This window comes from Bos indicus x Bos taurus, chromosome 16 (assembly GCF_003369695.1).
Source record: "Bos indicus x Bos taurus breed Angus x Brahman F1 hybrid chromosome 16, Bos_hybrid_MaternalHap_v2.0, whole genome shotgun sequence".
Classification (NCBI taxonomy): Eukaryota; Metazoa; Chordata; class Mammalia; order Artiodactyla; family Bovidae; genus Bos; species Bos indicus x Bos taurus.
The window spans coordinates 30,033,314-30,156,574 of record NC_040091.1 but is presented as its reverse complement, the minus strand read 5'-3'; the positions used below and the strand labels follow the sequence as shown (position 1 = coordinate 30,156,574).

General features: G+C 37.9%; 2 protein-coding genes across 4 annotated transcripts; one reads left to right on the top strand and one right to left on the bottom strand.

Annotated features, from left to right (window-relative positions):
- Positions 1 to 2,881: 2,881 nt before the first annotated feature.
- Positions 2,882 to 21,262, bottom strand: TFB2M (transcription factor B2, mitochondrial). The gene is made up of 8 exons (XM_027564667.1): positions 20,793 to 21,262; positions 19,887 to 19,975; positions 13,041 to 13,194; positions 12,558 to 12,706; positions 10,438 to 10,527; positions 7,873 to 7,935; positions 5,082 to 5,233; positions 2,882 to 3,607 (listed from the first exon to the last, which is right to left on the bottom strand). The coding sequence occupies exons 1-8, from the start codon at positions 21,100 to 21,102 to the stop codon at positions 3,430 to 3,432; spliced, it is 1,185 nt and encodes a 394-aa protein (XP_027420468.1). The 5' UTR covers positions 21,103 to 21,262; the 3' UTR covers positions 2,882 to 3,429.
- A 35-nt stretch (positions 21,263 to 21,297) lies between these two features.
- Positions 21,298 to 120,391, top strand: CNST (consortin, connexin sorting protein). Of its 3 annotated transcripts, none has more exons than XM_027564665.1 (12): positions 21,543 to 21,628; positions 41,300 to 41,480; positions 53,053 to 53,481; positions 79,166 to 79,371; positions 88,000 to 88,030; positions 90,089 to 90,175; positions 90,605 to 90,719; positions 92,909 to 92,930; positions 93,108 to 93,204; positions 102,100 to 102,986; positions 115,268 to 115,403; positions 117,030 to 120,391. In XM_027564665.1, the coding sequence occupies exons 3-12, from the start codon at positions 53,103 to 53,105 to the stop codon at positions 117,233 to 117,235; spliced, it is 2,166 nt and encodes a 721-aa protein (XP_027420466.1). In that variant the 5' UTR covers positions 21,543 to 21,628; positions 41,300 to 41,480; positions 53,053 to 53,102; the 3' UTR covers positions 117,236 to 120,391. The 3 variants fall into 3 exon arrangements, with proteins under 3 accessions (XP_027420465.1, XP_027420466.1, XP_027420467.1); XM_027564666.1 differs by having other exon boundaries at positions 21,544 to 21,628; positions 41,335 to 41,480; XM_027564664.1 differs by lacking the exon at positions 41,300 to 41,480 and having other exon boundaries at positions 21,298 to 21,628.
- The last annotated feature ends 2,870 nt before the right edge of the window (positions 120,392 to 123,261 follow it).

Genomic DNA, 123,261 nt, shown 5'->3' with positions numbered 1-123,261 from the left:
TTCAGAAAACTCAGCAGTGGCCAAAGGGCTAGAAAATTCCAACCCCAAAGAAGGGTAATGCCAAAGAATGTTCTAACTACCATACAATTGTGCTCATTTCACATGCTAGCAGGTAATGCTCAAATCCATTCAAGCTAGCCTTCAGCAGTGTGTGAACCAAGGACTTCCAGAGGTACAAGCTGGATTTAGAAAAGGCAGAGGAATCAGACATCAAATTGCCAACATTTACTGGATCATAGAAAAAGCAAGGGAGTTCCAGAAAAATATCTACTTCTGCTTCATTGACTACACCAAAGCCTTTGACTGTGTGGATCACAACGAACTGTGGACAATTCTGAAAGAAATGGGAATATCAGACCACCTTATCTGCCTCCTAAGAAACCTGTATGCAGGTCAAGAAGCAACAGTTAGAACTGGATATGGAACAATGAACCAGTTCAAATTGGGAAAGGAATACATCAAGGCTGTATATTGTCACACTGTTTAACTTCTATACAGAGGGCATGGGTGTGTGCCAAGTCGCTTCAGTCATGTCTGACTTTTTTGACTCTATGGACTGTAGCCTGCCAAGCTCATCTGTCCATGGGATTCTCCAGGCAAGAAAACTGGAGTGGGTTGCCATGCCCTCCTCGGTTCTTCCAGACCCAAGGACTGAACTTGTCTCCTGAAACTCCTGCACTGCAGGCAGATTCTTTATTGCTGAGCCACCTGGAAAGCCCTATATGCAGATTATGTCATGGACTGGAGGAATCACAAGCTGGAATTAAGATTGCCAAGAGAAATATCAACAACTTCAGATATTCAGACACCACCCTTACGGCAGAAAGCAAAGAGGAACTAAAGAGCCTCTTGATGAGAGTGAAAGAGGAGACTGAAAAAGTTGGGTCAAAACTCAACATTCAAAAAACTAAGATCATGGCATCCAGTCCCATCAATTCATAGCAAATAAATGGGGAAACAATAGAAAGAGTAACAGATTTTATCTTCTTGGGGGGGGGGGGTGACTGCAGCCATGGAATTAAAAGACACTTGTTTCTTAGAAGGAAAGTTATGACAAAGCTAGACAGCATTTTAAAAAGCAGAGACATCACTTTGCCAACAATGACCCTATAGTCAAAGCTATGGTTTTTCCAGTAGTCACGTATGGATGTGAGAATTGGACCATAAAAAAGGCTGAGCACCGAATAACTGATGCTTTCGAATTGTGGTGCTGGAGAAGACTCTTGAGAGTCCCTTGGACTGCAAGATCAAACCAGTCAATCCTAAAGGAAACCAACCCTGAATATTCACTGAAATGACTGATGCTGAAGTTCCAATACTTTGGCCACCTAATGTGAAGAGGTGACCCATTGGGAAATATCCTGATGCTGGGAAAGACTGAAGGCAAAAGAAGAGGGCAGCAGAGGACAAGATGGTTAGATAGCATCACTGACTCAATGAATATAGTTTGAGCAAACTCCAGGAGACAGTGAAGGACAGGAAAGCCTGGTGTGTTGCAGCTCACGAGGTCACAAATAGTCAAACACGACTTAGCAACTGAACAACCTATTTAAATGTCTCATGTTAAAAAAAATCAACCAAGAACTACAGGGACCCATCCTACACCTCGACTTCTTTTTCTGCCCCTATACAGCCAAGTTTACAACAAAGCACACACTCCCACCATCAGGGTTGTGGCTCCACCACTTATTTGAAACTGGCCTAACTGATAATTACATTGCTTGTAAATTTTTAGTTAACTGACCTCTCCAGAGGCTTTGGTTACTATTGACTCCCCTGTGTTTTTACTGTGCAACAAGGCTAACTTTAATTCAAAATTCTTGGGGCACCTGTTACCATGAGCAACTATCCCCACATATTAAGCTTCATTAATTACTTTTTTAGTGAATACATAATTATTAATTTCTTTTCTTAAACTCTGTATTATATCAACATTTACCACTACCACTCCTGCTGCTGCTAAGTCACTTCAGTCATGTCTGACTCTGTGACTCCATGGATTGTAGCCTGCCAGGCGCCTCTGTCCAGAGGATTCTCCAGGCAAGAATACTGAAGTGGGTTCCACGCCCTTCTCCAGGCATGTTCCCAACCCAGGGCCTGAACCCGCATCTCTTACACCTCCTGCATTGGCAGGCAGTTCTTTACCACTCCTGCCACCTGGGAAGCCCCAGCACTCCTGATAATAACCCTGATAAACGCCACTATTACTCATTAGGAAACCAAGGCCTTAGAAGAATCTAAGGTGAAACAAATGTTTTAAAAAGATTAATATAGCAGTAATAAACAAGATGTAATGAAAATGAGAGAGAAGTAGGTAAGTTTCAGGAGAAATTTAGACTTAAGGCATAGGACTGAGAAGGAAGACTGAAAGACATTATGAAGATCAGACAGATTATGTAATAGCAGGATAGGAATTACAAGAGAAAAAAGGACTCAGAGTTTCCAGCTGGACTGAAATGTAAACCAAGGACAATAGCAGGAAAGTCAGGAAGAAATGGTTTTGCTAAATATTATTACTAATGTGCCTTACAGTGAGTTACTAATAATATGTCTTAGGTATTATGAAGTATTATATATAACACCAAAGAAATCTAACAGAGGAGATTAGATATGCCTCAGGTGAAATCTAGAAGCTTCTTCAAAGAGCTAAGAAAACAGATATTTTTAATTCCATTTCAGTTCAGTTCAGTCGCTCAGTCGTGTCTGACTCTTTGTAAAAGTCTTAACTTCAGATGTTCTTGACGGAACAAAAATGCATGAAACTTCTGAATAACAGACTGATTAACTCACTGAAGTACACTGACTACACAAGACAGAATTTAAAGTGAAGAAGTCAGGGTCAGTTTTATGTTTGAACAGATAGAAACAAAAAGTCACAAAATCCTATTACTTAAAATATTTTTATTTCTAAAAAAGTTTAAACCATATTAAAATTTAAATAACTGTACAGTACTTGATAATACATTTCAATAAACTGAAAAGTAAAACAAACCTATTAAATCAGTTTACTTTCCACATTTCTGTACTCTTCTGCTCCCCCAGGAGGATATAAAAATCGACAGCGAAAATGGAAAATTTAAATACAGCGTACGATATAAGGCCAAAAGAATTTCTAAAACTAAATTTCACCTAGTAATACCCTATAACTACCAGTGTGCTTACAACAGACAGGAATTTAAAACAAAACAAATCCAATTTGATTAAATCCTCAATTAACAGACGTTTTCATTTCATTCGAATAAAATAGCAACCACTGTTTTATCCAATACACCATTATCAGTCCAGAAGAAATGATCTGCCTAGTTGTGCAAAACAAGAACAGTTATCTTCTGAAAGGATGTGAGCTTTTCAAACTCAGTTCTTTTTCATCTGTGTCATAATTTCCAAAATAGTAGACAGCTCCAGTTAATGTCTTAGCAGTCCACTTCACTATGAGAGTGCATCCTCCATGAATTCATCATATAGCCACTTACAGGTATCATCTTTTGAACATTCTATGGTTTCAAAAAGGCGCAGAAAGTCTTTAGGGTACATATCTACTACTCTTACATCCTTTTTTTTTTTAATTTGCTTCAATATATGCACTGCATCAATTGGACTCAATGACCTGCAAAATAAACACAAAGTAAATCTGCTTAAATATCTTTCATAACAAAACTGGCAGTGAATGCTGATAGAGGTGGTTTCTAACCCCAATTTTAAACATCTAACAATATATGTAAATTAATCTTATTCAATTTAAGAGCCTGCATATCATAAATAGCTTTAACTATGTCTATATTCCTAAAGTTTCATGGCTTGCTGCAATGAAAAGAGCAGATTTAGGCTTTAACATGTTCTAATTGATTCTTAAGCAAAACACTAGTTTAACATTTGTCCTTCAAAAAAATTATTCTGCCCACCTGCTTCATCTTTTAACTCTCTTTGCAAAAAAATTAACTCCATTTACGTTTAGGTAGAAGTTCAGTAAGTATTCAAACAGCAGAAACTACTGTCTGTTTTCAAAGAGGAAATAATTTTTCACATTTTTGTTTAACTATTACTGTGAATAAATTAGAAGCAGATAATAAACTTATAATTTATAATTACATAAATTATAAATAAATACTGCTGCTACTGCTGCTAAGTCGTTTCAGTCATGTCCGACTCTGTGCGACCCCAAAGACAGCAGCCCACTAGGCTCCTCTGTCCCTGGGATTCTCCAGGCAAGAACACTGGAGTGGGTTGCCATTTCCTTCTCCAATGCATGAAAGTGAAAAGTGAAAGTGAAGTCGCTCAGTCGTGTCTGACCCTTAGTGACCCCATGGACTGCAGCCTACCAGGCTCCTCCATCCATGGGATTTTCCAAGCAAGAGTACTGGAGTGGGGTGCCATTGCCTTCTCCAATAAATAAATAAGCACTGCCTTATTCTGTATTGGTCTAGTGAGAAACCACCAGTGAGCCTCTGACAATAACAAGTAAACAACTGTAGTAAAATGTTTTGGAGGAAAATATTCCAATACTTTTCTGACTGTGAATGGAATCCTGGTGACGGGTATAAAAATCCTTGCAGTTCATAGCGTCTCAAAAGCTTTAGGTAGAAATACAGGGTATGACCCACAGTAGGAGGACCTGGGTGGTATAATGATTTGTGCCTACTTTGGTTAGGAAACAGAACCACCGAGGACAGGCAATGACCAGATGCAGACGGTGGGTATGCCACCACTAATGCCAGTGGCCAAGGAGCCAGGTCTTCATGTAGATTAATCTCGACAAAGATAAAACAAATTTTAGGCATCCCTAGTTGTTTTTTCAAAGAAGGGGGAAAAAATTAAGCTCAGGAGAGCTTAATTGGAAAATTAAGAAAATTAACTGGAAAATTAATTTCCTTAACTGGAAAATTGTGTGGAAAATATATTTTCCTCAAAATATGTACCAGCAAAAAGGAAGTATTTTGAAGCAATATTAATAGATGAGTGAAAACATGGTCCCTCACTGTTAACGAAGCCATAAAAGATATAAAAACAAAACTCTTAACATGAAAGCACAATTCTCACATTAAGTTGCTACTTTTGTATTTGCTTGTATAATTCTTACTTACGGTAAATGGTCTATTAGCTTGGCATTGCGTTTCATAAAACATTGTCTTAACATGTGAAAAAATACATCATAGTTAAAAGGTGTTAAGGTTCCTGTAAATAAATTTCTATGAGGAGTCAACTGAACAAAACACAGGTTTTGTTCTAATGATTCCTGCAGAGAAAGGAAAATAAAATGTATTAGTCATAAAATATTGCCCGTGAAAGACACTGTTCACTGATGCATTCAATTTACCTTTTGGAAGACAGAATCATCATAGACCCTGAGTGTCTCTAGAGCTTCTTTTTGGATGTGCCAATAAAGCAAGGCCCCAGTTGCTCTTAACCTGGGCTATTCTCCTGGGGGATGAGATAATGCCCCTCTACGGGACAAAATGTTTGCTATAAAAGGGATGGACACCCCCAGCTCTGTGTTCCTCAGCTGCAAGGCAAACCCACTGCACGCACACCACTCAACCAAGCAATTCACATTTTTCCAAGGGACACAGGGCTATGTGTCTCTGGCCAGCACTACGAAAGAGTGACAGCTTATTAACTTGTAAGCAGGGCAAAATGAAATCCTAAATGTGACACTTATATATACTGAGTCTCTTCTGTATTTGAGGCATAACAGCAAACACTAAACATAAAAAAATTATTGCCTTATAATTTTTATTTGCATTTTAAAAAATATAGGGTTAGCAAGCATGGCCTGCCTGTTTTTGTATACTACGGAACTACAAATGGTTTTTACATACATAAAGGACTCTTAGAAAACAAACAATACCAACAAATCCACAGAGGACATATGATAGACTGTATGTGGCCTGCAATCATAAAACATGTACTCTCTTTTACACAAAAGGTTTGCAACCTGCTCTAGTATATAGTGTTATACAGATTAAAATAAAAACTGTACATGACTTGATGTAACGTTAAGCTGTTTCTCCCCCCTAAAATTAATTCCTCAGAGCACAGGGAGCCTTATGCTTGAGTTCTTAGGAAATCTCACATATTAGCTAGTAATCTCTTATTTAGGCTGCCCAGGTGGCTCAGTGGTAAAGAATCCACCTGTCAAGCAGGAGACATGGGTTTGATCCCTTGGTCTGGAAAATCGCCCAGAGAAGGAAATGGCAACCCACTCCAGTATTCTTGCCTGGGAAATCCCATGGACAGAGGAGCCTGGCAGGCCACAGTCCATGGAGTCGCGAAAGAGTAAGATATGACTCAGCTACTATACAACAATCCCTTTCTTTATTAAAAAAAAATGTATATATACACATATGTAAACAAAAATACTATTTGTGGAAGGCAAGATGGCCAAAAAAGAAAATCTCAATCAGCTTTGGTTTCTGCTTTTGAATTCTTGAGGCTGAAGAATAAAAAAGCAAGGCAGTAAAATTTTTAAATATTTAGCAATTATTAACTAGGGAGGGGAATAACGTTACAATTGCAAGCATTGTTACCAAGTTTTTTGAAAGTGACTTTAAAAAGCACCTTGTAGATAGATCTGGAGTTACAGATTTTGGTTCATTTGATAAATAAGGAAGAAAAAATAACCTCCCCAATGTCAACGAATGGCTATTTGTATTTAATAGCTTAAGAAAAAATTTCCAGGAACAACACAAAAACATGGCTTCAAAAAAGTGGAAACCTCAAACCATGTGGATAATGAAGATCATGCACTTTAGAAAATCTGTTAAATATCTAAAAGTGCTTCTTAACAATTATGAACACACCAACATCAAAGACACATGTGAAATACCTGAATAAAAATTTCTCATGAAATGTAACATTTGGTTATTTCATCTTCATCTCTAAAAGTTTGAACAATTATGTTAGCCAAAACAACATTGTACCTTTTGACACTGTCAACGAGCCAATGAGAAAGTGCATTAAATGCAGGGCGTTACTCGTTTTCAGGCCATATGGATAAACACTTAGCGGTGCCAAGCCAAAATGCACCCTGTTTTGTGAGGCTCCATAAATTATGTTCACAGACAGGGGAACACCACTAAAACTACAACGATCGCTGCTTACTCTGAAGTCATGATTATTTAAAAATGGAACATTTTCCTGTTTTCCTTTAGTGGCAAGAGTGAGAAAAAAACAAAGTAGGAAGCGATTGGGAACGTCATACTGAGCTAATACACTGAGATTAGGGCATCGTTAGCATTTAATCCCAAAGTGGAACTTCTGAATTGAGTCCAAAAATTATTATAAGTAGCTCTATATAATCTAAATGGAGGATCACTTTATAACATCATCACTTTGGCACCTTATAAAGGGAAAAAAAATCTTGTTTTTAGTTTATCAAATTAGATGACTATTAAAATAACCGTATTTTCCAAATTTGAGATGTATCTTCATTTCAAAAATTAAAAAGAGAAGACAGAATCTGGGTTTAAGCCTATTATTATGCTGGCAAATAAAAGCGTCTGTCTACAATGCAGGAGACCAGGGTTCGATCCCTGGGTCGGGAAGATCTCCTGGAGAAGGAAATGGCACCCCACTCCAGTATTCTTGCCTGGAAAATCCCATGGACGGAGGAGCCTGGCGGGCTACAAGTCCAAGGGGTTGCAAAGAGTCAGACTCGACTGAGCGACTTCACTTTCACTATACAAATAGCTGAAAAATACAACTCTTTACCAAAATAATTTGAATATTTATTAAAAGCAATAAGATATATTTTTTAAAGTTCTAGATATTCTAAAATTTAAAATTTCAGTAAATACAGAATACCAGGTAATGCAAAAGAAAACAAAGTATGTTACATTCAGAGGAAGAAAGGAAAAGGTATTCATTCATTCTTACCCTATGCCTTTGCTTTTCCAGCTCTCCCTTTATAGCATACGTGTCAAATAATGAGGAAGGCTCCTTGAGGGAAGATAAATTAAAAAAACACATTTCTTTCATTTCTTTTTGGACAAAGTGCCATACATCATTACCGCCTTAAAAAATGTCTTGCCTATACAGCAGAATAAATTAAAGCCAAGTCTAACTGAATTTAAGAAAAATATGCGACAGTTAAATCATACACATTTTTCTTCTCTTTTTTTTAGATAAAAGGAGGGTCAAAGGTCTATCCCAATACTGGTAACTCTATTACTTGCTTAGATAAACACGGCTGCCCTTAATATAATTATGTAAATACATTCTTAAGTTAGCAAGCATTTCTCTATTATAGGCACAATCAGTTTAGGGGCTAATAGATCAATACTGAGGATGTTTCTGTTCTACTTTAGTGGAAAAGTCACTGATATGAATATGCTGGGACATGTAAGGAGACAAACTATGTCAATTTTTAAAAGAATCATTACTTCTTTGTATCTAACTTTGGTATAAACAATTTTGTATGTGAAGCAATTTTAAAAGATGACCCAACTGAGAAATTGTGTGTGTTTGTGTGTGTGTGTGTGTATGTGTGTGTGTATATACACATATACACACAAGAATTTATTTAATATGTGTACATACATTAAACACATATTTGGCTTCCCTGGTGGCTCAGATGGTAGAGAATCAGCCTGCAATGCAGGAGACCTGAGTTCAATCCCTGGGTCAGGAAAACCCCCTGGAGAAGGAAATGGCAACCCACTTCAGCATTCTTGCCTGGAGAATTCTATGGACAGAGGAGCCTGATGGGCTTCATGGGGTTGCAAAGAGCTGGACACAACTGAGCAATTTTCACTTTCATATACACACATTTAATTCCAAAAGAACAGCATTTGACACAGAGTTAAAAGACTAAGACATAATATTGGGTGTAAGGTTTGAAAGTCTACTGTCAAAAATGATAATTTATTACTAATTGCAGCTGCTGCTGACATAGAATGAAAAATGCAATTGTTGCCCATCAGTTCCCAGCAGTTTCATGAATGTTACCGAGAGGAGGAAGGCAGAGCAATAGCAGTAGCAGCAGGCAGTGCACAGCACACTCCCACACCTGGTCTATCTACAGTAGTTTAGGGCTCTGCAGTGGGCACAGAGGAGACCTCATTTCTATTTACCAAACTCACAGGAGAGGAAAACCTACAAGACCTTGAGAACTGGGTTTAACAACGGACCCTCTGGTAGGAGACACATTAATATAATGGAAAACTGTTTAAAATGCTGGGTCTGGAATAACTTGTCCTTTCTGGAGGTTAATAAATGGCAAAAGTCAATATAGGGCTTTTGAAAATAAATACTGCAAAAAACAATAAAACTATCCTGAAAGCTGAAGTCCTCTGAGGGCCTCTTTGAAGCAACTAAACAAAAGTCAGGAGGAGAGAACAGCTGAGATGAAAAGCCAACAGAATGAGAAGAGATCAGTGGGGTTAAGAGAGGATTCTAGGGAAACCAAGAACTATAGCACCAAGACTGGTATGGGCAGAAAGCAGGGTCAGTGCCATGAAGGTCAAAGGCGAAAAAGATTTCTGGGAATACAGAAAAGGGATGAGAGCACAGTAGAAATAAGACAAGGTACAGAGTGATCCAAGCTAAGAACCTGGGATGCGTTGGAGGGAAAAACCAGAATTGGAACAAAAGCTAAAATCAAATGAGATCACATTCTAACGACCAAGCTCGTATTGAAGATCTTAAGGTGTTTCTGGACAGAAGCAATGAAGAGACTCCATGGAGAAACACTGTACGCGACTTTAAAATTAAACAAATATATCTTTGGAAGAACAAGGGTTCGTAGAACATTCACAGACATATCCCTAACAATAACTTGATGGATAATCTACCACAATAAAAAACAGAATGGGCAAACTATGCTATGAAAGAAATGGTATGTATCACTTTTTTCTTATACTTTAGGCCTCTATTAAAAATGCCAGACACACACATACACACGAAAGGGTAGCCACAAGTCATATGTAGCTCCTGAACACGTAAAGTGCGTCCAGTCTGAATTGGTTTTAAGTGTAAAATATACACTGGATTTTTACTACGCAAAGAAGAATGTAAATTATACAATAACCTTTTTTCACTTTTTATAACGTTACTGTTTAAAAATGTAAAATTACACATGTGGCTTGTATTATGTTTCTATTAGATAGCTCTGATCTTGCCTAAGGAAATAAACTAAAAAGGAGAATGCTCTATAATGAGATATTAAATAGCCATTAAAAACAAGAAAAATGTTTAGATAGAAGGGAAAAAAATTTTGTAATTGACTACTAGCTATCAAATTTTAAAAAAAGGTAAACTCTCCACTGTAAAAGAATAAACACTTTTACAATGAAATACGTATTTGTGACACAAAACATCGCCACAGTGCTCTATTATCTTAAATACTTGGGAAAAAAGAAATTTAATTTTTCTTCATTTACAGAAAGGCAGCCTCTTTGAAAAACAATGAACCTCTTTGTTGAAATTTAGGATTTTACTCACCGTACACAGGACCTTGATCCCACAAGCTGTTTGACCGAGCACACTTAATGACTGATACAAGGCTGGAGTTTGGGGATTTGCCGTTAGTTTCTAGTAAAAGGAAAATACACCAAAATCAACTGTCAGATCTTAATAGCATCTAGAAACGGTAATAATATCTTAATAGCGTCTAGAAATGAAAGAAAATGAGAATTAAATGCAAAATCTTAACCATTTCAAGTAAAAGTCTCCTTAAACTTTCATACTGAAATATATCATCGTGTACATTTAACATGTGAGCCTGATGGGCTACATATAGACTGAATGTAGTCCACCATGCTCCACTGTGCATGGAATTACCCTGGTATGAACACTGGAGTGGGCTGACATTTCCTACTCCAGGGGATGTTCCTGACCCAGGGATTGAATTCGCGTCTCCTGTGGCTCTTGCATTGGCAGGTGGATTCTTTACCACTGAGCCATCTGGGAAGTTCTTCTCTTTCCAGGGACAGCCACCATTTACTTACTATTTGGATCTGGGTGAGCAAATCATCTTTTCATCTCTGGACCCTGGTCCCCCACAACCCCCATCCCAATCTGTAGCTCTTAAACAAATAAGCATTTCCAGTTATCTTGGATTAAAACATGAATAACATGAAGCATTCTGAGCAGCAAAGAAACATAACTTTCAAGGACTTTAGGAGGCCCTCAGCTTTCAGAGAATAAAAAGTCTACAACTATATGTTCACTACAGCATCATTCGCAACAGCCAAGAAAGAAATATAATCTAAGTGCCCACTGATAGTTCAATGGGTAAAGAAGACGGATAAAGATGGATATGTTCTTTAAAAATACGTGTGTGTATATATATATATATAGACACATATATATACATTACACAGACACACAAAATATAACTCAGCACTAAAAAAGAATGATCTCTTGCCATTTTTGACAACAAAGGATGGATCTACAGAGTATTAAGCTATATCAAATAAGTCAGACAGAGAAAGACAAATACTGTATAATTTTATTCATATGTGAAATCTAAAAAACAAATAACAAACATAAAACAGAAACAGAATTACAGATAGAACAGACGGTTGCCAGAGGTGAGGGGGTGTGGGAATAAATGAAATAGGAAAAAGAAATTAGCAGGCACATGCTCTCAGTTACAAAATAAATTTATCAGAGGGATGAAAGGTACAGCCTGGGAAATATAGTCAATGATACTGCATCTCTGTGTGATGACAGATGCTAACTAGACTTACCACGGTGATCATTTTCTAATACATAGACATTTTAAATCACCATGTTATATATATCAGGAACTAACGTAGTGTTTAGATCAATTATACTTCAAGAAACAAATTCATACATCCCAAGAGTTCTCTTCACAAGGAAAAGTATTTTTTTTTTAATTTCTATCTGTATGAGATGATGCTTAGAAGACTTATGACAATCACTTCATTATGTATATAAGTCAAAACATTACACTATATACCTTAAACTTACACAGTGCTACATGTCACTTATATCCATTGATAAAAATGGATAAACGAAAGATGGTGGGGTGGTGTAAATATACAACAGAGTTATTATTCAGCCTTAACAAGGAATGACATTCTGACATGTGCTACAATTTGGATGAACCCTAAAAAGACAGAACAGTAAGTGAAATAAGCCAGACACAAAGTGGAATACTGTACGATTCCATTTACATGAGGAACACAGACTAGTCAAATTCATAGAGGCAGAAAATACAGTTACTAGGGGTCCAGGAGATGGGGGAAGGGGAATTAGCTGCTTAGTGGGTGCACAGCTTTAGAATGGAATGATGAAGAAGCTCTGTGAAGAGACAGATGCTGGTAAGAGCTGTGCCACAAGGTGAGTGCACTCACTGCAGTGCAACTGTACACTTCAAAATAGCTACAATGGCGAACTTTAGTTACGTATGTTTTATCACACAAAAACCTTTTAAAAATAAAACCTAAGGAGCGCTCTACAGAAATTTAAAAATAACCTCGGTACTCTTAAATGTCATGAGCCCAAATTAAAATCACGCAGATTAAGACTAATCTGATAAAAATCACAGTACTCTTTCAAAACAAAAACCTAATCAGGTACTTGTAACAACCTACCCGGCATTCCTTTTCAGAAATAAACAAATTTAGTTCTGCTCGTCCATATTTATAAACAGAAGAACAGGAATACAGGTCATGTAAAATTTTCCAAAGTGTGTTTCTCTCAGTTTTAGCTGGTAAGATCCCAACTACTTTTAAAGGGAAACCTGTTAAGGATACAAGCAAAAGTATTTAAATAAATTCTTAACATTTTTTTCCTATGAGTATACTTTACTGAGTCAAGTTAGGTTAACAAACTATATTGTTTTAAAGTTACTTCAATGAAAACTAAGCCTTAGCATCATTCCATGATCTAGAACTTAGCCCCTACAAAATTGCTCTGATTGAATCTAGGTGACGGAAAAGCCATAATCAATTTAAGAGCAACTGCCCATAAACTATACTATGTAAATATTTACACAAATCTTAACAAACCTGGTATACTGCTAAAGAAAAACTGACAAACTCTAAGCTACTTCTCTACTGAAAGACAAAAATCACCTTTTTTCCAAGGATGTGCTTTCACTCCCAAATACTGAAAAAGCATATCTGAAGTCATAACGGGAGGGGTCACCATGCCATGATTTCTAGGGTCCAGTTTAAAGAAGTCACAATAGATCACTTCTAGTCTTCCATTCACACTGTTTCCTAAGGACTAGAGAGAGAAAGAGAGAACTTGTTTAGAAATTTTAGTGTTTAAAAATGGGAAGATGTTTTATAACAGAAAATAACAATAAAAATATTAAAGGGAAAGACAGATAGATCCAAGAGAATATTTCTAGACAGATTCAAGAGAGTATTCCATTTTTTCCCAGAACAGTTTAGTAAGTCCTTTACCAAACAAACATGGCCCATTCTGTAGGTCACTCTCTAGCTTCTTCTTAATTTTTCCTTTACTTTTCCTAAAGTCAGAGCCAGCAACAGAAGGAAAGCTCCTTGCCTGCTAGAAGACAAAAAATATACCTCAATCTTTTTACTGCCCATACGTTTTTCACCTGGCAGTGCTTGAGAACTTACTAGTGAGAGGAAGTATTAGCTACTGACTCTACAAACTTAATTCGAAGTTACTAAAAATCAAACAGAAGAAAGCAACATTTTGATGTGCACACTGAGGTTCTCATGCACAAAAAATTCTACAGGTATTTACAAGGTTTCAGTGAATCTTCAATTTAAAGTTATGAGTTAAAAGAAAAAACTAAGCTTTCTTAACTGTTTGAATTCAACCTATAAATATGACTCTATTTCTAAATTTAGCATTTAATGATTACTTTCAAGAGGACCCTTAAAAAAAACTAGTGATAGAAAAAGGCACAGAGCTGGGAGTGGAAACAATACATTTTGGTCATGATAATTTTGAGACACCTATAACGTGACTTAAGTGGAGATGCAGGTAGGAAGTTGTAGACCTGGATACTGAAGTACAGGTTGAAGACATAAATGAACTAAGACACAGTTTACCACAAAAGCCTTAGGAAGTGTGCCTTTGGAAGCATAACTATAAACAAACCAAGTGGAGGTGATGGAATTTCAGCTGAGTTATTTCAAATCCTACAAGATGATGCTGTTAAAAGTGCTGCACTCAATATGCCAGCAAATTTGGAAAACTCAGCAGTGGCCACAGGACTGGAAAAGGTCAGTTTTCATTCCAATCCCAAAGAAGGGCAACACCAAAGAATGTTCAAACTACCGCACAACTGCACTCATCTCACATTCCAGCAAGGTAATGCTCAAAATCCTTCAATCGAGGCTTCAACAGTACGTGAACTGAATTTCCAGACGTTCAAGTTGGATTTAGAAAAGACAGAGGAACCAGAGATCAAATTGCCAGGATTCACTGAATCATAGAAAAAGCAAGGATATTCCAGAAAAACATCTACTCTGCTTCACTGACTACACTAAACCCTTTTGACTGTGTGGATCACAACAAAATGTGGAAAATTCTTAAAGAGATGGGACTACCAGACCACCTGGCCTGCCTCTTGAGAAATCTGTATGCAGGTCAGGAAGCAACAATTAGAAGCGGACATGGAACAACAGACTGTTTCCAAATTGGGAAAGGAGTACTTTAAGGCTGTATATTGTCACCCTGCTTATTTAACTTCAATGCAGAGTGTATCATGCAAAACACTGGTATGGATGAAGTGCAAGCTGGAATCAAGACTGCTGGGAGAAATATTAATAACCTCAGATATGCAGATGACACCACCCTTATGGCAGATAGTAAAGAGGAACTGAAGAGCCTCTTGATGAAAGTGAGAGAGCAGAGTGCATCCAGTCCCATCACTTCATGGCAAAGAGATGGGGAAACAATGGAAACAGTGGCAGACTTTATTTTCTTGGGCTCCAAAATCACCGTGGACTATGATTGCATCCATAAAAATAAAAGACAACTGCTCCTTGGAAGAAAAGCTATGACCAACCCAGATAACATATTAAAAAGCAGAGACATCACTTTGCTGACAAAATCTGTCTAGTTAAAGCTATCGTTTTTGCTGTAGTCATATATGGATACGAGAATTGGCCCGTAAAGAAGGCTGAGCACCGAAGAATAGATGCTTTCGAATTGTGGTACTGAAGAAGACTCTTGAGTCCCCTGGACAGCAAGGAGATCAAACCAGTCAATCCTAAACAAAATCAACCCTGAATATTCACTGGAAGGACTGATGTTGAAGCTGAAGCTGCAATACTTTGGCCACCTGTTGTGAAGAGCTGACTCAGTGGAAAAGACCCTGATGCTGGGAAAGACTGAGGGCAAGAGGAGAAGGGGGAGACAAGAGGATGAGATGGTTGGATGACATCACTGACTCAATGGAAAACAGTTTGATCAAACTCTGGGAGATAGTGAAGGACAGAGGAGCCTGGTGTGCTGCAGTCCAGGGGTCGCCAAGAGTGGACACACCTGAGCGACTGAATAACCACCACAAAAGATGATGTCTCTTCTACTGAATACACATAGCTATTTCTTCAACAATAGTCTTCACAATTCAAATGAGATATAACTCCATCTATTTAAATAAAAACAAAATTAAAGAGTAGTTGATTTACACAAGTTGTGATGATTTATCATTATAGAACACAATTTACAACATGTGTATCTCTAGCACATCCAAAGAGGAAAACAAATTGTTCCTGTTTGAAACACTATTAATGTGGAATCTGAGAATTTTATCAGGGGAGTGGACTAGGGGAGAGAAGGATTTTAAATTTAGGTAAACATGCTGAGTCAAGCATTAACCTTGAAAATCCTTTTAGTTTTTAGTACAACTGAGAGCCTTTAGGTGGCTAGAAGCACTGCTTGCTAAGAGCACCACTTAAGGCTCTGATTTAGGGTTGCAAAGGTTCTATTTAATTACTTCTCTTTTATTCTGGCACATACATATGAATTCACTCGAAACTTTGAATGGCTCTTCACTTTCAGTTCAGTTCAATTCAGTCACTCAGTCGTGTCCAACTCTTTGCGACCCCATGGACTGCAGCACACCAGGCCTCCCTGTCCATCAACAGAGCATCTTTTAATTTCTTGGCTGCAGTCATCATCTGCAGTGATTTTGGAGCTCAAAAAGATAGTCTGTCACTGTTTTCCCATCTATTTGCCATGAAATGATGGGACCAGATGTAATGATCTTAGTTTTCTGAATGTTAAGTTTTAAGCCAACTTTTTCACTCTCCTTTTTCACTTTCATCAAGGGACTCTTTAATTCTTCACTTTCTGCCATAAGGGTGGTGTCATCTGCATATCTGAGGTTACTGATATTTCTCCCGGCAAACTTAACTTCAGCTTGTGCTTCTTCCAGCCCAATGTTTCTCATGATGGACACTGCCTAGAAGTTAAATAAGCAGAGTGACAATATACAGCCTTGATGTACTTCATTCCCAATTTGGAACCAGTCTGTTGTCCCATGTCCAGTTCTAACTGTTGCTTCCTGACCTGCATACAGATTTCCCAAGAGGCAGGTCAGGTGATCTGGAATTCCCATCTCTTTAAGAATTTTCCACAATTTGTTGTGATCCACACAGTCAAAGGCTTTTCTTAGTCAATAAAGCAGCAATAGATGTTTTTCTGGAACCCTCTTGCTTTTTTGATGATCCAACGGATGCCGGCAATTTGAACTCTGGTTTCTCTGCCTTTTCTAAATCCAGCTTGAACATCTGGAATTTCATGATTCACATACTGTTGAAGGCTGGCTTGGAGATTTTGAGCACTGTTCAGTTCAGTTCAGTCGCTGAGTCGTGTCCGACTCTTTGCGACCCCATGAATCGCAGCATGCCAGGCCTCCCTGTCCATCACCAACTCCCGGAGTTCACCCAGACTCACGTCCATCGAGTCAGTGATGCCATGCAGCCATCTCATCCTCTGTCGTCCCCTTCTCCTCCTGCCCCCAATCCCTCCCAGCATCAGAGTCTTTTCCAATGAGTCAACTCTTCACATAAGGTGGCCAAAGTTTGAGCACTACTTTACTATCATGTGCTGCTGCTGCTGCTAAGTCGCTTCAGTCGTGTCTGACTCTGTGCAACCCCAGAGACAGCAGCCCATCAGACTCCCCCGTCCCTGGGATTCTCCAGGCAAGAACACTGGAGTGGGTTGCCATTTCCTCCTCTAATGCATGAAAGTGAAAACTCAAAGTGAAGTCGCTCAGTCGTGTCTGACTCCTAGCGACCCCATGGACTGCAGCCTACCAGGCTCCTCCGTCCATGGGATTTTCCAGGCAAGAGTACTGGAGTGGGGTGCCATTGAGATGAGTGCAATTGTTGCAGTAGTTTGAGCATTCTTTCACATTGCCTTTGGGATTGGAATGAAAACTGACCTTTTCCAGTCCTGTGGCCACTGCTGTTTGTTTTCCAAATTTGCTGGCATATTGAGTGAAACACTTTCACAGCATCATCTTTCAGGATTTGAAATAGCTCAACTGGAATTCCATCACCTCCACTAGTTTTGTTCGTAGTGATGCTTCCTAAGGCCCACTTGACTTTGCATTCTAGGATGTCTGGCTCTAGGTGAGTGATCACACCAATGTGGTTATCTGGGTCATGAAGATCTTTTTTGTAGTTCTGTGTACTCTTGCCACCTCTTCTTAATATCCTCTGCTTCTGTTAGGTCCATACCATTTCTGTCCTGTATTGTGACCATCTTTGCATGAAATGTTCCCTTGGTATCTCGAATTTTCTTGAAAAGATCTCTAGTCTTTCCCATTCTATTGTTTTCCTCTATTTCTTTGCACTGATCATTTAGGAAGGCTTTCTTCTCTCTCCTTGCTATTCTTTGGGAACTCTGCATTCAAATGGGTATAACTTTCCTTTTCTCCTTTGCCTTCACTTCTCTTCTTTTCTCAGCTATTTGTAAGGCCTCCTGAGACCACCATTTTGCCTTTTTACATTTCTTTTTCTTGGAGATAGTCTTGATCACTGCCTCCTGTACAATGTCACGAACCTCCATCCATAGTTCTTCAGGCACTCTATCAGATCTAATCCCTTGAATCTATTTGTCACTTCCGCTGCATAGTCGTAAGTGATCTGATTTAGGTCATATCTGAATGGTCTAGTGATTTTCCCTACTTTCTTCAATTAAGTCTGAATTTGGCAATAAGGAGTTCATGATCTGAGCCATAGTCAACTCCTGGTCTTGTTTTTGCTGACTGTATAGAGTTTTCCCATTTTTGGCTGCACTTTATAATGAGTTAAAGGCTGGGCTCAAGCTATTGCTAAGGGGAAGAGGGAATGGAGACTTAAGACATTTCAATTTTGCACTTCTATTTACAGTTTCAGAAATATTTTCAAGGGTAGTCTTACATTCTCTCAAGAAATACTGTGTGTGAGGAATTCTCCAGACCCTATTTATCCTTTTTTCATTGATTCAATTGTTTTGAGACTGTTACTTTGACCTTATAGAAAACCATTGTGTTACAGGATAACAAACTGTAAACAGGACATGTTAATGCCATCTGTAGTTCAGTTCACTTCAGTGATTCAAATGGGTACATCTTTCCTTTTCTCCTTTGCCTTTAGCTTCTCTTCTTTTCTCAGCTATTTGAAAGGCCTCCTCAGATAGCCATTTTGCCTTTCTTTTTCTTGGGGATGGTCTTGATCATTGCCTCCTATACAATGTCATGCCTCCGTTCATAGTTCTTCAGGTACTCTGTCTATCAGATCTAATCCCTTGAATCTGTCACTTCCACTGTATAATCATAAGGGATTTGATTTAGTTCATACCTGCATGGTCTAGTGATTTCACCTACTTTCTTCAATTTAAGTTTGAATATTGCAATAAGGAATTGATGATCTGAGCCACAGTCAGCTCCCGGTCTTATTCTTGCTGACTGTATAGAGCTTCTCCATCTTTGGCTGAAAAGAATATAATTAATCTGATTTTAGCATTGACCATCTGGTAATGTCCATGTGTAGAGATTTGTCTTGTGTTGTTGGAAGAGGGTGCTTACTATGACCAGTGCATTCTCTTGGAAAAACTCTGAACATGTAGAGTAATCTTCAAAAGTAGGCACCCTTCTAAATACCAAAATAAAAGCTATCTTGTTTTTAATTTCCAGGTTGAAATTACAGATGGCTTTGTTTACTTAATCACATTCAAGATCTTGAATCTCTGAACAATTTTGTGTGTCCTTTTTCTCGTCATGTTTTTGGACTTTCAGCAGATTAAACATCAATTACATAACATGATTATAATCTTGGTTTTTTTCAGTTGTAGAAAAACAACCATCTAATGTGTTGTATGGTTTTATTTTCCTGAATTGAACCAAATGATTTATAAAAGAAGGAAAGAAAGGAAAGAAAAAAAGAAAAAGAGGCTGGCAATGAGGCCAGGAATTTCCACTTTACTGTTTACTGAACTTGTCAGCCATACATGAAGCTGAATTCACTAAAAAATCCATTTGGATAATACCTTTACTCCACGGAGTTTTATAAGAATACATCAAACTTCTCCAGCCTCTGAGTCCTTAAGTCCTGAAGTCCAGGGTTAGCATAGTCCCATTAACCTAATACTAGCAACTAGATTCTAAGCTCCCTTCCAAGCCCCTTCTAAGAAAGAAGAGGCACAGGATAGTCCACTAGTGATGAGGAAACAAGCCTAGAGACACCAGTTATACATTTTGTTCAAAGTCACCCACATGTAGCAGAGCTAGAATTAGGAAAAAAAAGTTTGAATCCTATCTTTCAGTCATTCAGCAATCATTGATACTTACTCTGTTCTATCCATTGAGAGTAAGGAGATATTCATGGCATAGCCTGTAAGAGTGATTCTTTAAAAATAATCTGTGTGCTTAATTTTACTTCCCTAAAACACTGGAATGTAGCTGACTGAACAATAAATTATTTTTAAAAACAAAAATATACCTTCAATTCTGGAATAAAATTTTTGTCACTTTCAAGGGCAATCACTCTGGCACCACTTTCAAGCAATGCTCGGGTGAGTACTCCAGGACCTAGCACATTAAAAGAACGAAAAGTTTATTTGCAAAAGAAACACCATAATCTTTTTCAATATCAAAGAAATTAGATGTTTTACCTGTATGATCTAATTTTAATTCTCACAACATCCCCAACGTAGATATTACACTCCTTATTTACATATAAAGAAATCGGGGATTAGACAGTCACTTTACTTCAACATCAAAACCGGTACGTGGTGCTGCATGGCTCTGAAAGCATTTCGTCAAAGAGTGAAAAACCTGCGCTCTTAATTACAATGTTCCACTACCTCTCAAGAAAAAAAACAAACAAAAAAGCTTGCCTCTAGCTTACCAGTTACTATTGGCTATCCGGATATTTTAATAGCAAAGGTACTGCGAAACCTAAACAGAACTTGAGAAAGAACTGGCAACCCACTCCAGTATTCTTGCCGGGAAAATCCATGGATGGAGGAGCCTGGTGGGCTACAGTCCATGGGGTCGCAAAGAGTCGGACACGACTGAGCAACTTCACTCCACTTCACTTCAAACAGAACTTGACTGCTCGTGATAGGAAATGGTGCTTTAAAAAAAATTATTCTTCAGTAAGTCTATAAATCTTGTGTTCCCAGCATCCTGCTACGGTCTATGGAAAATGCACTAAAGAGATGAAAAGTTCTTTGGGGAAGATAGTGAAATCTAAGAGCACGTTTTATCAAAACATTTTGTAAAGTGCAAATTGATACAGAAATATGGGAAGTCAGGATTAACACAGACCATAAAGTTCCTTAAACGAAGGGGTCATGTTTCTGACAGTACGCAGACGTGAAAATGCAGTCCGCGAGGGACTCACCTGGATTGCACTCCAGGATTAGCTGGCCAGCTTTTCGTTTTCCCCGCAGCACGCGCACCACGGTCTCAGCCACTCTCGGACTGGTTACGTACCGCTTGGTCTCGGAACGGGACTTGTACAGGCGCGAGGACAATTTCCCAAATTCCACATCGGGCTTCAGTTGCGTATGAAAGTCATACAAGCCACGACAGTTCTCTGCCGGGACGTCCTTCCACCTCGCCACTCCGGAATTCAAAACGCAAAATCGCGCAGCGCGGGTAAACGCTGAAAGCGTCAGCCGAGAGGGAATTCCCGCCCCCGGGACCCACATTCTCACCCTCTAAGGCCTGTCCCAGGGTCACCCAGGATCGTTACATTGTCGACGAACTCCATACAAGGCACACCCCACGTGCCACTTAGCCCTACTCCAGGACTAGGCCGGCGGAAGTAAACACTCCACCCTGTGCCTGCGAATGACCTCTCCGTCTTGCCTTTGCCGTCACTTCCGATTCCGTGCCGGCGCAGACGCCGGAGGACTGCGAGTGGACGGCCGGGGAGAGAGAAGGCCCGTCTAGGCGGTGTCTGAACTGGGACTCTATGGTCGTCTGCCCTCTGTGCCTCCTCTCTAGCCGTCCGCGCTCTATGCTCCGCGGTCCCTGGCCGCCGGCCGCCCTCCCGCCTGCCGGGAGGGGTGAGCACAAGGAGGCGGGGCGGGAAGGCGAGAGGTGTCTCCTCCACCCGACCGGCGGGAGACCTGAGCAACCTCTGTGACAGCTCGTCGGCCGCCATGTCAGCGAGCGGGGCTGGAAACAGATTCGGCGCCCGGCGGTAGCCCTCCTTGCGTCTCCTGTTCCTAGGTAAGGAGAGGAAGAGCGAGATGCAGGAGACCGGCCGGCTGGCGGCCGAGGGGAAAGCCATTGGGACCCCCCCCTCGTTCCTTCCCCGGCGCTGTCCTCCTCTGGCATCGCCGCCTCTGCCCTCCGGGCGCGGTGGAGCCCCGTTCCCTCACCTCCGCCCCTTCTCCGCTCCCCTGTTTTCCTCTTTTTCTCTCGCCGCCGTGGCCTCTCCCTGCGCCGCGCGCCCATTTCTCCCTCCCTAGGGCACTCGCGCCAGAGGTCCTCCGTCGCCCGGCTGCCCGCGGAGCCTGCGGCTTCCTCTGCGCTTCTGTTCCTTTTCATTCTGTTGCCCACAGTCTCCACCTCTGCGGGTGATTTGTATTTTCCTTCATACCTGTTCCCCCCCTCGCCTCACCACTTAGGCTGTCAAGAAGCTCCTAGTGCCTCCCATTCCTCCCTCCGGGCCAATATATACCTTTGTTTTATTTTTATTTGCGTGTTGTTAAAGGTGTAAAGTTAAGACTTAAAGAAGAAAAATGTAAAAGCTTAGCATTTCTTCCTAGGCTTGGAAACATAAAGGTCTTAGAATGCTTATGTTGTTGCTTTTGTAAACTTAGTCCAACACATCTTACTGTGGAATGCAATTTAAAAGAGAGATTCCAAAGACTCTAAAAATAGGATGCCCTAATGGAAAATTTGGCAGTCTTTTTAACCTCTTAGGCAGTGTTAGAAGCCTCAGTTCTTTGAGAGTGATTTCAGTGTTTAAGGATTATACTCAAGAGCTTTACCAGCATCACTCTTTGTACCAAGGCAGGAAGCTGCAGGCATTCAACTTCCTATTTTAAAATATGCACCATCCTTTCTGCATACTTTACTGGCCGCGTAATTGATCTTGGCATTTTAAATGCACAAGGAAAAGGTTTCTAAGGAATGTATCACTTAGCAAATAGAAGTCTGAGGGTTTACTCAGCTGGTAAATATCAAATGGAGAAGGAATTGGTGGCCAACTGTGATCTTTTCCAATTATAAATTTGTTAGGACAGCATAGAAAGTATCTTCTCAACTGTTGTGGAGCCCAGGGGACCCTTTGGTCTTAATTTTTGAAAATTCTTTTTAAAATGGGATTTTGCCATTGACAGTTCTCCAGAAGTTATTATTCTTGCACCCTCTGAATACCTGAGTGAACACCAGACCTGCCCCCCATCCTTTTACTCAGCTGTCCCCTCTCTCCTTATAAAAATATTTTTGTAGATTCAGAAATATGCAAGCTCTGGAGGTCTAAATATTGTTAAAATCAAAGCAGAAAGATGTGTTACAGTAAAAGAAGAAATAGTTCACTTAGAGAACTATGTGGTTCAATTTCTCACTTTTAAAATATACTTTTAAAAATTGTGGTAAAAATACTTTTCTTAAAATTTGGTTTCTTCATAATATTCAGCCCTGGAGAAAATGATGTCACTTTTAATTTTGCTTTTGAGTGGTGTTATTCTCTTCTGATTTTGGAGAAGAGAATTAGGTTATGATAAGTATCTCCCCTTTTATAGTGTTAATAGTGGTTTGTTTGAGGTTGTAGATGCTTAAACAACACAAGAGACAGAATATTACATATTTTATTTTTCTGAGGTCCCAGTTGCTAGAAATGAAAGAAATGTCCATTTTACTTTAAAGATGAACCTTATAATCAGCATTTATACCTACTTTATTAGAAAAACCTTGGTTGTTTATTCCCCATCTTATTTTCTTAAGAAGTATAGTTTTTGCATCTGGTACTATTTTTGCCTTTTTGAAAATATCTCTTTGGTGTCAGTCAAAGTGATTCCACTATTTTAAAGTTTTTTCTATTGTTACCTCAATTTAACTGATAAAGAAGCCAAAATACTTCTTTTCTTTTGACTTTTATGTTACTGTTGTGATTGGGAAATGCCAGGTGGTAAAAGTTTGTTGTCAGAATTAAGGCTGTGGATCTACAGTAGTACTGTCCACTAGAAATACAAGGCATTAGTACACGAGCAATTTAAAGGTTTTTAGTCACATTACCAAAAAAATAGGTAGGGTTAATTTCAACATGTTTTACTTAATCCTATATATATCATTTCAACAAGTGATCTGTTTTAAAAGGTAACAGTGAGATATTTTACATTCTTTCATACTGAGTCTGTGAAATTTCGTGTGTATTTTACATTTATGCTACATTTGAATTCTGATGCTACTGGTCTTAGCTTGTGGCTAAGACGTTCCTTATTGGCTAGCATGTTACCTATAAGATTTCTGTGTGATTCTTAAGATGTTTTCTTATCCTAAGAGTCTGGGGTAAATTCTGTGAGGCAAATTTAAAAATCCTTTTCCTGAAGTGCTACGATGTTCAAACTGAGATGATTCTAAGCAGGATGAAAGCCCTGGAGGGTCTCTTCCTCTTAGTGTTGACTGTGTTAATACTGAGGAGGATAAACAGGTTGCCCTGTGCTTGTTTAGTGAGGGTCATAAGATGTATAGAGTGCTCAGTCATTTCCTGGGGTGTCATTGTTGCAGTTATTTACATCTGCATGTCAACAGTGTGTCAAGGAACTGTATGAGTCTTTGTCTACTAAGTCTGTTGGCATTAAGTAGGGAGAACCTGAAGACATACAAGAAGTTTGAACTTTATGGTGAACAGGTAGAATTATCTGCTTTTGGAGACATGTTCTGAAGCAGTTTCAGGTATGGCTGAGTTTTTGTGTATGTGCTTCTCTATATGATGGTGTTATCAAAGGAAAGATAAAACCTTTTTAGCAAAAATTAGGAAGGAAGAGGGTATGTTTTTTGACTCCCAAACACTGGGAGTAGCAGCAAAACACAAATGTATATGGTGGTTTGGGTAAGCTATAAAAGAAATATGGCAGTTTTTAGAGAAAGCTCCTGACATATTGACTAGGAATGTGTTTTAACTTGTTTTTGCAACAGAGGTGGTGATTTACATGGAACGCCTCTTGTTCAGAGCTGTTAGGACTGAAAGATAGCCCTGTTGGAAGGGTAACTGCAGCTCACAGACTTCTGTGGGTTACTATGATCCTTCATTGTTCTTATCCTGATGTCTGTATTCTGTTAAACTTACCTAAATACTATTTTAGCCGAATGGTTTTACATTTACACTTAATGTCAAAATGTTCTTGAAGGATTAATTATATTCATTGTAATTTAATGTGAGAAACTTGCCTCCTCCACAACTTTTATGGTACCTGATCAGTAAACAAATTCCTTGTGTAAAATCTAGTCAGTATAGACCTAGCACAGTGTTGGCAGTGTGTGCAGTATTAAAGGATCAGGGACAGATTTGGGCAAGGGATAGTTACTGGTTCGGAGAAGGCAATGGCACCCCACTCCAGTACTCTTGCCTGGAAAATCCCATGGGCGGAGGAGCCTGGTGGGCTGCAGTCCATGGGGTCACTAAGAGTCGGACACGACTGAGTGACTTCGATTTCACTTTTCACTTTCATGCACTGGAGAAGGAAATGGCAACCCACTCCAGTACTCTTGCCTGGAGAATCCCAGGGACGGGGGAGCCTGGTGGGCTGCCGTCTATGGGATCGCACAGAGTCGGACACGACTGAAGGGACTTAGCAGCAGCAGTTACTGGTTGTTGCTTGTTTCATGAGAGGTGCATGCATGTTATGTAGGAAAATGTAGGATTTCATTTGTTTTTAAATATAGGTGGCTATCCGTTGCTACCATTTTAGTTGGATAAGAGGAAATACACTGTTTTGTTCCTACAAATTAGCCTTAGCTAATTTTCTTTAGTCAATTAAGGATGAATAATTGATAGTCTGGCAATTTGCTTTTTTTTTTTTCAGTTTTATTTTTGGCTGTGCTGGGTCTTCGTTGCTGCATGGGCTTTTCTCTAGACGCAGCAGGCTGGAGCTACTCTCTAGTTGTGGTGCATGGGCTTCGTTGCCCCATGGCATGTGATATCTTCCTGGATCAGGGACTGAACCTGTATCCCCTGCATTGGCAGGCAGATTCTTAACCACTGGACCACCAGCAGAGTCCTGAAAGTTTTTTAAAAAGCTCAATTTAAGTGGCCTCTACGAGGATTATATTTTTATTGAGAAGTTCTACATTCAATAATCTATGTCTCAGTACTCTTATGAGTGTGTTCTTTTGTTTAGGGCCTTGAAGATTCTTGTGAATATAGGCTTCTCTTTATTTATGGATCATTCCTTTGGGGGGAAATTATATTTCCTTTTAACCAAGGGATACTTTTTAAAAATGCATTTGAAATAACTTTTGGAATATTCTTTAATAAAAAGTAAAAAAAAAATCATATCTGAACAATCTTTAAAAAAAGCAATACATCATTAAAAAGTTCTGAATCTTATAATAGCTTGAGATTTCTTAAATTGTTTTGGTCACAGTTTTCAGATTCTGCTCTTTACCATATTTGGAGATGGAAACTTTTTGCCTTTATATGACCTCCTCCCTGCCATCTCTTAGGGCCTCCCCCCAGACCCCCACCCCGTTCATCATCATTAGCCACGTGGAGAGGAAAGGTAGTGTGTGTGTGTCAAAATACAGTTCAAGATTATTTTTCCCTTTGACTGTAGGACAAATTTTTTTTAAATGACAGATTTAGTTATTTTTATTAACATCGGAGCATTTGATATTTTAATTAACTGTACATAAGAGATTTTAAGGGTTTCCCTGGTACCTCAGATGGTAAAGAGTTTCCCTGCAGTGCAATCCCTGGGTTGGAAGATCCCCTGGAGAAGGAAATGGCAACCCACTCTAGTATTCTTGCCTGGAAATTCCCAAGAAGAGAGGAGGTTAGCAGTCTATAGTCGATGGAGTCGGGAAGAGTCGGACAGGACTGGGCAACTTCACAAGAGATTTTAGGAATTAACAGTATCTTGTGATTCAGTTCAGTCGCTCAATCGTGTCTGACTCTTTGTGACCCCATGGACTGCAGCACGCTAGGCTTCCCTGTCCATCCCCAACTCCCGGAGCTTGCTCAAACTCATGTCCATTGAGTCGATAGTGCCATCCAACCATCTAATCCTCTGTCATCCCCTTCTCCAGCCCTCCATCTTTCCCAGCATCGGGGTCTTTTCCAAGGAATCTGTTCTTTGCATCAGGTGGCCAAAGTATTGGAGTTTCAGCTTTGCATCAGTCCTTCCAGTGAATATTCAAGACTGATTGCCTTTGGGATGGACTGGTCTGATCTCCTAGCAGTCCAAGGGACTCTCAAGAGTCTTCTCCAACACATAGTTCAAAAGCATCAATTCTTTGGCACTCAGCATTTTTTTATAGTCCAACTCTCACATCCATCCATGACTATTGGAAAAACCATAGCTTTGACTAGATGGACCTTTGTTGGCAAAGTAATGTCTCTGCTTTTGAATATGCTATCTAGGTTGGTCATAACTTTTCTTCCAAGGAGCAAGCATCTTTTAATTTCATGGCTGCAGTCACCATCTGCAGTGATTTGGGAGCCCAAAAAGATAGAGTCTGTCACTGTTTTCCCATCTATTTGCCATGAAGTGATGGGACCAGATGCCATGATCTTAGTTTTCTGAATGTTGGAGCCTCATCAAGAGGCTCTTTAGTTCTTTGCTTTCTGCCATAAGGGTGTGTCATCTGCAAATCTGAGATTGATATCTCTCCTGGCAACTTTGATTCCAGCTTGTGCTTCATCCAGCCCAGCATTTTGCATGATGTACTCTGTGTATAAGTTAAATAATCAGAGTGACAATATACAGCCTTGACATACTCCTTTCCAGATTTGGAACCAGTCTGTTGTTCCATGTCCAGTTCTAACTGTTGCTTCTTGACCTGCATACAGATTTCTCAGGAGGCAGGTAAGGTGGTCTGGTATTCCCATTTCTTGAAGAATTTCCAGTTTGTTATGATCCACACAGTCAAAGGCTTTGGCGTAGTCAGTAAAGCAGAAGTAGTTATTTTTCTGGAACTCTCTTGCTTTTTTGTAATTGCCGTAGCTATTAAATCCTCTTATAAGAATACTGATTTTTTTAGAAAACTACTACCTGAATAAATAATTAAATTTTTTCCTATGTTTGCTACATCTTGAAAACCCAGTGAAATAGATGGCTATGGTTTTGTAATTTGAATGAAGGCAAACAACCATTTTGAAGAGCCTTTTATGTTATAGATTTTTAGGTAAATAGTTTCCTTAAAAGATGTGAACTTTATAATAACATAAAGAATGCTGTTGTTCCTGGATACTGGAGAGCATACCACTTGTATTTTTAATTTATGCATGCATTGTTTTTCTTGTTCACTGTTTCTCTCTTCTGCAGATATTAACACTGTACAGATAAATCTTAAAAGTAATTATTAAATGAACTGAAACATCTTCCTTTAAGATTTTTCAGCAAGGATTTATTTTTGTGAATTTGCATTTTATTTATTGAATCCTCATGGAGTTTTTTTTTTCCCTCTTATGAAGCACCGAAGATTAGATTTTTGTTTTTTCCACTGTGGGGATGAAAAGGTTTTCTTAAGTCAGGTCTCAGAAGGATTCATAGCAAGTAACAGACTTGATTTCCTCCCTCATGTTCAACCCAAATTAAAAGAGGGATGGAATTTTGTAGAAACTATGCTGATTAGAAAATTGCAAAGTTTAGTTTCCTGAGGAAAAGACTTTGTATCCATTTGTGACTTCTTAATCCAAAATCAGTCATTAAGCTTTATTTTCTTCAACAGTTTACAAAGTAATCACTAGGTTCCTTTTGCTTCAATAGTTAAAAAAAAATTGTTCTGGAGTTCTTTGTTATTCCAATTAGAGTTTATACCTATAGCATTGCATCAGCACTGTAAAGAGCCAAAATGAGAAGCAATGTCGTGTGACTTCTTTGATCATATAATTAAATGTTTTGTAAGATGAAATGGTTTGTCTTATTAGTCTTACAGTTGAATCCTAGTTTAAAATTGACCTAATAGGTCTTATGTCAACCAAAGTTCATATTTTTGCTAGCCAGATAAAGATCTATTTCAAATTAACCTAAAGTAAACTATTTAATTCAGGAGATAATTTTTTATTATATCAGGTACCCTCTTGGTTAATTATAATTTTGTGGATTTTGATGCCTACAGCCTTTTTGTCCTCTTTCAGCTGTTTACCTGGGGAAAACCTAGGGATTCCCTAGTAAATCATGACAGGTCTTTGATGCTTGAGAGTATGGCTTACCTTCCCTGACAGCCTCCAAGAGTAAATGTGTGTGTGCAGAAACTTATGAGCAAAAATTCTGCTTCAGAAACACTTACCTACAGTGATGAAACAGATATTCTAAGACTGTCTTAAAATGACAGTTTCCATGTACTTGTATAAAACTTTGCATAAAACTGTATATTTTGCTGGAGAGTTTTCATTTTGTTCCAGTGCTTCGGAGTATGTAAAAAAATGTCCAGAATAATATCTCCTCTAGTTTATTCTGCCTAGCTTCACCTTTTGGTTTTCTCCTATTCTGTCTTCCATGTAAAGTTCAAAAGTCAGAATAGGTCATGGTTTAGTATAACGTTGGCGGTGGGGGTGGGGGTGGGGGGGTGGTAGGAGTACAACAAATTTTACTCCTTTCTTTTTTCCTCTCTTTCTTCTCTATTACAGAAGTAGTTGTGCTCCATAGAGGGGAAGGGGGAAGGAAGCTAAATTTTAATTTAAGGAAAACATGGCTTTTCAAAAAATTAGTGTTTTTTCCTGTAATGAAAGTTGAACAGAAGCTTTAATTTAGCAGTCAGAATCCATTGACCTCTCTTGTCCTACCTTTGATGTCTGGTGGACTTGCCAGGAAGAAACTTTGGGTACAAGTGTTAGCAATACTGCTTGGGAAACGAGTTCTTGGGGCAAGGAATAGTGAGTGACTTTATTCAGAAAGCCAACAGACTGAGAAGGTGATGAACTAGTTTCCCAAAGAACCATTCCTCCAGTTAGAGGTCAGGCTTCTTTTTACCGAAAGGAGTGTGCCTGTGGTTGGTCTCTGGGAACTTTTCAGTATGGAAATCCTTTGTTCTTGCAGCTTTCCAGGTAGCCAGTCACAGTGTTCCTATAAACCTCCAGCCAGACAGATGTTATTTTTTATCCCTATGTGAATAGGAAAGTGTTTTTACCTTTAGAGATCAGAGTCTTGAGATTAGGCTATCCTGTATGTTTTAGGCTATTGGCAACATTGTAAACTTCTGGCAAAAACAATAGAATACAAAAAGTTAAAGAAGAAGAAATAGATCCAATAGGATGTCAGATTTGTTCTTCTCTATTACACAGGGAAACTTTGCACTAATATGAGACAGTGCTAGAAATATATACACATATATATTGTATTTATTATATATATAATTTATTTGGCTGTGCCATGCAGCTTGTGGGATCTTAGTTCCCCAATCAAGGATTGAACCTGGGCCCTCAGTAGTTAAACCACTCAGGCCTAACTAACTGGTGGACTGCCAAGGAATTCCTGCTAGCATAAATATAATAGTGTCTCTTTTGTCATATGTGTTCCTTTAGGGAATATTCTCCACTGAAATAAAATACCTTGGGGAAAAATCATATTCTATCAGCAGTCTTTCAAAGCATTGCAAGTTATCTTCCTCTGAGACAGGTTTTTTCTGTACTGGTTTTTTTTTATTCGTTTCTAAGAATTTCTTACCTAGAATAAGCTGCCTTACTCTGGAATTTTTTTTTTCCCCAAACCTCCATCAAAATATTTCTCTTGAATGGCTGACAGTGAGAAGGCATATTCACTTTTGCACCTATCTCCGTTCTTGCCTTCCTAGTAACTTTTGGTACGCTGGAGATATAAATTAGCATGTCACCGTTGTGTCACATCACGGTAAGAATTAATATCATTAATGTTTATTTAGATATTTTATTATAGGAGAGGAAAACAGTATCTACCTATTTGACATGGATAAAATACAATCTCTGAAAACAGTCAGAGTTTTTTAACCTTGGGTCCAAGAACAGGCTTCAAGGGGTCTGTGAGCTACCTGAAATAACTCTCAAAACTTAGTGGTAGTATATGTGCATTTTTTTTTTATGTGTATTTTTCTGAGGAGACATTTTTTGTCAGATTCTTCAAAGGGTCCATGACCCAGAATAGGATAAGACTCACAGAATTAATTTGAGCTTGGTTATAAATTGCTAATCCTTATAAGCAGCTATAGTTTTATAAACATTCCTATATATATGCTTTATTTTTTTGGTAATATTTTATTTATGACAAAAATAATTTAATAAATTATTTTATAAGAAAAGGCACAGTGATTCATTTTTAAGAAACAAATCTTCCTCAAATATCTTACCTTTTATTTTGAATGCCTTTACACAGTTCTGTCGTTACTTTGTTTGTTTTTAAAATTTGTTTACCACCTGTGCATTTTACAGAAAGATGATTAATTCTTAGTGGTTGAATTTTTCCTGGCAGTTCAAAGAGTTGTTCATAAACTCAGAATCAGGATAAAGGAAAGCTGCATTTTATGAGGCTCCCCTACCCAGTGAGAGGAATGCATTCACAGATAGGTTGATTATATACGCATGCTCCTGAGGAAGTAGAAAAAAGTAAGAAACTGGGTACAAGTAGAAAGATTACCCTTGAACAGCAGATAGAAACATTGTACTACTGAGATAAGAAGGGGAAATAACTGATTACCAACTGACATCTGGTAACTTCTGTTTACCTGTGGCCCAGTTGAGACTGCTGAGCTAGGAATAGGAAGAGGACTGGAGGCCAGTGGTGAAGGTTAGTGTCGCTCTGGGAATGTGGTTCTGGGACTAATTGGGGAAGAATGTCAGGCCAGCATTGAGGCTGCACCTGATGTTGGAAGGATACTGCTTTTATAGTTTCCAATCTGCATAGTTATGATTTTCTTTAGCGCCTGGGTATAAGAGCAGAGAAGGTGGTCAGGTTGATCAGGCCTGGGGTTTATAGGGTCAGTGCAGTAGATGCATAAGATAACAAAGGAAGTAGCTAGAGATGATACATGAATTCAGTGCTTGAAAAGAAAGAATGCCAGGAGTCTGACTAATGTTTAAAAAAAAAAAGAAAGAAAATGCAGGAGTCTGGAGTTTTCACTTTGTTTTTTAATAATTTAATTTTGTTCTTTTTTTTCTTTTCGTTTTGTCCATGATGCATTACTTGTGGGATCTCAGTTCCCCAAGTAGGGACTGAACCCAGGCCTTGGCAGTGAAAGCCTAGAATCCTAATCACTTGGCCACAAAGGAACTCCTGAGTCTGGAGTTCTTGATATGGTTGAACTGGGTAATGGTAGTGAGGTAATGACAGTAAAGATTGAAGTTAGAAAGAATAGGAATTTAGAACCAGACAATGGGATATTGGTAGTTGGAGATAGGCAGACTCACCTGAGATGAATACAGTGTTTTGATATGCAGTAAAATCTAAGACTAGGGTGACAGTTGCTAAATTGACCAGACAATAATGTCGTTATAGATTTTTGAGACACAAAGATACATGCATTCCATAAATCTGTTAAGTCACTGTTTTTCCTATGTAGAACACAAAGATAGTGTATTCTTTTTTAAAATTTTATTAGTATTTTTAAATTAATTTTTATTGGAGTATCATTGCTTTTCAAACGTAGTGTTTTCTGAACAGTAATCTGCCTCTGGCTTATGAGAGAAAACCTTAATTAAAAGTAAACATATCAGCCTAAACTCATTTTGAAATTTCATAACTTCTGAAATGATAAAATTAATAAATTTTTACCTTTTGTTCAAAAGGGGACTAGAGAGTAAACTGGAGAGCTCCTAGCTTAGGTTTATAATTTTAAAATACTGTTAAAATGGTTTTGTTCTTTATTCTAGTTGAATTGATAGGTTGATTTTAATCTGATATCCATTTGAACCTGCACATTAAAATGTCCATATATGCTGTGGTGAATAGTTTTGAAATATGGTAGCTCATCAATGACCTTGAACCTAGCATTAGTTCCTATTAGTTCATTGGCTAATGTTTGAGCTCATAGGTCCCAGGTGTTCTTGGAAGGACTGATGTTGAAGCTGAAACTCCAATACTTTGGCCACCTGATGCGAAGAGCTGACTCATTAGAAAAGACCCTGATGCTGGGAAAGATGGAGGGCAGGAGGAGAAGGGGACGACAGAGGATGAGATGGTTGGATGGCATCACCGACTCAATGGACATGGGTTTGGGTAAACTCTGGGAGTTGGTGATGGACAGGGAGGCCTGGCGACCTGCTGTTATGGGGTCGCAAAGAGTGGGACACGACTGAGCAAATGAACTGAACTGAGCCCATAGGTGATCAGAATTATACTAAGTACTGTGTGAAATGCAATAAAAATGAGCCCTTTCACCAAAACGTTTGATGAAAAATACAAATCTCAAATATATACAGGTAATTTTTTAAGAAAAGGAAGGAAATTTACATGAAAACCTTTTTTGGTTTTGTCTAACTTATAGTTAATTTACTAAGTATTTTGTAGAATTTATTTCTTCATTTTTCCAGAATTTGAAATGCAACCTTTTTGACCTAGGGTTTGGTAAACATAATAGGGAAGAGTTATGTAACAGTTTAGATGAATTCATTTCTAAGATCTGTAGTGTTCCGTCCGCCATAGAGGTTTCTACTTTGTGCCCTTGAGAACTGGCCTTGTAGCAACTCCTGTTTCTGTAGGTTATTGGCAAATATACCCAGTGATTATTTGCTGCTCTAAAATAGGGTCTTAAAGCAATGAGAGTCCTTTGAGATAGTGGATAAAAGCAGTTTCCAAAAGAAAAAAAAAACACATTTATTACATGATATAATGCATTTTAAAGTGACTGTCTTTCTCAATGTTAAGTACACAGAGCACTTAATAAATTGGCTGTTTTTAATTTGCTAAACTTTGTGATAACCTTGTATTTATTTGGATTATTTGTAAAGAGGTGAACAGTATTAATATATGGATTCACTGTGTAGCATTCTTAGGAGTTATTAAAAAATGTTGTGTCTTTGATTCAGTGCTTTAACGTTTTTCTTGAATAGAAAAAATATTGTGTGTTAGAAATACAGAAAGTAACACAGAAAACAAATACAGCAAAATACAGAAAAGTATAAAAAAAAAATTGTACTCCCATCAGCCAACAGCAAGAACTGTGAACATTTCTATATATGTACTTTCAGTGTCCCTGGAGTGTGTGTAGGCATAATTGAAATCATATTTATGATTTTAAGTTACATTTATTATAGATTCACAATGTGCACATTTTGTGGTGTTGTAACATCTAAGGTATAAGCTAATTTATTTAATCATTCCCCTGAAAGTGAAAGTCGTTCAGTCGTGTCTGACTCTTTGTGACTTACAGTCTATGGAATTCTTTAGGCCATAATACTGGAGTGGGTAGCCTTTCCATTCTCCAGGGGATCTTCCCAACCCAGGAATCAAACCCAGGTCTCCCACATTGCAGTTAGATTCTTTACCAGCTGAGCCACAAGGGAAGCCCAAGAATACTGGGGTGGGTAGCCTATACCTTCTCCAGAGGATCTTCCCGACCCAGGAATCAAACCTGGGTCTCCTGCATTGCAGGTGGATTCTTTGCCAACTGAGCTATCAGGAACATGTTATGAAATTGTTTTCTGATAAATTGTACCAGTTTATATTTGAACTGAACAGCATGTGACGATGCCTATATTTCAGTAGAAAATTGTTGTTGTTTATTCACTAATCATGTCTGACTCTTCTGCAACCCCATGGACTGTAGCCGTCCAGGAGCCTCAGGCTCTCAGAGAAGCCTGGCAGGCTACAGTCCCTGGGGTTTCAAACGTGTCAGACCTGACTTCGCAACTAAACAACAACAACAGAGGGCAGTGTGAGTTGAAAAGGCAACTTCAGTAGGCCTCCAGCTACTTCTTAGACTTTTCCCATCCACCCAACCTATCACACTCATTTTTCTCTAACAACTCCTAGTCTTTGTACTGTAGTGCCTGTCCTGTCTCGCCTCTCTTTATTGTCCATCTGTCTAATTTTTCCTTCTTAATCTTTGTTTCAATCTTTTCTCCTCTGTCTTTTCCTGTATGGGAGGCCTACCCAGCCAGAACAACAGAGCAGAGCAGTCTATTTTCTGCTGGCAGGGTCACTCAAGAGAGAAAGGTGGCTGAGACAGTTAAGCTTAGGTATTACCAAATTTACCAAACTGATAAATCAGTTTACCTCCCCAGAGATGAATCCAAAGGAAGACATCAGGGGTGAGGGAAGTTTCTTCATAACTCTCAGTATTTATAGTAACCTTGCCACATTCTTAGTGATTAAAAAACATATATTAGCATATGTTCAATGCCTTAAAAAATTTTTTTTCTGAGAACATGAATAATACAACTTACAGCTCAGTAAATAATAACACACTTAAAAATTGGGTAGAGGATGTGAATAGACATTTCTCCAAAGACACAAATGACCAATAAATACATGGAAAGATGCTCAACATCATTAGCCGTCAGGGAAATGCAAACCAAAACTATGTATACTACTTCATATCTGTAGATAAAGAAATTGTAGCCTTGTATGTTGCTGGTAAGAGTGTAAAATGGTACGCCCTCTGTGGAAAAAATAGGATGCCTTCTCAGTAACTTAAACATCAAATTAGCATATGACTCATAATTCCATTCCTAGGTACACATTGAAAAGAACTGAAAACAGATGTTAAAAAACAACCCGAAAGCTTATATAGGAATGTTTGTAGCAACATTATCCATAATAGCCAGATAGTAGACACAACCCAAATATCCATCAACTGATGAATAGATAAAGTGGTAAACCAATATAATGGAATGTTATTTGGCAATAAAAGAAATGCAGTATTGATAATATGCTACAACATGGATATGCCTTGAAAATATTATGCTAAGTGAAAGATGATAGTTATGAAAACCACATATTATATGACTCTCTTGATATGAAATATTCAGAATGGATTGATCATAGAGAAAGAAAGTAGACCAGTGGTTGCCTAGAGCTGGCTGGGTGAGCTGAGAGAATGGGAAGTGACTACTAATGGGTACGTGGGTATTGGGGAGCAAGGAGGTTCTTTTTGGAATGATGAAAGTGTTCCAAAATTTATTGTGACATATGTGCACAACTTTGTGACTATACTGAAAACGGTTGACTTACACATTTTAAATGTGTAAATTCTGTGGTATGTGAGTGATATCTCAATAAAGCTATCATTTAAAAGCTCAGTTGGAAAAAAAATGCATGTTTATCATAGAGAATGTATAAAACATAGAGAAGTACAAAAAGAAAAAAACTGTTAGAATTTAAAAATTTTCCTGTTTTCATTTTTATGATAAGATAAAAGCAAATGCTGCTGCTGCTGCTGCTGCTGCTGCTGCTGCTAAGTCGATTCAGTTGTGTCCAACTCTTTGCGACCCCATAGATGGGAGCCCACCGAGCTCCTCTGTCCCTGGGATTCTCCAGGCAAGAATACTGGAGTGGGTTGCCATTTCCTTCTCCCAAAAGAAAATAGCATAAGCTTATTCAAGATCATCATGAACACTGCCATAAAACAACTTTCTGCTATGGGATTTCAGTGCTCAAATTTCTTTTTATAATCACCTGGTAAAATTAATAAGTTACGTCTTTGGAGCAACATTATAGCATGTTGTAAAAACAAAGGTTTCTCAGTAGAGAAAACTGGTGGGAAAGCTGAGTCTTAAGGTGCTCATGGTAAATAGATATGCTGAACTCGAAGGAACCTGTGTTATCACAGTGAATACCAAATTCAGGTTATGAATAAACATTTAATTTTTGCAGAGCAGCATCATACATCATATTAAATTAATGTTAATGTTAATATTATTGGTGTTTTTATTGCTTGTATTAATTTTAAATTTTGTTTTGGTTTAATAATTGTATTGGAGTTATAAACACATAATTCTGTTTTTACATCTTTTAATTTTAAGTAAAAATAATTTGTCAGTTCATAAGGACTATCATAATTATTTCTTTTAATAGCCATTCAAGAGGAATAATGGCATAAATAGTTAGAATTAAAAGGGCCCATGATTTTATTGCTGAAGAAATTAAGGCTCAGAGGGGTTTCTTGTTCAGGCTTTTCAAACAAGTTTAGGGCTTGGTTAGAATTCAGATTTCAGTATTTGTAGCCTAATTTTTTTTCTCATATGCTTTTATCACTTTTTTCTTTTGACTTATTCTCAATTATTATTGCCTTCTCTTGTGATTTCTTTCTTTCATACATGCTTTGTCACCTCAAATAGAACACTTTTGGACACAATTACACCTCAGTTCTTTTTGTCCTATGCTCCTCTTCACCCCGCCCCACCCTGCTCCACCCGCAGTGTACACTGCACTGAGCCTGGTGTTAGATACTTAGTTGGCTCTCGGTAGATGTTAATAAAGGGTTTTAACTTTGCCTTCTGGGAGCCATGGAAACTTGGCCTTCAAAATTCAAGCTTGGGCCAGAGTGCAAACCTTTGGAAGTCTTGTTCTAATATGGAGCAAATAAAATAACACTTTTTCCATAAAATATTGATTTTGGGTTTTGTTTTTTTTCTCTGGTCACACTGAACCAGCCCTCTCAGCAATGAGAGCGAGGAGTCCTAACCAGTGGCCACCAGGGAATTCTCTTAATTCAATTCTTAGCTTTTTAGAAGGTATCCTACCCTCTGTTGTTGATGGATCATTGCAAAGTTGTAGGTTTTTTAAAATATTGCTAAGTTGGACATCTTCCTTTTAGTAACTAAAAGAACATGTACTAAAATGATTCAGGTGCAAATGTTTTTGTGGTTAAAACATCTTCACAATTGGCAATTCTTATGAAATAAAAATGTAAACAGTAATCCTCTGGCACTATTATTATGACTTTGTTGTCCCCCCCTTCCCCCACCCCATAGCCTCTTCCCTCTCCTGCTTTTACCTCCTTATTCTAATTCTCTTTCTAGACCTTCTGACCATTCTTCTGGGTCTGACTTTGAACTAACTTTGGGCCAAGGAAACTCAGTAGTAGTCAGGGTGATATCCTGTAATTCATCCAATATTTTATACCCATCATTCAAATTCTCAAACTATATTGCCACTTTCACTTGGACCTCTGAGATTACTCTATGATATTAGCCTTTTACTTTTAAATTTTCAGGAGATCCCTATTAGTAAAATAATATATTTTCTTAATTTCAGCAAGAGTGGTCATAATTTTTATTGGAACCAGTTTTATTCCATTTATTTCTTAGGTTTCATTTTGTCTTTTAAATGAGCATGGAAATGTCTTTTATGTTTTTCTTTAGTGGAGAAATCCAGTCAAGAATGTGAGAAGATGAAACTTTCAAGTAAAATTGTTGTTGAAAAAAAAGGAAATTCTAGATTAAAATAAATTTGACCTTGGTCTGGTTCCATTTGTCTTATCTCTATATTTGAAAGGAACTTAAAACAATTCTTCTGTATGTTCTTTGAATAGTTAAACCTTATCCTTTAATTTACGTAGCATAAAATGAAGGATTTGTAATTACAGACTCAAAATTTTCTGGATCAGAAAATAGAGTGGGCCCATTTAATTGAATCTTTGCTTTTTGTTCTAATTCATGCTTCTTTTTTTTTTTTCAGATTTGCTGAATTGCCCTTATATTTAATCTTTCAATGACAAAAGTGCTCTTTTAGAGTTTCCCTTCTATTTCTGTTTCCTACCAGATAATATTTGTGGGGTCTTTTTTGTTAAATAAAGTTTAAATATTGAGTGATGTAACCATTTTTTCTAAGTTTATTTCCTTAGGTAAGAGGTAGTAAAAAAGAGATGTTGGTGTTCTAGTTCAATTGAACAATCATTATTTAGCACCTGTTAATGTGCCTTGGGCTTTGCTATGTTAAGTGTTGCAAAAGAAGTAATACATTCTCTTACTTCAGGCACTTGGATTCTACCTTGGGAAATAATATACTTGCATTGGCATAGCTTGTGAAAAAGCCCTAAAGCAATAAGTAAGCAAATTTGAGGCAGCACCCACTAGATGGGGGTCCCCAACCCTATTAGGAATCAGGCCATACAGCAGGAGGTGAGTGGGTGAGTAAAAAGCTTCATCTGTATTTACAGCCACATCCCATCGCCCACGTTACTGTCTGAGCTCCACCTCCTGTAATTAGATTCTCATAGGAATGAGAACCCTACTGTGAATATGCATGTGAGGGATCTAGGTTGTGAACTCCTTATGAGAATCTAATGCCTGATGATCTGAAGTGGAGCTGAGGCAGTGATGCTAGTGCTGGGAAGTGACTGCAGATACAGATTCATTAGCAAAGAGGTTAACGGCAGAGACCATAATAATCAATTGTTTGCAGGCCCATCAAAATTCTGTCAATGAGTTAGTGGCAAGTGACAATTAAGCCACATCTGGTAGCAGGCTCTAAGTCAGAATCCAACGCTTATTTCAGTCCATGTATGGTCCACCCTTTATTTTATATACCACTTCCATCCATTTCTTTTTCCCACACTGCACACATGTCTCACACAGTTTTGGGAAGCCTGCAATATAACCTTCACCAAAATGAGTGAAAAACAAATGTTGCTGGAGAGCTTCTTTGAAAAGGGGGAAAGACCCAATGATGAGACAGCAGAAGACTCTAAGACTGCCAACAAAAAGAAAGCTGCATTTTAAAGAAAATACCAAGAGTCCTACTTAAGTTATGGGTTCATTGCAACAAGTGATTCACATTCTCCAAGCCTGCTTTTTATAATACGTGGCGACTGACTATCAATGAAGTCATGAAACCTTCACAACTGCTTTGCCACATGGAGACGAAGCACCCTGCATTACAGGACAAGCCTTTGGAGATTTTCCAAAGGAAAAAGTGTGAACATGAAGAACAGAAGCAATTATTGAAGGCCACCACTTCATCAAACGTGTCTGCACTAAGAGCATCGTTCTTAGTGGCTAACTGCGTTACTGAAGCCAAGAAACCCTTTCCTGTTGGTGAAGAGTTGATCCTGCTTGCTGCTTAGGACATTTGTCATGAACTTTTAGAAGAAACTGCAGCTCACAAGACGGCACGTGTTCTTCCTTTGGCTGGCACCATAACTAGACAAACTGATGAAATAGCAGAGGATGTTGAGTCATAATTATCAGAGGATTAATGAGTCACTGTGGTACACAATCCAGGTTGACAACAAGGCAACAATGCTTGTTTTTGTGCATATATTTTTCAGGAGGATGTACGTGAGGATATGTTACATAAACCTTTGTTGCCAGCCAACACCACAGCTGCAGAACTATTCAAGTCTTTGAATGATTACATATCAGGAAATTGTTGATACATGGAATTGGTCATTCCATGTCAGTATATACAGACAGAGCTACTGCCATGACTAAAACTTTCTGGTTATACTACTCAGGTAACCAAGAGGTTGCTTCTGAATGTGATCCTATGCACTGTGTCATCCATGCAGAAATGCTGGTTAGCTGAAAAATGTCACCTGAACATAACAACGTTTTGCAGGGTGTGAATAAAATGATTACATTTAAGTACATGCCCTTAATTCACGTCTGTTAGCACAGCTCAGTGAGATGGACACAAGAGCACACACGTCTTCTCTTACACACAAAAGTGAGGTGTCTTTATAAAGGAAGATCACTGGCCAGAGGTTTTGAGTTACAAGAGCTACTCCAGAGATTTCTTTTAGAACAGTCACCACTGGCAGTATATTTCAGTGACACAGAATGGGTGGCAAAACTTGATTACTTGTGTGACATAGTCAGCCTGCTCAAAGAACTCACTCTGTCACTCCAGGGGAGAACGACAGCTGTGTTCAAGTCAGCAGATACAGTGGCTGCATTCAAAGCCAGACTGGAATTATGGGAGCGATGAGTGAACAATTGGAATTTTTGATGTTTTGAACATTTAAAGAGATTTTGAAAGAGACTGAGCCAGGGCCTTCTTTCTCCCAACTGGATGTATTATCACCTGTCTTAGCTTTCAAAAGAGTTTGAGCATTACTCCCCTACCACGAAAGACCCCTGGGCTGGAAAGGAATGGATGCCAGGTGAATCAGTTTTGTCCATTGTAGAAGAGGATCAGCTGCTTGAGATCGCAAATGTGGTGGCCTTAAAAGTAGGTTTAAGTTACCTTCAAATCTTCACATGTTCTAGATCAAAGTCAAGGCAGAATATCCTGAGATTTCCACAAAAGCCCTGAAAAGCCTGCTTATATTTCTACCATCCTGTTTGTGTGAAGCAGAGTTTTCTGCAGGGACAGCAACCAAAACAAAATCACAGAGTAGACTGGACATAAGCAACACAGTTCAGGTGTCACTGTCTCCCATCAGCCCCAGGTGGGACCGTCTAGTTGCAGGAAAACAAGCTCAGGGCTCCCACTGATTCGTATTGTGGTGAGTTGTATGATCATTTCATGATGTATCACAATGTAATAATAGAAATTCAGTGCACAGTAAATGTACTTGATTCATCCTGAAACCAACCCCCTCACCCCCACCCGTAGAAAAATTATCTTCCATGAAACCAGTCCCTGATGCCTAAAAGGCTACACTAGATCTTTTAATAAATACAGTGTTTACTTCGTTTAAAAAAAAAAAAAGGTCTTTGTAAATGTTTTAGCATAGATCCAGTGTAAGCTGTCTCCATCTATGACTGGATTTCTCTAAGGACAAAGAATAAATTTGTATTATATGTATTTTAAGTTATGTTAGAGTTTCTTTTCCTCCTCCTCCTAATTTGTCCCAGCTTTTCCTCTTCAACAGCTTAGCTCAGATTCTACCTTGTGTGTCGTCACCAGAGGCAGCACAGACTCTGGACAGCTGTTTGACCTGATAAGTACTTATCAGTGCTTTGGCTTGCTCACGCATAAAATAGAGGTGCTAATAATAACTACCTAAGAAGATTGTTGTGAAGCTAAATGAATCAGTATATACAGGGCACAGAGTAAGTACCGTATGAATATTTGCTTTTATTCTCACACTCTGTTGTTATGGTTATTCCTCACAATAAGTGTAATCATTTTGTGAAGGCATGTATTTGAACCTAAATACTTTTTGGAATTTTATGTTTTTTTAAATTATGCTTCATAACATCTGTTTTAACATACAAATAGTTCCCACCTCAATTTTTGGAGTCAGTTGATGGGAAGAATTGGGGGCAGGAGGAGAAGGGGACGACAGAGGATGAGATGGTTGGATGGCATCACCGACTTGATGGACATGAGTTTGAGTGAACTCCAGGAGGTGGTGATGGACAGGGAGGCCTGGCATGCTGCAGTTCATGGGGTCGCAAAGAGTCAGACATGACTGAGTGACTGAACTGAACTGATGTTATCAGGAAATGTCCACTTATCATCCTATGAATTTACAGATCCCTGGTTAACTTTTTTCCCCTTGTTTTCTCTTTTTCTGTTAAGTATTTATTCATTATGTCTGACTATGTACGTTATACACCTGTGCTCTCCACTAGCCTATAAGTTCTTCTCAAGGAAGTATTCTGTCTCTATAATGAGGACAAATGTAACAATTATTCATCACAATATCATGCATCTTGCTATCATTAGAATTTCATAATTAGTCCATCAAACATTTTAATGTTGTGATTCAAGTATAAATCATAGCTGGAAGTGCCATCCAACATTATTTCTACTCAGTAGTTTGGATGATATCCTGTAATCTACCCACTGTTTCATACTTGGGCTTCCCTGGTAGCTCAGTTGGTAAAGAATCTGCCTGCAATGTGGGAGACCTGGATTTGATCCCTGGGTTGGGAAGATCCGCTGGAGGAGGGCATGGCAACCCACTCCAGTATTCTTGCCTGGAGAATCCCCATGGACAGAGGAGCCTGGCGGGCTGCAATCCATGGGGTCACAAAGAGTCGCACACAACTGAGCGACTAAGCACATTAAAAATCTGCTAAATACTTACTTGTTCTCAGGATTCCCAATACCAAGCTTACACACTGAAGGAGAATGTTCATTCAACAGACAATTCTTGAGTGGTTTCTTTGCATCTAGCACTAGCCTAGGCACTAGAAAGATGTTTAAAAAGTGGCAGTATATGGTAATTAACAGGGCATATTCCAGATTCACATAGATCTCGGTTCAAATCTCAGTCCTGCTTATTTCTTGCTATATAAACTTTGCGCAAGTTCTCATTTCCCTTTATGTTTCCATGAGAATGAAATGAAAAATAGAAGGATTTCCATGAGAATGAAATAAGGTAAGATACATAAAGTGTTAGTGTAATACCTGGCATTCATTAAATGTTGATAAATAATCACGTATAATCAGCAGCTATTTTAGGACAACAGAAGAGGGACAGTTATCCAGTAGACTTGGGTTTTAACTGCCACACTGGGACAGAAAAGGGGGCCTTAAGTCCAAGCCAAGGAACCTGAACAGGGCATTGGAGCCAAGAGCTGCACATGCAGCCAGGACCCTGAAGACCTCAGTTCTCCAGTGATAGATTTAGGGGAAGGGGGTCTCTGCCTAGTAGCAAAGAGATGAGGAGTTTTTCTTTCTCTCCCTTCATAACTCTGTTGGAAAGTGGCTGCTGCTTTTTGTGTTGGTAATCATGAGTCTATTAACTCTGAAGTTTGAGGTTCATATTAATGCTTTCCTCAGTTAAGAATTAATACAATAATTGGCCTTGACTGGTAATATAACCAGGGATACCAGGCAAAAGCTAAAGCAGTCTGGAAGAGGTGGTCCTTAAATCTGCCTATGCAAGATCCCTACAGAGCAGCTTGTCCAAAATCACAGAATAATTCACCACGATCAAGAGTCGACAGAAACAACAAACAATAGATTCAGGTTCCTAAGAATGAGTAGTTTCTTTATAATTATATACTTAAAATATTTTAATAAAATTAATAAAATGGGATAAAAAGGAAAAAGGTGCTATCAAAAAGTTAAAGATATTTAAGTAGTACTGTATGACTTCTAAAAATAAAAATCACAAAAATAAACTAAGCAACAAATTTTATACAGTTGAAGAAAGCAGTAGTTCACTGGATGATATGTGAAGTTTGATTTGGAATTCAAGCCCCCAATCTCAATACAAAAATATAAAGAGAAATTATAAAAGAGTCAGTGATGTAGGTCATACAGTAAAGAAATCTAATGTACATCAAACAGTAATTTTTTTCTTTTTTTCTTTTTTAATTGAAGGATAATTGCTTTACAAAATTTTGCTTTTGCCAAATCTCAACGTGAGTCAGTCGTAGGTATACATATATCCCCTTCCTCTTGAACCTCCCTCCCATCTCCCTCCCCATCCCACCCCTCTAGGTTGTTGCAAGAGTACCTTCTATGCATAAATAAAATCCATGTTTGTTGTACTCTCTTAGAATCATTACCTTCACATTTTACAATAATCGCGCATTTGTTTTTCTTGATTTTCTTTTTATATTCTTTTAGTTGTGTTATATAGGGCTTCTCTGGTAGCTCAGGTGGTAAAGAATCTGCCTGCAATGCAGGAGACCCCAGTTCAGTTCCTAGCTCAGGAAGATCCGCTGGAGAAGGGATGGGCTACCTACTCCAGTATTCTTGGGTTTCCCTGGTTACTCAGACAGTAGAGCATCCGGCTGCAATGCAAGAGACCAGGGTTCAATCCCTGAGTTGGGAAGATCCCCTGGAGAAGGGAATAGTACCCAACTCCAGTATTCTGGCCTGGAGAATTCCATGGACTGTATAGTCCACGGGGTTGCAAAGAGTCAGACATGATAGAGCCACTTTCACTTTCATTTGGGCTTCCCTGCTAGCTCAGTGGGTGAGAATCCACCTACAATGCAGGAGACCCCAGTTCAATTCCTAGGTCAAGAAGATCTGCTGGAGAAGGGATAGGCTACCCACTCCAGTATTCTTGGGCTTCCCTTGTGGCTCAGCTGGTAAAGAATCTGTTATATAATTTGTTGTGTTTTTATTATTTTTTAATGTATTTTTCAATTGAAGCATAGTTGATTTACAGTGTGTTAATTTTTTCTGTATAGCAGAGTGGCTTAGTTATACACATATATACATTCTTTTTTTGTATTCTTTTCTGCTATGGTTTATCCCAGGATATTAAATATAGTTCCCTGTGCTATACAGTAAGACCTTGTTGTGTATCCATTTTATATGTAATTTTTTGCATCTGTGTCTTTTGCTATATTTTTATCTACCTTCTTAAGACCTGTTTTCTGTGACTTTTCAATTTATTAAGAGTAAATTCCTTATTGTGAGATAGAGCTTTTTATTCTTATTAAGTAAAACATTCTAGCTTACCTTTGTACATATTATCATATAGAAATTATTTAGAAAGGTTACTATGTAGGCATCTTCAGTTCAGTTCAGTCACTCTGCCGTGTCCGACTCTTTCTGACCCCATGGACTGAAGCACGCCAGGCCTCCTGTCCATCACCAGCTCCCGGAGTTTACTCAAACTCATGTCCATTGAATCAGTGATGCCATCCAACCATCTCATCCTCTGTCGTCCCCCTCTCCTGCCTTCAGTCTTGCCCAGCATCAGGGTCTTCTCAGATGAGTCATTTCTTCTCATCAGGTGGCCAAAGTATTGGAGTTACAGCTTCAGCATCAGTCCTTCCAATGAATATTCAGGACTGATTTCCTTTAGGATGGACTGGTGGATCTCCTTGCTGTCCAGGGAACTCTCAAGAGTCTCCTCCAGCACCACAGTTCAAAAGCATCAATTCTTCAACACTCAACTTTATTTATAGTCCAACTCTCACATCCATACATGACTACTGGAAAAACTATAGCTTTGACTAGATGAACCTTTGTTGGCAAAGTAATGTCTCTGCTTTTTAATATGCTGTCTAGGTTGGTCATAACTTTCCTTCCAAGGAGCAAGCATCTTTTAATTTCATAGCTGCAGTTACCATCTGCAATGATTTTGGAGCCCAAAAAAATAAAGTCTGCCACTGTTTCCCCATCTATTTGCCATGAAGTGATGGGACCAGATGCCGTGATCTTAGTTGTCTGAATGTTGAGTTTTAAGCCAGCTTTTTCACTCTCCTCTTTCACTTCATCAAGAGGCTCTTTAGTTCTTCACTTTCTGCCATAAGGGTGGTGTCATCTGCATATCTGAGGTTATTGATATTTCTCCCGGCAATCTTGATTCCAGCTTGTGCTTCATCCAGCCCAGTGTTTCTCATGATGTACTCTGCATATAAGTTAAATACGCAGGGTGACAGTATACAGCCTTGACATACTCCTTTCCCTATGTGGAACCAGGCATCTTACTTATTACAATTACTATTCAACATTTCTTAAGTACCAGGAGTATTTTGAATATGGGAAAGTACCCAAAAAGGGGGACAACATGATCCTGAAAATAGGATATAACCAAGTACTTACAAATTAATTTTAAAAGCTTTTAGTATCTATTTCTTTCACTAGGTATTTACCTTGTTAAATTATAGTAATAATAATGTCTGTACTCAGGAAATGCTAACCGAATAACTAGTATTAGCAAGAATCATGAATGGAGTGGTTCACTGTGAGCCGTGACTTTGGCCATGGTGGCACTGTCAGTGCAGTGTAATGGAGAGCAATGTGGTCTAATAGAAATGAATGTGAGCCGTATATAGAATTCTCTTTTCTAGTAACCACATTAGAAAAGTGTTTGAAAAGATGAGACTAGTTTTTTAAAATTTATTTTTAAAAGGTGAGATTAATTTTAATAGTTTATTTAATTCATTAGATCAAAATGTTATTTTAGCATGTAATAAACATTTAACATTATTAAAGGTCTATTATTTGACATTCTTGCCATTCCCAATAAGTCTTTGAAATATGGTGTTTATTTTACAAGTATAGCACATCTCAATTTGGACACATTTTTTAATTGGCAGTGTTTGATCTATATTTAAATTTCCTAAAATTTAGGTGAAAAAGCAGATTCACATACCCAGTTTACTCCAAACATGCATAATTTTTTCAATAATTGAATCAACAACTTTCAGAATTTAAATTAACTAAAATTAAAGTAAAAATTGAGTCTTAGTCTCACTGTTCATATTTCAAGTACTCAGGAGCCATATGTAGTTAGTGGCTACCATTGGTTAACAGAGATACAGAATATAGCTAACAACTGAAACTGTCAGCTAAAGAACCCTGAATCAAGCATATTATTTTAGCTAAATTTTAATGTGAAGGGAATGATATAAATTAGCAAAAATTATTTTATTGATATTATAGGGATAACATTTTAAGTGAAGCTTATGTCTGAGTTTATGTTATGATGCATATGGTCTGCATCATTTTCAGAAAAGCTGTGGAGATAATTGCAAACTTATCTACTACTCAGTTTGTGGTCTTCGGGTTGAGATTCTGTTATTTCCTAGAAACTGCCTTATTGCTGTGACTGGTGCTCATTAGTGGGGTATGAAATCTGCCTAGTGGACCTTGAGTAGCATTTAAAGAAAATAAGAAATAGTATTGAACAGAATGGAGAATGTATCACAGTGCTTCATATGTGTGTAGTCTAACCTTTGCTTCAGTGTTTTAATTTTTTCGTGTATATTTTGTATGTACATGATCTCAATGAAAAAATGAATTGTTAATTTGGGGCTGCAAAATTTTTGAGAATTGTTTTTCTGGGGCATGCTTTTGATTCCTGATATACTAAATGTTTCCTACAGGTACATATGTCTAAACAAAACATTAATCACAGAAAACTGTAGGTTTAGTCATGAGGTATAAGTAGTATTAGAACACATCAAGTGAGTAAGGTGGCAAAACGTAAAGTGATATGTAGTTACCTTCATAGACCCAACGTAGGCTTGGAGTGAATTTCTTCCTCAATTCTGAGTTATTATGAGTAGGCATATTTGAATTTATGGTTAATAGAATATGTTATTGATTTGGTAATTTGTCTTCTAAATTTTGGTTTGACTATAAGTCATCAAATTTAAACTTGGGGTTGCATCTTAATTTTTAAGAAGAATCTTGGCTTCTTGCAAAGGTAAAAGTGTAGTGTTTAGGCCTCATTTACATGAATTACAGAAAAATGGCACTCAAAATCTTCTTAAAGCATTTTAATAAAAAAAATTGAATAATGTGATATATTTAACCATTCCTATAAATTAATATTTTAATTTTAGTTACACTTGATATTTAGTCTAGCCAGATAATCCATTGCTGCTGCTGCTGCTGCTGCCGCCGCCGCCAAGTCACTTCAGTCATGTCCGACTCTGTGCGACCCCATGGACTGCAGCCTACCAGGCTCCTCCACCCATGGGATTTTCCAAGCAACAGTACTGGAGTGGGGTGCCATTGCCTTCTCCCAGATAATCCATTAAGATGTATCAAAAAATGAAGTCAAATAAATTTAAATGTTTTTAAAGGAAGTCAGGGGCTTCCCTGGTAATTCAGATAGCCAAAAAAAATGAAGTCAAATCATACCTGGGAGTGAGATTGTTGTTTTTTTTTTTGACAAAATGTAGATTTGTTAGTCTATTTATTTAAAGCTGCTTCCTCAGAATTTTTTTTTTCAAGTTTTATGTAAGCCTCATGAATAGATTTCTCAAAATTCTTCAGCGTGGAGTCAACATGTCAAATAACTTTTATGCAGTGTACATATTTGGTATGCTTTTTTGCCACAAGAGGCTGAAAACTTGGGCAGCACTTACTATCATGCTTTAAAAAGGCAAAAACTGGCAAAAATTATGCCCAAGTCAGTGCTATGCAGTCACTGTACTGTGCCACTGTTTCTTTTGTGAGAATTGGTGCAGTTATAGAGACTCTTACATAATAGACATACAATTTAGGTACAACAAATAACTTAGATTGCCATTTCAGCTGTACTTCTAACTTCCAACGTTGTTGTTAGTCGCTAAGTCGTGTCCAACTCTTTAGCGACCCCATGGACTGTAGCCCACCAGTCTCCTTTGTCTATGGGATTTCCCAGGCAAGAATACTGGAGTGGGTTACCATTTTCTTCTCCAGGGCATCTTCCCAGCCTGGGGATTGAACCCGCATCTCCTTCATTGGCAAGCGGTTCTTTACCACTAAACCACTAGGAAAGCCAGTGTAATATTAGGGCATATTTTAAAGTACTGTGTGTTAATTGAGGCTTCTTGCTATGATTTTCTCTTGGCTAAATGCTTTTATATAGTGCAATATAGGTGTACCTGAATATCAACTTTTTGAAATGCTGTCAGTGTAGCACTGAGGGAAAGGGAAGAGGAGAAAGAAGAGACAAAAATAACACTTTAATTTATAACTGTTTCTAAAAGCAGTAGGACTGTACTAATTTGACATCCCATTAAGAATATTATCCTACTGCTTAAAGTGTTCCAAATGAAATTTGTTAGAAATGAAGATAGACACCAAATATTATATAACAGGTTCCTTTACCTCTCAGAATATGGGCAGAGGAGTATATAGGAATACGTGTGCCTTTCTTCTTTTCAGAGGAAAACTGTAGAAAATAAGTCCTGTACTCCTTCATGTATACGTATGTATGTATATACACTGCAGAAAACTGTATTTGGGAGAAACTCTGTGCATGAATGCTGCAGAGGTATACATTATATCTTACAGAATGTAGAAGTCAGGGAAGACAAATGGAGTGACTTCTGCGCCAAGCCACAAAGAATTGGTCAGTGTCTAATAATAATTACAGAACATTCATACTTGAAAGTATTAGTATTAGAAAATAGTTTACAAAGTGGGCTTTTGAGAATTCAACTAATTACATCATCACAAAATAATAGGAGGCAAAATGTCTTTAGGCCCAAAGAAATAAGACATACTTTACTGGTAATAGATATTCAACATAAATAGTATATTAGTATATACATCTTTTTTTTTTTTTTTTTTTAAGTTCTCAGCAGAAGAAGGTGGGCTAGATAAGAAATTGTATATTGTGTGAATCCAGCAGTTCCCAGGGAAAGAGAGAACTTCCAGGAACTTGAGCTTCTTGGTTGTTAGAAGTGTATCCTCTGTTGTAGGGTGAGATTCTTCTCTGAGGTATACCACAGCTGGAGTGAAATATTAACTTGCTTTTGCCCATTGTCCATAGAGCATAATGAACAAGTGCAGCCTCAGGATCACAACCATTCCATGTTCTATTTCTAAACTTATTAGCTGACCTTTGACAAGATTATGAGACTTGGTTTCTTCATTAGTATGAAGTGAAGTTAAGTGAAGTCGCTCAATCGTGTCCGACTCTTTTCGACCCCATGGACTGTAGCCTATCAGGCTCTTCCGTCCATGGGATTTTCCAGGCAAGAGTGCTGGAGTGGATTGCCATTTCCTTCTCCAGGGGATCTTCCCAACCCAGGGGTCGAACCCAGGTCTCCTGCATTGCAGGCAGATGCTTTACCATCTGAGCCACCAGATCAGATCAGATCAGATCAGTTGCTCAGTCGTGTCTGACTCTTTGCGACCCCATGAATCGCAGCACGCCAGGCCTCCCTGTCCATCACCAACTCCCGGAGTTCACTCAGACTCACGTCCATCGAGTCAGTGATGCCATCCATCCTCTGTCATCCCCTTCTCCTCTTGCCCCCAATCACTCCCAGCATCAGAGTCTTTTCCAATAAGTCAACTCTTCACATGAGGTGGCCAAAGTACTGGAGCTTCAGCTTCAGCATCATTCCTTCCAAAGAAATCCCAGGGAAGCCTATAATAGGACTAAAAATTAGCTATGTGCTAGAGAAATTGTGAGAATTGAATAGAGTGTTGGTCTGAACAGTTTAACTGGCACATGATGCTCGATAAAGTTGCAAAATGTGATTTGTAATTTTATACTCAACAAGGAGCCTTAATCACTAATTTCTAGATATCTTTATCATCTGAAATGGTTTATAGAAGAGATAGTTAAAAGTTCCAGGAGCTTGCTGAGATATCCCTATCATAAATTAATACTGCAGCATTCTCAAATGATGCTGCTTAGTGTTAGTCTGTTATTAGGAACCTAATAATTTTCAGGAGGTTTAGAAAAGCACTGTTTCTGAACCTTAAGCCACTCGAATAAACCTGTTACTATGCCCATCTGTGAAATTTTGGGGGCAGTATTTAATGGCTGACTTTCTTGAACATTTACTGTGGGCCAGGTACTCTGCTTACATGCTTTATCTGCCATGTCATCTAAGCCTCACAAATGACTCTTCGAGGTAGGTATTACAGTTCTTCACTTTTACAAAGAGAAAATTAAAGCTTGGAGATGCTAGGTAATTTGCCTAAGGTCACATACACAGTTTGTTAAATGGCAGAGCCAGAAATTGAACCTTGGTCTGCCTGTGTTCTTAGACGTTATTTATGCTGAACTGCATAGGATTCAAATCAGGAAGACCTGGTTTCAGATTCAATTCCACTTATTTCTAGGAATAAATATGATTTTAATCAAGATATTTTTGCCTTTCCGAGCCCCAGAGTCTTCATCTCAAACACAGTATGAATACCTCCATGTAGGCTTGTTTGGAGGATTAGAAATAAGATACATGAAGTGCCTGGCACAGCTTCTAACACATGACAGAGACTCAGCAAGAGGTGACTGGTATTATTTGGGGCTCTCTAGATCGCTTTCTGCCTTCCGCCTTGGCAAGAAATCTCTGTGTCTCTTTCAGATAAAAATAAAACCTTTATGCTTTCAACCGCAGATACATGACAGAAAATAACTTGATTGTTTATACATTAGAAAACAGCTGAGGCTGTTGACAGTTTTAAGAACTGACATTTCTCTTACAGAGCCACATAAATTTTTCACTATTTTTACTTTTATTGTGGTAAAAATATATGACCAAAAATAAGCCATTTTAACCATTTTTGAGTACGCGGTTCAGTGGCACTGTTGTGTAACTGTCACCACTATCTCTTTCCAGATCTTGTCCGTCATTCTAAGCAAAATCTCTGGAACCATTAAGCTGTAACTTCCTCCCTTGCCCTCAGACCCTGTAATCTAGTTTCTATCTCTATGCGTTTGCCTATTACGAGTATTACATATAAGTGAAATCATATAGTATTTATACTTTTGCATCAGGCTTACTATTTTTAAGGTTCATCCATGATGTGGCATGTATCAGAATTTTATTCCTTTTTATGGTTGAATAACATTCTACTGTATAAATACATCGCATTTTGCTTATCTCTTCATCCATCATAGGACACCATATTAGCCACATGCACTTTTAAGCTCTTATTAGAATTTGGATTTTCTCATGATAGAGATCTGAAAATACTTTATTAATCACTTTTCAATTAAAAATTATACTCTAGTTTGAATTCATTTTAGGTCTAAACTAAGTTATTCTTAGTCAAGTTAAATCATTTTACTTTTTATATTATGTATCTGTTAATGAAGAAATATAGTATATATTTTAAGGAAAATGATACCAGCCAGATTTAGATATTTTTTATATTTGGTAAGCAGTACATTTATTCTGAATCAGATAAAATATTCCAGTTGTAAGATAATTGAAAGCATGTGATACAGTCAGTGTAGAGCTCATGTTTTGTTTTATACTTTGTTTTTCTGTTTTTCAAAAAAAATTAAATATGATGTTTATTTACTGTGTATATTTACTGTTTCTAAAGAGCAAATAGCTTTTCTGTTTATTAATTTGAAGAATTTACAAAATTCTTACCACAATGTTTTTCTCAAAATTGCTGAATTATATTTGATTCAAACCCAAAGCAAAACTTGGCAAGCATAAAATACCTAAATCTGGCTGGCATCATTTTTCTTAAAATATGATATACTTTTGGATGAGAAGAAGGGAAAAAAACGTGACTGATACAGGGCTTAAAGTCTGTTTTGTATGTCTTTAAAATGTTACAAGGATTCTTGGGGTAGATTTACATTTTTTCCAAGTCTAAACTAAGTAGCCTAGAGTTAATCATGGTTCTCTCTTTTTTTAAACTGAATAAAAGAAATTTGCTGACAATTCTAAAGAACTTTTCAGCGCTTATTTTTAGAAAGTAAAGTATGTAATGAGAATATATGCTACCTGAATTTTCCCCCATATACTTTTTAAAAATTTTATTTTAAAACTGTTCTTAAATGTTTTCATTTGTAAATATTGCTGCTGCTTGGCCATATAAGGACTTACACAAGGACTTACACTTAACTTTCACTTGTCTCTTAAGTGTGCAGGGATAAGATGAATGATTGGTTTTAGCAGACAACCTTACTTAACCAATAATTTCTTTCATCAAGGAGGTGGTTCCAGCATGTTGCACCATTAGAATATCTTGAGAACTTCAAAAAATACATCAATAGTTAGGCTTAGTCCTCAGAAATTTTGATTTCATAGGTCTACAATAGAAATTTGACAGGCTCCACAGGTAATAAACATGCACCCAGGATTTAGAGCCATTGTATTCAAGCAGGAACCAGGTGAGGTGGGGTAGGGTTGTGAGAAAAGTAGATATAGTAGGAGTGAGCCTTTGTCATTTCTGTCTCTTCCATATTTGCAGTAAAACAGTCCAGGAGAAGAGGAAAATCAAAGATCACTGAAAATCCAGAGTTCAAAAAAATAAACTAGATTTTTCTTTTTGTCATTGTAGACATTGAAGGACTTTAATGAAACTTAAATGGTTCAACAAAAGATGCTCTAATGGATGACAGCGAAACTCCTGCATATAATCTGCAGATAGAACCACAAGATGGATGTCATCCTGGTGACGGCGTGGAAAGTAAAGTAACATGCTTGCCTTCTGCATCAGATGAAAATGAAAATCAGCTTGATGGGGACGGGCTTGAGCTTCTGACCAGCAGTGGCAGTGCGATGGGCAAACCTGAAGTGTTGGAGCAGGACAGTCTGAACAATAATGAAAGCTGCACACCAAGCTGTGAGGTGGCTGCAAGCGAGAACTCGGAAAACATTTCTTGTGAAAGCCCCAAAGACGGGCAGGTCTTCTTGAGAAAGGACCACAAGATACCTGGAAGCAGAAGTCCAAGAAGCAAAAGAGGCACTGTAAAGAAGATACCACAAGGTATTTTATTTTAATTATTATTTTTAACTAAAATAAACAGTCTTCCCATCCCATACTGTGTGTATTGTCCTGCTTCTTGCTTTTCTTCTCTTAATATGTTCCAGAGCTAGTTCTGTGATCGCACGTACAAACCACAGCTGTGTGGTATGCCATGTATGTGACATGTGTCTCTATAGTGTTCATTGTGTGGGTGTACCATGAAGTATTTAACCATTTTTTGGCTATTCCCAGTATTCTATAATAAATGTGTTGAAGGTGGCATTTTTTGTACATGTCTTCTCACTAGATGGTTTTAATGTATGTATGTATATATATATAGCCTTTTACTGTATCTATTAGACCATTTTCTACCAATATCAGCATTAAAAATTTCCTTCCATTGTCACTTTGGCTTTCATTTCTAACCAGTGATTTTATGGGCTAGTCCAGTCTTACATAGCTTTTTTGGATCTTTACATCTCACTCCATTAATGTATATTAATATACATCATATAACAATGTTGAGTAAGACATCTAGCTTTATATTACTTTGGTTACAGAGTATTTTTCATCTGGCATATAATTTAGCAGTTAAAATTTGGAGCTATGGACTTTTTTTGCCTGAATCATAAGGCACCCTTGCGAAAAGGCAGCCTCTGGTTATTTTTTGATCAGAACCATGTGGGTCTAGAGAGTTCTGGATACCTTATTATGGGACACCTTAGTGTAGCACCACTTTACATACGGCCTGTGTGAGGCTCTGGAGAACAAAATGGGCTGTCTCATCTGCTCTCCTACTTCTTTGGCTGGTTGAGAAATATGGCCATTCTATCCATATCCTGTTTTTTATTTGTATTTGTTTATTTGGAGTAAAATATGAAACTTTTCAGTTTCTACAAATCCTTGTTTATTCAGTAGGGCAATTTGACAACTTTTTACTGTAACTCATCATTTGGCTTTCCAATTAATGGATCCCTTTTTCTTTGCTTTTTCTTAGTAGACGTAAAGCAAAAAAAATTTTGATGAGAGATTTGAAAGCATTTTCTTAAAAGACCTAAGTGTAAACCCGTGACATATACAGCGCTATTTGTATGTAAATTGATTCACTCTGTAAACATAAGTCAAAAGTTATTTGTTCCTTTCTAATGTGACTTTGTGATGCTTTTAAGAACTGAGACCTAGTTGCGTATGTGTAACAATCGGTCATAGCTTCAAGATTGATGGCCCCTTTTATTTCTTCCATGATCTTATTCCAGTTACCCTAGGTGTGATTATATAATTTCAAGTTATTTAGTACTTATTATCCAGTGAGCAGATATGTGTGGAATTAGTATTCCTAATGCATTTGAAACATATGATTTACAAAACTTAGGGACACTTTTTATACAGATTATTTTTTAAATTATTTTATATACCTTTAATAAAATGAGTTTAAGATTGTGAGAAAACTGAATTATGAGTTGTAAAACCTAAGTTCAAATCTTATTACTTCTGGTTCTTGGTCACTTGGTGAGTCTTAACTATTCTGTATTTTAGTTTCCACATCTGTGTAATGATGATGTTCATCTCCATATATCTATAAAATTCCTTTTTGAGCTGTGAATTTCTCAGATTTCTGAATCAAGATGGTACAGTCTAAACTCAATTAAAACTTGGTAATTCCTCTCTAGTGTATCTGTTGAGTTTTTCATGTGTAAGCAATATACTGGTACATTTTTGTTTTTAAATGTCATCTTTAACTGGGGTACTGCAAAAGCCCTCTGCAAACATTTCTTCCATCTTATGTTTTGCCAATCCATTCTGCATGTTAGGATTAAAAAGGCAGAGAGTTTATAGTTAGAGATCTAGACATGAGCATATTTACTCTTTTCACTATTTAATTCCAAGAGTCTACATAAATAAAGTCTCACAGTTTTGCAGATAAGTACTTTTCTAATAATAGAATAGCTTCTCAAATGTGATTTGAAAGACATATAGAACATGATGTTCAACCCCAAACCAGAAGTAAGTTTTTTATAGCTGGGTGCCCTCTCAACAGTTGTTTTTTAGAAACAGACATTAAGGTGAATTTATGTACTACTATGCTTACAGGTGGTGCTAGTGGTAAAGAACCCCCCTGCCAGTGCAGGAGACCTGAGAGACGTGGGTTCAGCGCCTGGGTCGGGAAGATCCCCTGGAGGAGGGCATAGCAGCCCACTCCAGTATTCTCGCCTTTAGAATCCCATGGACAGAGGAGCCTAGCAGGCTACAGTCCACGGGGACTCAACAGACATGACTGAAGTGATTTAGCACACATGCATACATTATGCTTAATTTGTAGTTAATTTTTCATGTATCCAGTAGCTAGTACTAGGGGAAAAAAATTGGAGTAGAAGTATTAGGAGACATCATTATTTGCTGGTTTTCTGAAGGCCACATTTCTGTAAACATGCTAAAACCTGGAACTTGTCCCCAGGAAAATCCAGTTGTCATTATATTACGAGAATTTTTTTTTCCTTAAGAAAATGGAATCCCCTTGATATAGTCAACTAAACAGGGTTTCAACCTGCATTCCATCAAATTTTCCCTGTGGCTAAATCTGGTGAAGCTTTAGGTAAATATCCTAAAAACAAGTGAAAATCAATATATTTTTTATTTTTTATTGAATTATAGTTAAAACCAATAAATTTTTAACAGCTTGATTGAGATATAATTCACATACCATATAATTCACTCATATAATAAAGTATGCAATTCAGTGCTTTTTAGTATATTCAGAAAGCCATGCAGTCATTACCATGGTCAGTTTTAGACAGTTCAGTTTATTTTCATTACCACAAAAAGAAACCCTGTACCTATTAACAGTCATTCCATTTACTCTGCCCTGAAACAGCCTATAGGAGCTCTCATGGGCATTCATTTGTTAAATTCCCCTGGAGTTTCATGAAGTTCATTTCTTGAAGTACTTTTTCAGATCTGTTATATATAAAATCTAAGTGTTAAGTTTAGGTTACTCAGAGAGTTGTGTGCCCTAAGTGAGCCTTTAATGTGAAAGGAGAAAGTAAATAATGGTTTCTGAGTTTAAGACAGTCTGGCTGGATACCGAGGTGCTTATATAATAAGGTAAGCTTATAGAACCAGACTGTGGCTTCATGTGGCTCATTAAATTTTCTGAAGTTCTGCTTCTTTAGGAGCTCAGCAAAGCAAGTAAGCTGAAAGAAGTGCTGTTCTTTCCTCTCAAGATAAGTGTCCTTTCTGGTATCTGAGAAGAAAATAAGGATATTCTTTTGAATATGTTTATGTTAGAGTCTGCTATGATGGCACATTCCTACTAAAACACTTAAAACATAGATGATTTAGGTAGTGAAAGGAGTGGTCTTTGAGCCTTGTTTGAGTCCCATCCCCCAAAAGTCATGAAGTATTAATAGTAATTTTCATGTCTTCAGTCGTTCAGTTGTGGCTGACTCTTTGCCACCCTATGAACTGTAGCCCACCAAGGCTCCTCTGTCATAAAATAAAGTTGTGGCTATTGTTATGTCTTTCCTTCCTTATAGTGACATTGAAAAAAAAGTTTTCATTGCTGTGATTTCATGTTATGATTCTTAGAACCATTGCATAACTAAAATTCCTCAAATCGCCTGTGTATGCTAGTGCCTGTCTTGGCCATGAATTTGGGAAATGAATCAGAAATAAATTTCAATATATCAGTATGCAGTTTCTATGCTAAATTTGCTGTGCTTTGTTCCTTCCAAAATTTCCTCTTTCAAAGGTTCAAGTTAGTGCTGTGGAAATAGAAGAGTGCTCAACATTTAAATATCTTCAGTTGTTGGCTAAACACATTTAAGCAGTTAAAAGGAAATATTCCTTCCTTTTCCTTAACACTACATACTAGTATTATGAGAGACAAGGTTGAAAAATGAGTCAGCTCCTTTCTGACCTGACCTGGGGCCAGAGGGTTATCTTATGTAATTATAGTGTAATTACTGACTGCCTGGGGCAACGCATTCTCCCCCTATGCCCTCAGGTGGCAGCCTCTGCCTTTAGAGGAGCAGCACAGCACTGTGGTTAAGCTCTCAGGCCACAGTCAAGCTGCCCTGTGACCTAAGGTAGGCGACCTGAATCCTCTCAACCTGGGTCCTTATAAATTAATGGCTAAGGATTAAATTAAAGACATAATAGAATGACCCCAAGCACTTAGGAGACACTACAAGTAGTAGCACAGTTTTCAAGATTGAATTGTTTTCTGATAGGATAATTATCTTTGTCAGCTAAAAAGAATCACAGCCTAAAGGTTGAGAATCATACTTTCTTTGACAGACAAAACTGAGACCTTAAGCCCAGGATGCAGCCTCTCATACAGCTCTACAGAACTGCTCCAAATAGGTAAGGGAGGAGCCAAGATAGAGTTTTCGCAACAGAGGCCAGGTAGTGGGAATATTACAAGATCACTGTTAATTAAAGAAAAAAAGACATCTCAAGGAATTTAGTGCTTTTCTACAAATGGGAAGGTGCAAGGGCTTGCTGAAATCATCCATTTGACGTGCATCTCGGCTCCCTGGGACCAGTGTTCTGTGCTTTCTTGTTCTGACTCTCTGGGTACCTCATTGGGGTGGCTGCAGTGGCTGGCTACTAGATAGTGGGCATCCAGTTTCTATCCTGAGTCCCTCAGGGTTCACCCTCTGGGCAGCTGTAATGTGATGGCTTGATGGCTGCAACATCCTGTGTTTACTGATATGACAGGTGGAATTTTTTTTTCTCTAACAGCCTGTGGGAGCTCTCATGGGCATGCATTTATTAAATTCCCTTGGAGTTTCATGAAGTTCATTTCTTGAAGTACTTTTTCACATCTGTTGTATATAAAATCTAGTAATTATTAATAGAAGTGAAGCCAAAATTCTGGAACTTAAGAATACAGTGATTGAAATGAAAATTTCACTCAAGAGGATTCAACAGCAAATTTCAGCAAGCAGGAAAAAGAATCCGTAAACTATGTCCAGAGGGATGGATTTAAATTAAAATGCTCTGAAGAGTACTACTGTATAATATTTTTGTATGATAGAAACTTTGAGGTGTACATACTGTTGATGAAGAAACATCACCTCAATCTTTGGGATGTAATATTATTTTTGTCTTAGAGATGGGGGGAGGGGAAAACGCATAACTATTGCAGGCTCATAAAGATACGTCAGTTGAGGAGTTTAAATTCTATAGAGCTCCAGGAAGACAGTTTGGTAGACCCTTGAAAAGTTAAACATAGAATTAAATCCACCAATTCTACTTCTAGATATGTACCCAGAGTAATTGAAAGTAATGCCTCAGATACCTGTATATCAGTGTTCAGGGCAGCATTATTCAAAGTAACCAAAAGGTGTTAACACCCCAGATGTCCATTGATAAAATATATAAAGAAAAAAAATATATATATATATGGAAACATTGTTCAGCCTTAAAAGGAGTAATAATCTGATACATGCTGCAACATGGATGAATCTTGAAGACATTGTGCTGAGTAACACAAGCCAGACGCAAAAAGACAAACATTGTGTTGCTCTGCTTACATGAGGCACTTAGTCTAGGCAAATTCATGGAGACAGAAAGTAGAGTAGAGCTGTTGACTTGGAAAAAAAGTATAGCCTAGAAGAGAGATTGTTTAATTTGGCAGACTTTCTGAGGATTTAAACCCAGGAGTCAACCTTTTTCCAGAGAGACTATTCCCAAGAGGTAAGGTAAGCACTGGGAAACAGAGCAATTTTTGCGACAAAAACCAGATGAAAAATTACCGTTAAAGGAAACTAGAAAACGTTAAATAAAGAAAACACTCAGTGAATTTATAGATTTTCTATGTATAGGAAGATGTGAAAGTCTGGGCTCACTGAAATCATTTCTTTGATCAGATCAGATCAGATCAGTCGCTCAGTCGTGTCCGACTCTTTGCCACCCCATGAATCGCAGCACACCAGGCCTCCCTGTCCATCACCAACTCCTGGAGTTCACTGAGACTCACTTATCTAGGGCCTGTATCTTGCTTTTTTCAATCCCAAATCCCCTCAGGATGCACCACTGGGGAGAGGCTGCGGTGGCTAATATCAGTGGCTGGCAGCTTGTTTTTGTCCATCCTGATTTCTCTCAGGGCTTAGCAGCCGGGCAGCTACAGGGGCTAATGATGTGATGGCCGCAACATTCTTTGTTTACTGATATGGCAGGCAACATTTGTCATCCACAGAGGATTCCAGGTGTAAAGCAGGAGGGGAATGAGGAGTTAGTTTTAATGGGTACAGAGTTTTTGTTTGAGTGATGAAAAGTTCTGCAAATGGTAAGTGGTGAATTACAACATTGTAAATGTAATGTCACTGTATCATACAGTTCAAAAGGGTTAAAATGTTAAGTTTTATGTTATACATAAAAAAATCACCAAATAACAATTCATAGAGTTCCAAATTCACTGTCATGGACATATTTAATTTAATTTGATTGCAGCTCGCTGAGTTTTAAAAACAAAAGTTCTTAAACATTTTCTGAGCAGTTGGTGTATGAATGCCACCACGATACCTGCTTTGTATGAAATATCTCATTTAATCTTCTTATTAAGTACCATGATTAGTCTCAATCTCTAGAGGAGAAATCTGAAAGCACAGAGAGAAGTAACTTGCCCAGGATTGTACTGCTGACAGGTGACACTCTCAGGATTTGATCCCAGGCAGTCTGACTTCAAACTGAGCCTGATTGTTAAACTGTGCTATTTGACATTTTCTAATTTTGAAGTATGTTTAAAGAAAAGTTCTGTTTCATGTCTGACTGAACATACTTTGCCACAGGACCATTTCACACACACTTTCTCTCTGAGTATGTTGCAGCCTTGCTTCTTCAGAACAATTCCTGCCAAACAGCCTTAGCAAGATGAAACAGGATCAGAGAAAAGGGTGTTGGTTCACCCTGAAGGAAGTGGTAGAGTTTGGTTTGTTTCATTAATTGTCTCTGAATCCTCAGATTCTTTATTTGATCTAGCCTCAATGTAGTGGAGAAGGACTGTCAACAATTGGGTCAAGGAAAGTTTTGGCTTTTTTGCTTTTTATTAACCTAGGATAAAAATACCTATGTGCTAAGTCGCTTCAGTCTTATCTGACTCTCTGTAACCCTGTGGACCATAGAAAACCTACCAGGCTCCTCTGTCCGTGGGATTCTCCAGGCAAGAATACTACAGTGGGTTGCCATGCCCTCCTCCAGGGGATTTTCCCAACCCAGGAATTGAACCCACTTCTCCTACCATCTCCTGCGTTAGCAGGTTCCTGGAGTTCTTTACCACTAGCACCACCTGGGAATCCCCAATGACATCTTTTAGTCTTCTGGATAGTTTCTTCCCATTTAGCCAGAGCAAACTGATTTAAAAAGCCTGAGGACTCCCTTTAACACAAACTGGAAGTTCAAAGTTCAAGCCTCATCAAGTATTCTCTTAAATACATTAAGCCAATCACCATTCCCTGTCCTCTCAAAAATCATCCTGCCTCTTGTTGTAATTTAGACATTCAATCATGTTCAACTCTGCCACCTCATGGACTGTAGCCCACCAGGCTCCTCTGTCCGTGGAATTTTCCAGGCAAGAATACTGGAGTGGGTTGCCATTTCTTTCTCCAGGGGAAAGTATTTTTTTTTTAAGCAGTGAATGTAGTTTTGTTTCCTAATATCTTTCTTCGAAACTCAATGTTCTTAGTTGAAAGTAGATAGATCATGGAATTGTGAATAAATAGCAGTGTTAATTTCAGTTCAGTTCAGTCACTCAGTCGTGTCCAACTCTTTTCAACCCCATGGACTGCAGCACGCCGGGCCTCCCTGTCCATTACCAACTCCCAGAGTTTACTCAAACTCATGTCCATTGAGTCAGTGATGCCATCCAACCATCTCATCCTTTGTTGTCCCCTTATTCTCCTGCCTTCAATCTTTCCCAGCATCAGGATTTTTTCAAAGGAGTCAGTTCTTCACATCAGGTGGCCAAGGTATTGGAGTTTCAGCTTCAGCATTAGTCCTTCCAAGTGTTTGCTATGACCAGTGCGTTCTCTTGGCAAAACTCTGTTAACCTTTGCCCTGCTTCATTCTGTACTCCAAGCCCAAATTTGCCCACTACTCCAAGTATCTCTTGACTTCTACTTTTGCATTCCAGTCCCCTATAATGAAAAGGACATCTTTTTTTGGGTGTTAGTTCTAGAAGGTCTTGTAGGTCTTCATAGAACCATTCAGCTTCAGCATTATTGGTCAGGGGCATAGGCTTGGATTACTGTGATATTGAATGGTTTGCCTTGGAAACAGATCATTCTGTCATTTTTGAGATTGCATCCAAGTGCTGCATTTCGGACCCTTTTGTTGACTATGATGGCTACTCCATTTCTTCTAAGGGATTCTTGTGCATAGTAGTAGATATCATGGCCATTTGAGTTAAATTTACCCATTCCAGTCCATCTTAGTTTGCTGATTCCTATAATGTCTGTGTTCACTCTTGCTATCTCCTGTTTGACCACTTCCAATTTGCCTTCATGGACCTAACATTCCAGATTCCTATGCAATATTGCTCTTTACAACATCAGACTTTACTTCCATCCCCAGTCACATCCACAACTGGGTGGTGTTTTTGCTTTCTCTCTGTCTCTTCATTCTTTCCGGAGTTTGTTTTCCACTGATCTCCAGTAGCATATTGGGCACCTACCAACCCGGGGTGTTCATCTTTCAGGGTCCTATATTTTTGCCTTTTCATACTGTTCATGGGGTTCTCAAGGCAGGAATACTGAAGTGGTCTGCCATTCCCTTCTCCAGTGGACCACGTTTTGTCAGAACTCTCCACCATGACTGTCCGTCTTGGGTGGCCCTACATGGCGTAGCTCATAGTTTCATTGAGTTAGACAAGGTTGTGGTCCTGTGATTGTGGTTTTTTGTCTGTCTGCCCTCTGATGGAGAAGGATAAGAGGCTTATGGAAGCTTCCTGATGGGAGAGACTGACTGAGGGGGAAACTGGGTCTTGTTCTGATGGGCAGGCTTCCCTGATAGCTCAGTTGGTAAAGATTCTGCCTTCAATGTAGGAGACCCCGTTTCAATTCCTGGGTCAGAAGATCCACTGGAGACGGGATAGGCTACCCACTCCAATATTCTTGGATTTCCCTTGTGCCTCAGCTAGTAAAGAAGCCTCCTGCAATGTGGGAGGCCTGGGTTCAATCCCTGGGTTGGGAAGATCCCCTGGAGAAGGGAAAGGCTACCCACTCCAGTATTCTGGCCTGGAGAATTCCATGGACTGTATAGTCCATGAGATCACAAAGAGTCAGACATGACTGTTTCTTTACCTCTCATCTAAATGAAGTTTCTTAGGAGAGTCCATATAGGGTATATTCCAGTTTAACAGATAGAAAAATAAAGGATTAAAGAGATTGACTTTGCCTAGAGTTGCAGAACTAGAAAGCAGTTGATTTTTGAATTCACAGGCAGGCACTTGACTTCAAAGCCAAGGCTCTCATTTAATCTCTGATTAATTTCAGTTGCTTTATCTATAATGTTGTGAGGATTTAGTGGCTTAGTGAATATGGGCTTGTAGTCTGCTCTGTGGTATGTAACGTTTAACCAACATTTTCCCCAAGAAGTGTTGTAAGTACGTGCTGTTTGTCAGGCACTGTGCTTACTGTTGATGTCACAGTGATGAAACATACCTCTACTCTTTAAAAGCTGACTGACCAGGCAGAGGGACCAGCATGAACAAAAACCAGATTGTTTTCTAAAGTCACACTAACCTGCATATAAGAAAGCATCCTTATACTCTGAAGTAGTAGACAGTATTTGAAATGATTGAACTTTTATTGTTTTAATTTGAAGTATAGTTTTATAATTTTGTGTTAATTTCTGCTATGCAGCAAAATGATTCAGTTATATAAATAGACATTGTTTTTTTAAAGTATTCTTTTCCATTATGGTTTATCATAGGATACTGAAATATAGTTCCCCATCCTATACAGTAGGACTTTGCTGTTTATTATTCATTCATATATATGTGTGTATATATATATATATACATGTTGCTGCAAATGGCATTATTTAATTTTTTTATGGCTGAGGAACATTCCACTGAATGTATGTCCTACATCTGCCTTATTCCTTCGTCTGCCAGTGGACATTTAGGTTGCTTCCATTTCTTGGCTATTGTGGATAGTTCTGCTATGAACGTAAGGGTGAAATACATTAAGCCTTTCAATAACCTTTCTTCCATCCCCAAACATCCCCATCAGCCTCGTTTACATCATTACTTTCACTGTTTGATCCTGAGTATAGTCATTGCTTCTGTCTTTACCTAGACCTCGATGTCTCATTGTAGCACCTTTTCAAACCCCATTTTGCCTGTGATAGTTTTCCATTATCTTGATTAATTACTACCTCAAGTACTCGCTATGAGATTTTTACCTTTAAGTTATCTGGTTACATCATTCTCCCTGTCACGCAGAGAAACAGTTAATATCTCTTCAATATATTAACAAATGGTAGATCAGTGCTAGATTGTTAAAGGAGAATACTGCCGGTAATTTAGTGTTAGAGTACACTCCTAATGAGTTAAGGTCAGGGGTCCCAGCACTGGTGTCCCCCAGGTGTGTCTCTTGACCACCACGAGAGACAGATTCTGAGTTGAATAAAACTACGTGTCAAAACTGACACAGAATTCAGTTATGAATTTTATCGTATGATAAATTGAGTAAAATCTCTCAGGTAAGACTACTCCTCTAATCTCTGGCCCAAGGCAGTTACAAGTAATTTTTTTTTTTAAAGTGTAAAACCTCAATAGGTACATGTAAACTGTGATGTCTATTTTAGAGCTTGACGAAGTTGACAGATATTAAGTGAAATGAAGGCCTGTGATTTGACTGTCACCACCTACGTATACTTATAAAAAGAACACCAAATTGGTTAATGGCAAGTTTTAACCGTAGCCCACAGATGAAGACAAATCGAATTTTTTGTTCCTGTCTGTATGTATAGATTCATATCTGACACAAGAAAGCTTCATTTATGTTGAATGACAGTTTGTAGTGAAGGTGAAATTATATGTACCAGTATATGTTCTGATTTGGCTTTTCTCACTAATGATAAATATATCTTTACTGTTAAAATATATCTTTACCATTAAAAGAAAACTTTTAATGTATTAGAATGAATTTTCCTATTAACTGATTGTAAGACCAATGTGACATGAAAAATAATTAATTTGAAATTCACATGGAAAAATACTGGAACTTCCGTGTTATGACATAAATGCTTTGTTATGACTACTTTAAAATGTTTTAGTACATTATGAACGTGTCAATTCACAACATGCTAGTCATTCTGAGTACTTATGGTTACGCAAGTATTTATTTTCCTACTGTCTTTACTAAAAATAAGTTCAAGCATGTTCAAACTTATAGTACTGGTGAGTAATAAATAAGCAATTTGATATTCCAACATAGTTTTTATCATTCCTGTTATTCAATGTGACAATAGAAATATGAGCTTCATTAGCTTTATTTACACTTTCTTCTTAATGTTGTCTTCAAATTACAAAAACAGTACTGTCTCAGAAGTGCTTTACAAGTCCTGTGACCTTTTTAATTCAAGTGACAGTAAAGCCTCAGGATATTATTTTAAGATGCTCTTTGGGAGGATACCTGCCTTTTACATTCACTGTCTCATTTAATTCTCACAATAGTTTTATAAGATGGTAGAACACCCAGTTTAGAGATCGCTTGGGAGGCTAGGGAGTGAAGGATTGACTGATGTGCCATAGGAATAGCTAATAAGTACTGGAAACAGAAACGGCACTCGGGGCTGCCCTTACGTCCCCTGTCCTCCTCCTCCCAACTTTTTGAGAATAGTTTTCTCAATGCGAGTTTTTTATCCTAGCAATGTGAAATTAATCAGGATGTATTTTAAGTAGTTTAAAAATTGATGTAGCTAGAACTTGGCCAACTATTGTTTTCCTATTGAATTTTATGTGTAAAGTATATCCTTGTCACTTGATTACGTGTATGATAACAATTTATGTTTCTTTGGTAGTGGGGGTTCAGTCACTAGTCGTGTCCAACTCTTGCGACCCCATGGACTGCAGCCTGCCAGCCTCCTCTGTCCATGGGATCTCCCAGGCAAGAATCCTGGAGTGAGTTTCCACTCCCTTCTCTGGCGTCTTCTCCACCCAGGGGTCAAGCTTGTATCTCCTGCATTGCAGGCGGATGCTTCACCGTCGCGCCACCGCACGTTGTTAGTCGCTCAGTCATGTCCGACCCTTTGTGACCCCATGGTCTGTCCACGGAATTCTCTACACAAGAACACTGGAGTGGGTTGCCATTCCCTTCTCCGGGAGATCTTCTCAACCCAGGGATCGAACCAGGGTCTCCTGCATTGCAAGCAGATGTTATTTTTTTTTACCCTCTGAGCTACCAGGGAAGCCCCAAAATTATTTCCCTAAAAGCTTAACAACACTGAAAACAGAAACCTGCTCTTTAGTGTGGAATGTTACATAATTCTTCTTTGCAAGGCCGTTCAGTTATTTTCTTGCAAACTCTGATATGCTTCTGTTTATGCAATCCACAGTTTATGCAAAATAGTCACAGGGGTTAAAAAAAATACAGCATGTGGGGTGTGGAGCAGCTAGAAGATACTTTTATTACACAGGTACCCTTACCTTCACTTTTCTTAAATGATTGAACAGCCTTGTTCACAGCAGCATTTTACATTTCATTTATTTTAATTGTACATATTTGGGGTGTACAACATGATGATTTGATACACATAATGCAGTTAAACCAGTTAACATGTCTCATCTCGTAGTTGTCATTTATTACTGTGTGATGAGTGCAACTAAAAGCTACTCTCTTGGTGTATTTTCAGTGTTCAACGCAGTATTATTATGTAGAATCATCATGCCTGTATATCAGACTTCTAGATTTATTCATCCTACATAACTGCAGCTCTGTACATTTTTTTAAATTTATTATTATTTTTTACTTTACAATATTGTATTGGTTTTGCCATACATCAACATGCATCTGCCACAGGTGTACACGTGTTTCCCATCCTTCCCACCTCCCTCCCCATACCATCCCTCAGGGTCGTCCCAGTGCACCAGCCCCAAGCTTCCTGTATCCTGCATTGAACCTGGACTGGCGATTCATTTCTTATATGATATTATACATGTTTTAATTCCATTCTCCCAAATCATCCCCCCCTCCCTCTCCCACAGAGTCCAAAAGACTTTTCTATACATCTCTGTCTCTTCTGCTGTCTCACATACAGGGTTATTACCATCTTTCTAAATTCCATATATATGCGTTAGTACACTGTATTGGTGTTTTTCTTTCTGGCTTACTTCACTCTGTATAATCAGCTTCAGTTTCATCCACCTCATTAGAACTGATTCAAATGTATTCTTTTTAATGGCTGAGTAATACTCCATTGAGTATATGTACCACAGCTTTCTTATCCATTCATCTGCTGATGGACATCTAGGTTGCTTCCATGTCTTGGCTATTATAAACAGTGCTGCAGTGAACATTGGGGTACACGTATCTCTTTCAGTTCTGGTTTCCTCAGTGTGAATGCCCAGCAGTGGGATTGCTGGGTCATACGGCAGTTCTATTTCCAGTTTTTTAAGGAATCTCCACACTGTTCTCCATAGTGGCTGTACTAGTTTGCATTCGCACCAACAGTGTAAGAGGGTTCCCTTTTCTCCACATCCTCTCCAGCATTTATTGCTTGTAGACTTTTGGATCGCAGCCATTCTGACTGGTGTGAGATGGTACCTCATTGTGGTTTTGATTTGCATTTCTCTGATAATGAGTGATGTTGAGCATCTTTTCATGTGTTTGTTAGCCATCTGTATGTCTTCTTTGGAGAAATGTCTATTTAGTTCTTTGGCCCATTTTTTGATTGGGTCGTTTATTTTTCAGGAATTGAGCTGCAGGAGTTGCTTGTATATTTTTGAGATTAGTTGTTAGTCAGTTGCTTCATTTGCTATTATTTTCTCCCATTCTGAAGGCTGTCTTTTCACCTTGCTTAGAGTTTCTTTTGTTGTGCAGAAGCTTTTAATTTTAATTAGATCCCATTTGTTTAGTTTTGCTTTTATTTCCAAAATTCTGGGAGGTGGGTCATAGAGGATCCTGCTGTGATGTATGTCGGAGAGTGTTTTGCCTATGTTCTCCTCTAAGAGTTTTATAGTTCCTGGTCTTACCTTTAGATCTTTAATCCATTTTGAGTTTATTTTTGTGTATGGTGTTAGAAAGTGTTCTAGTTTCATTCTTTTACAAGTGGTTGACCAGTTTTCCCAGCACTACTTGTTAAAAAGATTGTCTTTTCTCCATTGTATATTCTTGCCTCCTTTGTCAAAGATAAGGTGTCCATAGGTACGTGGATTTATCTCTGGGCTTTCTATTTTGTTCCGTTGATCTATATTTCTGTCTTTTGTGCCAGTATCATACTGTCTTGATGACTGTGGCTTTGTAGTAGAGCCTGAAGTCAGGCAGGGTGATTCCTCCAGTTCCATTCTTCTTTTTCAAGATTGCTTTGGCTATTTGAGGTTTTTGTATTTCCATACAAATTGTGAAATTATTTATTTGTTCTAGCTCTGTGAAAAATACCATTGGTAGTTGATAGGGATTGCATTGAATCTATAGATTGCTTTGGGTAGTATACTCATTTTCACCATATTGATTCTTCCAATCCATATACACAGTATATTTCTCCATTTATTAGTGTCCTCTTTGATTTCTTTCATCAGTGTTTTATAGTTTTCTATATATAGGTCTTTAGTTTCTTTAGATAGATATATTCCTAAGTATTTTATTCTTTTCATTACAATGGTGAATGGAATTGTTTCCTTAATTTCTCTTTCTATTTTCTCATTATTAGTGTATAGGAATGCAAGGGATTTCTGTGTGTTGATTTTATATCCTGCAACTTTACTATATTCATTGATTAGCTCTAGTAATTTTCTGGTGGAGTCTTTAGGGTTTTCTATGTAGAGGATCATGTCATCTGCAAACAGTGAGAGTTTTACTTTTTCTTTTCCAATTTGGATTCCTTTTATTTCTTTTCCTGCTCTGATTGCTGTGGCCAAAACTTCCAAAACTGTGTTGAATAGTAGTGGTGAGAGTAGGCACCCTTGTCTTGTTCCTGACTTTAGAGGAAATGCTTTCAATTTTTCACCATTGAGGATAATGTTTGCTGTGGGTTTGTCATATATAGCTTTTATTAGGTTGAGGTATGTTCCTTCTATTCCTGCTTTCTGGAGAGTTTTTATCATAAATCGATGTTGAATTTTATCAAAGGCTTTCTCTGCATCTATTGAGATAATCATATGGCTTTTATTTTTCAATTTGTTTATGTGGTGTATTACATTGATTGATTTGCAGATACTGAAGAATCCTTGCATCCCTGGAATAAAGCCCACTTGGTCATGGTGTATGATCTTTTTAATGTGTTGTTGGATTCTGATTGCTAGAATTTTATTAAGGATTTTTGCATCTATGTTCATCAGTGATATTGGCCTGTAGTTTTCCTTTTTTGTGGCATCTTTGTCAGGTTTTGGTATTAGGGTGATGGTGGCCTCATAGAATGAGTTTAGAAGTTTACCTTCCTCTGCAATTTTCTGGAAGAGTTTGAGTAGGATAGGTGTTAGCTCTTCTCTAAACTTTTGGTAGAATTCAGCTGTGAAGCCGTCTGGACCTGGGCTTTAATTTGCTGAAAGATTTCTGATTACAGTTTCAATTTCCGTGCTTATAATGGGTCTGTTAAGATTTTCTATTTCTTCCTGGTTCAGTTTTGGGAAGTCGTACTTTTCTAAGAATTTGTCCATTTCTTCCACGTTGTCCATTTTATTGGTATATAATTGCTGATAGTAGTCTCTTATGATCCTTTGTATTTGTGTGTTGTCTGTTGTGATCTCTCCATTTTCATTTCTAATTTTATTGATTTGATTTTTCTCCCTTTGTTTCTTGATGAGTCTGGCTAATGGTTTGTCGATTTTATTTATCCTTTCAAAGAACCAGCTTTTGGCTTTGTTGATTTTTACTATAGTCTCCTTTGTTTCTTTTGCATTTATTTCTGCCCTAATTTTTAAGATTTCTTTCCTTCTACTAACCCTGGGGTTCTTCATTTCTTCCTTTTCTAGTTGCTTTAGGTATAGAGTTAGGTTATTTATTTGACTTTTTTCTTGTTTCTTGAGGTATGCCTGTATTGCTGTGAACTTTCCCCTTAGCACTGCTTTTACAGTGTCCCATAGGTTTTGGGTTGTTATGTTTTCATTTTCATTCGTTTCTATGCATATTTTGATTTCTTTTTTGATTTCTTCTGTGATTTGTTGGTTATTCAGCAGTGTGTTGTTCAGCCTCCATAAGTTGGAATTTTTAATATTTTTTCTCTTGTAATTGAGATCTAATCTTACTGCATTGTGGTCAGAAAAGATGCTTGAAATGATTTCAATTTTTTTGAATTTACCAAGGCTAGATTTATGGCCCAGGATGTGATCTATCCTGGAGAAGGTTCCATATGCCCTTGAGAAAAAGGTGAAATTCATTGTTTTTGGGTGAAATGTCCTATAGATATCAATTAGGTCTAACTGGTCTATTGTATCATTTAAAGTTTGTGTTTCTTTGTTAATTTTCTGTTTAGTTGATCTGTCCATAGGTGTGAGTTGGGTATTAATGTCTCCCACTATTACTGTGTTATTGTTAATTTCCCCTTTCATAGTTGTTAGCATTTGTCTTACATATTGCAGTGCTCCTATGTTGGGTGCATATATATTTATAATTGTTATATCTTCTTCTTGGATTGATCCTTTGATCATTATGTAGTATCCTTCTTGTCTCTTTTCACAGCCTTTGTTTTAAAGTCTATTTTATCTGATATGAGTATTGCTGCTCCTGCTTTCTTTTGATCTCTATTTGCATGGAAAATCTTTTTCCAGCCCTTCACTTTCAGTCTGTATGTGTCCTTTGTTTTGAGGTGGGTCTCTTGTAGACAACATATATAGGGGTCTTATTTTTGTATCCATTCAGCCAGTCTTTGTCTTTTGGTTGGGGCATTCAACCCATTTACGTTTAAGGTAATTATTGATAAGTATGATCCCATTGCCATTTACTTTATTGTTTTGGGTTCGAGTTTATACACCATTTTTGTGTCTCCTGTCTAGAGAATATCCTTTAGCATTTGTTGGAGAGCGGGTTTGGTAGTGTTGAATTCTCTCAGCTTTTGCTTGTCTGTAAAGCGTTTGATTTCTCCTTCATATTTGAATGAGATCCTTGCTGGGTGCAGTAATCTGGGCTGTAGGTTATTTTCTTTCATCATTTTAAGTATGTCGTGCCATTCCCTCCTGGCCTGAAGAGTTTCTATTGAAAGATCAGCTGTTATCCTTATGGGAATCCCCTTGTGTGTTATTTGTTGTTTTTCCCTTGCTGCTTTTAATATTTGTTCTTTGTGTTTGATCTTTGTTAATTTGATTAATATGTGTCTTGGGGTGTTTCACCTTGGGTTTATCCTGTTTGGGACTCTCTGGGTTTCTTGGACTTGGGTGATTATTTCCTTCCCCATTTTAGGGAAGTTTTCAACTATTATCTCCTCAAGTATTTTCTCATGGTCTTTCTTTTTGTCTTCTTCTTCTGGGACTCCTATGATTCAAATGTTGTGGCATTTAATATTGTCCTGGAGGTCTCTGAGATTGTCCTCATTTCTTCTAATTTGTTTTTCCTCTCTGATTCATTTATTTCTACCATTCTATCTTCTATTTCACTAATCCTATCTTCTGCCTCTGTTATTCTACTATTTGTTGCCTCCAGAGTGTTTTTGATCTCGCTTATTGCATTATTCATCATATATTGACTCTTTTTTATTTCTTCTAGGTCCTTGTTAAACCTTTCTTGCAGTTTCTCAATCCTTGCTTCCAGGCCGTTTATCTGTGATTCCATTTTTATTTCAAGATTTTAGATCATTTTCACTATCATTACTCAGAATTCTTTATCAGGTAGATTCCCTATCTCTTCCTCTTTTGTTTGGTTTGGTGGGCATTTATCCTGTTCCTTTACCTGCTGGGTATTCCTCTGTCTCTTCATCTTGTTTATATTGCTGAGTTTGGGGTGGCCTTTCTGTATTCTGGCAGTTTGTGGAGTTCTCTTTATTATGGAGTTTCCTCGCTGTGGGTGGGGTTGTAACAGTGGCTTGTCAAGGTTTCTTGGTTAGGGAAGCTTGTGTCGGTGTTCTGGTGGGTGGAGCTGGATTTCTTCTCTCTGGAGTGCATGAAGTGTCTAGTAACAAGTCATGAGATGTCAGTGGATTTGGAGTAACTTTGGGCAGCCTGTATATTGAAGCTCAGGGCTGTATTCCTGTGTTGCTGGAGAATTTGTGTGGTATGTCTTGCTCTGGAACTTGTTGGCCTTTGGGTGGTGCTTGGTTTCAGTGTAGGTATGGAGGCGTTTAATGAGCTCCTATCGCTTAATATTCCCTGAAGTCAGGTGTTCTATGATGTTCTCAGGATTTGGACTTAAGCCTCCTGCTTCTGGTTTTCAGTCTTATTTTTACCTTCTATACAGCACCATTGATAAAACATCTAGGTTAAAGATGAAAAGTTTCTCCACAGTGAGGGACACCCAGAGAGGTTCACAGAGTTACATGGAGAAGAGAAGAGGAAGGAGGGAGTTAGAGGTGACCCAAATGAGATGAGGTGGAATCAAAAGAGGAGAGAGCAGGCTAGCCAGTAATTACTTCCTTATGTTCGTTCCACAGTCTGGACCGCTCAGAGATGTTCATGGAGTTGTACAGAGAAGAGAAGAGGGAGGAAGGAGACAGAGGTGGCCAGGAGGATAAAGGGGGGAATCAAAAGGAGAGCGACAGATCCAGCCAGTAATAAGTTCCCTAAGTGTCCTCCACCATCTGGAATACACAGAGATTCAGAGAGTTGGGTAGAGAAGAGAAGCAGGAGGGAGGAGACAGAGGTGACCTAGTGGAGAGAAAGGAGAGTCCAAAAGGGGAGAGAGCAGTCAAGCCAGTAATCTCGCTCCCAAGTACAAATAGGTACTGAAGATTGGGTTCTTAAAGGTACAAAATTGATAACAAATACCAAAAAGCAAAGATTAAAATTCTAGAGTAGAGGTTGGATTTTCAAAAATACAGTATTTTCTTTAATAAAAGACAAAAAAAAAGTCACAAAAGTTATTTTTAAAAAACTATACATATGAAGTTTGCTTTAAAAAAGTCTTTTTTTTTAAAGTAATAGTAGGTTATAAAAATGAAAATTAAAGGAGCAATAGAGGACTTAAAAAATTTTTTTAAGTTAAAATAAATAAAAGAAAAAAGAAGAAAGGAAAGAATGATCATAAAAATAGTAAAAATATATCTAGGACTTTCTTTGGTGGTGGTGTGGGCAGTGTGGGGTCAGTTCATTTTCGGATAGTTTCTTGGTCTGGCTTATATTTCTCAAGATCTATAGGCCCCTTCCTATGTAGTCAGTACTAACTACAGGGTTTTAATCTATTGCACCTGTCCCTTCCAAGGCGGTTCCCTCGGTTTTAGCTTCTGTTTGCTGGTCTCTTCAGTGTCTGACTTCCGCCCTGACACAAGGGGGTGGTGGTGGACACTTTTAGGCTCACTTGTTCAGTCGCGCTGTGGGGAGGGAGGGACGCTGCAAACAAATAACACTGGCCTGTGCTCCTAGTGTCTCAGCCACACTGGGCCTGCCCCCACTCACGGTGCATGCACCCCCTCTGCCCATACAGCTCAGGCTCTAGGTTGCTCCGCCGGAACTGTCCAAGGCCGGGCCTGGGCTGCATGCACCTCCCAGGTCTAAGCCACTCAGGTTCAGGCACTCTGGTAGTCCTCAGAGGCGCAGACTCCATTGGGCCTGTGTTTTGTGCCCTTCCCAGCTCCGAGCAGCTCTTGAGTGATGAGGTGTTTGGCGAGCGCGGTCGCTGCGCGGTCACCTCTTCCGTCCCTGCCGCTTGGTTTTCTGGGTGTACAACCGGCCCACCTTCTCAGGCGGATGACTGTCCAGAACCCCAAGAAGTCTTAGTAAGCAAAGAAGCCTGCTTGCAGTTTGGTAGATAATGTCTCTCTGGGGCTGCAATTGCCCCCTTCCGGCTCTGGCTGCCTGTCACCAGAGGGGGATGGTCTGCAGCCAGCTAATTCTGTTCCGCCCTTTGTTCTGTGTGTGGGCCTGGCAGTGTCTTAGGGCTTTTCCTGTGGTAGCTATCCCACAGTCTGGTTTGCTAGCCCAAATTAGTTCGCTGTGATTACCCGTGAGAGTATTCCGGCCTATCCTTACTCTAAGCCATGCAGCCCACGCCTCCCTGCCCAGCCCCACTTGCTAGTGGCGGGCGCAGGCATCTGCGCTGCTTCTCCGCTGGGAGAGTTACCGTTGGGCTCCTAATCTGTGGGTTTTAATTATTTACTTATTTTTCCTCCCTATTATGTTGCCCTCTGTGCTTCCAAGGCTCGGCACAGACTCGGCAGTGAGAGTGTTTCCTGGTGTTTAGAAACTTCTCTGTTTTTAAGACTCCCTTCCTGGGACGGAGCTCCGTCCCTACCTCTTTTGTCTCTTTTTTTGTCTTTTATATTTTTCCTACCTCCTTTCGAAGACAATGGGGTGCTTTTCTGGGTGCCTGATGTCCTCTGCTGGCATTCAGAAGTTGTTCTGTGGATTTTACTCAGCATTTAAACGTTCTTTTGATGAATTTGTGCTGGAGAAAGTGATCTCCCTGTCCTATTCCTCTGCCATCTTAGGACCGCCTCCCAGCTCTGTACCTTTTGATCAATATCTCCCCAACTGCCCCCACCAGCCCCTGGTAACCATCATTATATTACTTTGCTTCTTTGAGTTTCACTTTAAAATTTTATTTTTTAGATTGCACTCATAAGTGAAATTATATAGTATTTGTCTTTGACTAGCTTACTTCACTCAGCATGACGACCTCCTAATTCATCCAAGTTGTCATACAAGGTAGCATTTCCTTCTTTCTCACGGTTGAATAATACTCCATTGTATCTGTGCATCACCTTTTCTTCAGGTGTTGATCCATTGACAATAAGCCACTTGGGTTATTTCCATATCTGAACTACTGTAAGTGATGCTGTAATGAACCTTAGGGTGTAGATAATCATTTTGATTCTTGATTTTGTTCCCCTTGTGTGCATACCCAGAAGTGGAATTGCTGGATCATCTCAGAGAAGGCAATGGCACCCCACTCCAGTACTCTTGATTCTAGAGAATTCCATGGACGGAGGAGCATGGTAGGCTGCAGTCCATGGGGTCGCTAAGAGTTGGACACTACTGAACGACTTCACTTTCACTTTTCACTTTCATGCATTGGAGAAGGAAATGGCAACCCACTCCAGTGTTCTTGCCTGGACAATCCCAGGGACAGGGGAGCCTGGTGGGCTGCCGTCTATGGGGTCGCACAGAGTCAGACACGACTGACGCGACTTAGCAGCAGCAGCAGGGTAGTTCTAGTCTTACGTTTTTGAGGAGTGTTTGTACTGTTTTTCATAATAGCTGTACCAATATGCATTTCCACCAACAGTTCGATCACATTGTTTTCTTGGTATTGAGTGGTTTGAATTCCTTATGTATTTTGGATATTAACCCCTTTTCAGATGGATGGTTAGCAAATATTTTCTCCCACTTCATAGATTGTCTCTTCCCTTTGTTGATTGTTTCCTTTACTGTGCAAGAAGCTTTTTAGTTTGATGAAATCCCATTTGTCTACTTTTGCTTTCGGTGCCTGTGCTTTTGGTGTCATGTCCAAAACAGTCTTACCTACATCAGTGTCAGGAAGCTCTTCCCCTATATTTTCTTCTAACAGTTGCATGGTTTCAGGTCTTACTTTCAAATCTCAATTCCATATCAAGTTGATTTTTTGCATATGTAGTAAAATGAGTTCAATTTCATTCTTCCACATATGGAAAGCCAATTTTCGTAGCACTCTTTGTTGAAGAAACTATCCTTTCTCTAATTGTGTGTGTTCTTTGCATGTTTGATAAAGATCATAAATGTGTAGAAACAAATCTGTTGCTCTATTGTGATGCTCTATTGTGTTCCGGTGTTCTGTGCATCTGTTATTATGCCAACTATGTTATTGTTGATTACTATAATTTTGTAGTAGTTTTTGAAATCTCATAGATGCTATTAACTTTGTTGGTTTTTTTTTTCTTTTTTTTGCTCATGATTGCTCTGGCTATATGTTATCTTTTATGGTTCCATATAAATTTTAATACTTTTCTAATACTTTCAAAAATGCCATTGCAATTTTGATAGAGATTCCATTGAATCCGAGGATTGCTATGAGTAGCGTAGTTATTTTTTAATTCTTCCAACCCATGAGCATAGTATATCTTTACATTTATATTTGTCTTCAATAGCTTTCAGGCTTCCCAAGTAACTCAGCTGGTAAAGAATCCATCTGCAGTGCAGGAGACCCCGGTTCAATTTCTGGGTTGGGAAGATCCCCTGGAGAAGGGATAGGCTACCCACTCTAGTATTCGTGGGCTTTCCTGGTGGCTCAGGTGGTAAAGAATCCACCTGCAATGCGGGAGATCTGGGTTCTATCCCTGGGTTGGGAAGATCCCCTGGAGGACAGCATGGCAACCCACTCCAGTAATCTTGCCTGGAGAATCCCTGTAGACAGAGGACTCTGGAGGGCTACTTTGCCAACAAAGGTCTGTATAGGCAAAGCTATGGTTTTTCCAGTAGTCATGTATGGATGCAAGAGTTGGACCATAAAGAAAGCTGAACACCAAAGAATTGATGCTTTTGACCTGTGGTGTTGGAGAAGACTCTTGAGAGTCCCTTGGACAGCAAGGAGATAAAACCAGTCATTACTAAATAAAGGAAGTCAATCCTGAATATTCATTGGAAGGACAGATGCTGAAGCTGAAGCTCCAATACTTTGGCCACCTGATGCAAAGAGCCGACTCATTAGAAAAGACTCTGATGCTGGGAAAGATGGAAGGCAGGAAGAGAAGGGGGACAACAGAGGATGAGATCGTTGGATGGTATCACAGACTCAATGGACATGAGTTTGAGCAAGTTTCGGGAGATGGGGAAGGACAGGGAAGCCTGGCGTGCTGCAGTCCATGGGTTCGCAAAGAGTCAGACGTGACTGAGCAACTGAACAACAGCAACAGTGGCTTTCATGTACTTTGTTAAATTTATTCCTAAGTACTTTGTTGTTTTAATACTATTGTAAATAAAATGGTTTTCTTTTTCAGATAGTTCACTGTTAGTATATAGCATTGCAACTGATTTTTATATGGTGATTGTATATCCTGTAACTTTACTGAAATCATTTGTTGGTTCTAACAGTTTTTTAGTGAAGTCCTGAGGGTTTTCCATCTATAAGATTATATCATCTGCAAACAGAGACAGTTTCACATCTTCCTTTCTGAGATGGATGCCTTTCATTTCTTTTTCTTGCTTGATTGCTCTGACCAGAACTTCCAGTACTATGTTGAATAGGAGTGGTGAGAGTAGGCACCCTTGTCTTGTTCCAGATCTTCAAGGAAAATATGTTAACCTTTCATTGTTGAGTATGATGTTATCTGTGAGTTTGTCATATATGGCTTTTATCATATTGAGGTACATTCTTCCGTACCTACTATGTTGAGAGTTTTATCATTAAAGGATATTGAATTTTGTTAAATAATTTTTCCCACATCCATTGAGGTGACCATGTGTTACTTATCCTTCATTCAGTTAATGTGCTGTGTGACATTGATTGGTTAATGTATGTTGAATCAACCTTGCATCCCAGGAATAAATTCTGCTTGATGACAGTGTCCGATCCTTTAAATGTGCTTTTGAGTTAAGTTGTTGAGAATTTTTGCATCTGTATTCATCAGAGACATTTATTTGTAGTTTACTTTTTATGTAGTATCTTTATTTGGCTTTAGTATCAGGGTAATGCTGGCTTTGTAAAAATGAGATTGAGACTGTTCCCTGCTCTTTGATTTTTGGAAAAGTCTGAGAAGGATTGATACTAATTTTTCCTCAAATGAATTCTACCAGACATTTAATTCATAGGTGAATTTTGTTTTCGTTGTTGTTCAGTCACTCAATTTTGTTTGACTCTTTGCGACCCTGTGGGCTATAGCCCTCCAGGCTCCTCTGTCCACAGGGTTTTCCAGATAAAAATAACCGGAGTGAGTTACCATGCCTTCCTCCAGGGGATCTTCCCGACCCAGGGATTGAACCTGGGTCTTCTTCATTGGCAGGTGGGTTCTTTACCACTGAGCCACCTGGGAAGCCCCTTGGTGAATTCTACCAAACATTTAATGAAAAATTAAGAAGAATTTAATAAAGAAAAATATAGAATTTGGATGATTAGCCTTATCACAGTCTTACGTGATTTAATGTCTTGGGTATAGTAGTGTGGCTGGGAGGAAAAGGAAAGAAAACAGTATTTATCTTAGTTTCTTTGTAGTTCTCTATAGAAAGCTTCTCTTCCTACATTGGCATTACCACCATTGCAGTTAGAGACACTGATGTCTAGAACAGTCTTTTGAACTCTGTGGGAGAGGGAGAGGGTGGGATGATTTGGGAGAATGGCATTGAAATACATATAATATCATATATGGAACGAGTCGCCAGTCCAGGTTCGATGCACGATACTGGATGCTTGGGGCTGGTGCACTGGGATGACCCAGAGGGATGGTATGGGGACGGAGGAAGGAGGAGGGTTCAGGATGGGGAACACATGTATACCTGTGGCAGATTCATTTCGATATTTGGCAAAACCAATACAATATTGTAAAGTTTAAAAATAAAATTAAAAAAAAAAAAGAAAATTAGAAAGCAGAAAAATCATTCCTGTTTTTCACAAATACAAAATAAAATGGCAGGCCATCTCCAGGCCGAAGGCATCTTCAATCATGGTGTGCATATACTAAATTAGTGAGAAAGAGCCTTCCTGAGACGGACTAGCTGAAGGTAAGTACAGATTCACACAGTCTACTCGATTTCAGTATGAAAATTAGAACTCATGCTGAGATTTCAGTGAAGGGTAAAGTTATAATGTGTTATGTTTAGAGTTTTAAAATTTGGTGTGTTATTTCAGGAGCTCTGGGCCAAGGATTTATTTGCTGATTTTTTTTTTTTTTTCCCAAGTTTGTTTTACTCTTTTTTACTAGGAAGAAAGTTTCTGTGACCATTAGCTCTGGACATCTGATTCCCTCTGCTCTCCTGGGCTCCAGAGGTAGTTCTAAAGTTATCAGACCAGAGTTTAGAGAAGAAGGCTTAACTTCTTTAGCCTTTGATATGATAGCCACATTTACTTTCTTATTTAGTGCTATTTCATTTGGAGCAAGGTATGACTTCAAATTATAGTTAATTCATTTTTCCTTTGGGAGAGTCAAATTTTTTGTCAGATTTTAACCTTCATACTTTTCTTTAGATCTCTCTTTTTTTAATATTCTTAATTAAGAATATAGATTCTTAATCTATAATGTATTGTAAATAGAAAAGTTTATATAGAACTAACAGAATTGCTTCTGTTAACTAATTGCTAATAGAAAGAATCAGATGTCAAGCAGAATCTTAACTTAATGAGGAAAATAACTTGTGGCTTCTGTGGGTTTTTTTTTTTTTTCTATAATCAGTTTTATTTGAAAATTTTATGGTTAAAAGGCATAATTATTATTAAGTGTTCTACCATGATGGAAATTTATTCTAACATGAGCATTTTATTTACTCTCAAAGGACTTTCTTCAGAAGATAGCACACCTTTAATGCAAGAAAATATACTACATGTAGTGACACATGCCGTTAGTGATGAAGAATCTGCAGAAGTAAATGCTAACAATCAACTGGAAGCCTCAAAGTTGGTTCTGCAATCTCTGTTCTCACTTATACGAGGTGAAGTTGAGCAGTTGGATTCAAGAGCACTTCCCCTTTGCCTTCACCAGGTATCTTGCTGAACTTTGAATTGCAGCCTCACTGAAATTCTGGGGCCAATATTTGTAATAATCTAAAATCCAATTCTCTGTAATTGATTCTGCTCCACCTGTCATTGGTGAGTCCAGGAAAAGGTGACTTTGGATCAGTAGCTGGTAGGAAATCTGGCATATCACTGACTGGTGGCCACATGTTGGCTTGGATCATCAATCTATGGCTCATACAATCACTAGCTGCTTTTACTTGGTGGTGGTGGTGGTTTAGTCACTAAGTTGTGTCCGACTCTTGAAACCCCATGGACTGTAGCTGCCCAGGCTCCTCTGTTCAGTGGGATTTCTCAGGCAAGAATACTGGCGTGGGTTGACATTTCCTACTCCTGGGGAATCGTGCTAACCTAGGGATCAAACCCGCATTTCCTGCGTCTCATGCATTACAGGCAGATTGATTACTCCTGAGCTGCCAGGGAAACCCCTTCTTTTACTTAGTGTGTACAAAAGAGAGTCATTGTCTACAAATGAGTCAATGTAGAAAGTGCTTAGTAAGTACCAACAAGGTACCCAAAACTAAGCTAGACACTAGGGAAACAGATTACCTAAGAACATGTCTTTAAGACAGACACTGTGGAATAGGAAAAGCAATTATGTAGCCAACTAATGGTAGAAGTCTGTATAAAGTATTAGAGTAGGTGTGTGCTTCAGGTTCAGCAAAAGCACAAATGCATGATTAACTTTGTCCTTTGGACATTAGACAGAAAGAAGGTGATTCTTGAGCTGGGTTTTGCAGGATTTATAGGCTCACAATAGATAAAGAAAATGAACTGGTACAGAAAGAGATCAGCCTTTGCAAAGACATGACTGGGATATCATTTTGAAGATTAAGATGGAAGAGAGATGGGAATTAAGATTGGATAACTTGTAACATTAAGGTCTTGCTTTTAGAGGCTGAGAGCTTTTAATTATGGAGGTGCCAAAATTAGAATTCTAGAAATATAATTCTTGATGATTGAGAGGGTAAACTAGAAGATGGAGAGCCTGGAGACTGGGAGACCTTAAGGACAGTAATACGGAAGGTTTTTTACATGAGATAATTCTGAAAAGATTAAGGTATTTATGAGCTGTGTTTTATTTTCTTTTTTTAAAATGAAAATAATTCATATATGGGAATGGAAGAAGCTTCAATTTTATTTCACTCACTCTTCCTGTTCATTAAACATTTGCAATAAGCAGGGAATAATTTTTTTTAAGTAAAATAGCTTTTGTCCCAATGCAGGAAAACATATGTTCTTACAAATTTATATTACCTCCTTGGTGGGCTTGAAGAATGCCTTTGAGAAAATGTGTACTACTTGTTGACCTCTGGTGTGCTGGTAACATATATAGTACATGTTAACCATAGTTGAGAACTGTAGTTGAGAACCACCAATACCAAGGCAGCTTTGTAATCTTTGATCCTTCTTTAAATTTGTACAATGGATTGAGTTTGTAAAGGATATTTACACTAATGGTTATTTCATTCTCCAAACAATTTAGAGAGACATTATAATCATCTTTACAAATGCGAGATAAAAGACTCCCTCACAAAGCAAGTTCCTTATAATTGTAGGGCTTTGTTTTGTGCTCAGTTGCTCAGTCGTGTCTGACTCTTTGCAACCCTGTCTGACTCTGTAGCCCACTGGGCTCCTCCATCCATGGAATTTTCCAGGCAAGAATACTGGAGTGGGTTGCCATTTCCTACTCTAGGGTCTCTTTCTGAACCAGGGATCAAACCCACATCTCTCAAAGCGTGTGTTTTGGGGACAACTTGACAGAAATTTGAATACTGACTGTATAATAATACTACTATTGCATCATTGTCAAATTTCTTGAGATTGATAATGGAATTGAAGGTCATGTAGGAGAGTGTCTTCATTCTTGGGAAACACACGTGAAAGTAGTATTTAGGAGTAAAGTTATATAATGCCTGCAACTTAAGGTATTTCAGTGGGAAAAAACGTGTAAGAAAGGGAAAGAAAAAGAGAAGATTTGGCAAAATGTCAATAATTGACAAATCTAAATAAAAGGTATATGACTGTTGATTTTACTATTCTTTGAAGTCTTATGTAGAATTTCAATAAAAAGTTGGGGAAATGGACATTTGGAGTAAATAGAAACAGCTAAGTGTAGCCAAATCTTTTCAAGCAGTTTATGTCACTGGGCTATTGTTACATTAAATGTAAGGAAAATGCTCTTTTCTACTAGCAGGTGATCCTATAGCTGAAGCAGATCTAGTAGAAAATCACATTTTTAGGCAGGAAGATGATAACAGTCTTGATCAGATGCAGATTATTTAATTTGTTTTAATGTCTCAAAGTAGAACTCCACCTTCATCCCCTAGGAATATGTCAGTTTGCTAGTCCTGTAGGTTATGCTTCTGAAATACCTCAGCAGTCTGTCCTCTCCTGGCAAAGAAGATTAGAGAGTATATTGGTGGCTTTAAAGTATGGGCTCTGGCTCTACTTTAAAATCTAACCCTAACCCATACTAACAAACTAAGCAGCTTTTAGTTTCATCTTCTGTAATGTTGTAGACGACTCAGTGAAATACTGCATGTACAAGTACTTAACATATCAATAACACTTGGTATGCTTAACATAAAAGTAATTAAACATTAGCGGTGTAACTATATTTCTCTGTCACTAATTCAAACATTGCTTGTTGGAAAGAGATGGCTGAGACTGCAGTAAACTGAGACACCAGGGCAACAGCAGTCAGCTGATGACTGCCTTCCATAGTCCAAGAATACAAAATATCCTGTCAGTTACTCTCAAGGGAAACACAAGTTAGAGAGAAGTGGAGTGACTTGTTTTTCCCCATTATTTAGTAATTCCCAGAAGTTCACACTGTGTCTTTCACTTGAATTTGACAGCTGTTAACATTTTGCCAGATTTTCGTTTCCCCTCCTCCCACTCAACCCTACCCCACATATTTATTTTCCATGAAACATCTTAAAGTAATTTTCAGGCATTACATCACTTCACCCTTAAATACTTGCACATAAATTTCCCAAGAACAATGACACTCTCCTAAATAACTTACAATGCCATTATCAACCCCAAGAAATGAGACGTTGGTTTAATATTATTTAATATAGAGCCTATATTTGTTTCTTCATGTTGTTCCACAAATATTCATTATAACTAGTTTCCCTCTGATCCAGGATCCAGTGAAGGAGCACACATTGCATTTGGTTGTGAACATTCTTTAATCCTTAGTAATCCAGAACAATTCCCTGCATTCTGTTTTATTTGTTGGTTTATTTTTGCTTTTATAACATTGACACGTCTGAAGAGTTAAGAGTTCTTGTAAAAATGTCCCATAATTAGGATCTGTCTGATTATTTCTTCATAAAGTAAAAGAGGAGAGTGAAAAAGTTGGCCTAAAGCTCAACATTCAGAAAACTAAGATCATGGCATCTGGTCCCATCACTTCATGGCAAATAGATGGGGAAACAGTGGAAACATGTCAGACTTTATTTTGGGGGGCTCCAAAATCACTGCAGATGTGATTGCAGCCATGAAATTAAAAGACGGTTACTCCTTGGAAGGAAAGTTATGACCAAACTAGATAGCATAATAAAAAACAGAGACATTACTAAAGGTCCGTCTAGTCAAGGCTATGGTTTTTGCAGTAGTCATGTGTGGACGTGAGAGTTGGACTGTGAAGAAAGCTGAGTGCCGATGAACTGATGCTTTGAACTGTGGTGTTGGAGAAGACTCTTGAGAGTCCCTTGGACTGCAAGGAGATCCAACCAGTCCATTCTAAAGGAGATCAGTCCTGGGTGTTCATTGGAAGGACTGATGTTAAAGCTGAGACTCCAGTGCTTTGGCCACCTGATGCAAAGTACTGACTCATTGGAAAAGACTCTGATGCTGGGAGGGATTGGGAGCAGGAGGAAAAGGGGACGACACAGGATGAGATGGCTGGGTGGCATCACCGACTCGATGGACATGAGTTTGAGTAAACTCCAGGAGTTGGTCATGGACAGGGAGGCCTGGCGTGCTACAATTCATGGGGTCGCAAAGAGTCAGACTTGACTGAGCGACTGAACTGAACTGAACTGAACTGAAAATACATTGGGCAAGAGTTCTACCTAGGTAACATTCCATATTCAGATGACGCTTGAACTCACTCCAGAGTGGCCTTTGTGCCACTACCCCACCAGAATTGCACTGTAAACGCCAGGATTGATCTCCGTATTGCACACTCATGTGAATCTAATTGTTAGTCCTCAGTTTTCTTCCTACCAGAAGTATTAGAAGCTCTGACAAGTTGATCACATGCTCTATTTTGCAGCATTTTCTTTTGCTTTTTAGGACCCCCCCACTTTCCACTTTTATATCTTACCTCACTGGATATGCCTTCTCTGGGTCATTTGTTGAGTCCTCCAAATTTTACTGATTGTTAAACATTGGAGTTTTTGAGGATTCAGTCCTGCAGTATAGACTAAACATCCAGCTTCCTGAGGCATCTCATGGGCCTCTCAAACTTAAGATGCCCAAAATCAGACTTTGACTTTTTTTTCTCCCTTTTGTTAGATGGCATATCCATCCCTCTAGTTGCTGAGACCAAATACTTTGAAGTCATCCTTCACTTTTCCCCACGTCCATATCTAATCAGCAGATCCTGCCAATCTATTTAAAAAATATATGTAGATTCTGATGTCTTCTTTCCTCCTTCATTGCCGCCATCTTGATAGTACAAGACACGATCAGATTTCATTCAGATTCTTGCAGTAAACTAATTGTAGAACCCTCTCTGCTTTACCTTTATTTCCATCTAGGTTTTTTTCCCCTTCCTCTACATAGCAGTCATTGTGATCCAGATAAAATGTTAGTTGGGATCATGAGACTTCTCTGTTCAAAGCCATCCATTGACTTCTTTTCACATTGAGAGTAAAAGCCAAAATTCTTACCATGGCAAGACACTCCATGATCTGGCCCTGTTACCTCTTAGACCTTAATTCCTAAAACTCCTTCTTATTCACTTCTTTCCAGGTACACTGGCCTCCTAGCACTTCCTCAGCTATACCAGGAATGTTCCTATGTCAGGGTCTGTGATATTTCCTTTTCATCCTTTCTCAGGAAGTCACTATATGATGTACTCCACCAAAACAAGAGAGTAAACCAAGGAACAGGAAGATTAAGATAAAAGAAAATGGGGTGCTACCCCGGAGACGGGTGAAGGGGTTCTCTAGGAGAAGAGAGAGTCTTAGATGACAGCTTTGTACCAAGAAGGAGAGTGTACCCACTTTTATTTGAGCAGATCAGAAGGGTCTGGGGAGAAACTTTTATATCATTTTCCGATTTCTGAATATTTGGTGTGTCTGAATACATTGAGGGAAGTTTTCAACTCTGATAGACTAGCGTTGTATAAGCGATAAGTGCATGGAAAACTATACCAAAAAAAAAAGGAAAAAAGAAACTCCAGTGAAAACAGAAAGTTTTCATGAAAGGAAAAATAATGAGAGTTTACTACATGGCTTACTCATAATAAGGTAAACATTAAATGTTTGCCTACCTTTTACTACAATATAACAGCATGGGATAGGTCAATATGTGAGAGAAAGTATGTGTGGTATATGTTTGTAGGGGAAGGAGCAAAAGACTCAATCCCCATTTTCTAAAACTGAAAAAAAAAATCAAGAAATAGAAAATATAAGCATAATATTTAGAGATACAGCATTTTTTTAAAAAGAGATATCTTAGTGCTTGCTCCTGAAGAAAGGAGAATCGAACACGAACAGCAGGGCCTTTCTTAAACACATCTTATAGAACCGTTTAACTCTTTAAACCATGTAAATATATATATTTTTGATAAAGGTAAGAGGTAAAAGAAGAAGTTTATAATTCAAACATAAAGTGAGAATAGTTTCTAGGTTAAGGTGGTGACAGTGGAAACACAGAGAGGTGAATTTGAAATCTTGACCTAGGGACTCGGTGTAGATAATGAAAAAAGGGATGATAAAGAAATCAGAGAAGAGTAATTCTAGGAATACCCAGTTAGGAGGAATGGTAGTTCCACTGACAGAAATAAGGAAGTATTAATGGAGAGTTAATTACAGGATAGTTACTATTTCTAACATATTATATGGATGAATATATGCCAAAGGACATTTGATATTAATGACTATGATCACTGCAGATATTCACTTACGTTTTTTAGCTCTTGGAACTCTTTTTTTCTTTTGGCACTTAATATGTTTTATTGATTCTTGTTTTCCAAGCATCCATTGTACATCTCTGTCAGTATTGACATAACAGTAGTAATAACAGCCTCAATGATAAGAATACTAAAATAGGAAATACTGTTTTAGTACCACTATTCTAGGTTTTTTAGGCCATTTAATCCTCACAGTAATACTGTCAGAATGACACATTATTATAACCAAAGAAGATTTTTTTTTAACTTGTCTGACGTCACACAGCCAATAAGTCATAGAGACAAGATTCAAGTCCATGTCTGGTTCCAGAGTCCACACTAAAGTTCTTGGATCTCTCGAAGATTCCATTTAAAAATTACTTTTCTTGGGGACTTCCCTGGTGGTCCAGTGGTTAAGACCTGCACTTCCACTGCAGGGGGCATGGGTCTGATAGCTCATCAGGGAAGTTCCACAGACCGTGTAGTGTGGCCAAAAAAGAAAAATTATTTTTCTTGGGTGTGAGTAATCTCTTATACACTGACGTTGTTAATATAATGGCAGGTTAGCTTTAAGTGTATAACCTAAGTCATAAACTTGAGAGTTTTTCCTATAGACGTGAGAAGAAGTTCAAGTGCTGTACTCTGTGCTCAGTGAGCATGTCATGAAACTCATCTCAGACTCAAGCAGGAAATGGCTTCACTGGGATCCTTGAAGCCACTCTGTGGGACTGCGGACAAACACATACGCCTTCCTAATTCCTTTTTGTTCCCAGTAGATAAAAGATACTTTAAACCAGGAAAACTGGTTAAAATTACTTAAAATTACTGCCCTCCCAAAGTGATTTTCAACTCACTTCTTCACGATTCTGCTCTGCACTGGTAGAGTATTTCTGGTCCAGAGTCAGCAAGTGCAACCCGTTTTAAGCACTTGCTGCTGTGTCCTGGGCACTGTACTAGACACACGTTCTGTCTCCAGGAGCTGTAGGTATTACTGACCCTGTTTTACAAATAAGGAAGCCGAGGTTGAGACATGAAATGACACGTCCAGAGTCACACAGCTGGTAGTGGCAAAGCTTGGTCTAGAACACAGATTATTCACCTTCAAACTTTCATGTTTTTCTGCTCTACCAAGCTACCTCCTGTATTTAGACATTTGGGGCATCAAAGAAAATCACACCTTCTTTTACCCTGCTCGACTTGTCAGGAGTAGGTTTTTATAGGAGAAGGCACCCTGTGTATTTATTTTTCAAGCTGCCCTTTCACCTGGAAGTGCCTTTTTACTTTTGAGGCCTTGGGTTTCATGATCCTGTCTTTATGGTTGCACCTATGGGACTGGAACTGTCCCAGAAGTCTGAAAGCTAATTGATTAAGCTGACAATTTACAGAGAGGTGATTGGGTCCATCTATATTGTTGTTTTGCTCCTGGAAGAATATTAGATATATAGAATAAATTTTAAGCTAGGCAACTATTTCCTTTAAAACTATACTTTTTCCACTGTGGGATTTAGAGAAAAAAACATTCCTTTTTTATTTCTGATTTATAGGTTTGACTGGCATTTTACTGCTCTTTGTACTGATAGTTTCCTGGAAAGTAGAGGTCTTGATCCATAAACAGAATACCTTTTTCATTAGAGACTTAGGAAAAATCAGGGCAAACTGAAAGTGTAAACTACTTAATGAAGTATTTTAAGTATGACAATAGTCAATTCATGCAAATATTTCTCCATGTATACTTTTGGTTTTACTGTTCTATTGATAAATGCTATATCTGAATAAAGGATTCCAAAGTTTTTAGACTCAAAGAATTTTTAAATTTAAAGTTGCCCTAGAATGAATCTGCTAAGGGATATGCCTCAGCTGGGTGCAGAGGCTGAGTCCCTGGACCTTGCCCTCCCATCCAGTGCCCTTTATCCCATGCAGCACTTTGTATCTATTCCAAACATCATTGCTCAACTAGTAGCACTTGGTCTGTCCTTTTCTGAAATATCAAAAGAGAATGAAAAGTCTGTGTCCCCTGAGGTAGTTTGTGAAATACTAATGAGACCAATGGGTTTTAAGATCCCTTGTGACCTGACATAGTTCAGTTTTTTAGTTCATGATACAGCCATCCTTTCATTCATGTTCTACTTTATAAGCCTCGATAGCATCTCTCTCATTCTTTAGAGTTCTTATTCTAAACTCTAGTGAATCAGTGATGTTTGCTTTGACTTGAAATAGAATAGAAAGAATGAGATTGTGTACAGACCAAAGAATGTCTGTGTTTGCTTTTCTTGAGACAAGTGACTTCAAAAATGTGTCTTGTGCCTAGAGTCATATTTTTTTCTGAACTGGCGAATATGGTTAAGAGTTTTCTTAGTTTGATATCAAAGATTTTGAGAGTTTCAAGGTTTTGGTTTCTTCCAAATTTGTCTTTTTATTCAACTGTTAATTTAACTTTCTCTGTTTTTTATTTGTTTTTAACAGATAGCAGAGTCTTATTTCCAGGAGGAGGACTGTATCCTTTTTTTAATTACAAGAAGAAATGCCTAGAACGCTTAGTGAACTGCCCACTTTTAAAATTGAGATTTACCTACAATGAATGTATGATCTGTTGTTGTCACTGGATTTTGTTTCATGGACCCATGTGACCATCTCAGAAAACAAGATGTAGGACATTTGTTACTCCAGAAAATTCTCTAGAACCACCCAAGTTTGACCTCCTGTGGACAAGCTCTAATTTTACCAAAATCTAAATATTTGTGTGTGGAGGAAGGGGAGAATGCATGTTGCAAAAAAATAGAAACCCATTGGATTTGTTTTCTTTTGAATTAAACAGAAGTACAAAGCAAGTAATATTCATATGGTAGAGTTTGTCAGCCATATTATACACAGCAAATCTCATGACTCTTATTATAGCTATATATATATATATAGCAAAGGGAAGATTTGCTATATCTAATTTGCAAAATTTGCTATATCTATTGCTAATGAAGAGTTCTTCATTAGCGATAAACAGAATAACTGTTGTCAAGGAAGACTGCATGTTAACTTTTGTTTGTGCTGTCTCTTCAGTCACGTCCGACTCTCTACAACCCAATGGACTGTAGCCTGCCAGGCTCCTCTGTCCATGGGATTCTCCAGGCAAGAATACCAGAGTTAGTTGCCATGCCCTTCTCCAGGGGATTTTTCAGACCCAGGGATTGAACCCACATCTCTTACGTCTACCTGTACTGGCAAGCAGGTTCTTTACCACTAGCACCACCTGGAAAGCCCATAACTTTAGTAAAAGAAAGATTTATTCCTTCCATTTTTTAATTTCCCTCTCTTAAAATTGTTTTTATTTTTTCAGAGAAGGTCCAATATATACACTTTAGAGAGAACTCATCCTAAGTATCTTTATTTCCCCATTTGTGTGATTTCTTTTTTCTCCTAACCTTACTGATTTTCACTACAGATTGGGGGACAAGCAGTTGTCATCCTGAACCCCTATCAAGTAAACTAGTAAAGTGTGGTAGAAACTTAGGGCAGTGGCTGTTCATCACTAAGTCTGGAGGAAATCAAATTCTTAAGGAAATGAAGCTTAGGACTACCCAAATGATGAGTATGATGTAGTACAGTGCAGAGCACATCAGCTTCCCTGGGAGCTTCCTAGAAATGCAAACTCGTGGGCTTTAGAATCAGAGCTTCTGGGGATCAGACTCATAAATCTGTATTTTACCAAGATTTTCAAATAACATTTATGTTCAGTAAAGTGTGAGAAACATTGGTATATTTTTAAGTTATGAGCAGAGGAAAATAGAATTGTCTCTGCTTCTCCCTGGTCTATTTTATGATCCCTGGCATATATTTAAGACACAAATGAGAGAGAGAACTAAACCTCTGAGTGACCATGGGAAGACTAAAAAGCTAACAATGAGTTTTTTCTCTTCCTTCTTTCTGGGTCAACATTTAGAACATGGCCCAAAGGAAGGTAGACAGTTGGACAGCTTATCCTGACCTCATATAATGCTAAATGTGTGATACAGATGGAGAAGGCAGAAATTCCTAAGAAAATCTACCAAAAAAAGTCAAATCACATAATTATAAAAATCACTATGGCAAGTTAATTTACAAAAAAAAAAAAAAGCATTCAGTGAAAAATAAGGATCACGTGGAGTTGAAATCAGAAACAAACATTTGACTAGAGGGTAACATAGTGGCTTGACAGAAGGTAATTTAAGGAGAGAAAAAGGAGGGGGAACACTTAGATTACGGATTCCATATGGGCCCTATTTCCAATTAAATTATATTTAATTGACTCTGCTAGAGGTATTATTAGCAAGCAGGCATTTCTTGAACATTAAAACCTTCTCTTTGTGTCTCCTGTTTACTGATAGAATAGAAACCAGGTAGCTTACTGCATGATATGCAACATTAAAATTTACCTACTTCAAAACCAAAAACCCTTACTTTTTTGTTTAAATTTAAAATTATTTAGAGCCCTCTCAGTTTTTTATAAACTTCAAAATTCTCAGTTAATCTAAGACATTATTCTGTAGCCTGGATTCCTATTTTCCTTAAATTTTCTGTTCAGATGAGAAAGCAATGAAATTCATTCAGCTCGAACGACTGTATCACGAGCAATTGCTCGCAAATCTTTCTGCCATTCAAGAACAGTGGGGTGAGTACAAACTAGAGTGCAGAATTATCAATAATCTAACAAGTTGCTATCTAGAAAGTTAACATATTTGACCTGGTTTTCTAGGTCAGGAAGTAGATGTTTCTAGTCAAGTTAGTGTTGCAAAGAAAGTAGCATTTTTACCGCAAGTTTACCTCATTTTAAGAAAGTTTTTGTCTTTGTATTTTGTTTTTCATACAAGTGCCAAGAAAAGAACACTTGCAACTTTTTCATTTCTTCTGATGTCCTTGGCTGATTTAGTCTCTGGGATATATACTTAGATTTAAAAACAATCACTTAGCTATTTCTGTGTTAACTTTGGGCTGAAAAGATAATTTTGCATGATAATCTTTATCAGTAGAGCCAGTTAAGTATTTTCCCTTCTAAACATGTTTTGTAATAGCTAGTGACTAACAAATATTTTAAATTTAGAAACAAAATGGAAAACTGTACAACCACATACAGTTACACCTTTGAGGAATTCAGAGAAAGGATTTAATGGTGAAGATTTTGAACGGCTTGCTAAATTTTGTGCAACACATCAAGAGTAAGTACTTGACTGTTTACAGTGAATTGGAATAGAATATTGGAGAAGCATTGTAATACTGAATATTTAAAATGCAGAATTCACTTATTTGTTTTGTTAATGCTAACTGGAGAAATTAAAATTAATAAAATGATTTGGTTCCTTTCTCAGATTTTATCTGTTTCTTACACAAAACTTAGCAAAAGGTCTGTTTTACAAAATTCAAAGCACCTTCTAATTAGAAATTTTTTAATGTAACTTCTAATTTCAATTAACTTTTGCTTAAGAGGTTAGGTGATTCCGATGGAAAAATTTGTGTTAGGATTTTTATTACAATTGTTTTCCAGTGTTTCTATGTCTGTCTCTGTATGTTGTAGTAAAAACACACTTTTAAGAGTAGCCTGATACTGGAATGCAAATGCATTTAATCAGAATACCAGATAATTTTAAATTATTTGATTTGTATCAAAGAGTTGGATTTTTAAAACTGAACATAGTAATAATAAAGCACTTAAGTATATATATTTTAATTATTATTTGAAGACTCAGAATTATAAAGGTGAGGGGATATGATAATTATTTTAAACTAGTGCAGATTTCTGGGATGTACAATTTTCTTGTGTTAGTTTGAACTTTTAAAACAGTCTTTTTATGGATTCTGCATTATGACCTAATTTTAATATGTTAAATAGGTTAACTTTTGGCTTTGTAAAACTTTTAAATAATGGAATATTAAAGATAGATAAGGGAGATTGTTTTCTTACTTTCAAAACATTCAATATAGATACTTTTCTGCTCTTCCCAGGGAACTAATAATTGTTTAATCTGTTACAAATGTTTTAATTATTTAAAAATAAAGAATTATTGAATCTAATATAGACGTGACTCTTTTTCTTTTTTTTCCTCTTTTTAAATATAAGGCAACTTGCCAACACATAATGTTTTTTTCATTTTTATCGCAGTATAGTTGATTCATAATGTGGTGTTAGTTTCAGGTATACAGCAAAGTGAATCAGTTATACTTTTATACATATACCCACTCTTTTTTAGATTCTTTTCCCATATAGGTCATTACAGAGAATTGAGTAGAGTTCCCTATGCTATACAATAGGTCCTCATTAGTGCCAACACATAATTTAAAAACTAGTCTTCAGTCACACTGCTTCACATCTCTAGAGAATTTCTACTAGTGAACAGTAGATAGTATTGTAAACCAAACCTAAAATTGTATGCTTATATTTGATAATTCCCCAAAATTATACACCTAAAATTAATACAAAATGTTTGACTATTACAATACACAGCTGAATTTTTACCTGTACAGATACATATATGCAACTAATACTCTGACCAAGAATCAAAACAGTCCAGCCCCTCAGAAAGCACCCTAATTTGTGTACAAAGCCAGCACCCATCCCCTCAGATAGTAACTGCTCTCTGAGTTCTGTAACACTGTATTTGCCTGTCCTGCAGTTTTACATAAATGTTATCACACAGACTAGATTTTTGTATCTAGCTTTTTTGCACATGATTACGTCTGTGTTACATGTTGCTACCTGCAGTGGTAATTTGCTCTGCTTTACTCCTATGTGGATTCATTATATGACTGTGCAGTAATTTATTTATCCATTATATTGTTAATAGACATTTGGATTGTTTCCAGTTTTTTAACATTATGAATAAAATGGCTGTGAACATTACTGTGTATACTTTTTGGTGAATGTATGCATTCTTTTATCTTGAGTGTTCCCTAAAATATATTTACAGATTACGTCTTTTTTTATCCTTTTCTGTGGAAAATGTGAATAAAATTATCTTCTACCATAATCAACTTTCGACGATAATGACATAAACTGAAATTTTAATATGTGTAAAATACTCTTGAAATACATGATTAGCAAAGGTTGACATTTTTTCCCCTGCTGACTCTCAGTATTTATAGCTTCTTTGGAGGTTTTTCATTAGTTATTGGCCATCTAACATTAACACATGATATAGTTGCACTTTGAACTGTTGTGAACCAGTGGTAATGTTTCAGCAGTGGAAATGTTCTGTGCTAATATTAGAATCCGGAGAAGCTGTATTTTTTTCTTTTCTTTTTTTTTTTTTTTTTTTTTTACAGCCGTTTCAGTGACATTTGTTTGGAAGCATTTTGCTGCTATAATATTTTTTTTAATTCTTTTTTCCCCTCTCTCTCTTTTTTCCTACAGTCCTCTTTTATCCAAAGATAAGGTAAGAGATTTTCTTTGAAAATGTTTATAGGAAAAACGTGTCATGTTTTGTTGTATGGACTGGTTTAGAAAATAATGAAACCTTCCTCAAATTGTTTTCAGCTTTCTAACTTAATGCAACAGTTTCCCCCAAAGTTTTTTTTTTTTTTTCTTTCTTTCTTTTTGAAAAACTTTTTAGATAGCAGCTGTCCAGAAGTCCCTGGGAAGGAAATGCTTTACGCAGTTAATAGTGTCTGAAGATCCAAAGGAAAGAGGAGCTACAGCCAAAGAGCTGGGTATGTTTTTAAATTAGAAGTAGACATTAAAAATGCCTGCCTCATATAATATTTTACAAGTATTACATCTGAGTTGCTGTGAAGGAGCTTTTCTGCGCATACTGCTCCTAGACAAATAGCAAAGCAAGGTTTTTTTTTTTTTAACATCGTATAATCCTATTTTTAGATATCCAGTAGTAGAAATTATAAAATCTAAATTCTTATAAAAACATAAAATTGTTTCATGTTTTCAGTAGGTGGTTATATGTATCTAAGAGAATATGACAAGACTGCAAATAAGCTGTGAAAGCGAATTGGTTTTAGTGCATTCAGGCATTCTTTTCTGTATAAAAACCAACAATTTTTTTACAAACTTTACCAGAAATTTTTTTCTGTAAATCTAGATATTATCAAGATAAGCTCTGTATCTTGATAGCGTATCTATAGTAATTTATTCTCTTCCTTTTTTGTTGGCTAACGTGGTATACTTTAATTTATATATATATATTTCTAAAGCATTTATAGTTGTTTTATATCACTGTCTTATATCAAAAGTTAAGAGTTTTAGAAATTTGTTTTCTTACAGTAATAATGTATGTTCATTATAAAAACTTAGAAACTAAAGATAGATTTTTTTAAATGTGTTTTAGAGTATTTGTTTTTCCATGTATATGATTTTAGTACTACTTTATATTTCTGGGCCTGAAAACTCTGATATTAAACAGGCAGCATCATGTGTCTTAACTGAGTTGCCTGAAAAGATAAAATGATGATGATGATGCCTTCAATTTCACTTGCCTTTTTCTCTTTTAAGTTTTTTCCCCTCAGATCTTTACTTTATCCCCTCTTTTCTTATGTGGCAAATTTGGGTTGCCTTAGGTCAATCCTACTATATTCTATTCTTCCTGTCTCTTTTTTGTGGTCATTTTTATGTTGGAAATCAGAATATAATGAGCTTCATAAACATCCTATGGGAAAACATCACAAAGTAGTCACCTAGTTTGGGTGTGAATATGTCTCTGTGTTGTGCACATTGGGAAGAAGGCTGTTCTAAGTTTGAGTCTGACACTGCCCAGCAATAGCTCGGCACTACTTCCAGCTTAGCCTCTGCCGCAGGATGAGTGGCACAGACAGGGAAACTGAGATACCACACATAAGCCACTTGGTGCTTTGACTCACAACCAGAACCTGTGTCTTCTGGTTTCTAACTGAATTGCAGCAGACTTCTGCTAAGGAAGTTGTGTGGATTATCAGATTCCACAGTGCAGACATTTCATTAATAACCATTTTATGGGAAGGGTGTGAACTAAATTCTAGAGAAAGAAATCTTGCCAAGTCTGATAAAATAGTATCTTTTAAAGAAAAATGTCAAATCTCTCATAGTCTACTCAGACAGGTTATTCTATGAATAAATACAGAGAAATGTAAGAAAGAATATGAAAAAAATAGAAATATGAAAATATTACTTTAAATGATTTTTTTAACTTTACATAATTGTATTAGTTTTGCCAAATATCAAAATGAATCCGTTGTTTTACCCCGTATTCCTTGTTTCTAATATCTTATGTGTTCTACAGTGTAGAGTTTTGCTTTTCTTTCTTTATATATGTCTTGGTCTTAAGCTCCTTGTATAATAAGTAACTTGCTTTTCTCTGTGTGTGGTTGTTTCTGGTATCAAACTTGTCTGGTTTGAATCCTCTCTACCACTTAAATTTGTGTGACCTTAAGAGACTTCCCCTGGCAATCCAGTGTTAAGACTCTGCACTCCCAATGCAGGGGCACAGGTTTAATATCTGGTTGAGGAGCTCAGATCCTGCATGCCACATGGCGTGGCCAAAAGAAAACATTTGTGTGACCATAGACAAGTTGCTTAATTTTTTTCTATCCCTCCCTTTGCTCAGCTCCAAATGTGGGTTATTTTTACCTCATAGGATCTTTATGAGGATTAAGTTAGTAATTTCATTAAGGTTTAGAACAGTACCTGGCACAAGGTAAGAAATCTACGTGCTGACTGCTCTCATTACCCTTCCTCCACCACTTCCTCCCATGTTATCACCACCCGCTATGGCTAGTATTCCATTAATGTTCTCTATGTGTTATTCATTGCTGCTGCTGCTAAGTCGCTTCAGTCGTGTCCGACTCTGTGTGACCCCAAAGACGGCAGCCCACCAGGCTCCCCTGTCCCTGTGATTCTCCAGGCAAGAACACTGGAGTGGGTTGCCATTTCCTTCTCCAACGCATGAAAGTGAAAAGTGAAAGTGAAGTCCCTCAGTCGCGTCCAACTCCTACTTTTCTAATTAATCTACCATGATTAAAGTCTCCAAGTTATTTACATATTACTTTATGTTTTCAGCATACTTTTATGTATATTATTTCATCTTTTCCTCTTAACAACCGATTTAAGGTAGGCTAAGTCATTTTAAGAACCTCAGGGAAGGTAAGTGACTTATCCAAACTAATTAGAACTAATTAGAACACAAAGTTAAAACCCTGTTTTCTGGCCTTGAAGCCCATGTATTTTTATTATATTTTAATTCATTTTTATTAAGTAGTATTTATGAAAATATGTTACATATATACATTATAACAATGTATTAAAAAAATGAAGACCTGTGAACCTTATACCCAACAGAGGGACTAGATTATTGTCAGTCCTCCTGTTAAAACTGCCTTTGTGTTCCTTTCTATCCCATCACCTGCTTCACTCCCCTGCCCCAAGGTAGTCATTGTCCTGAGTTCTCCATTTATCATTCCCTTCCCACTTTTTAATCAACTTTATTGAAGTACAGTTTCCATGCAATAAAATGTACCCATTTTAAGTGTACAAATTGATGAGTTTTGGCAGTTGTGTACACTCATGTAACTACTACCCCAGTCAGACTATGAATCATTTTTATCACTCCAAAATCTTTCTCCCAATTTTCTTATACTTAGTCCTTCCCACCTCTAGTCCCAGGCAATCCAGTGCTTCCTGTTATTATCAATAGGTTTTCCTTGTTTTAGAATGTAATAGAAATAGAATTGCTCAGCATACTTTCTTCTGAGAGTTACCCTTATGACTAAATGTACCATTAATACATTCTTTTTTGTTGCTGAGTAGTATTCCATTTTTAACTTTACACAATTCATTTATTCACATAATTGTTGATAGACATTTGAGTAATTTCCAAGTTGGAGATATCATGAATAAAACTGATAGGAAGTTGTTTGTTTTTGTAGATATGTTTTCAGTTCTCTTGGGTAAAGAACTGAAAGTAGAATCAGAGTCATATGGAATGTACATGTTTAACTTTGTAAGAAACTGTCAAAATAGTTCTACAATGCTGTTGTCCCATTTTATACCCTGCCAGCAATATATGAAAATTTCAATTGCTCCAAATCCTTGCTGACATTTAATATTGTCAGTCTTTTTTTTTTTTTAAGTCATTTTAGTAGTTATAAATGTCATTATGGTTTTTAACCTGTTTTTCCCTGAGGACCAAGTGTATACATTTTTAGTTTTGCATTAATCTCTGTAGAAGATGTACTCATTTATACTATTATCAATATTTCAGACTTAATGAAGGCACATTTTTTCATCAATCTGCCAAAATAAATATTAACATTGAAAATTTCTTTTTCAAGCCTGATATCACTCAAATGTTTTTACCTGATGATAATTAGTAAGATATTGAGAAAGTATAAGAAACATGTTAATTCATGAATGCTTTAGTCTCATCCATAAATAACATAGGGAATTTTTCCCTAAAGAGAATTCATGGCAGAATGAGAGTTGCGAGAGTAACTCAAAGGCATGTGCGTTTGTAGAGCACATGTTAGAACTTAGATTAAGTCTAACTTCTCATTTGAGAACTACCTCTTTAATTTGGTATTATTAAGTATGTCATACATTTGACTATTATTCCATTGTTATTTCATCAGAGTAGAATTTTTTTTTTTAGTGTGTCTTAAGTCAATGCAATAGGGATTAGTAGACTTACCTTACTAGATCTTTGGGCTCAAGAAAGAAAGTTAACAGAAATTCATGTTAGTATTAACAGAAACATTAGCAATAAGTTTATACTGTGATACCTGCTTATAGAAAATTCAAAATATATTTTTGGTTAAACATAGTGGATCAACCATTTACTTCTACTTTTTTTTTTAATACTATTGTAATGTCACAAAGGGATCCTTAAAGTCAGAAAGCAAGAAGGACAGAATTGGCAAGGAACCAACCAGCAGCAGATATGACATCCAGAAAATGTTGGAAGCTGGAAAGCAGATGGATGGGTGGCAACTGGCTTAACATACCATGCATGCTCAGTCGCTCAGTTGTGTCTTTGCAACTCCATGGTTTGTAGCCCACCAGGTTCTTCTGTCCATGAGATTCTCCAGGCAAGAATACCGGAGTGGGTTACCATTACCTTCTTCAGGAGATCTTCCCCACCCAGAGATAAGAACCTGCATCTCCTGCATTGGAAATGGATTCTTTACCACTGAGCCACCTGGGAACCCCAACTTAACATACCAGAGAAAGCCGAAAACTAAGTGTCTACAGGGAAAAGGTTGATTTCTGCCTGAGAGGGTTTGGGAATTGGAAGCACAGAGAGTACTTCTAAATTTAAGTTAAAAAGCTGTGTAGGAAACATTTAGACCTTGATATCCCCTCTCTACCAAATAGGAAGCCCTACTGGAAGCTAGACATAATACAGCAGTGTCTTCAAAATTGTGAGAGAAAAGGATTTCTAACCTAGAAAACTTTACCCAACCAAAGTTTTAGTCAGTGGTGAAGGAGTAAAGACTTTAAGATTGAATAATCTTAAAAAGTTTACCTTCCATGTACGTTTTCTTAGGAAGTGTCCTTAAAATAAGAGAAAATAAACAAAGAGGAAGACCTGGGATTCAGAGAAAACAAAGTTTCCAAAATAGAGCCAAAATGAATTCCTAGGATCATTGGGAAAAGAAATTCCAGGACAATACCTGTGTAGCAAGCCTGGAAAGGAGTTCCAGGTCAGGGACTCAAGAAGAATATGTTTTAAAACTGAAAGATTATCTGTTGTTACATATACCATAGTTGTCCATCTGTCAGAGTTCAAAGATGCATAGATTAAAATTATTTTTAACAGAGTAATGAGGCAGTTATCAACACAAAAGAAAACAGCATAAATGAGAAAGAAAAATGCAGTCTGGGTATCTTGTGAATAATACTTACAAAGCCATAGTACTGTAAACTTTAAATATTGATTTGCCCCAGATTTATGTTGAATTGTAATGGGAGCTAGAGGGGAAAGAAAACATCACTGTGGGGGCAAAGAATCTAAAGAACCATGAGAACTAACTCTCTTCCTTAGTAGGAAGTTAGTAAGTGGTCTCTAAAACTGAAAAGTCAATAGATAACAATGGAAGTCTTCTCTAGAAATGGAGGGTAAATATGAGCAGAAACAGCTAAAGGAATTGAAAAGAAGCTGCCCCTAGAGAGCAGGAATCAGACAGATGGAAGACTAAGGCAGAAGACTGTTTTGCATTACCAGTAAAGACAGGTTTTTAAGCTTTTCTCCAAAAGCATAATTTGATACAACAAATTATAAAATAGCATATGTCTTGTTTGATTTGGAGACTGAATATGTATTAAAAACATCATTTATACTTTATATGGCATCACACATAAATTACAGCTACTGTCTTGATCTAGTCTGAAATTTTTGCCCTTTACATCTTAAATTACTAAATTTTTTATATTTTATATTATTTCTAATAGTGGAATGAAGCAACTGTTCTCAGGCTAGTATTTTATAAATAATACATTGTACCAATGATAGTCTTTATTACACACCACTTACGTGCTATCTTGCTTCATTAGGAACTACTTAAATTGATTGTGTTTCATCTGGTAACTACAGTCAGCCACTTCGCTTTCTGGTTGTATTGTTACCGAGTCCAAGGTCACTCTGCTTACCGCATGACAAGCCAGTACATCAGAGATGAGGTGTTGGAGGCAAGGAATACAACTATTCAAAAAGCTGGCAGACCAAGAAGATGGCAGATTATTTCTCAAAATAACCGTCTTATGGGAGCCTGGATATTAGGTTCTTTTATAGAACAGAGAGGGGAAGGAGGTGAGGAAGTAAAGTAAAAAGGTCCTAAGTCTTGCAGAAATCTCCTGAAATAACCAGTCTTGTGGAAGGGTTATGTTAATTTCTTTTCTGCAGCCTTTCACAGGTGAGCAGGGTCAGAATGTCTGTCTGTGAGCTGATCAAAGGTACTCTAATTTAACAGTCAGTTTGGAGGGGCAGGGTTCCCTGTGGCAGGCCATTGTATCTGCTTCCAGTGGTAGACAGTGATTATAATAACAAAAGCATAAAAAGCAAAGGTTAAAGTAAAAGAAACAGATCCAACATAAAGTCAGAATTTGCTCTTCCCTGTTACAGTGGAATGCCATCTCAGGCTGATTCCCTCCCTAACTTTTCAGTAACTTACAGCTATTAAATACTTTCATTTTGATTCTTTATGACTTAGTCCTATTCTGTTCCAAATTTAACACTTAAATCTCATTTTATTCAAAGCTCTTCTCTGTCCACCAGCTCTGCAAGGGCTGGGCGCGTGGTCTGTTCCCTTTTGAGCTATCTAGATCAGTGCATAGGCCTGAATCTAGTCTATAGGGACGTTGGTGGCGCCAGCAGGACCAAGTGCGGAGGAGCTTACTTCCAAGTCACTTTCCTGGACATTTGTGGTCCTTCAGGTAACTGACCTTCAGCTTGAGACAGCATACCCATTCCTCTGATGTGAGGGCCTCTCTGCCATGTGTTTATGCTCTTTACTCTTTGAATTCTATGGATGTGTTTGGAGGGCTGTCTTCTGAACCTTTGGGTACTGGGAACCTAGGGAGGAGAGCTTGGATCCCTTTGCAGCTGGCTGGGGCCCTCCTTGCTCTGACCTCCCCCATCTTAACAGAGAGGCAGACCAGCAAGCTCAGTGGTGAAGCTGACAACCTAATGGGGATTAAAATGGTTTTTTGCAGTCTTCCCAATTTTGAGTGATTCTTTGTTGTTCTTCAACGCTCAGTCATGTCCGACTCTTTGCTACTCCTTGGACTGCAGCTGGCTTCCCTGTCCTTCACCATCTCGTGGAGCTTTACAATCTCCCCAAGTGATTCTTTGGAGTAGGACAAAAGAAAGAATGCTGTATTCTCCCCAAAAGAGACCTCTTTTTCCTTGTCCTCTCCTCATCTGACTTTGACTTAAGGCATTGGGAGAGGTAATACGAACTCAGCAGTACAGAGCTGAGGTTGCCAGTTTCTTTCCCTGATTCTCTGAAATCAGAAGATGGCATTTAAGTCCTGCCTTTTCTTTGTTACGGTATGTGCCACCATTGCTAATTGGTAATTATTGAAGTACCGATACATGAAAAGGTACAATCATCACTATATTGCATCCTTGATTTTAACCTTTGGCCCATCGTGTATTATTTAATTTACATCATTTTTAAATAATATATGATAAAAGAAAAAGTTAAAATTTCTGTGATAGTTGTTCACTTGCTGAGTCCGACTCCTTGCAACCCCATGAAGTGCAGCATGCCAGGAGTTAGGAATGCTTGATCGACCGAAAGGGCTTCCCAGGTGCACTAGTGGTAAAGAACCCACCTGCCAGTGCAGGAGACGTAGGTCCAATCCCCGGGTCGGGAACATCCCCTAGCAAAGGGCGTGGCCACGCACTCCAGTGTTCGTGCCTGGAGAATCCAATGGACAGAGGAGCCTGGCAGGTTGCAGCCCATAGATCACAGTCAGTGACTTCTTGACTTAGCTGAAGTGAAAGTGACTAAAGTGACGTAGCACAGTCAACCAAAAGCTGAATCATGAACAAGCTTCTCTGATCTACTAATTTATATATGCATTCAGTATTATTTTGTGAAAGTTTTTAATGGTTTAATTTTAAATCAAAGGGAAGTATTTTACATTGATTTTATTTAAAATAGAAATTGAAAGAAATATCAAAATTCCAAACCCATTTCTGCCTGGTACCAAGACTTATGCCTTGCTTTTTACCACTGCCTGTTACTACTTCCCCTTGAGAAGTTACAAGTAATTTTCTAATACATTAATTAAGGATGCTATTATTAAGGATGCTTAAATAAATTTAAACAGATTTATGTTCTTTAGGGGCTTCCCTGGAAGCTCAGCTGGTAAAGAATCCACCTGCAATTCAGGAGATCCTGGTTTGATTCCTGTGTCAGAAATAGCCCTAGAGAAGGGATAGGCTACCCACTCCGGTATTATTGGGCTTCCCTGGTGGCTCAGATGGTAAAGAATCCGCCTGCAATGTGGGAGACCTGGTTTCAATCCCTGGATTGGGAAGATCCCCTGGAGAAGGGCATGGCAACCCACTTCAGTATTATTACCTGGAGAATCCCCATGGACAGAGGAGCCTGGTGGGCTGCAGTCCATGGAGTCACAGAGAGTCAGACATAACTGAGTGACTAAGCACAGCACAGCATGTTCCTTAATTAGCCTTAAAAGATCAGAACCAGTATTGTTTTTCTTACAATATGACACAGTATATTTCATAAACATAATGAAAATAATTCTCCCACACTTGAAAATATTTGTTTAAATAGATGCAGCTAATCAAGTTTAGAATGTCTTTTAAACCTTTGAAAAATGACTTTTTTTTTCAATTATAATGAAGACTAAGCAATATATTCTTGTTCTTAACATGTTTTTGAATAATCTCTGTTAATTTTTATATCTAAAGGATTACTTACTAAATGTTTAGAGTATTTCCTCTACTTAGAGATGCTATAATCCAACAGGTTGAATTTCCATTTCAGAGGTGCAGAGCATTACTGTGTCCCACGTACAATTCATGTCCTTTCTCTTCCCTTCTGTGCAAAGTGCCGTGTTGAATCTTAAAACCACTTGTTTTTCTTCATCTTCAGAGAGTGAAATTTGTCTTGGCATGGAATCAGGAAAAGAAAGCCAACATAAAGAAGAGACCCCGGAGAGCAGTCCCTGCTGTAATGAGATGGTCAGGCAGGCAGATCCCCGGAGCCTCCCGGTAACTGCAAGGAAGGGCCACACGGAGGAGCCACTCTGCAGCTCTGAAGCCACGCAGGAGCTCCACGCCCAGCCCTCGGAGTCGGCAGGGAGCAGGTCCAGCCCCCACTCCTCAGGGAATGCTCCTGAGGATGACAGCCGCTTGCAGCTGGCTCAGACAGAGGCCTGCCAAGACGTGGCCGAAACAGAGCGCATTGCTAAGAACCCTAAGGTTTCCAGCCAGTCAGTGACAGAGCCATTGATTTTACCAGGCTCTGACCATATACCTCCTGCATTGATTTCTGAGGGTAAATACTCACAAAGAAAGGAACTCCGGTTGCCACTCCGGGATGCTTCTGAGGCGTTGCCCACAGACCAACTTGAGAACAATGAATTAAATGAGCTGCAGCAACCTGATCTCACAGAGCGTGATGGAAAATCACCACAGGGGCAGGCTGACTCAGAGGGTTCTGAGAGTGTACTTTGTGAAAATAATCCAGTGTCTGATTTAAGTACAGTGCTTCCAGAGGTGTATATGGCCCCAGAGGAACAGGGAGATAAGGAAGAACAAGTCAGTAAAGAGACAGACGACTATTTGAACAGCCTTTTAGAAGGATGCTTAAAAGATACTGAAGATTCCCTCTCATACGAAGATAACCAAGAGGAAGACTCTGATTTCCTTCAAGATCTTTCTCCTGAAGAAGCATCCTATAGCCTACAGGAGAACCTGCCTTCTGATGAAAGCTGTCTCTCTCTCGATGATCTTGCAAAAAGGATAGAGATCGCAGAGGTAAATTTGAGATTTAATATAAATATAATTTTAAAAGTGAAATTTGAAAGCACATGTATGTTAAGTATTGCCTTGCTTTTGTGAATTTTTCTCTGGCCTCAAACATGACAGGGAAATTTAGTTAGCATAAACTTTGACTCACTATGTATAGTCATGATGTTTATACCTCAGGTAATTATATTGCATGCCTCCAGTAAGTATTATATACACCATTTTTCGTATTTTTACGATTTTCATTCGGCAGGCCTGGGAATTATGAACAAGACAAGATTAGTTACATTCTTGTAAGGAAATCTTACGTTTCTTGTCATACATCTAGAAGATAAAATACTACTGTTTCTTCTTAATACTAATATATTTTGAAATTCTTTAAAACAGTATAACAATGAATGAAACATTTTAAAATACAGTAAGAGTTGGAAATACTGACTGGATTTATCAGCTCTAGGTTTGAACAAACTAAATATTCCTTGACTAAGTCCAATTTTACAAATAATTCAAAGTTTTAAAGTTTCTCTAAATAGTAATTAAGCTAATCAAAACCAAAAAAGAGGGCAGGAGAGAATATTCAAAGTGACCAAATCCTTTGTTTGAAAATACAGTTTTTTAAAGTTCAGGCCGGGGCAGCGGGTACCATACCAAAACTATAGCACCTCTGAAAGGCAGCCTGACCTAGTAGAAAGAGCGATGTGTGACCACCTTAGTTCAAATACTGACTCAGCCTTCAAATACTGACTTCAAATACTGTTACCAGCCTTATGGAGCTACCATCTAATTCTGTTTATTTCTCTGAGAATTAGGATGCTAACTACTTTTCTTCTTGTCTCATCTTATATTTTTTTCTAAGTAACCTTTTAATTTAATTTGTATCTGTTGTTTTCTGATTCTGCATTATCACTGAAATAAAAAACCATCAAGTAGAAGATGGAAATGTAGCCAAGCCAAAGTAGATAACAGAATACATATGGAAATGAAACTCTGTGAGAGCTTTCTAAGATAATTACTGTCATGTTACTAGCTTGCTTTCTTGCAGTTTATAGTCAACTCTCTATCAACTATGATTTTAAAAATTTTTTTCTTCACAAAATAGATAAAATAGTCATTCTTTTTAACTAGATCTTTTTATTGCCATTGACAGTCAACCCTCCATAAACTGACTTTTCTTCTTAATTTTTTTCCTGAAAATTGTTTAGTAGTGCTTAATGAGTGCAGAGTTTCTGTTGGGGTGATGAAAATTTTAGAAATAGATATTGGTGGTGGTTATACCACATGAATATAATTTCACCTAAAAATGGTTAAAATGGCAATGTTATATGTGTGTGTGTGTGTGTGTGTATATATAATTTTTGTATCATAATTTTTAAGAATAGTAAAAAAAAAAAAAAGATTTTAAATAGATCTAATAGTATAACACTGGACCCAGAACTCCTTTCTCTTTATTTTCATCAGACTTCAGGTACAGGGAATTATCAAAGCAAAGTCACAACCATATCCAAATCTAGGTTTAATACCAGAACTTTACTACTGTCTAACTGCTTCTTTTCAAGAATCAAGCTGACTTGTTGTATGGTCTAGTTTTACTTTTTTAAATATAAACTGCGGAGAAGGACAGAGAGCTCCTGTTGAGTCTCCCTGCCTTAAGAGAGACTCCTGTTGAGTCTCTCCTCCCCATTTATGGTGGGGAATTACTGTTGAATTAACACTGTACTACAACTAAATGGAATAGTCCTTCCTAAAACCCATAATGTCAGCTTTTCCTAGGTTTCCTCCATGGAGATTATGCTATGTACATCTTAAAATCATCCTTCCTGTGAAATTACTTTTTTTTTTTCCAGTATATCTTTGGTATATTTTTCCATTTTTTTAACTTTTACTCTTTTATATATTTATATTAAAGGTCTCTTATACAATTATGTAAAGTTTAAAAATAAAATAAAATTTAAAAAAAAATTAAATAAAAAAATAAAGGTCTCTTATAAGCAGCATTTTTTTTTTTTTTTACTCAAGAAAAACATTTATTATTCTCGTGTTTTGACATGTTCTATAGATTCTTCTGGATTTTTTTTTTTTAATTTTCCTTTTTTTTTTTTTTACTGATTCTTTCTGCGCCCCCACCTCCCTCCCCCCACCACCCCATTGTAGTTGTCAGTTTCATTGGCACTATGAAATCTAATTAAGCTTTTGAGCTTTTTTTTTTCTCAGTCATGTTTTTTATTGTTGTTATAAACCTCTGCCTCTACGTTGGCCTTTTGCATTGCACGATGGTCCCCTTTCCTAAAAGTCTATTAGTCTGTTAAATTGTACTGTTTTTAAAACCCCAGAAGCTGCATATGACTGACAAAGCTAGTTTACTTTTCTATGATAATGCTAAACAGACTGTTTCTGACTGTTTCTGAATACTGCTTCTCCATCCTAAAAAATATACTTTAATAAAATCTGCCTAACTGTGTCAGGAAAAGTTTTTAAACTTTGAAACTGAAAATCAGTGTGCTTACTGTTTCCTTAGTGCCTTAAGAATGAAGTTTTGAGCTAAGTAAAATGTTCAGGTAATAGGGGGTTTGCTTTTAAGCGCAAACTTCTTTTTAATCCAAACACTGTTTATTTCATGCTTTCAATGAAATTGCATTCAGGATGTCTTCCATGTGTCAGGTGATGAAGATACAGTGAGGAATTAGATGAAGTTCGTGGCATTTGAGGGGCTGTCTGCTGCCACACTTGTCCATACTTTTGTGAACAGGATACAGAACATAATTTCTTAATAACTAAATAATATTCATGGATGTTTTTCCTGCCCTCAGGAGCCACTGAGGCTCCTAGCCTGTGTTCCTCCACATAACTGTGCTCTCCTTGTGAGTCCTTCTCTCCCAAATTCATCATTTCTTGCCAGTGACTCCGCCCCTCACAGATCGCCTTACAGCCTGTCACACTTTCTACCACTTTGTTTATGGTAGAATATAATGGTATGTTCTCTCATTGCCATATCTCTCTCTGCCTTCATTCTCTTGCCATTTCTGCATTGCTCAGCCTTGACTTCAGTGGAGCTTGGCCCTGATAGCCATTACCAGCACAGTGGAAGTGTTTGTTGTTTTTTTTAAACATCGTTATTTCATTAAGATGAGATAATTTATACAAAATCTCATAGAGAACTAAAAACATGTACAGTAATTTAATTCATTAATAAAGAAATATGCATAAATGAAACTTTTCTAGGTTTGGGAAATGTTTTCAAAGCCAGAATAATTTTGCTAAGTAAAATAATAGCTTAGTATCCGAAGCATTGCTGTTCTTTCTTACGTAAAAAAAGAACCTAGAACCTGACACACTGTCATCAAACGTATCATATCTACTATTTTTTTTAATCTTTAAAAAAAAAATTGTTTTTAATGGAAGGATAATTGCTTTACAGTATTGTGTTGATTTCTACCAAACATCAACATGAAATCAGCCATAGGTTTACCCATGTCCCCTCCCACTTGAACATCCCTTCCACCTCCCTCCCCATTCTACCCCTCTCTACTGTTTTCAAAAAGCATCAAAAATATTTATGTTCATTTCATAGATTCGTAAGAAAAAAGTTCATCACGTGTGGAGTGTCTGTACGTTAGAGCAATTCACTCACTTATCCCCTCATTCAGTGATTTTTATGTAACTTCTGAGTGCCATGACATTACAGATGCAGTGATTAAAAATTCAGAGAAGGATGCTATATGTGTGAAGCCTCAGTCTAACAGTTGTCTGACTGCAGGTGCTACCTGTTTACTGAATTTGACTATCCTAGTTTTTAGAAAAAGATGAAATTTTTTCTCAATACCCATAATACCCTGACATTTTAATGTCAGAATGCAAACTCCTCTTACCCAGCAACCTGGTAATGCTAACACATCATTGACTTGCTTTGTTCTGGAACCTGGGAGGATTGCATTATCGTCTCTTTAAACTCTTTAGCTGTTCCTAACATCAGAACCTTAGGAGGAAATATGCTATACAAGTTCAAGGAGGCATCAGGATCCAGCCTCATACTGCTATTGATAATAAAAGTCCACTCAGCCCATAGTAGGCTGCTACATATGTGGAGAAGAGGGAGTTGTTTTGTTTTCTAAATAAGTATCACATCAAGTATTGGATAAATTTTTACAAAAGTTAATCTATTCACATTGAAAATAATCATAGTATGTAATTCAGAGATCCCTTTATGAGCAGATTTTGGCAACATGATATGCCATATGAAAGTAAACCATTCATTTTTCATTTAACATATGTATGTGTAATCTGTTGGCAGAGATGTCATATGTTCAGAAAACTAAAGGCTTCAGATTCAAGCGATTTTTGTTTTTAGAAATAATATCATAATTTCTTTACTCCTTTACTACTGCTTGGGTCTTTAAAAAAACTTTTAATCTGAAAGAGGGCAACACATGTTCCTTGTCCTGTGTCTATATCGGCAGCATTACTTAGCTTTAGGTCTACCTGTCTCACGGGAACCAAAATAGGGAAGGACATAACCTAGAACTTTCTGATGGGGAGGAAGGTAACAACCCAGAATTGGTGTTGAGTTTGTCTCCAGAGAAACTAATCTAAGTGACTTCTGTGCAGTAGTCATCTCTGTCTCTTGGGTGGGATTGGGGATTAAGTTACATTAAGTAACCACTGTGGGATTCCCTTACCAATGTAAGATGCAAGGCTAGGATCAAGCAGCAGGATTTTAGGAAATCATATAATTAGCTCTTCCGTGGATCTCAGACAAAGGAGAATCTTAGAAACAGCAATCATGGTGTTTTTTTGAATGACTATTTTAAGAGGAGCAAGTTACAAATGGTTGCTCAAACTCCTGCTACTGCTGTAGCTTCCTCCAGCTACTATTTGGGCCCCCTGGATCAGATATCCTCAATATGAGGATTAGGAGAATATGTTGCCTTACCAATTTAGGGACAACGCCCCAGTCAGCTTGGAAGTAGTTATGGAACGAGAACGATGCCCCTTTTCCCTAGGCAACATAATTCTCCTAAAAAAAAAGGGGGGGAATGAGAGAGTCAGTTCCTAGGCAGGTTGATAGGGAGTCTAGGGGTCCCCAAGGAGAGAGGGATCTGGAATTCTCAAGGAGGAAGAAAGGACAAACTTTTTTTCTTTCTCCACATTCCTTAGGATTATATAACAATAATGTATCCTGCCTAAGGACAGTCTTTGGATTCAACCTTCTGTTATCTTAAAATGTTAATTATGGGAGTAGACCTGGTCTTTACAAGGATGTGTCTTGCCTGAGGACAGTGTTATCTTAAAATGTAAATTATGGGAGTAGGTCTGATGAGGTCTTTACAACCTCCAGACAGTCTTTGGATTATATAACTTCATTGTTAACACTAGCAAGCGGGTACTGTTTCTGCCCCCTTCTGATGCCTGTGTCAGAAGCTTTCTCTATCTCCTTTATACTTTAATAAAACTTTATTACACACACACAAAAAAAAAGAGGAGCAGGGTTAACCCAGCTTCGTCACCATAGAGGAAATATAGTCTTCTAATAACGTAAGAGGGTGCTTGGAAAATGCTTGACCCAGGATTTATGTAAGTGTCTAATGAGCCCCAGAGGATTATCCAGGGATTACCTATCCTTTCTCTGTGCCAGATGGTCTCATCTTTGCCTTTCTTTTTTATCCTGCCCTCTAAATTTTCTGATTACTTACTTCATCTCTTATTTGTCATGTCTCGGACCCAGCTCCTTTTCTTTTCCATTTAAATCATTCTTTAAATTTACATCTTTACTGCCTCTTTCTGGACTCTTGCAGTAGCTACTTAATAAGTTTCCCCATTGCTCATATCATCTTCTCCCCCTTCAAATGGTCTTATATTTAGTACTGTATAAAAGTCGTGTCTCAAAAAAAAAAAAGTCGTGTCTCGATAGGCTTCCCCAGCCACTCACGCAACACGGGTAAATGAAATGACTCAGTTATAGGTGATGGGGGAACGTTCCCATTTCTTGTCTAGAAAGCTGAATAGCTTTTTGAAATTCTCTAGGTGCAACCAAACACACCTGAGGGTCTGGATCTAACACATAGACTGTGAGTTTAAACCTCTGCTATAAAATAATGTTTGCTTGTCAGTCTTTTCCCATGACTCCATTTGGCTCCAGGATAAGGGCTCTATAGTAATGGCTTGATGTTCGAGACACTTGGTGATCTCGCCCACTTTGCCTTTCCAACACCATCTCCTGCTGTTCCTTTGTTCTAAAACTGTTACTGTTGTCAGCATGGCCTCCCTGCTGCCTCCCAGGAATTACTCGAATATTGTCACCTCTGGTCTTCACCTTCTGTGTTAGTCTTAGTCTGCTCTGGAGTGACAAACTCTTTCCCCACACGTTTATTTCTTGTCCACTCTCGAGGTCTAAGCTCTGCCTTTTTAGCATATAGAGTGCCAAGCACAGTGCCCGTCATGGGCAGTACTCAATAAATGCTAGCTGCTGCCATTGTTTCTTGATCACCAAAGTCCATAATGTTTTTCCCTTTGACTTGCAGATGAGGGAGGGGCCTGAACATCATTCCTCCCAAAGTTCTATCTACCTGTCCCATTATTAAAGGACACACACACCTGTTTGTATATTGCCCTCTTCACTAAATTGCAAGCTCCTGAAGGGCGAGGATCCTGTTGAATGCATTTTTGTATTCTCTGCAAAGCCCAACAGCCACCTGTATACAGTAAGCCTTCCCCTGCTCCTCTTTTCTTTTTTTGACCTAGTTCACTTAGAAAAATAAATCACCTTTAAGGATAGATTTGGTTTTGATTATTTTAAGGGGAAAGGCTATGTTATTTGAGCAAGTATAGTCTAGGGGCTTTATATAAATTGCTCATCAGTATATCCATTTGCTCTTTGGCATATTTATTGAGTACCTACTATAATTTAGAAACTAAGGAGATACCAGTGAATACAGATCAAGTAACCTGCTCTCATGATACTTATTCTCTAGAGGGAGAGACACATAATAAGTTAAGTTCATATAAAAATAAACAGTACCATTTTATATATTGATAATGGCTCTGAAGAAATTTTAGCAGGAGGAAGGGGTATAGAGAGACCAAAGTGCTGGGGAGGGTGGAGGAATGGGCTCTGGCTAACCAGAGTGGAGGGGAGGACAGGGAGGGGACCAGCTGGAAGGCCAGCGAAGCTGGAGCACAGTGAACAGAACGGTGGACGTTCAGGTGGAGAAGACAAGCTGAGCGAGTTCCCTGAGGGCCTCGTAGACCAAGGTAAGGCACTGGAATTAAACTTAATCAGTGGTAACATCTTGAGATGGATTTTGAGCAGAAGATGTGATTTTATTTGTTTCTTGCCTGCTCTACGGAGACTAGAAAAGTGGAGGCAGAGGCCAGAGAAAGGAGATCAATCTAGTTATTTCAATTATTCAAGTGAGATATAGTGAAGGACTCAGTAGCAATGGATGTGGTGAAGATATATTTTTATGAAGGAGGAACTAACAAGATTTGCTAATGGAGCAGTTTTGAGGGAAAGAGAATCAGGAGTTCTGTTTTGGAATCTACCTTTGGAATCATTTAAAATGATTTACTGGGGATTAAAAAGTGGGATGGTGTCTTGACATTCTTACCCATTTCTTTTCCTATTTTATACTTATTGTCCCTTTAAACAAATAAAACGTAATTACAAAAATATGAGATAGTGCCTAATTTAGAAACTTAGGTGCATTATAAAACTCATATTTTTATTTTAAAAAACTTTTTTCCTTTTTAAATTAATCTTGGAAAAATTCAGTATCACTGTACTTCATCATCATTTGTTTTTCACTCTCCGAATTGCAGCGTGTTCTAAGATGCAGCAGTGTGGGGAGATAACCATTGTGTTCTTTCTAGAAGATGACTTTCCTCCATTTAGCCGCAGGTCCTGTTGCTCCAGCTGTGACTTGTTATGTTAATTTGCTGTAGTAGTAGCCATGACATTAATCTACTTCCAGATGAATTGAGTGACACAAATGATCTTTCATCTAACCATCTCCTCCCCAGTGTCTCTAGATAGATTTAGCCATTAATTTAAGTATCTCTTAATTCAGGTGACTTATAAGGATTTGTTGTATAAAGTGCTTTGGAAAGACAAAAGAAACTTATTAGGTTTATTTGAAAGTTCTGTTCATCTCACTTTAATTGTAGTATATAACAAATGACACTAAGCAAAATTTTAGTAATCATGGAAAATAAGATCTCTTCACATTAAGGACATGGCAGGAGGTTTAATCTTGTGTTTGTATTCAACTCTGCCAATAACTGGTGCTACAAATGTAAGCAAGTTATTTAATCTGGCTCAGCTTGACTTCTTCATCTGTAAAATAGGACTTAAGTATGACATATTATGTAAATGTCTTTACAGAAAGTGTGGAGATTCACTAAATTACAGTTCTTATTATGGAACCCAGATCTAAAGGACCAAACAGAGAACCATGACTTTTTCCTTCAGTGAAGAATAGTAGCAGAAAACTTGACATGTGTTTCAACAGTGAGATTGCTGGCGTTCAAGCTATTTGTAATATGATTTATGAATATTAATTATCAAGTTAGTTGCAAACCAAGCAAAATTTACCAGCCTTAAGGTTCTGGATTGAGCAAAGCCTAGGTCAATAAAATAATATTATTTAATATCTATTTTCTCCTTTAAGGAGGCAGATTTAATAGCAAGGCCTGTTTTTTTCCTTGTCATATTATGATTTCTTGTGCCAGCAGAGTTGCAGAATAATCTTGTTTTTATAACCAGTTCATTCTTAAAATGCTGTTTGTGATGATCATTGATACTTGAGGGGAAGTGCAGGAGAGCTATTTATTTACAATACAGAGCTACCACCATGCATGCTAACTCGCTTCAGTTGTGTCCAACTCTGTGCAGCCCTATGGACTGTAGCCCACCGGGCTCCTCTGTCCATGGGATTCTCCAGACAAGATTACTGGAGAGGGTTGCCATGCCCTCCTCCTTTGTAGGGGATCTTCCCTACAAAGGGATGGAACTCGTGTCTCTTATATCTCCTGCATTGGCAGGCCGGTTCTTTACCACTGATGCCACTTGGGAAGCCCATGCAGAGCCAGGTCAGGTGGATATTTCATTTTTTTTTTTAATTCTGCACTAATTCATAGTGTAGACCAGTAAAAATTACACTAATTGCAGCTTAGACATTCTTTTTGTTATCAGTGTAAAGGCTTGGTATACTTTGTTTCAGTAGGAAAGGAATTTGGTAATTGAAGTGGGAAACTAAATTTAGTTTAATTTTCTCTCTTTTTCTTTTTTTTGCTGTACCATGTAGCTTGTGGGATCTTAGTTCCCCGAACCAGGGGTGGAACCCGGTCCCTCAGCAGTGAGAGCACAGAGTCCTAACCACTGGATCACCAGAGAATTACCTAAATTTAGCTTTTAAAGCTTTGTGTTTTGAGGTTTAAAATTTCTTAACCTTTTAATCTTGGTATTATGATAAAAAAATTAAAAGGCATAGAAGCATAGAAATTTTTTTTAAGTAGTTTGAAGAAGACACATTTCTGTGTCCCCTAAACTTGGAAACACTTGGCAAACTTTTGAATGAGACCCAAGACTAACACCATGATCTTGTTTTAACTAACTTGCCCTTCTACCATAAAATTAAACTCTACCGAAGCCATTTCTTTAATTTTTTGTTCAATTGCCTTGGCATGGTAAGTAGGAATTTCCACGCTAGAGGTAGGTTCTAAGACCTTTCAAAACTCCTCGCAGAACAGAGAAGACCTGTCTTCTAAGAGTTTCCCTTTTGGCTTGCATCTCCTATGCCTAAACTTGGTCCCACCATCCCTATAGTCTGTAGGACCAGAGGGCAGTTAAAAAAGGATCCCTGGAGAAGATCCCTGAGCAAGACTGAAGGGAAATAACGGAAAACAGCACATTCCTTCACTTCAGACACTGTCTTGCTGAAACATGTTCTTGGTGGGAGAGAAAAAGGAAAAGAAAGTAAAGCCTGTGGTTAGATTTTTGCTAGGAATTAAGGGTTGAGTGGGGAGGGTGTCAAGACAGCATGTTGGCTCATCCCACATAACTGTAATTTCTCATACTCTTTCCTCTTCCCTCTTTAAAAAATTTGCCAAAGTTCACTGCCACCCATGGTAAATAAGGTGGGGCCACTTGGAAAGGCTTGTGTCCTGTAACTACTTGACTTCTGGAGCCAAACACCCCAAATTAGGCCAGGCAGGAGCTAAAGTGGGGGCCGAACAGCTCCTGCACCTAGTATAGCTTCTAGGTCTTAGAAGCACCATCTGTGTCTTTCCAGATGATTCTGAGAGTTTCTCTTGGCCTTTCACCATCCATTTACTCATAGTTGCAGTTCTTTAGATTTTCTGTTGGGTCTGTTTCTTGAATTTACAGATTCAAAACTCAGATCACAATGATATAAGTTAATAGCAATGCGATTCTGGGGGTCTTCTTCAGAGCTATTCTTAACAGAATTGTTTATTCTAAGTAGTTAAAGCGATTTGAAAGCACCTGTGATAGGTGACATCACTTTTGGTAAATACTATTTTATTGAGAAAATTGATAGTAAATGAATCAATGAAAAGTTAATTTCCATTTTCCATGTCTTGCCCTTTAGAAATGTATTAGGACTTCTTTTTCTCCCTTAAGTACCCAGTTTCAGCATGATACTTGTGAAGTTTTTCTTTGTTTTATGAAGATTCTCTTTAATGTTTTGCTTTCTGATGAAAGATTGAAAACTTCCTTTACATAATTTGTACTTATCATTTTAATGTCACTAAAGTACTTTAGCTTTCTCAAAAGAAATGCATCATCTGAAATACATATTTTCTATAAAAAGAATAAATTACTGACATTGATTTTTTTTTTGAGATAATGGTTTCTATAGACCCATGTTCAGGGAAGCCCAGTAGAAGACAATATTGAGTTATTTGAGCCTAAAAGCCTTGAGTTATAAAAAGAACTAATAGAATCTATAATATTTATGTATAATTTATTATCAGAGATGGTTGGCTGGAACTCCAAATAATTTATTATCAGAGATGGTTGGCTGGAACTCCAAATAATTTATTATCAGAGATGGTTGGCTGGAACTCCAAGTCATATTAAGTATTTTATACCATTGATCAGATAAATGACATTACAGGAAGTAGCCAGCTTACAGTGAGGTGATACCTGCAGATCACTGACATGTACAGTGTTAGGCACACAGTGCCCAACTGTGTCATCACCTGCAGCGTGTCCAAGCAGGCAGCCTCAAGTCAACCTGTATGAACCAACATACTGCTTAGGGGGCCTTTAGTAAGGCCTCTAGTCTCCCAGCCTGGCTCTACGAACCAGTTCTCTTCTGTTCCTCCCTACACCTCGGAGTCTTTTCATTCGAAAATGGCAAGGGTTTCTGTTTTGTCATTGATCCTAAATAAAGGGTGGGGTGGAGGGAGAGGAGAGGTATCCCAAGTGAAAACCAGAAAGACAGCGTAGAAAGGGGTAGAGGTGGGGGACTAAAGAGATAATACCAAACTCTATGAAGGCCAAGTATTGAATGTTTTAGACATTATGGCCTGTATTTAGTTTTCCCTTTGTAGCAGACACATACAATATGTGGATGAGTGAGCTTGGCTGTGTTCCAATTAAATTGTATTTACAAAGCTAGGCCGTGGGCCTTTGGCCTACTGGCCATAGTTTGCCACACTATGCATACTACAGGGTAATACGTGCCTAGTAAACTGGGTCTGAGAGGTATTCTAGAAGAGAAGTTCTTAGTGTTTAGAGCACTGTAACATTACTTAGTAAATGTGTAGTTTCTCAGAGAAATTGAGGACAACACTGATTTTGATGTTAAAAAGTTGATATCAAGTATATTTTTAGCCTCACATATTCATTTCTTAAAAGTTGCTGATGAATGAAAAAAAAAGCCTCTGTTGTAAAGCAAAACCCAGCACTCATGATTAAGCAAAGAGGGGTGGAAAGGAATCATTTTATAGATGACATAACAGGTAAGGGGAGCTTTAAAGGAGGCCTGATTTCCAGTCGATGATGCTGTGTCACGCTGCCTGGCCCTGGATTCAGTTCAAGGCTTTAGAAATCAGTGTTTTAGAAGTGTGTCTTTGGCAGTATCTGAATACAAGTGGAAGTATTATTTTGTAAAATTTTGATAATTGTTATGTTTTTTTTTTTTCCTATGGTTAAAACTCTAATAGGAATTCCAACACTTGTTGAATTGAATGAGCCTTCTTACCATTACATGTAAAATATCCCTGAGGTGTCTTACCACGATATAACAGATGGTGCTTGTCGTTTCTGACAGGTTGTTCCTGCTGAAGGACTGGTCTCTATATTGAAGAAGAGGAATGATAGTGTAGGAGATCGTCCTGCCCAGATGCAGCAGAAACCATCCAAGCGAAGAGTGAGGTTCCAAGAAATAGACGACAGCCTAGATCAAGGTAGCGTGCTCAGCACTGTGTCTGGCACAGATTTGATCCGTGTTTGCCAAAAGAATGAATTAATGTACAGTAAGATGTTTGGTAATAGGATTTGTAAAGAATATGTAGACTTAGTTGCATTATATAAAGGCACACAGAGAAGGGATCTATCATAAGTTCTTAAGTAAGTCCTAAGTATTCTGTTTGCTCAAATAAGTGACCAGTTGCAAAATTCACCTCCTTGCCTGCCTGGCCCACAGATAGTTGTCAGTGTTCAGAGCTCATTTCAGTTTCTTGTTTAGTGTTTTGTTTTCTGACTTTTTGTTTTTAGTGAGCCTGCTGTTTTTGTCTTGTTTTCAGTGGCAGTCAATATTCCTTGATTGTTGTGGAAAATATTTATAAATTACAAATATATTCTTTTTGGTGATTTCTTCTCAACTCTATGGAAAAAAGTGTCTCTCAAGAGCAGTAGTTTAACACTGTTGCTGTTGTTTGGTTTGTTTTTTTTTTCCTCCCGGGCTTGTATTTAAGGTTGTTGTTAAGTTTACCTAAGGCCTGGGTAAATCAGAGTGAGTAGAAACATGGCCTAGAATCTCTCAGTGTGCTTTTCATGTTTATAAAACAACTGCAGTATTAAATAATGATGTCAGTGTGTAGACACAATTTCTGAGTACGACATAAAGTGATGGCAGTAGATGTTTCTAAATTTTTACAACTATAAAGCTGGCATGAGCCATGGAAATAATCTGTTCTCACTGCTCATTTTTACCTCTGAACCTTGCTTGTAACTATCACAGTCTTCTCTAGATAAAGTGCTCAGTTCTTTGTTTGTACCAATTGGTACTGAATTTAGTAGGAGGAACCCTGGACTTAGAACTGACAGTCCCTAGTTCCCTTAGGAACCATCGCATCTTAGACTAAGTCATAACTTGTGCTCAGTAGCCACCTGCGCTTCTTGGCTTCCATGTTGGACAGCACAGCTCTAAACAGTGTCAGTGCGTGTAGATAAATAAAACAAAATAGGTGTTTTAAAATAAATTATATCTAAATGTTTGTACATAAATATATGATAAAGAAATAGCTGAAAAAATACATAAAATAGATTGCTAACCAAGATAAGATGGTGAGTGGGAATCATGGCAAAAACAGAAAAGATGATAAAAGTATTGAACTGACCAAAACCCCCCAAAACACTTAAGAAACACAGCACAAATGATACAGTCCTTTTTATTTGTATGTATAAAATGTGTACTAAGTATAAACTCTTAAATCTCTTAAGGTCTATTAACTGTGAAGAGCTACTAAACTAAATATGTCAAAGGAGAATACAATTACATAATCCTGTTTCTATAAAAATCCTTAACCACATGTGTTTGAGATGTACTGCCAGATTTCTTCTTCTTTTTTTATGGAAGTGGTTACATCCGTTGGATAAATGAACTAGTTTTAACTTTAGCATTCACAAGTTCCACAAGTGTGCATCTTTATGGTAACAGGTCCTCGTAGTCATTGATACACTAGCTTTCTATCAGGGACCATCCTTAGAGGACTAACATTACAAACATCTGGTTATCTTAACCGGTGAGACAAGATACTAGAATTTGACTCTTGTGTCAGCTTAACCTTCCTCTGTTTTCCTGTTTGCAGATGAAGTTGGAGGTGGCTCCTGTATTTTACTGGTCTTGCTGTGCATAGTGACGGTTTTGCTTAGTGTGGGAGGAACTGCGTTATACTGCACTTTTGGTGACATGGGGTCACCCGTTTGTACAGACTTCGCAGACAACGTGGACTTCTATTACACTAAGTTACTACAGGGAATAGCAGAACTTAAACACTGGATCTACCTCTCCTAGCAAGCATTCAAGAGGGACAGGCATGCTGGCAGTGAGAATCAAAGAGTGAACCTTTCTCAGCAGCTTTTATTTCAGGAGTTCCGTAACATGCGCCCTCACCTCCCCCACCCCGCTCCCCAGAGGAACAACAAACATCAGAAACAGCAACTGTAAATGGCAATCCAGAGGAACTCTCAGAATAATCACACCATGAAGCGATATTGATCTGAGCACTGTGGGTGGATGGCATGGTCTTTGGACAGCGTGTCCACCTCCTCCTCACTGCCTCCCAGTGTAGTGAGCTGCACTGAGCAGAATTAGACAGGGCAGTGTTGGAGCCAAACCACTTTTGGCTACCTTCAAGCTAATGGTTGACTTCCCTGGTGGCTCAGATGGTAAAGCGTCTGCCTACAATGCAGGAGACCCGGGTTGAATCCCTGGGTCGGGAAGATCTCCTGGAGAAGGAAATAGCAACCCACTCCAGTACCCTTGCCTGGAAAATCCGATGGACGGAGAAGCCCGGTAGGCTACAGTCGCAAAGAGTCGGACGCGACTGAGTGACTTCACTTCACTTCACTAAGCTAATGGTTAAAGGACACTCTTGATTTACGATTGTTGGTCCAAAGACGTTGCTTCCAGCCATCCCGCAATAAGTTTGTGTGTAATGAAAAGGAGTTTCCTTATGGTTTCAGTGTCTTTTTTAGTTCACTTTGGGAGCTATATAATTTAGGCTTTGTGCACTCTTTCCAGATTCTGTTTTCCACTTGCAAAATGGTTTTGTGTGTGTGTGTGTGTGTGTGTGTGTTTCAGACAGTTACCATAAGCAAAAACCCAACATAGAATAACAAAGATTATCCTTTCAACATGACTATAAATGTGCAGGCACAAAACTTTCAAGAAGGCATAACTGTGGAACAGATGAATTATAGAAGTCTTGGCCCTGAATTGAGAAACTGTGACAGATACAGTGACAGTTAACTTGGTTAACTAGCCAGAAGTTCATCACAGGCCTAGAGATAAAACTGAATAGCTTCCCCTGAGTCTCAGGCAACCAGTTTCATCATGGATTCAGTGCTTCCTGTAATGAATGCCGGATTCAGCTCAATTCAGTAAGACCTACTGAGCACCTATTATGTTCTGAGAATCTAAGACCCCTTCTACAAAGGTAAATAAGATACTAGTTCCTGCTCTAGATGTTTTGATTCTGGTCTTAGGTAAAATAAACTAATACTTTAATGAATGAAATTAAATCATCATATATAATTCAGTATTAACAGATCAGACACTCAGATGCTTGAATATGCATTCATATCATGGGCTTAATTCAGACCTAATATGGGGTCATTAGATGAAAATCCAATCATATCTTAAATAGACAAATGTCTGATTTTTATTTAAATCTGTCAGTTTTCCTTTTCTAAAGTACAGTGATCTAACAATTAGGAAGCCTTTCTTTAACCTTTTAATCTCATTGATAGCATTCTAAAAGAAACAAAACACATGAATTATAGTTTTTTAGCAATGATCATTATTTCATGTTTTTCAGTTAGAATCATTTGAAAGAAAAAGAGAATTTTCTTACTAGTTGTTACTGGCTGGTACAGTACATCCCTTCGTGTTTCAGCTTATTTATTTAGACTTATGATTTTTAAAAGGGCTTTTTATAGAAGTTGAAATTGTGTCATTTAGCACGCATTTGGTTATACCTGATATTTAATTACTGTATACTTAGTGTTGATTTTCTATAATTTCAACTCAGTGTGTTTTTAGGCTTATTTTTAAATTGATGTTTTATTTTTACTTACAATACTGTTTGACTTGTCTCTATCATGCCACCATAAACTATAATATTTTCAAGGATTATAGATCAAAGATATTTATTTAGAAGTGTACAAGATACTGAAATCTAGATTCCTTATACTTAAGGCTGATTTTATTAGAAGATTATTTTAATGTTCTATTATAAATTTTAAGAATTTGTATTCAACTTGTATGTAAATATATAAAATGTTGATGGTACTATCTTATGTGGTTCTGTAAGAGACATTCACAGAGTCTACTGTGTGGGTATCCCCAACATAGACGAACCTCTTCTGTTTTACCCTCATGATTTCTAGCTACAGAAATTTGGCAATGCTGATTTCTGCCGGTTTTATGTCAAGATAAGTCAAAATTTCCTTCCTGTTCCTTTTTTCGATCACTATTGAAGTTCTAAATACTCTGTAGTATTACATTGGCCACCAGGGCCATTGCTTCTGAAACTGAAGATTTCCCAGGTGCCTTCACACTGAGGGGAAAGATCTGAGACGACGCCTTGGTCCCTGGAGGCAGCTGCATCTCAGGAAAGCCAGGCTTGTCCTCACTGCGTCCCGTGGAGAGGGAGCTGAGCTCAAGAGCATACTGATGTCTTGATTTAAAATAGGCATGAAATCTCACCTAGAAAAACTAGGGCAGCTTTTTAAAATGTAATGGTCATTTATTGCATGAATTGGAGTAATTCCATCTGGTGATGAGAGAATTGTTATCTCTCACATAAAGAATTCATCCAGTTTGACTATCATGTAATTTTTTCCTGTCATTGGAAAGTACTGACAACGATTTGTAACTAATCTTCCTTAAAAACTGTATTTGGGGGTAACAGATCAAGCTTGTAATTTAAAATCTACACCAACAAAATGTCTCAGAGAGTTTATTTGAACCTCTTGGGTACTGAGAAAAACCGCTTTATTTAAAGTGAAAGTAAAGTAATTTCAGAAGTTGGTCTGGCCCCACAAGTAGGTTACTTTGGGTAGTCTAATAGGTTCCTACATAATGCTCCTGTGCTTCTAAAACATCTCCGCATCTGCCTGAAACAGCCACTGAAATTCACTGTAAAAATTCATTCCTTCAGATTTAAAAATCAAATCTCCCTGGGAGGTTTACTATATTGAGCTGTGAATTTGTGTATTATGCTAAGAGGATTTAAAATTTGGAGGTAGGCTTTGTTTTGAAAGGACAGATGTGAATTGGGTCTTGCTGAAATCGTAAGGTGGAGAAAGGGATAGGAATTGAGAAATGAAGAGGGAAGATTGGAAAAAGAACAAAGAAATCTTTTACCTAGTACCTGTATTGCTGAAGCTGACTTTGTGGCATTTAACCCCAATCCAGAGAGAGACTAAATGCTTGTGTTCCCACTAACGTGACCTGTATAACTCTATTCATTTCTGTGGGCTCAGTTGATATTAACTTACCCTTGTGGCGCAGTGGTAAAGAATCCGCCTGCCAATGCAGGAGATGTGGGTTCAATCTCTGTCAGAAAGATCCTCTGGAGAAGGAAATGACAACCAACTCGAGTATTCTTGCCTGGAAAATTCCATGGACAGAGGAGCCTGGTGGACTACAGCCCATGGGGTCACAAAGAGTTGAATACAACTGACCAACTAACATTTTCAGTACACTTGCATGCTTACTTATGAAGTGTACGTAGATTTTGCACACTTATTCATTTGGTGCTTAGATCAGTAAGCATACATCCCTAAAATCAGGCCTTGTACTTCCAGAATCCATTATACATTCACTTCTATCGTGTTGCTTCCATCTTCAAAAAGAGTAAGAGTGATCTAAGGTTTATGGTACAAATTCTGGTGCCAGCTGATATTTTAATAACCTCAAGGATAAATTAGTGAGCCTTATGTGCTAAAGAATTTTGAGGAATTCTGGTAGCATTTCAGTCTCTCTTGGTGGAGGCTACTAGGCATCTCTTCTTCGCAGTCCTAAGAAGAGTTAAGTCCTAAACTCAGTCTCTTGCCTGGGGCTCCGAAAACACTGCAGCACCATGAGGGACAGTGTTAATTGTTGTCTGTACCATGAAAGACTGGAATGCTACAGTTTACCTAGCACTGAGCTGGGTGCTGGGGCTCTCAAAACAAGAAGTGGTACCAGCTTAAAGAAGTTAGCCTCTGGCAAAGTAAATATATTTGCGAAAGGGAGGGGAGAATGAAGGAACAGAATACTACTGCTCATGGCGGTGGAAGCTTAAGTCCATTCCTTTCCACCATGTATCATGCATTAGGAGTAAAAGTAAAATTCTGTCTAGGCCACCTGCATAGCACCTTGATAGACAGGAATCTTCTCCAGCCAAAATTATTACTTTTTGCTTCTTGTTAGCATTTGTGGCATTGATAGTGGATGGGCTTTCCAAGAGTAAAAAGCTTCTTGGTAGGAACCTTCTTCAGAATCTAAAGTCTGAATAGCACTAAATAGCACAATGGAAAACTTTCTCACAGAACTGCATATCTAGATGCTTCTCCAGTAAATTCTAGCAGTCATTTAAGTAGGAAATAGTACCTATCCAACAAAACACTCTTTCAGAAGGAGAAAATGCACTTGCTAATTCATTTTACGAAAATAATATTGATCCATAGACCTGACAATGTCCCTTTTAGAATTCCAGCAATTTTTAGAAGTTGACAGGCTGATTTTCAAATATGTTTGGAGATGCATATGACCTAGAAGATAGCAGTGAATTTGTTAGAACCAAACTGGTAGACTTGAACTTCTTGATTTCAAAACCAAATGCTGCAATAATCAAAACTGAGGTTTGGCAAAAGGAAAGCCCTGTGTATGTGTTCAAATGACCTACTGACATGCCAAGGCAGTTAGGAGAGAAAGGACGTCTTCAACAAATAATGCTGAAACAACTCTCTGTCCCACTGGAGAATAAACTTAAACTTTTACCTCACACAACACAAAAATTAACTTGAAATAAATGGATCTAAATGTAAAAGCTAAAACTATAAAGCTTCTAAAACAGGAGAAAAGCTTCACAACCTTTGAGTAAGTAAAGATTTCTTAGAATACAAAGTACACAAACCATAAAAGAAAAAATTAATCAGCTGGACTGTTGAAACACATGCTCTTTGAACATGGTTAGGAAAATGAAAAAACAAGCTGAAGATGGAGGGTGGGAAATTCACAATAAATTTATCAAGTAAATGCCTTTATTCAGAATATGTAAAGATCTCATGAACTCAATATTATGACAACCCATTTGAAAGCCCCTTTCAGTACTGAATACAAGGCCTTTACTGGATAAATTTATTTACATTAGGCATTGTGTATATACACAGTGCCTAATGTGCACATGAGAAGTTGCTGAATATCATTAGTCATCAAGATGCAAATGAAAACTGATACCACCACACACCTGCTAGAATGATTAGAAGACTGACATTACCCCAAGAATGCAAGGGTGGTTCAGCCTAAGAAAATCAATGTAATTCATCATATTGATTGATAGGATAAGGGGAAAGAACTTCATGATTATCCCAATTGATGCAGAAAAAACATTTGACAAAATTCAACATTCTGTAATGATATTAAGGAAATTAAGATAGCAATTTCATTTGCAATGGAATCTGAAAGAATACCTAGGAATAAATTTAACCAAGAAAGAGAAAATTGTACAGTGAAAACTATAAAACACTATAAAAGAAATAATATCTATATAAATGGAAAGGTATCATATTGATGAATGGGGAGATAATATTGTTAAGTTAATAATACCTAAAGTGATCTACAGATTGAATGTAATCCCTATTTTGAGCCTATTTTGCCAAAATAGAAAAGCCAACTATAAAATTTATATGGCACTGCGAGGCGGCCCAAAAAGCCAAAACAGTCTTGAAAAAAGAGACAAAATTGGATGACTCAGGTTTCCCAATTTCAAAAGTCACTGCAAAACTTCAGTAACCAGTATGTAACCTTTATGTAACCTTTATGCCAGTATGATGCTGGCATAAAGATAGACCTATAGACCAATGGGGGGCTTCCCTTTTGGCTCAGCTGGTAAAGAAGCTGCCTGCAATGAGGGAGACCTGGGTTCGATCCCTGGGTTGGGAAGATCCCCGGGAGACGGGAAAGGCTACCCACTCCAGTATTCTGGCCTAGAGAATTCAATGGACTGTATAGTCCATGGGGTTGCAAAGAGTCGGACACAAATGAGTGACCTTCACTCACTCACTCACTCACTCATAGACCAATAGAATAGAATTAAGAATCCAGAAACA

What these genes read in the sequence shown, in the direction of transcription:
- CNST (XM_027564664.1), top strand. Translation starts at nt 53,103, where the DNA reads ATGGATGACAGCGAAACTCCTGCATATAATCTGCAGATAGAACCACAA. An exon ending in TGCCATTCAAGAACAGTGGG is followed by an intron (nt 90,176 to 90,604) that starts GTGAGTACAAAC and finishes TTTTAAATTTAG; the next exon opens with AAACAAAATGGAAAACTGTA. An exon ending in AGCTACAGCCAAAGAGCTGG is followed by an intron (nt 93,205 to 102,099) that starts GTATGTTTTTAA and finishes CTTCATCTTCAG; the next exon opens with AGAGTGAAATTTGTCTTGGC.
- TFB2M (XM_027564667.1), bottom strand. Translation starts at nt 21,102, where the DNA reads ATGTGGGTCCCGGGGGCGGGAATTCCCTCTCGGCTGACGCTTTCAGCG. An exon ending in TTTCTGAAAAGGAATGCCGG is followed by an intron (nt 10,528 to 12,557) that starts GTAGGTTGTTAC and finishes TCCTTTTACTAG; the next exon opens with AAACTAACGGCAAATCCCCA. An exon ending in AAGCTAATAGACCATTTACC is followed by an intron (nt 3,608 to 5,081) that starts GTAAGTAAGAAT and finishes TTTATTTTGCAG; the next exon opens with GTCATTGAGTCCAATTGATG.